This window comes from Oryctolagus cuniculus, chromosome 8 (assembly GCF_964237555.1).
Source record: "Oryctolagus cuniculus chromosome 8, mOryCun1.1, whole genome shotgun sequence".
NCBI classification, from domain to species: Eukaryota; Metazoa; Chordata; class Mammalia; order Lagomorpha; family Leporidae; genus Oryctolagus; species Oryctolagus cuniculus.
The window spans coordinates 54,328,347-54,462,759 of record NC_091439.1 but is presented as its reverse complement, the minus strand read 5'-3'; the positions used below and the strand labels follow the sequence as shown (position 1 = coordinate 54,462,759).

General features: G+C 44.8%; 2 protein-coding genes, 1 long non-coding RNA gene and 2 other non-coding genes across 8 annotated transcripts; 2 read left to right on the top strand and 3 right to left on the bottom strand.

Annotated features, from left to right (window-relative positions):
• Nucleotides 1–12,992: 12,992 nt before the first annotated feature.
• On the bottom strand, nt 12,993–36,382 carry LOC138843511 (uncharacterized). The gene is made up of 3 exons (XM_070047747.1): nt 35,618–36,382; nt 30,669–30,766; nt 12,993–13,657 (listed from the first exon to the last, which is right to left on the bottom strand). Exons 1-3 carry the CDS (start codon nt 36,380–36,382, stop codon nt 13,618–13,620), a joined length of 903 nt encoding a protein of 300 aa, XP_069903848.1. The 3' UTR covers nt 12,993–13,617.
• On the top strand, nt 35,160–36,840 carry LOC108178092 (uncharacterized). Its single transcript, XR_011378306.1, has 3 exons — nt 35,160–35,296; nt 35,782–35,905; nt 36,024–36,840. It is a non-coding gene; the product is annotated as an uncharacterized protein (transcript).
• Nucleotides 36,841–37,747: 907 nt separating this feature from the next.
• PITX2 (paired like homeodomain 2) lies at nt 37,748–62,409 on the bottom strand. Of its 4 annotated transcripts, none has more exons than XM_051820095.2 (4): nt 62,148–62,409; nt 53,180–53,235; nt 41,568–41,773; nt 37,748–39,035 (listed from the first exon to the last, which is right to left on the bottom strand). In XM_051820095.2, exons 2-4 carry the CDS (start codon nt 53,223–53,225, stop codon nt 38,472–38,474), a joined length of 816 nt encoding a protein of 271 aa, XP_051676055.1. In that variant the 5' UTR covers nt 53,226–53,235; nt 62,148–62,409; the 3' UTR covers nt 37,748–38,471. The 4 variants fall into 4 exon arrangements, with proteins under 4 accessions (XP_051676055.1, XP_017202835.1, XP_069903847.1 ...); XM_017347346.3 differs by lacking the exon at nt 62,148–62,409 and adding an exon at nt 57,041–57,483; XM_070047746.1 differs by lacking the exon at nt 62,148–62,409 and adding an exon at nt 53,841–54,370.
• LOC138843512 (uncharacterized) lies at nt 39,850–40,954 on the top strand. Its single transcript, XR_011378307.1, has 2 exons — nt 39,850–40,173; nt 40,320–40,954. It is a non-coding gene; the product is annotated as an uncharacterized lncRNA (long non-coding RNA).
• A 54,627-nt stretch (nt 62,410–117,036) lies between the features above and the next one.
• LOC127483352 (small nucleolar RNA U13) lies at nt 117,037–117,140 on the bottom strand. The gene has a single exon (XR_007909546.2). It is a non-coding gene; the product is annotated as a small nucleolar RNA U13 (small nucleolar RNA).
• Nucleotides 117,141–134,413: the final 17,273 nt, after the last annotated feature.

Genomic DNA, 134,413 nt, shown 5'->3' with positions numbered 1-134,413 from the left:
TCCCTGGGCAAATACTTATATCATTTCTATGACCCTGTTTCCTTGCTCTTTCTGCAAAACTATCTACTTCATCATTTTGTACTCATGAGGTTGTAACACTTATCATATTGCTTCTTAAAAACAATGCCCAGGTCAGCTGCATTTTTATAAATCCTTTATCTACATAGTACCAGGTATACAACAACGAATTTGTGTTTTTTTTTTTAACAGGCAGAGTTAGACAGTGAGAGAGAGAGACAGAGAGAGAGTTATAGACAGTGAGAGAGAGAGAGAGAGAGAGAGAGAAAGGTCTTCCTTCCATTGGTTCACCCCACTGATGGCCACTATGGCCAGTGCCACGCCTATCCGAAGCCAGGAGCCGGGTGCTTCCTCCCAGTCTCCCATGAGGTTGCAGGACCCATGCACTTGGATCATCCTCCTCTGCCCTCCCAGGCCACAGCAGAGAGCTGGACCGGAAGAAGAGCAACCGGGACAGAATCTGGCGCCCCAAGCGGGACTAGAATCCAGGGTGCCAGCACCGCAGGCGGAGGATTAGCCTAGTGAGTCACGGCACCAGCCACAACAACTAATTTGTAACTCAGATTTCATAGCTATGGAAAAAGAAACAAAGGAATATCCAGATAAATGGAGAGAGACTCCACATTTATGGATTACAAGATTCAACATTGTTAAGATGACCAGCCTCAGCTTGGCCCATAGAATTTTAGCATAATGCCAATCAAAATCCTAGCAGGCTGCTTTATAAATGTTGTTAGACTGATTCTAAAGATAATATGGATGGCAAAATACTTGGAATAGTTCACTTTACAATACTGAAGTACAGAACAATGTTGCAGAACTCTACCTAATTTCAAAATGTACTATAAGGGGCTGACGCCGTGGCTCACTAGGTTAATCCTCTGCCTGCAGTGCTGGCATCCTATATGGACGCCGAGTTCTAGTCCCGATTGCTCTCTTCCAATCTAACTCTCTGCTGTGGCCCGGGAGGGCAGTGGAGGATGGCCCAAGTGCTTGGGCCCCTGCACTCACAATGGGAGACTGGGAGGAAACACCTGGCTCCTGGCTTCGGATCAGCTCAGTGCCGGCCGGGGCAGCCATTTTGGGAGTGAACCAAAGGAAGGAAGACCTTTCTCTCTGTCTCTCTCTTACTGTCTAACTCTATCTGTCAAATAAATAAATTTTAAAAATGTACTATAAAAATATAGTCCCTGGGGCACATATATGGTGCAATGGCTGAGCTGTTGGTTGAGAGATGGACACGGTGGTGCAGTGGGTTAAGCTGCAGCTTTAGATGTCCACATCACACACCACAATGACCAGTTTTGAGTCTTGATGGCTTTGCTTCTGATCCAACCACCTGCTGATGCATCCTGGGAGGCAGCAGGTGATGGCCACCCATGTAGGAGACCCTGATGGGGGTCTGGGCTCCTGGCTTTGGCTTGGCCAAGCCCTGGCTTCTGCAGGCATTTGGGGAGTACACTGATGGAGGAGAACTAGCTCTTGCACTCTCTCTCTCTCTCTCCTTCTCTCTCAATTGGTTCTACCTAACAAGTAGATAAATATAAAGTAAATGAACATTTAAACAGAAAGATACCACTTAGGATATCTGCATCACATATGAGAGTGTCTGGGTTTGGGACCTGGCCTCTGCTTCTGATTCTAACTTCCTACTAACACACACCCTGGAAGGCAGCAGGTGACTCAAGTACTTGGATTCCTGTCACTCAGGTAATAGACCCAGATTGGGTTCTGGGCTTCTGATTTCAGTCTGGCCCAGGCCCCACTGTTGAGGGCATCTAGGGAGTGAACCAGTAGACAGGAGACAGGATAGATTTTCTGTCTGTGTCTGCCTCTCTCTTTGCATCTCAAATAACTAAAAATAAGCAAAAAATTTAAAAATATACTCATCAAAACAGTATAGGCAAATAAAATATAGATCTCAGGTTTGTAATGAGATTTTAAATACAATAATAAAAGCATAATGCATGAAAAATCTCTGTGAAAGGCACTGTTACGAAAATGAAAAGTCAGGAAGAAAACACTTGCAAAACATGGTAAGAGAAACACAAAACATTTGTGAAACACTTGCCATAAGAAGTGGAAGTCACAAAAGGCAGTTCTTGTATATTATGCAGAAGAGCTGAATGTTTATTCTAAGTCTCCCATCATAGGTTAATACTTTGCCATTTGACACTAAGGGGTGGGCACACTTACCAGAAATCAAATATTTTGAACGCAATATGCCTTTGCTAAGATAGATAAAACCTCTATCAACTATTAAAACTTTTCATAAATCTTCACTTTGTACTCATCCTGTATTTGCTTATTTGAGACCTAATTATATATTGGCTATTTGAAAAATCCTTTCTGAATATTCCTCATTTTATTAAAAAAGAGAGTGGGGAAAAGAGAATGATCATTTAATTCAGTATAATGGTTAACAAGAGAAGGGATAGACACAATGGATTTTGATCATGAATCATGCCTTAGTAAAAAAGGTGAGTTTTCTTTCTAATCATAAAAAAGAAAATTTAGTAACAGCAACCAAAAATACCCCCAGGGCAACATACTATGCTGAAATACTAAAACATAAGCCCAAATAGAGTTTTTGTCTTTCATTTGGCTATCAACAAAAATCAAACAACCGCTATGAACCAAAGGAAAGAAAAAGAAGAGAGTAAGAGGAGAGACAGGGAATGAGCAAGACAAGGCAAGAGAACTGTTAATGGGAAATAAACCAAGTTGTGAATGGCAAAGTAATTTAACTTCCAAAAGTAATTTCCTGTTCTTCACTGGCTGGAAAAAAGCTCTTTTTACTGGATTAGTCCTCACGTATTAAGAATTAAGAGCAGCCTCTAGTGGCAGATTAAAGATTTTACAAAGTGGCCTAGCAGAAACCAAAATGCCTTCCATTTCTGTTACTACTTGCTCTGAGCAAGCTGAAAACCAGATTTACTAACCACCTGTAGCAATTAGGTATCCCTTCACCCGACTGTGAATGTCCCTAAAATTTACATTATCTTTGTATTCTTTATAGGTAGTTTCAAAATCTCCTCTAAATCCTTTGTAGACAGTTGGGGGCTATTCGCTGAATTGGCTGTTAGGTAAACCATAGCGGGGGAGGGAGGGTAATATTTTACTTTTAAAGAACAAACCAGCCACTAAAACCTAAATGAAGACAGATAGATGAGAAGAATAGCAGTTGTCACTGAACTTCTTCTATCTTAAATGAACGCTCAAAAGGAAAAACCGAGGAAAACAGCAATAGCTGAGAAACAGGGCACTAACTCCCCTGGACTTCATCTTTTCAAACGAAGTGCTGTCTCTAACACTGCGAATACGCCAACTCAATGGTTTCGCATTTTGCACACCTACAGTTCTGCTTCCTCTGAACTCCGCCTTCCAGACCCTTGGTTTCCCACCTATGACGAAATGTAAAATCAGTGAATGAATAATATGTTCTTCCTCGTTAGTACTGTTATAAAAGACACGGGTGTTACCTCTGCATAAAACTCATCCAGAGCTGCCCAGGATTACCGATCAGGGCAGCTGGACTACCGTGCAAACATCCGCAAACACCACACGCCACGCACGGAGCAGCCAGAAAAGCGTCAGGGACGCCCAGGAGCACCTGTTTTTATTTGCCACAAAGGTCGGAGTCAGGGAGTTGGGAAGGGATCGCTGAGAGCTGGGACGCAGCTGACACCGAGGAGTGTCGCCCACCACAGCCTCCTTGGACTATTCCCCAGGCCACCTCGGGGACTGCGCGGGCTGGGAACCGCCGCAGAACCGGCGCGTCTGGCGCGCGTGGTCACACCCTTCCCTGCTCTCAGAGGATCACCCGCTGCGCTCCTGCGCTGGTTCTGCTCGGCGAGGGTCGCCACGCGCCACCTGAGCAGGGACGGGGAATCAGGGGGACCCTCGGGCCGGCCTCTGCAGCGGGATTCCCTGCCTGCGGCTTCCGGCCGGTTTCTCCTCCAGCTCAGAGCGTCGCTGCCCCTCGGAGCGGAGAACCAGCGATGCGCACAGAAGCCCCGGGGCCTTGGAAGGAGTAGGAGGAGGACTCCGGAAAGGCTTGGAAGGGACGGAGGCCGTGACAAACACCTGGGTGCGTCCCGGGGCCGGGATCGTTGCCCCGGGCAACTGGGGGCGTGCCTAGAATGCGGGGGCGGGGCCTCTGCTCCAGGGGCCTCGTGAAGCCCGTCGGAGGTGGCTCTGGGTCCGAACCAGGCCACAGTACATGGGGCAAGGGGTGTGCTTTGGCTAAGATTTAATCACGTCTCCATGGGAATATTGCGAACTGTTCCCTCACTTGAAAAATGAGAATGGGAAAAAAATATATTTAAACCTTGACTGACCTCTTACTCCCATGGGTTCCTCCTAAGATTATTTGGAGGGAGAATGAACTATAAAATAATATTACGTCCTTTCATATAATTAATATGATTATTTAATTTTTTAGTTTCGCTGCTTGATTTACACAGGTGCTTTCAAATGCATTCATCTAAATTATATTGGATTATTATTTTATTTATTAAAAATCCCTGCTTCCACATAGGAGTGTTGCAATGAAGAATTAATATTTGCTAAGCACTTGGAAGGTGAAAACTACATAAAACTTGATGGAATTACTCTATTATTATTGATGCTGAAAAACAATAACTTGATGCAGCTGCAAACCAGGGCCATCTGCTATGTTAACTGAAATTATATTGTAAAAGGCTTTGCCTATTCAAGCAAAGTAGTGAGTACAGAAATAATTATGTAGGTAATTCAATTTCCCCAGAAAATGGAATCCTATTTTGAAGGAAAAATGAGTCTTTTGCCTGATTTCATTTTGTTTTGCTCTATTTTTATTGCCACATTTAAATAAATCGCTTGCATATATGTAATTACTTAGATAACTTTTCTATTTTAATTTCTCTTTCCTGCAATTTCAAATGAATTATTCTAAGGCTAGATCTGCATTAACAAGCTGAGAGTTAAATAATGTTCTTTCTTTTATAGCAGCCGCACTAGTTCACTTTATATTCAGGTATTGTAGAAGAAATTTTGGTAAAACTCCAGAGAATTGCAAATACTTGAACATCTGTATCATTGGTTGCTCGATATTTCTGACTGTTACAGTCAGATAAGGTTGATAATGTCTTATTTTTTCTGAGATATATTGCAAAGGCAGGCATTATGTTTAGATATAGATTTCCAAACATTTCTACTATCATAATCTTTTAATTACTAGGACAAATGCATTAATTCTCCTCTTTCTTTGCTAATGTCAACTTGGCCATAGCCTTCAAATACCATGGTAACAACTGTGTTTCAAAAGTAATCTCAAGAGGTTTAAAAACAAATTATTTCTTCAACACAGAGTTCTTAAATGTAATATTCTAAAATGTCTGGCAAGCATCTCTAATCAATCATTATGAAACCTCTCTATTCAAAACATTAACATTTAATATCATAAAAGCAGGCCAGACCACTAGCATCAACATGATAATCATCATTCATATCATTTATTAAATTAGTCAGTGGAGTGCCCAAAAGTGAAGTAATCCTGTGCATTCACTAGAGGGAGCAATTCCTGTTAGTAAACCGGAATGGCACAGGTCTAGATACTCAGAACTCCTAGGGTGGATCTAGACATTTAACATAATTCGAGAGTGAAAATGTGCAGAATCTGTGAGAACGGTCTCAGTGAAGCTGTCTGGCACTTCACGAGCTGTTCAGAGCTTTCCTGAAGCGTCTAGAACATGACTGTGAGAGCAGATGAGAGGAAGTCCAAGGCAGTGATACCTCAGTTGACGTTTCCATTTCACTTTAATTTTCACACATGTGTACTTCTAGGTGAGGAGTTACTGTCCACCAAAATTGGCCCAGCATCTAGTCCAGCAAAAATTTAACAACACTCATGGGAACCATCGCTGGTTTCTGTTCTGGAATGAATGTAAATAAACCATGTTCAATACACTAAGGAGACTTTAGTTAGCAATCTAAGTGACAGATGTTCAGACCTATTCACGTTTCTACTGTACTTTCCTATTTTTAGCTGTTCATGACTTAACCTCAACAGTTTGTTTAGGTTTGTGTTCTGTTTGACATATTTTTAGTACTTTGGGTAGTAAGACATTTTTTAAGCAAAAGTTAATATGAGACTGACAAACAATATTGTTATAATTACACCTAATTGTATTATTTTGACTACCTGTGAATCTCCATGTTTAATGGTATGAATTTGTTCCTTGAAAATAAAAGGTAATTTGGGGCTGTTGCTGTGGTGCAGTGGGTTAAAGCCCTGGCCTGAAGTACTGGCATCCTATATGGGCTCCAGTTCTAGTTCTGGCTGCTCCTCTTCCTATCCAGCTCTCTGCTGTGGCCTGGGAAAGCAGTAGAAGATGGCCCAAGTTCTTGGGCCCCTGCACCCACGTGGGAGACCCAGAAGAAGCTCCTGGCTTCTGGCTTCTGGCTCCTGGCTTCGGATTGGCGCAGCTCTGGTGGTTGCGGCCATCTGGGGAGTGAACCAGCAGATGGAAGACCTCTCTCTCTCTGCCTCTCTCTGTAACTCTGTCCTTCAAATAAATAAAATAAATCTTTAAAAAAAGAAAATAAAAGGTAATATGAGTTATTGTCATTGAATTAATGCCAAATTGGATAATACAAAATGTCAAATTTTTAAAATTGCAGTTTTATTTTTGAAATATTTCCTTCATGTGGATGAGTATGTAGTGTATATCTACCTGGTGTGAGTTACTGTTAGGAACTGAGTACACAAAAATAAATAAACTCTGACTAGGCTCATCACTTAACACTGATTCTTTTAAAATAAAATTGTTCTCCAATAATTTAGCTATATTTATGTATTCTTTTAAAAAATGCATTAAAAAGGTTCTTCAAGTCTTTTACTGAAAGAAATGACATACCTTTTTTTAAAATTCCTGGGACATCATGACAAGCGCTTGAAATTTAAAGAAGGTTTTAGGGTCTTCAAATCTATGTGACATGTTTGGAATATAAATTGCCAGATCTGTCAGCTCCAAGTCAAGAATTTACTACTATTGTTTGTATGTAGACGGACTAAAAGTTCTCCAGACCACACTCCCCAAACTCTTTTCTCTAAAGCACTTCTAAAAAATGCAATCTGAACACTTGCACTATTTTGCATTGATGGTTTCAATATTGTTTTTACTTAGGAATGAAGAAAGAAGACAAGTGATCACGAGTTTCTGGGAAGAATTAGTGTATTCTGTACAATTTCTTCTTTCCTCATTATGCCTTCTAAAATAGTAGGTAGCTCTACAGTGTGAATATGGAGATGCATATCCTTTTTGAATTAATAATATCACTTTAAATGTTTTAGTACTATGAATTAAAATATAAATAACAGAGACGTAAATGAAAAACCATGACTCAAATATAGTAAGCCTAAGAATTATACAAATTGGAGATGGATTTATTTTCTTTTAAATCAACACTGTGAAACTTTACTTTAAACTGTGTAAGAAAAGGATCATTGGACTTTGATGAATGTTCTGTATACCAATAACAATGAGACATTTTGACATTGGCAAAAAATTTAGACATATGATAAAATAGATATCCACTTATTTATATTTTATAGTTTATTTTCTTTTTACAATTATATAACATGAGCTCCCATTATAGAAAATAAGTAGATAGCAATAAAAATTATACTCCATTGTCTAAGATATTCTGAAAGTGTTTTACTTGTTTTGTGCTACAATATCCTTAAAATGAAATCTTCAAACATAGTCTAACAGTGCTTTGCAATTAAAAAGCAGCTTAGCCTTTGTAAAAGGGAACTGAATACATTAATTTTTCAGTATTTTAAATATTTAACATTAAGTCACATACAACATGAAAAGTTGTATCATTATCAGAAATATATTTTCTTATACATTGGCAAGATTCTACACTCAGACCATCTAAATTTTCAGAAAATTTGAATTTAATTTCAGTATACATTGAAAATTAGAGTTTTCCATTGCCTTAATAAAGAATAGGGTTACCTCATCTTCCATTGCAAGGAAGCTTGTTTGTATCTATTTGGAAATCCTTGGCTCTTGGCATTTTGTGTATTTGCAGTTTATAAATGTTAATCCTGGTGGATCCCAGGGACTGGTGAAGGCTCAGAGACTGGGATATATGTTTTGTAAGAAGTGAAAACCGGGACATTCGCATTGCTATAAAGCCAACATTTGAAGAACTTTGAACTGCAATCTGACAATCTTGGCATAGTAACTTACAATTTTGAAAGGCAGATAACCATGCTAGAATGTTGATGTTTTCAGCACACTTTGCCATATATATGTTTTCCATTTAATCTGTACTAATAGAAAACAAAAATAATGTTGATGAAAAATAATTTGAGCAGCTTAGCCAAGGATAATAAAATGTCTTGAATGTAACATTTTCTAAGACTGCAACTGAAGAACGGGCTTTGACAGGAGCCAAACTCTTGCAGAAGATCTCAGAACATTTGGGCTTCATCATATATATATAAATATATATATATGAAAAATCATCATTTTAATATAGATTATTCTAGTGAAAATATGATTACTAATTTTAAAAACTTGAAATGAAACTTTTTTTTTTGACAGGCAGAGTGGACAGTGAGAGACAGAGAGAAAGGTCTTCCTTTTCCGTTGGTTCACTCCCCATTGGCTGCTGCGGTCAGTGCGCTGATCTGAAGCCAGGAGCCAGGTGCTTCCTCCTGGTCTCCCATGCGGGTGCAGGGCCCAAGCACTTGGGCCATCCTCCACTGCCCTCCCCGGCCACAGCAGAGAGCTGGACCGGAAGAGGAGCAACTGGGACAGAATCCGACGCCCGGACCGGGACTAGAACCCGGGGTGCTGGCGCCGCAGGCAGAGGATTAGCCTAGTGAGCCATGGCGCTGGCCATGAAACAACTTTTTTAAAAAGTTTTTTATATTGATTTGAATGACAGAGTTACAGTGAGAGGTAGAAACAGAGAGAGAGTCTTCCATCTACTGGTGCACTCCCCTAATGGCTGCAATGACCTGGGCTGGGCCAGGCTGAAGCCAGGAGACAGGAGCTTCTTCTGGGTCTCCCACTTGGGCCATCCTCTGCTGCTTTCCCAGGCACATTCGCGGGGAGCTGGATAGAAAGTGGAGCAGCCCAGACTCGAACCAGAGCCCATGTGGGACACCGGTACTGCAGGGCAGGGCTTTAACTCACTGAGCCACAGTGCTGGCTACAACAACTTTTAAAAATATTATACTTAACAGGCTCTTCATATTCAAAAAACAATGGGTAACAAACCAACATTTTTATAACATTCAAATATGTTCTATGCAAATATTAATCCCAATATATAAAAAAACGGAGAAAAGACGCTTTTTTTCTTTTTTGAAAGATTTATTTATTTATTTGAAAAGCAGAGTTGCTGAGAGTGAGAGAGAAACAGAGAGAGAGAGAGAGAGAGAGATCTTCCATCTGCCGGTTCACTTCCCAAATGTCCACAATGGCCAGGACTGGACCAAGCGAAGACTAGAGCCAAGAACTTCATCTGAATCTTCCATATGTGTGCAGGAGTCCAAATATTTGGGCCATCTTCCTTTGCTTCCCCAGAGACATTAGCAGGAATATGGGGATCTGGATTGGAAGTGGAGTGGATCTGTCGGGACTTGAACCAGTGCTCATATGGCTCCATCATATATATGTGTGTGTGTGTGTGTGTGTGTGTGTGTAATAACAGATGCTCATATCCATCCCCTATGCCACGCCAGTCTCAGAAGATTCTTAACTTCAGAAACACTTGGTACAAGACTATGATTTTCTTTTCCACATTTCTGTTTAAGGAAATATTATTACATTAAGCTAAATTATTTAATAACATGTTACAGATAAGTTGTTCTCATAATTGTAAATATTACACTAACAATATTTTCTTTTTTTAAGATTTATTTATTTGAAAGTCAGAGTTACAGTGAGAGAAGGGGAGGCAGAGAGAGACAGAGGTCTTCCATCTGCTGGTTCACTCCCCAATTGGCCGCAATGGCTGGAGCTGCGCTGATCTGAAGCCAGGAGTCAGGAGCTTCCTCTGGGTCTTCTGATGTGGGTGTAGGGGCCCAAGCGCTTGGGCCATCTTCCATTGCCTTCCCAGGCCACAGTAGAGCGCTGGATCAAAAGTGGAGCAGCCGGGACTTGAACCGTCACCCATGTGGGATGCCAGCACTGCAGGCAGCGGCCTTACCCAGTACGCCACAGCACTGACCCCAACTAACAATATTTTTTAAATTATTTTTAAGGATGACATCAACTCATCTTTTGTAATTTTTTATTACTTAAGAAACGTTACTATATCTCTGAAGAGACTCCAAAATTGTATTACCTTGAGAATTAAGACATAAGGATCCTCAATTCCCTTCCCAACTCTGTCATCAAAAATTATGGGATGGGGGCTGGTGCTGTGGTGTAGTAGGTAAAGCCTCTGCCTGCTGTGCTGGCATCCCAAATGGGCACTCATTCAAGTCCCAGCTGCTCCCATTCTTCTATCTGCTATGGCCTGGGAAAGCAGTAGAAGATGGTCCAAGTCCTTGGGCCCCTGTACCCATGTAGGAGACCCGGAAGAAGCTCCTGGCTCCTGGTTTTGGATCGGCACAGCTCTGGCCATTGTGGCCATCTGGGGAGTAAACCAGCAGATGGTAGACCTCTCTCTCTCTCTCTCTCTCTCTGTGGCTCTGCCTCTCTGTAACTCTGCCTTTCAAATAAATAAATAAATATTTTAAAAGAAAATTATGGGACATGGGTTAATGGGCAAAATCTACACTTATATGTATGGTACATTATGTGCCTGATAAACCTCCAACAGTAGATGATGGAATTATTTCCAGTGGAGAAAATGATTTATGCTTACCTTCATTGTACTTTGTGATAGGCAAGTTAATTTTAAATCTTGTAAATCATTCTAAACCACAGTGTTCTGACTTTAAAGTGAAGCTAAGGCCGATTCTGAATCTTAACTTTAGAAAAATACATCTCTTCCAGAAAAACCTTCCTCCCACCCTTGAACTTTAGATCAAATAAGGAGAAGAGGTGTCTTCCTTCTGCTGGGTTTCTGCTTCCTGTCTAGATGCTTGTGTCACTGGAGAAACAGTAATTGCATTCTGTGTATCTGCAAAAAGTCCACTGTACCAAGATGGTGCTTCCATAAGACTTCGAAGGTTTCTGTAAGGGAATTCCTCTAAATCTGCTATTTATTACAGATAGCTAAATACATATATTTCAGATCACACTGGAAAGCAGCCTTTTGTCTATCGTGCAAAACTGATCCAACATTCTAGTTTAGGAGTCTCCTCTAGCACTTTTTTTATGGGTGATAATTCAGCCTATGTTCCAACTCTTCCAATGAGGAAGTCATTATTTCTTAGAGAATTTGAAGCATCAAAAATATTTCCATATATTTAGTTGAAATATGCCATTCTATAACTTTTAGTCTTTTGTTCTTTTTCTCCCCCTTTGAAGGAACACAGCATATGAGGAATATATCCATCGCATCTTCCTTGTAGTACTGCATTTAACACATGTACAGATACCATGTGCTCTTAAGTCTGCTCAGGGCTGAACTTTGTCAGTTGTCTCAAGCACTCATGTGGTACAGATGCCCCTCCACTTTCAATGGGGTTATATCTCAGTCAGCCCATTATAAAGTTGAAAATACAGTGAAGTCAAAACTGCACCAAATCATCTAATCTACTGAACATTGTGGCTTTGCTGCACAGTACACTGTAGAGTGTTGGATGTTTGCCTTCATGACTTCTGGCCTGGCTGGGAGCTGTGGCTTGTTGTCATAGTATCATAGGAAAGTATCATCATACCGGATATTACTAGCCCAAGAAAATATTAGAATTCAAAGTTCAAGGTATGGTTTCTATCCAATGTGCATTGCTTTCGCATCAGCATAAAGTAAAAAAAATGTAAGTCAAAGCATCCTAAATTGGGGACCGTCTGTATTTTGTTAAGTCTTCATCATCCTGGTAGTCATTAGATGTTCTGAATGTCTTTTTTTTAAAGATTTATTTATGAGGGCTGGCACTGTGGCGTAGCAGATAAAGCCGCCGCCTGCAGCATCAGCATCCCATATGGGTGCTGGTTCAAATCCTGGCTGCTTCCCTTCCGATGCAACTCTCTGCATGGCCTGGGAAAGCAGTAGAAGATGGTCTTGGGCCCTTCACCCGCATGGGAGACTTAAAAGAATCTCCTGGCTCCTGGCTTTCGGACTGGTGCAGCTCTGGCCATTGCAGCCAACTGGGTAGTAAACCAGTGGATGGAAAACCTCTCTCTCTCTCTGCCTCTCCTCTCTCTGTGTAACTCTGACTTTCAAGTAAATAAATAAATCTTTAAAATAAATAAATAAATACTAGGCATTTTGGAAAAAAAGCTTTATTTATGTATTTGAAAGAGTTATGGGGGATGGAGGGAGAGAGAGAGAGAGTAAGAGAGAGAGAGAGAGAGAGAGAGAGAGGTCTTCCATCTGCTGATATACTTTCCAGATAGCCACAATGGCCAGACAGAAGCCAGGAGCCAGGGGCTTCATCCGAGCCTCCCATGTGGGTGGTAGGGACCCAAGCATTTGGGCCATCTGCTGCTGCTTTTCCCAGACCATTAGCAAGGAGCTGGATAGGAAATGGGGAAGCCGGGACTGGAAATAGCACATCCACATTGCAGGCAGTGGCTTTACCCACGTGCTACAACACTGACCCTGTTGTGAGTGTGTTTGTGCTGTCTTTCAAAGAATGTAACTTACATTTCATACAACATCCTAAGCCGGTGTAAGTCTAGAACTAGACTGATACCATAAATGATAGGGAGATTTTATTCAATTGATGCAGCCAAAAAGCACATAACATTTGTAAGCAATCACGTCATACTCTAGCCTCATACTGAGGTTGTAGTTCACTGACTAGTTACCTATTGCTGCAGAACAAATCACACCAAAAGTTAACAGCTGAATACAATAACAAACATTTATTATCTCACACAACTCTGACTCAGGAATTCGGGACTGGCCCGGCTGAGTGATTCTGGTTCAGTGTTTCATTTGAAATTGTGGTTAAATCTCAGCTAGGGCTACAGTCCTCTGAAAGCTTGTCTGTGACTGAAGGTCTGCTTCTAAGATGACTTAAACTCACATGGTGGTTACATTCTTCCTACCTCAGGTCATCACAGGGACTTCTCTATAGGACTGCTTGTGTGTCCTCATGACATGGTGTGACAACTGGCCTCCTCCAGAGTGATGCAAGAGACAACAAGGCTCAAGCCACAATATCTTGTATATACCAGCCTTGGAAATCATATATCATCCATTCCATCATATACAGCTGGGTGCTCAGGTTAGCTCTATCTAGTGTGGAAGGCCACTGAACAGAGGCATGAGTACCAGGAGGCAGGGATTATATGGAAAATATCTAGGAGGCTGGTTCTTGAGTCCATGCTATAGCCTCCAGTGACTAACCTCCCTCCTTCATGCAAAGTATTGTATTTCTCAGGGCCACCGAAAGTCTTACAACATCGCCTCAAAGTCAAGAATCTTGCCGTGCCACCTAGATCCAGATGTAGATGAGGCATTTTGAGTTCTTCAAGTACAAGTCCTTGAGTAAATTCCTTGATCTGAAGACCTGTGAACAAAAGAGATAAGGTAGATGCCCTCCTACACACACACACACATACACACACACACATCCAACATACTGTGGTGGGACAGAAATAGGGTGGGACTGTTCAAAGTGTAGAAAAACATGGAACCTATAGAAGTCCTTGGTCTATAGCCACTCTGAAATCCAGCTAAGCAAACATTGGAAGTGCTTCACTTCTACTCATTCCTGCTGCTCCCTAGGGATGACTTTCTATGACTCTTGCCTCTGATCTTTTGCCTTTTGGTTCTGTCCTCTGCATCAACTCCTTTTTCCATGCAAAGTAGCCAAGGTTTCCAGTGGTGTATTTTTCCTTTTTTTTTTTTTAAGATTTATTTATTTACTTGAAAGAGTTATACAGAGAAAAAAGGAGAGGCAGAGAGAGAGAGAGACAGAGAGAGAGGTCTGCCATCCACTGGTTCACGCCCCCAGAGGGCCACAATGGCCGAAGCTGTGTCGATCTGAAGCCAGGAGCCTGGAACTTCTTCCAGGTCTCCCACGTGGGTGCAGGGACACAAGGACTTAGACCATCTTCTACTGCTTTCAGAGGCCATAGTAGAGAGCTGAATTGGAAATGGAGGAGCCGGGACTTGAACTGGTGCCCATATGGGATGCCAGCACTGCAGGCAGTGGCTTTACCCACAATACCACAGTGCTGACCCCATGGTGCATTTTTCTAAGTCTGGTTTCCGCCTCTAGAGATTTGGAGGTCCAAAAGCTGCTTTTCCTTTTGTTCTACCTCTGTTCCTCTCAGTCCCACATACTAGTATTTCTGACAATAAAATATACTTTTTTACGGCCAGTGCCGTGGGTCACTAGGCTAATCCTCTGCCTGCGGCGCCGCACACTGGGTTCTAGTCCTGGTCCGGGCGCCGGATTTTGTCCCAGTTGCCCCTCTTCCAGTCCAGCTCTCTGCTGTGGCCAGGGAGTGCAGTGGAGGATGGCCCAAGTGCTTGGGCCCTGCACCCCATGGGAGACCAGGAGAAGCACCTGGCTCCTGGCTTTGGATCAGCATGGTGCGCCAGCCACAGTGGCCATTGTGGGGTGAACCAATGGAAAAGGAAGACCTTTCTCTCTGTCTCTCTCTCTCACTGTCCACTCTGCCTGTCAAAAAATTACTTTTTAAAAAATGTGTTTATTTAATTGAGAGGTAGAGTTATTGGCAGAGAAGAAGAGATAGAGAGAAAAGTCTTCCATCCACTGGTTCACTCCCCAAATGGCCACAACGGCGAGGGCTGGGCCAGTCTGAAGCAAGGATCCAGGAGCTTCTTCTACGGCTTCCAGGAGGGTGCAGGGGCCCAAGGACCCGGGCCATCTTCCACTGCCCTCCCAGGCCGTTAGTAGAGAGCTGGATTGGAAGAGGACCAGCTGGGACACAAACTGACAACCATATGGGATGCTAGTGCTGCAAGCGGAGACTTAGCCTACTATGCCACAGCGCCAGCCCCTAAATACACTTTAAAACCTTTTGAGTCTTCTGTGAACTCATCTTGTTATACAGAAGCCACACTCACACATGTGTTTGAGGTAAACACTTCTCTTTAGAGATATCTGCTTGGATCTCTGCAGCACAGTACCGCTAAGATTTCTCAAAGTCCTGATGTCTGTCTCTCTGAGATACAACATTAGAGCTTTCCAAGGTCATAGCTAAAGATCTGACAACTATATATTCAGTTTCATATGTACAGCCTGCCTATCTGGCAGTCTCAGGTTTTGATCTTGGCCTGAGCCAATTCTTGATTTCATCATTGCTTCTTGTCTCAAGGGACAGGTAATTTTAAGGCCAAGTCTTGGCCTCTCTTGGTTTAAGAATCCTTCCTTGGGGGCCGGCATTGTGGTATAGTGGGTAGGGCCACCACCTGCAGAGCCATCATCTCATATGGGCACCTGTTCGAGTCCCGGCTCCATGTAACTCTGCTATGGCCTGGGAAAGCAGTGGAGGATGGCCCAATTCTTTGGGCCCCTGCACACATGTGGGAGACCTGGAAGAAGCTTCTTGCTCCTGGCTTCAGATCAGTGCAGCTCTGGCCTTTGCGGCCAATTGGGGAGTGAACCAGCAGATGGAAGACCTCTCTCTCTCTCTGCCTTTCCTTCTCCCTCTACCTAACTCTGACTTTCAAATAAATAAATTAATAATAAAAAAGAATCCTTCATTTAGCTTATGTTTCCTACCTTCCCATGTTTTACTATAAAAGGAAGCAGCAGCAGCTCTGTGCCTTCCAAACTCTACCTGGAAATCCCTTATCTAAGTCATCCATTTTTATCAGGCACTGTTTCCAGTTCCACCCAACTTCAGGTGACAGTGTTGCACAACTTTGTGCCACTGTGTGAAAACGAGGCTACTGTATTTCAGCTGTGCGCATGTCCTCCAACTCCAAGAACATTTACATCTTGGCGTGGCCTCCTCAAAGGCCACAAGGCTTATTAGCAGCAATCTGTTAAGACATTTTCAACTTTCACAAACCTTCTCTCCAATGTACTTTCTTTTTCTTTTTTGTTAAATTATTAGTTAATTTATCTGAAAGGTAGAGTTACAGAGAGGCAGAGACAGAGGCAGAACCATCCACTGGTTCACTCCCCGGATGGCTGCAATGGCCAGAACTGGGCTGATTCGAAGCCAGGAGCCAGGAGCTTCTTCTGGGTCTCCCATGTGGGTGCAGGGGCCCACACACTTCGGCCATCTTCTACTGCTTTCCCAGGCCATAGCAGAGAGCTGGATCGGAAGTGGAAAAGCCAGGACTAGAACCAGAGCCTATATAGGAAACTGGTGTTGCAGGTAGTCACTTAACCCGACGTTATCACAATGCCCACCCATGGATTTGTTAAAAGGACAGCAAATTACCTCCAGATCTATTCGTTTCCTATTAACATGTAGCAAATTACTGCAAAACGTGGTGCCTCAAAATGAACATGAGCATTTATTATCTCAATTTCTGAGTCAGGAGTTTGGAAGCAACTCAGCTCCGTGGTACTCCGTGGTTCACAGTCTTTCATGAAGTTGGATTCAAGAGACTGGTTGAGGTTGTAGCCACATAAAAGTCTGACAATTGCTGGAGGTTCTGGGGCCAAGACACTCCATCCCATGGCTGTTAAGTTCGTGCTGGTTCTTGGCGTGCAGATCCCATTCTGTGCCGCATGCACCTCTTCACAGGGCTGCCTGAGTGACCCCATAACAGGGCAGGCAGCTGCTTCCTTCGAGAGTAAGCCAAAAGAAAGCAAGAGGGCACTTGCTGCCTTTCCTCTCTTAGCCTTGGAAGCTGCACATCAGCATTTCCACAACATCCTGTTGGCTGCATAGGAAAACCTTATTCACTGTGGGAAGGGATGGCAAGCGAATGTGAATTTTTAGAGCCTGAAGTCACTGGGACCATTATGGAGGCTGATTATTATGTCTACTATAACCTCTGGTAATTTTAATTTGTAGGACTTTCTATTAAGCTAGCTTCATCCCTTTGGGTATTTATTGATATTTTAAAAAATAAAACCTAAAACTAACCCAACGAAAGAGCATTTGGTACAGTGGTTAAGAATTACTGAGACCCCTGAATCCCGTATCAGAGTGCCTGGGTTCAAGTCTTGGCTCTGCTTCCAGTTCCAGCTACTTGCAAATGCACATCCCAGGTGGCAGTAAAGGATGACTCAAGTAGTTGGGTTCCTACCACCCACTTCGGAGACCTGGATTGAGTTCCTGGCCCCTGGCCTTAGCCTGGCCCAGTTTCCACTGTTGTGGGCATCTGGGGAATGACAAAGCAGATGGGATGCACATCTCTGTCTGGATCTCTCTCTCTCTCTCTCTTTGCATTTCAAATAAATAAAGTTTTTAAAAAATTATAAAATGTATTCTTATCTATAATTAAATCCAAATTTTAGTTTCAGTTCTGTGTTCCATTCAGATCTTTTTAAGTTTTAGTTTTTTTTTCCCCTCTTCAGTTTTGAAATTTCTATTCATATGTCTTCAAATTCAAAGACTCTTTTTTAAAAAAATGTTGGGGCCTTCACTGTGGTATAGCAGGTAAAGCCACTGCTGGCATCCCATATGGGTGCTGGTTCGAGTTCCGGGCACTCCATTTCCTATCCAGCTCTCTGCTATGGCCTGGGAAAGCAGTAGAAGATGGCTCAAGTCCTTGGGCCCCTGCACCCATGTGGGATCAGTGCAGCTCTGGCCTTTGTGGCCAATTGGGGAGTGAACCAGCAGATAGAAGACCTCTCTCTCTCTGACTCTCCTTCTCTCTCTGTGTAACTCTGACCTTCAAGTAAATGAACAAATCTTTTAAAAAATGTTTATTTATTCATTGTGGAGTAGCAGGTTAAACCACCACCCGTAATGCTGGCATCCCATATGGGCATTGGTTCCAGTTTTGGCTGCTCTATGTCCTATCTGGCTCCCTCCTAATGCACTTGAGAAAGCATTGGAGAATGGCCGAATTGCTTGGGCCCCTGCACCCATGTGGGAAATCCAGAAGCAGCTTCTTGTTCCTGACTTCACCTTGGCCCAGCCCTGGCCATTGTGGCCATTTGGGGAGTGAAGTAGCAGATGGAAGATTTCTCTCTGTGTCTCATCCTCTCTCTAACTCTGCCATTCAAATAAATAAATAATACAAATTTTATTTATTCTTTCACATCTTATTTGAAAGGCAGAGTGCCAGAGAGAGAGGAGTCTCTTCCATTCACTGGTTCATTCCCCAAATACCTCCAACTAGCTGCAATACAACACCACCCCTTGAATTTTAATTTTTCATATTGATAACACTCCTGATCTTTGAATTATTGATAAGAATGCTAAGTTTTGGGCTTTACAAAATCCAATTTATTGATATGAATGTTGATAAACATTTGTTTATGTACTTGTGTACTTCTCTATGTACCTTATATACTTATGTACCTTATGTACTTTCTATGTACCTTACCTATGTACTTCTCTGTGTACCTATATACTTATGTACGTTATGTACTTCCAAGTTGGTAAATACATATATCCTCATATGCATCATTATAGAAATGACATGTATGTTAAATTCATTTTCTGCCAAGTATAACTGGGGTCCAATTCTCCCATACACCATGATAATATAGCATGCTATGTAATGTATAGCTCCAACTTCATCAGGAATTTTTTTTTTGAAAGACTGGATTAGACAGAATCCTCCAAAAGTGAGTACTAAAGATATCAAGGTCTACATTTTATGCTTTTGAAAACTGAAACATAATTGAATTGCTAGAGTTGTCTATAAAATACCAGTTTCTGCAAATTATGAAGTAGGATAAATTCATTATCCTTTGACCATTAATTTCTTAAGAGTAGAAAAAATATTTTATAGTTATTCTTGTTTTGTCCTATTGGATTTAGGAATATGCCTTATGTCTCATAGATCATTAAGGAATATTTCTTAACTGATGCACTGGTTAGTATATTTATTGACAGGGGTAGGCTTGTGGCACAGCTGGTTATACTGTTGCTTGGGCCACCCACATCCCATATTTGAGTGCCTGGGATCAGGTTCCACCTTCCTTTCTAATTCAGCTTCCTGCTAATGTACCTGGGAGGCAGCAGATGGTGGCCCAAGGACTTGAGTTCCAGTGCCCACATGGGAGACCCAGATGGAGTTCCTAGTTCCTGACTTTGAGCCTAGCCCAGCCCTGACCGTTGCAGGCATTTGGGGAGTGAGCCAGTTGGTGAAAGATTTCTCTCTCTTTCTCTTTCTCTGTGTCTCCCCCACCCCGTTTCCTCTCTCTGTCACTCTGCCTTGTGTCTTCCACATGGATGCAGGTGCCCAAGCACTTGGGCCATCATCCTCTGCTTTCCCAGGCACATTAGCAGGGAGCTGGATCTGAAGAGAAGCAGCCAGGACACACACTGGTGCCCATATAGGGTACTGGAGCTGCAGGCTGAGGCCATAACCTGCTGTGCCATAGTGTTGTTCCCCAAGATGGCAATCTCTAAAAATGTCCCATTACCTACTCAGAATTTGACTGTATTGTACAAGGAAGAAGTTGGGCAGTGTAATGAAATTCAGCAAGCATTTGTTGTCAATGCCTTAATCTACACCAGGGTATCTAATGGATTTTCTGATACAATTGGCAAATAAATGAAAAGTCTGGAGCAAGCTTTTTACTACTTTACAAATTACAATAAGTTACTGTGAGACCACACAGCAGACTCATAGAATGGCAATCACTTTCAGTAGCACTGACCTCAGAATCAGTCCTTAAGGCATTCTGGTCTGGCTGAAAAACCCATGAGAGCATTTCAGGCATGGAAAGATATGACACTGTGCCAAAAAATGTCTACATGAAGGAATTCTGTGGGTGAGACTCCAGTGGAAAGAAGCGGTCATCAAAGAGGGAGGTATTTTTCTCTGAAGGGAGGAGAGAACTTCCACTTTGCTTATGGCCTTGTCTAAATACTGATGGAATTTGTGGATTCAAAAGGCTTTCATAGCCTAGGCAGCTCATTTCAAGAGCCTGTGGTGATCACTGATGTCATACAAAAGAGTGTTAATTGTTAAATTAACAATAGGAGTCACTGTGCACTAACTTACCATGCAGGAACTCTGTCTTCAAAGAGTTGGATTATGAGAGTTAACAGTAAAACTTGTTTTCAAATATTTATTTCATTCTAGTGTATTAAGTGGAGGATAGTTTTATGTCTCATAAATTTTAGTTATGCCTAGTGTCCAACTCCATTGCCTGTTTTCTTAGGTACTTCCTTAATTAATGATAAGACCCATTATCAAAGACTTACTTTCTTTTAATGTATTAAGTGGAGGATATTATTATGTCTCATAAGTTACAGTTATGTCTAAGTGCTTGAAAAAGATGTATCATTCTTGGATGCTTCTTTAAAATTAATTAAGTTTCTAAAAAAAAAAGAAGTGAAATTAACTTTGAGATGCAATGACTTTGAACAGCCCTTGCCTCGACTGTTGAGGAACAGTTTTTGTTTTGTTTTGCTTTTGTGCAAATTATTGAACTCTTTACTTAGTATAGAGTTGGTCTTCTGTGTATAAAGTTAATTGAAAATGGATCTTAGTAGAGAATGGGACTGGACGTAGGAGCTGGGGGAGGAGGAGGGATAGGAGGGTGGATATGGTGGGAAGAATCACTATGTTACTAAAGTTGTACTTATGAAATATATGAAGTCTGTATTCCATAAATAAAAGATTTCTTTGGGAAAAAAATAAGTTGCTGTCTACTTGATTTCTCAATAAAGTCAGTCTTGGACAAACATGTGTATTAATTAATTCTTCTCCCAGAAAATCTGGGCTTCTTAGTGCTGGGATTCCAAAACTATATTTCTCTTTGTCTGCCTTGCAATGAACTATTTCTTTTCTTGTTTGCCTAATTTACATGTTTCTCTTCAAATGAATAGCATTTCCTCTAATTCTGGTAATGCTTTCATAATTCAGTCAATCATATAAACTGAAAAAATTGAAGTTTAAGCAAATTTGACTTTCCCTAAACACTCTAATCCAATAAGCCATTGGTTGTCTTTCTCGGGTCTATTTTCTCCTCTCCTTCTTTCCATAAGCCCCATTTCAACCCTTAAATTTACTTCTTGTTGCAGTTCATCTGGCCACTCATTCTTGCTGCCTTAACTTAATTAAGCACAGCATCTATTGATTTAATACACTGCTGAAAAACCTCCATCCCATCATCTCAATGGCCTACACAATGAACTCCAAAGTTCCTCATGTAGTTTTCAATGCCTGGCATATTCTAGCTGCAATTTAGCCTTCCAAATGTTTCCAATACTTCTTCATACCAGGTTTTTCTTGATTCGTGAAACTCACTTACACCTGATCATCAAATCTTTTATCTTCCTGAAACATTCTCTCTCCACTTTTATTAAAACCCTACCAATCATTGAAAATAAAGTCAAAAGGAGTCTCCAACATGGTGTCTTGAGCCTTTCAGCTAGAATTATTCTTGCTTTTCTGAAAGTCCATGAAACTTTTTAGTACTCCACAGATATTCACTGCATTCTAACTTAGGTTTCAGTTCTTAGCCTACAGATTCACACCTTCTTGTGTACATTTTTTTTAAAGATTTAGGCAGAGGCAGAGAGAGGAGAGAGAGATCTTCCATCTGGTGGTTCACTCCCCAGACAGCCTCAACGGCTAGAACTACACTGATCCGAAGCCAGGAGCCAGGAGCTTCCTCTGGGTCTCCCATGTGGGTGCAGGGGTCCAGGGACTTGGGCCATCCACCACTGCTTTCCCAGGCTATAGCAGAGACCTGGATAGGAGGTGGTTCAGCCAGGACTTGCATTGGCACCCATTTGGAATGCCAGCACTGCAGGCAACGGCTTTACCTACTACGCCACAGCACCGGCCCCACTTCCTGTATATTTTAAGCCTCATGAGAGTGCAGGCTGGATCATTCCATGCACAATCATAAGCAAATCTGCTTCACTTAGAGGTAGTTCATTCCTCATGGAGTTGGGTAAGGGTCAAATGTTGCCTTGAGGCTTTAGGTAGGACAGAGTATAATGTGCTTAAGAGTAAAACCTTTCAGCCAGTGTCGCAGCTCACTAGGCTAACCCTCCGTCTGCAGTGCCGGCACACCGGGTTCTAGTCTCAGTCGGGGCGCCGGATTCTGTCCCGGTCGCTCCTCTTCCAGTCCAGCTCTCTGCTGTGGCCAGGGAGTGCAGTGGAGGATGGCCCAAGTGCTTGGGCCCTGCACCCGCATGGGAGACCAGGAGAAATACCTGGCTCCTGGCTTCGGATCAGCACAGTGCACCAGCCCGAACGGCCACTGGGGGTGAACCAACAGTAAAGGAAGACCTTTCTCTCTCTCTCTCTCTCTCTCTCTCACTGTCCACTCTGCCTGTCAAAAAAAAAAAAAAGAGTAAAACGAATTTTATCCATCCATAGCTAGATGATCTTACTCAGTTAATTAGCATCTTGGTACTACTTGTTCCTTCCTCTTCAGTAAAATAGGAGTAACGCCTATTTCATAAATTTGTTGTCATAATCAAATGAGATGTTAAATAAAACACTTATCTCAATAAAAAATTATCTTCTATCTTCTGTTGTGCATAGGACAGAACCACACAATAGTGCCCAATAACTTTTTAAGAAACGAACTGTTTAGGTAACAAAAGCTGATTTTTTTTTACTTTATTGAATTATTATGAATCCTCCACTACATTTCAAATATATGAGTATATTTGAGAATTAAGAAGAGAGCATTGGAAGGATATAGAAGAGAGGATTAAAAATGGTAAAGCTAAGTCAAGAGTCAAGATCCTACATTTTTTAAAAAATGAGCAAGAAGATATTTAATTTTTGGCATAGACTTAGGGCATAGTCTCTATAGAATATGCTTGGAATTCCTTACAATTTTCTAACAGAAAAATACAATTATCTATTATTAATTCTAAGAGTTTGCATCTTAAATTACATATAATGATGTTAAAACTCTGAACATACAGGAGGCCTAGGCAGGCTCTGGGGTCTCAGCCACTGGGGAATGTTTGTGCTGGACCACCCACAGGGAAAGCAAAAAATACCTTTGCAGTGGGGATATTTCTTCAGGGAAGCACTGTTAGCTATTGTAATTATTTTTCCCCAGGAGCAGCAAGGGAGAAGAAAATACATGAGAAATTTCTGGACAAACACTATTTGTTCAGGTTTCAAAGTAATAATCAAAGCTAGAATTAATGCCTTTAACACCACAGTTCTCCCAAACTTACGTCTGTTTATGTAGATTTGGGCTGAGTTGTTTCAGTCTGCTTCTTGGGAGGACAAAAACTTACATGAATAAAGCTAGAGTTTCAAGGCAGGTCACGCTAGTTAGTTATAGTTTGAGTCAGATTTGGGGTTCATTTTTCATCGTCTTTCTCAAAAATGTCTTTAGAAACAAGTCATTCAAGGAATAATACTGAAATAGCATTTGAATCTGGAATCTTGTTTCAAGTTTCTTGGGATAACCTTTTATATATAAAAAAAGAAGAAAGTAAAGCAATACCCAAATGGTGATAAGTTAAACCCAAAGAAGGTATGAAAAGACACAGAGAACCTTTACACAAGATTTTCCTATTTTGTGAAGACTAATGTCTAATATCTTTTATCTTAAATATATCATCATATCTCTGATTAGGAACAGTCTGAAAATCTAGTGTCTCAGACTAATGCAGAGCAGATGTTTGTGAAAATTCCTGGAACATAATAGGCCTTCATAAATACTACCGTCTTGACACAAAACGCTAAACAAGTACGTGTGCATGCTTCTGTGTGTGTACACTACGGTCCTTACACACCCCTCGACACTTCCCAGGCAGAGAGAGCAGAAGGCCACCAGAAGATCAGAAGATAAGAATTTTCTGCTACAACTGAGCCTTTGAGGCTCCCAAAATACTATGTCAAATCATGGCTCCAAGCGCACCTTCCTGGGGCAGGTGTTTTGAAGTAGTGGCTGGAGTGCCTGCATCCCATATCTGAGTGCCTCTGGATCTGAGTTCTGGCTCTGCTCCTGATTCCAGCTTCCTGCTAGTGCACAGCCTGGGAGGCAGCAGTGACGGCTCAAGTAGTTGGATAGCTTCCACCCACATGGTAGGCCTGTACTGAGCTCCGGGCGCTGGCCCAGCCTCAGTCATTGCAGGCCTTTGGGCGTTAACCAGCAGGTAGAGGGTAGCTTTTTATGTGTCTGTCTTTGTCTCTCTTCTTTCCAAATAAGTAGAAATAAAGCCGAGTTCTTTTTAAAAGTACTTTACTCTCCAGGAGAGAAGATTGTTTGGGGCGGGGGAGGGAGGGACATTATACCGAAGCAGGAAGTCTTTCTGCTGCAAGTAGGAGAGACCTACTTTCAACTGTCTTAGGCAGAACAGGGGATCTACGGTCCTGAGCTGCAAAATCTCAGGAGAGGCATGAGTTTAGCTGGGCCTCAAGGATCACAGTAACAGGGCTTCTGTTGAGCAGTGTCTGTCTCACCAGAGACTGTGATCTTCCTCCAGGAAGAACTGGCTTCTTTTTAAAAAAGCTTTATTTATGTATTGGACAGGCAGAATGACAAAGAAAAAGAGAGGGAGTGGGGAGAGAAAGAGAGAGAGAGAGAGAACCTTCCATCCACTAGTTTACTTACCAGAGGGTCACAATGTCCCAGGCCTAAGCCAGGTGCCAGGAGTTCTATCCTGGTCCCCCACATGGTTGGCAGGAGACCAAGCACTACATTAGCAGGAACCTGGATCAGAAGCAGAGCACCAGGGACTTCAACAAGCATTTGGATATGGGATGTCGATGTCAGAAGTGGTGGCTTAACCCACTGAGCCACAATGCTGGCCCCAAACCTGGATTCTTTTTTTTTTTTTTTTAAGATATTTATTTATTTGAAAGTCAGAGTTACACAGAGAGAAGAGAGGCAGAGAGAGAGAGAGAGGGGTCTTCCATCCGATGGTTCACTCCCCAATTGGCCGCAAATGGCCAGAGCTGCACCGATCCGAAGCCAGGAGCTTCTTCCAGGTCCCCCATGTGGATGCAGGGGCCCAAGGTCTTGGGCCACCTTCTACTGCCTTCCCAGGCCAAAGCAGAGAGCTGGATTGGAAGAGGAGCAGCCAGGTCTCAAACTGGCCCCCATATGGGATGCTGGCGCTTCAGGCCAGGGTGTTAACCCACTGTGCCACAGTGCCAGCTCCCAAACCTGGCTTCTAACAACTCATCTCTTCATCATGAAAAGGACTGCCTCTACTCTCTAAATTCCTATTTGAAAATTTCTGGGGAAGGACCCCAGAGCTAGCCAAGGTCACTTGCTTGCTATTGCTTGAGTAAAGAGAAGAGCAGTTTCCTCAAAAGGAGGACACTTCTACTTCCAGAGAAAGGAAGTAGTTCTGGGTAGACAAATAAATATTATTTTTATTTTTTCAAAGGCAGAGTTACAGATAAAGGAAGGAGAGAGAGCTAGAGGTTTTCCATCTGCTGGTTCACTTCCCAAATGGCCACAATGGCCAGGGCAGGGTCAGGCTGAAGCCAGGAGCCAGGAGCTTCTTCTGGGTTTCCCACATGGGTGCAGGGGCCCAAGCACCTGGGCCATCTTCCACTGTACTTGCAGACACACTAGTAGAGAGCTGAATTGGAAGTGGAGCAGCCAGAACTCAAATGGGCGCCCATATGGGATGTTGGCACTGCAGGCGGTGGCTTAAACCGGTACACCATAACACCAACATATGGAAAATCTCTTTTTCTGTCTCTCCCTCTCTCTGTCACTCTGCCTTTCAAATAAATAAATAAATAAATAACTTTTAAAATAAAAAATAAATTGATTAAATATGGAGCAAAGATGTCTTTTTTACTTGTTTATTTTCTATAAAATGTCTTTTCTGACTGTCACTGTTCATTTCATATTTCTTGTGAGATTTCTTACAAAGTACTATTAAGCCCTCTCCCTTCCCTATATCACATCTCTTCTTAAGATTGACTTATTTGGAATTCTGATAAGATGTGGTGAATCAAGGGGCCAGCACTATGGCGCAATAGGTTAATCCAATGACTGCAGTGCTGGCATTCCATATGGGCTCCAGTTCCAGTGCTGGCTGCTCCTCTCCAGATCCAGATCTCTGCTATGGCCTGGGAAAGCACTGGAAGATGGTGTAAGTGCTTGGGCCCCTGCACCTGCATGGGAGATCTGGAAGAAGCTCCTGGCTCCTGGCTCTTGGCTTTGGATCGGCTCAGCTCTGGCTGTTGTGGCCATTTGGAGAGTGAACCAGTGAATAAAAGACTTTCCTCTCTGTTTCTCCCTCTCTCTGTCTGTAACTCTACACCTCAAATAAATAAGTAAAATCTTTTAAAAAATTTTTAAATATGGTAAATTGAATATATCTTTAATTGCATTTCCCAAAAATGCTCAAAAGCTAGCAAAAACAGAAGAATCAATAAAGCCCCAAGTGCAAAAAAAGGAGAGACTCTAATAGTGGAAAAGCAACAAACTCTTGAAATACAGAAAGTAAGTATAAAGTATATTAGTTGTCTATTGCAATGTAACTGGTCACCCCAAAACAGCATCCTAAAGCAATAAATATTAGTTTTCTATCCAGTGTTGAGAGTCAAGAACCTAAGAATAGCTTAGCAGGACAGTTCTTGATTAGAGATTCCAAGGAGGTGGCAGTCAGTTGCCAGGATTGCTGTTATTTGAAGAACTGGAGAATTCAATTCCAAGCTCACTCTTGTGGCTGTCAACAGGTAGCTTCAGTTCCTCACCATAAAGCTACTCATGAAAACTAGGGACAATGTGAAAAGCATGACATTGATAGAGAAACTATTGATACAGCTTTTTAAACATTACAATAATAAGGCAGAAATCACCTCAATTGAGAAATCAACATCAACAAATGCTGACCAACTGGACGTTGTGTGCCTCGTGATATGATGCACTAAGAAATAGATTCTCTGGGGCTGGCACCATGGCATAGTGGGTAAAGCCACTGCCTGCAGTGCCAACATCCCACATGGATGCTGGTTCAAGTCCTGCTGCTCCACTTCTGAACCACTACCCTGCTAGTGTGCCTGGGAAAGCAACAGAAGACAGCCCAAGTGCACCCACATGGGAAACCCCGAGGAAGCTCCTGGCTCATGGCTTCGGCCTGGTCATCTGCGGAGTGAACCATCATGTGCTGCTTAACGGGCACAAAACCAGGGAGCTGGGTTGGAAGCAGAGTCATCTGAACTTAAAACAGGTACTCTCACGTGGGATGCCAGAGTCCCGAACAACGGCTGAGCCCCTCTGCATCACAACACCCTCCCCATGAATGGCATGTCCTAATCACATCAATAGAAAGAGCTAGGGAATTCTTCCAATGAGGCAGGATTGCTCAATGACCTTGTTGGGTTGTACCTGATTGGAGTTCTAGTCTAGGCCTGACCCTGACAGTCATTAACCAGGCAACCTGAGGTGACTTATTTCTGACATCAGTTTTCTTATCTGTCAAGGAAGGAAATAATAACTGCTTATTAAGATTGTTGTGAGAACTGAGTGAGATAATATATAAGAGGCAGTACACATTTCCTGGCTCCTAGGAAGTACTCACAGAACTATCTTCTGAGTCACTCTATATTTCTACAGTAAGGTTATGCATAAAATAAAGATGATAATATATTAAGAGTGCTGTGCGAAAAGTCATGACCCATTGTTTTCTGAGTGTGTGGACACTTTTGAAAATAACAATTATAGAAAATCAAAGATAATTTTTCTAGCCTATTATATTTCTGTAAGTTCCATATTTTCCTCCCCGTTTGGGTTTTTGAATCCCCAGCTATCTGACCCTCGTTGTAGTGCCACTTAAGACATGATATGACAGGACTAGGAATTCTCCAGGGGAGTCCGGCCTCCAAGAGTACCATGGTAGCTACAAAATCCACTTCCAATTAATGATATACCATTCCAGTCCCTACCATTTACTTATTGATTTGCAAATGTACTTTTTAAAGATTTTTATTTTCTTTTTTACTTGAAAGGCAGAGTTACAGAGAGAAGAAGAGAGACAGAGAAATCTTCCATCTGCTGGTTCACTTCCCAAATGGACACAACAGCTAGAGCTGGACCAGGCTGGAATCAGGAACCAGAGGCTTCATCCTGATCTCCCACATGGGTGGCAGGGGCCCAAGCACTTGAGCTAACTTCCACTGCTTTCCCAGGCACATTAGCAGGGAGTTGGATGGGAAGTGGAGCAGCTGGGACTCAAATTGATACTTATATAGGATGCCAGCATCATAGGAGGCAGTTTAACCCACTACTGCACAATGCCAGCTCCAAAAGCATCTTTATTTTAATATAAATATATGAAAATTAAAATCAGTCCAGAATCTTAGGAATCCTGATCATGATTCATCATCCTGAAAAGTGCTCTGACATACTGATGATGATGGCAATGATGGTGAAAAAGATTAAGCTGAAATTCTTTTACATATCTGATCTGCTGCAAAAAGGATTAGAAATTAATTAGAATTAATTTGAGATTTAATTAATGCCAATTCAATAGATTTCCTTGTCTTTGAACTTATTTTATGAGCAAATGTACTATTTGATCAATAGGTATTTATTGAACATCTACAGTTTATCAGATCCTATGCCAGGCTCACACAAGAAGCTACAAAAAGACCCCAACAATCTTAACTCCTAATAAAATACTCAACATAGTAATATCCAAAAGAGTAAAATAGACAAAAGTTGGTTTTGGAGTATGGAAACAAGAAGTATCCAGAATTGAAATTTACAAAATCAAAGGGAAGAGAGCTGTGAGATTTAAAATGACCTCTAAGTGGGATTTTGGAAGAAGTCACACAGGGAGAGAAGAGGACAGAGGAGAATGAAATTGGGCAGCTCTTCTGGGAGGGAAAGGATACCTTACAACCAAGCTCTCACCTAAAACGAGTAGCAGGATGACAAGGAAGGTGTTTTCCAATCACACACACACACACACACACACACACACAAAATCACCATAAAAACACCGCTGAGCCAGTAACAACAGAATACAACCCAAAGGAAAAACGAGATGCAGAGAGGGACCCCTATCAGCACACCAACGCTACAAAGGACTGCTCTGTGCTTTCAGGGAGCACCTAATTTGGACAACGCGTGCAAGTGTAAGGGTAGTAGTTTGGGGGGATGGGGGTGGGCAGGAGCTTCCAAAATGAGAATGGTAGACTGAACTGCGGGCTCCCACTCTGGTGTTCGCAATGCTAATGTTTATGCTGCCTGGCGTTAAAGGAGTGTGCACGTGCCTCCTCCCAGGAGATCCAGGTAGCAGTGGGGCTCTGTGGCTGTGTGCAGTCCCTCTAGTGCTCCGGAAGACAGCACGCTTTCCTGATCGGTCCTGCAGGCACTTCACTGCTCATGCGGGCACCCCAGGTTCAGGAGCACAAGTGGTGTCCAGGTACACTGAGTCAAGCAGCTTTTCATGTAGTAAAGCGAATCGACAAAGCGAACATTACCCAAAGCCTTAATTCATCAGTGGGGACAAGCCAGGGATAATGGAGGAGCTCCCAGAATTCTGGGGAGAGCCTGCTGAGCTGGCAGAAGAGAAAGAGGAAAAGGAAGAAATGGAGCAGGCAGGAGATGAAGGGAAGGTAGCAAAATGGGATGTGGAGAGAGACTTCAGTGTCTCTCACTGGGGAAGGAAGCCATGCTGGTCGCTGTTCCTAAACTCCCAGTCTGTGGCAAGGCATTTGTGCAAATGCAGGGTCCAGCAGAGACTTGGGGTTGCCAGGCTGCTCCAGCCATTGTGGCCTCATGCTCTCTCCACCTCCGTGGTGGCACCCCACCCAGATTCCTTCCTTGTCAAACTTGTTTCCAGTCACCCAAGCCCTCTAGTTTGTGACCTCTTGGTCAAACTGTCTGTTACCCAGGACACAAATAGATTGAGGGTGTCAGATAACATGGTAATTTGGTGAGGGGGAGAAGACAGTTTGAGTAAACGCTGCAATAGGCTTTATAATACTTCTTCCCTCCACCACCCACACCTTTAGAGTAAATGCCCTTCCCCCACCCTATGTTCCTCTGCGTCTCTAAGTCGCTGAAGGGCAGCTGAGTGTGTGATTCATGCCTCTTTTTATTTATTGGCTTTGATGTGTTCATTATCTCTCAGGAGCCAGCTGGTGGAAGCTTTGAGTCAATTCTATTTTTCTTGGGGGAGTGGGGTAACGCAGAATTGGGCTGTCCTGCCCCACAGGAATGACACAGAACACTGTGTACACTGCAGTTAGAGCAGCGAGGCTGCAAGGAGGGAGGAGCACCATGGGAACTCAAAGCCCATCTCCAGGAGCTAACTGGTTGGTGATGTCCCAGGAACGTACGCACATGGTACTCCCTGCATGCTCCACGCCTGCCGAATCTCTCAAAGTCCTCCTTCACTGCGAGTCTCACCGCCACCCTCCACCCCCTGCCAGAAACTCACGCTGCAGGCTGTGAACCCACTGCAGGAAAAGCTAGATGGGGATGGTGAGAGTGCTGGGATAAGGCAGCGTCCACATCACAGGTGCACGGCACCTCAGCCACTTTCTCATACCTCTGAGTGCAAGGATTCGAGTGAATCCCTGGGCGGAAATTCTGCTGCTCCAATGCACAGGTCTGAGGAAGATTCTGGGTTGCCTGGAAGGGTATCATCTATGTAAAAAAAAAAAAAAAGTTTTTTTTCACTTAAATTTTTGTCAATGAAGTTTTTATGGGCTAGTATTGCATTTTAATTAAAAAAACCCTATTTTGCCTAAGAAACAAACCAATCTTAAGAAATACACGCAATTGTTTTGCACCTTTGGCGAGTCACTCCCGAAGCTGCAGCTAGCATCGCTTCTTTCTCTCACTTTCTCTCTCGAGCCGGGGGAGAAGGAGAAAGACTCCCTCTCGGGAGCCCCGTCCTACTCAGGAATTTGCTGAGCGAGTGAGTGAGTCACTGAGGTTTCCAGGTGAGGGCACAAGCACTCAGGAGGTGCCCCCCACTTCAGTCCTTCCCTCGGCTCTGTTATCTTTTCACCAGTCCTGTACGTTTGACCGGGCAGGTGGGCCTCTAGCACAGAAAGAAGTCTCTGCAGAACTATCAGCCGTGTTTAAAGAAACAGGTCAGCGGCAGAAACAGGTAGGGCCCGAGCAAGAGTGGGGAGCCGGGTAGGGGGTGGGGAGTCCACCCAAGCCAGGGGGTTTCCACGCGACCACTGGGCCAGGAGCCTCGTGCGCCCAGGCGCGCTGCCACCCGCTGCCCACCCAGCCCGGCCTCCGGATCCCACCCGAGCGCCAGGGCCGTGGGCGCTGCGGCTCTTCTCGACCCTGTGAGCAGCCGCCCCCCAGCGTTTAGGGATGTAGCACGCGAAAAGCCACTCCAAGCGCGAGAGGCAAGGACACTCGCTCGTATGAGAAGCCCATAACTTGAAGTTCCGCAAGAAGGGTTGGCTCGGTAACCCGCATCTCTCCAACCCCCAGGTCCTCTGTCGCCTAGGAAGTGGCCGCCAGAAAAGTGGGCACGCGGGGCCGGGAACGGGGCTGGCCTAAAGGCAGAGCTCGTCAGAGGGCGTCTCTCCCAGGATCGGATAGATGATTCATTTTTATATGTAACGTTTTAGCCCACTCTATAGCTCTGGCCGGTTAATGTTCAACCCCCGGCCGTGGAGAGGCAGTTCCAAGGAGGCAGGCAGGATGACATTCAAGGTATATGGCCGCGTGGGAGTGGAGGCGCAGAGGCCCGAGACGGGGTGAGAAGGGATGGCGTCGGTGGGAGGCTCCTCGGGGTCGGACTCCTGTGGCGGACTCGGAGAGGGTTACGTTCGCGTCTCTGGAGGTTCGGCTACCACCCCGGGCACTCGTCAGGCCGCCGCAGCCCTGGAGCGGCGCTGGCAGGGGCGTCCGGCCCGCGGTCGGGAGGGGGCGCTTGTCCCCAGATGGCTTTCGAGGGCCATCGCGCTCAGCCTCAGCGAAGGGGCTTCAGTACACAGCCTGGGGCTTTAGGCTGAGGAAGCCCGAGGGAAGTGGGGGCTCCTCGGCAGTTGCAGAGCGGCTTCTGGTTTTCTCTCCCGGCAGGAGTGCGAACACTCAGTGCCAGGATCCTAGAGGGGCACCCTAGAGGCGCGCGGGTGGCCCTCCTGATTCTCGCTTCTCTGGGTTCCTCTGTAAACAGCGTCAGGGTGAACGGAGGCAGCCCATCTCAGCACTGCCCGCCCCTGTCCCCCGCCCATTGCCGGACTCACACAGGAACGCTATAGAAAAAGCAGCCGCTCTGGTCAGTGGGAGGGGGTAGGACGCAACTGCACCCCGAGCCACTGATCAGGCGTCCAGGAAGGCCCTAGGAGAAGCCGCCCTTGGGAACACGTTCAGGTGGAGCGGCTGCACCTTTCGGTCATTCTAAAGGGCTGGGATTCGTGGAGTCCTGGAGCTGTCCACAAGTCCATTCCCCTGCGCTGCGCAATGGATGAGCCGGCCGGCTATGGACGGGAAGGGGCTTCGGGGCCGGGGAACCAGGAAGCTAGAGCCGTGCGCTGCCGCCTAGCATTCGCGGGAGAGGGTTTTTTGTTTGTTTGTTTGTTTGTTTTTTTCTGTTGTTTTATTTTGTTTTGCTGGACAGAGAAACAGGTAAACCAGACCCCGCCTAGTCGCCTCTGCAGATAAGAACGGCCTCCGCGATTTCACGGATCTCAAGCAGGGCCCGAGGCGCTGAGGTCAGCAGAGTCCGGTGAACGAACACCGCTTGAGGCCCAGCGCCCGCAGAAGGAGGGTTTTATTTAACTTTGTTTTGTTTGGTATTATTTTGTTTTCTGACAAAGTGATCTGTAGTCGCAACCTGGGGTTCTGGCAGGCAAAATCCTTTCCATAGCGTCGGGCGATGGCCTGCAGGGACACCACGGTGTCTGCCGCTCTGTCCCTCCGCCTGTCCCCGGAGCGCACGCACACCCGGGGCGGGGGCTGTCACCGAGACCAGCGGTCAACTAAACGCAGTTGGCCAGGTGCAGCCCAGTAGCTCCCTCTCTAGGTGGGACACAAAATGATGCCATCGAGGTTCTATTGGATGCAGCAACCCCAACGTGATCCCTGCCTGGAGAAGCAGAGTTTGCGCGGGCTGTTGACACAGAGCAGGGGAGCGCGCCCGAGACCTGCGTGGGCTACTAGTGTGAGTTCCAAGTCCCCTTCCTGATGCTGCCCCGCCGCTTTCTTGGGCACAGCAGGGACGGTTGTAGGTCTCGTCTAACCAGAGCGACGAGGATCCATCCATTCCTGCCTGTCGTTGGCTCGGGCGGAGGGGCTGGGCTTCTTGTGCACAGAGGAAGCTCCCGGCTCTAAAGAAACCACCTCAGGCCTTGGCCTTGGAACATCAGGTCCTAGCCATCAGTGAGCCATTTTCAAAGCTGCTAGAATGAAGAAAACCAAAACAGCAAAAATCCTTGGCTGTGGACAAAGAAAACGAGAAAGGAAGAGGTTGAAGGAGAAGCAGAGAGCTGGATGGTGAGGAAGACCTTAAGCATTTTTTTGCCCATAGGAGGAGAACTAGGTGTAAAAAGATCCATCAACATCACAGGGCACTGATTGCTCACCCTGTTCGGGGAGCCCCAAGCAGGCTGAACCTCCCTTTTTAGCTCCTATGAAGGCAGAAAATAACAAAAAATACAATCTCTTTCACCCCCCTCCAACCCCAAAGGAAACACTTTACTGTATAGCCATGAAATGCTCTAAAGATGTTTTCAAAATTACAGGGAGTGTAGGTGGTTCTTTGAACCATTCTTCTGCTGTGTAACTTAAGCTTCAAGTTATCTCCTGCTTTCCACAACTGCCACTCCACTGTTAACAGCAGTTCCAAAAGGAGTAGCAAAGATTTTTTAAAAGGTAATTAAGTAGAATTAAATACTCGTATATCTTCCATGAAATACCGTATTTCTTGCAAGACTTCCCTACACTTGGAACAAAATCTAAAGTCAACATGTACATAAAATGCATAAACTACTCTACTTACATAAATCAAGTTTTGTACCCCCAAACACAACAAATGCTGGTTTCTGTCTTTCCAGATAGGACAACCACCAGGAGAAGCCCTCCCCTGGGAGAAAGGCAAAGGAAGGCAGAGAAGGGCGCATGGGGGATCAACTTTTTAGATGGAGTAAAATGTCCCAATTTCATCTGCTGAAACCTGAAAGGGCATATGTTTACAATCCTGTTCCTACCTAACCCATTTGTAAAAGTCGCATCAGAAATCACCAATTTCTCCAGTTCAGTTAAAACGCAATCCTTTGGGAAGTTGGGGGAGGGGGAGGGATATTTTCCAAAATTCCTTCTGGGAAATCTGCTACCAGAAATCTGCCGTTTATTTCGAGACCTGCTACAGAAATCTGTCCTCGCTCGGTCAGCCACCTTCCCTGCTTCCGTGTGCTTAGATTAAGTGTTCGCCGAGGGGTTTATAAATCAAAATCAGTAGGGAGTCTATATTCATGAAAGCCTCTGATCTGATTACACCTCCTGCCCTCCATTCCTCCCCTACCCGCTTCTTGGACAAAGTTAAAAACGCCAGCCGGGGCCTCCCAGCGTAGCCCGCGTCGGCTGCGGGCGGCTGCAGGCCCGGCGGCCCGGAGACGGCGGCCCGGGCGCTCGTGGATTAGAATGTGGATTGCAGGACAGAGCTTTGTTTTGGTCACAGTCGCGACGCGGCTGGGGGGCAGGGTCGTCTTCCTGAGAGATCGCGCTAGGTTTTTATGGACTCACCTTAAAAGGGCTCGCCGCTCTTCCCTGGGTTAATTTATAGGGCTTTCTAGGAATATTAGGATTTTTTTTTTCAAAGACGCTGTTTCTTATTTTCCTATTCATTTGTTTGAATTACACGCCTAAAAGAATCTCTGGGTTTCAGCACCTCCTAGGAAGAGGGTGGGGTGAGAGCCAGAGCAGGCCAGGGAGGGGAAGTGGGTTTGCCCCCTCATCAAACGGCTTTCACGGCTCAGGCTTCCCAATACGTTGTTTTAAATTCATTTTTTTTTTTAAATCAAGTTGTACACAGCAAGACTCCGATTTAGGAAGCGGGAGGAAATCGATGCCCACGCGGGCTGTAGACACCTTGCTCCAGATCTCCGCCAATCTGAAGGCAGCACGAAGGGAATGACAAGTGGGAGGCCTTGGGAAAGTTTTAAAGCTTTTTAAAAAGTGAAATGAAAACCCAGGGATGGGCCAGAGGTACGGAGGGGAGAGAAAAGATGCGCGTAACAGGTGGTGAGGCGACGGGTCGGCAGGGGGAAGGGAGAGGCCTCAGACCGCGGGTTGGGTGCAGGGCCAACCTCTGCGCGCCCAGGGAATGGCCGGCGCGGGTGCTGAGGCCAGCCAGGCCTGCACTGCTCCGAGCCTGACCTCGGACTCGCCATTTTGGAACCCAAGCGGGGGAGGTTGATGTTCATGCTATAGATTACGTTAAAGGTTCCTTTAAGCACTTTAATACACAACTAGTTCAGAAATCATTAAGAGACCTAGAGAAGAAGAAAAAAATACCCTCACACTCACCGGTAATAAGTGTTGACATGCAGCAAAAATCGATTGAGTGGAACCGAGCTGGTGCCTGGAGCCATAGCTGGAGGGGGGTAAGGGGGGGCACAGGCTTCCCGGGCGCGGGAGGGGCGAGGGGGCCGACGGCACCGACGGGAAAACCAGGCTCCTCTCGCTCCAAGGGAACGGAACCGGAGGTGCGCAGAGTGGCCGACGGCCGGGCGTGCGTGCGTGCGCGGAGGGCAGTGGAGGAACAGCGGGAGAGGTTACGCTTCGTCCCTCGGAAGTCCAGCGAAAGGAGCCGAGGTGCTGGAGAAAAGTCTCTCTCTCCGGTCCCAAGTCCCCGCCCCCAGCCTGCGCCACTCCAGTCGGGGAAGTGACAACCCTTCCCAAACCTGGACTTCCATTTTTTTCCCCCCTGCAGATTGATGGGTTTCCTCGCGTCGAGTTCTGTCTGCGCAAAGCAACTAGGCCGAAATCCACCTCCTGTACCCAGAGCTCGAAAGTCACTCTCGGCGCGACCTGCAGGAGACGCAAATCCTGCCGGCAAGTTTCGGCGGTGCTTCTAGCCCCCATCCCCAAATCCCCTCTCCCAGTCCCTGGCCTTCCCTCCCCTCCCCCTCCCCCTCCCCGCCCCCCGACCGGGCGGAGGCGCGGGGAGGCCGGGCCCCCCGGGCCCCTCGGCTCCAGAAGCCAAAGTCCGCCCGTGGGGACCGTTTTCCTCTCCACTGCTCTCAAGTGAACAACAAGGACGGAGGTGACCCTCGTCCAAAGGGCTTTCATCTGACCCCCACTGCCGCGTGATCCCGCCAAGTTGGTAGCAGAGCTTTGAAAAGAGAGAAAGAAAGTTAACGTGCGCTGAGCACTGATCTTAAATCGGGGACATTATCTTCCATCTCCTTAAGTGGCAGCAGCAGTTCCTCGCCGAACAAAGACTCAGTGTCTGAGTTCTCCCAAAGCTTCTAGGTAGCGTTTCGGTGAGATAAGAGCAACCTCAGCGCGAAAACACAGGTTTTCTCAGCTCCAGAAAACTGGTGGCGGCTGCCCTCCGCTCTCCAGTCCTCCGGGTGGTGTTTGTCCTGGCCCACTGGGGGGCTGGGGGCGGGGATGACAAGGATAACAAAGGACCTCAGCCCCCACCCCCACCCAATCCTCCCTGGGCTGCGGTGCTGAGTATTTGCTACAATTTGTTCCGAAATCAAATTTCACTTAAAAAAAAAAAAAGCTGAAAATCACCTATAGAGGAGTGAGCTGGAACTTGAAGTTTTTAAAAACTCTCACGCGGACCTCCTTCCCGGTTTAGATGTCAGACGATGGGAGGGAGGGCCGGGGCTGTAATTCATCTTGATTTGCTTCATTGTCCTGTAGTTTGCAAACTATAATCCTGTATAATTTCACGAACAAGCAGGTTTAGAATTAATGGGTCAATATTATTTAAAACGAAACACAGGGAGCATGACCTTTGCCTCAACTACATATTGCTGGACAAGACTCAGGAAGCTCCACTCTAACCTCTCAACCCCTGGGCTCTTTGAGAAACTGAAGGGCTGTGGTTATTAGAAATGGTCTTTGTTTCTTTTAATGTCTCCAAAGGATTTGGAAATAGCAATGCAATAGAACATGAAGGATCTCTCTACTTAAGTCCAAAAGATAAACGCGGAGGCCTAAATATTTTGAACTGGAGGTGTTCCCTTGTAAATTTATGATAGATGGACTCCTTGTGAGAGGAATGTATATAAACTGTACATTTATACCTGCTCATGTATGTCTCCAGAACAACTTCTGGAGGGGCAGGCTTCCCCCCTAAAGGAGTAAACTTGAGAGTCATTCGAAGCCGGCAGTATTTTCTCAATATTTCTCCTTTTTTCTCTCTTATGTTATTTGCTAGCAATAAAGGAATCCTCTGGGTTTAAGCCAAAGAAAAATCTGAAAGACAAGACCAGACTTTGAATCCCCTCCCCCCCTCACCAGTGCCCTTTTTTGGTTAGCTTTTTGATGAATGGCTATAATTTATTTCTATCACATTTAAATAAGTGCTGCTGCCTTGTCTGTTTAACTGGGCAGGCAGTGGGAACTGGTTTGTTTAGGAGGCAGTGGCTGAGACGCCCTGTCCAGGTGACAGAGGAGAGCAGAAAGAATCCAGACCGATTTGTATGCAGTATATTTTACTCCCATGAAATAAAACACATTTTTTTCATATTTGCTGAAAAGTAAAACAATAATATTGTACGAAATGTTATACACAGGGTAGGTTGTACATAGCAGTTTCAGAAACATCATTGCATCCACCAGAGAAACTATTCTAAAACTGATATTCACACATTTTTTATAATAATAATATGTTAGAAACATACAGTGTGGCATTTAGTATATACATTCCCTTGCTCGCAAGCGAAAAATCCTAATCGCTTCGGTATAACATGCTTTATTTTAAAGCCTAACCTTTAAAAACACTGTTGTGATATTACTAACAACTGCTTTTATAAAATTAATTTGACATTTCGATATATATACATCCTTTCAGTCATTTTAATGTTAACAATGCTAAACTTAAAAAATAACAAGCTTATAGTTATGTTAAAATGTCATATCCAGTCAGATACTTGTTTGTGTGTGTGTGTGTGTGTCCTTGCAACTGTTGGAAATACTTGTAGTCAAAGATAGCAGACAGTGAGGACATTCCTTTGAAATCAAAGGAGCGCTCTCTCTCCCCCTCTCTCTCTAATTCAGTGGTTTCCTTTTCTCATTATATCTTCTCTTGCGCTCCCTTTCTTTAGTGCCCACGGCCTTCTAGCGTAATTCCCAGTCTTTCACGGGCTGAGTCGTCAGCGCGCGGCGCGCGGTCCTAGCATCCCGGCGCTGCGGGCTCGGCTCACACGGGCCGATCCACCGCGTACTGGCAGGCGCTCAGGTTGGACGCTGGGTTTTGCACGCTGGCGTAGCCGAAGCTGGAGTGCTGCTTAGCTTTCAGTCTCAGGCTGGCCAGGCTCGAGTTACACGTGTCCCTGTACACGTACGGAGGAGTCGGCGGCGCGTAAGGACAGGCGGGCGTGGGCACCGCGGAATTCAGCGACGGGCTGCTCAGGTTGTTCAAGTTGTTCAGGCTGTTGAGGCTGGAGCCCGGGACTCCCGTCACGGCCGAGGGCACCATGCTGGACGACATACTCATGGACGAGATGGAGTTGGGCGGGGAGAACATGCTCTGAGACGACAGGGGGTTGACATTCATAGAGTTGAAGAAAGGGAAACTCTTGGTGGACAGCGAGGCCGACGTGAGGCCCTTGGCGGCCCAGTTGTTGTAGGAATAGCCCGGGTACATGTCGTCATAGGGCTGCATCAGCCCGTTGAACTGCGGCCCAAAGCCATTCTTGCACAGCTCGGCCTGCTGGTTGCGCTCCCTCTTTCTCCACTTGGCCCGGCGATTCTTGAACCAAACCTGGGGGCGGTGGGGGGCAAGGGAGCAAAACAGATGCCACAGCGCCGATTAGTCAAACCTGGATCGCGCACCCCCGTGACCCTGAGGCGCTGCCCTGCTTCTCTGCGCCGCCCCCCCACCCAAGCTGCCCCGGCCAGCCCTCGCTCGCCAGCCCTGCGCCTCCGCCGGGCGCGACAGGCGGGGCCGGTTCTGGCCTGTGAGCCTGGGCTCTGAGCTGCGCCACAAACCCCAGTCGGACGCCCGGCGGCCTGCGGGCCGCTTGATCACTCACCCAGACCCTGCTTCGTGTCCAAAAACACTTTGCAAAATAAACGAGGAACGGCCGGCTTTCCGCCCAGCTCTTCACCGGCTACCTTACAAACTCGCTTCCACTCCAAAGCCACAGACTCAGCGATGAGAACAAGGGGCTGGGAGGACCACCAGAAGACCTCTCTCTCTCTTTCTCTCTCTCTCTCTCTCTCCCCCACACAACAGCTCTTCCCTCCCCTTCTGGACCGCCACTGCCGCCCCCCCCCCCCCCCCGCAGTGTGCTCCTTGGACAGGGGTCTGGCTTCGACACCCTGGCTCGTCTAGAAAAACAACCAAATAAAAAGCAAAAAGATCACCTCCTCCTTAAACTCCACGAGCTTGGAATGTAGAGCCCCGGGAGCCCCGGACTGATCGGTCCACTGCTACCTTCCTCATCCCCCTCCGCCCACCTCAGGCCAGGCCGTCGCGCCTGGCGATGTTCCGAAAGGGCCCGGGCCCGTGGTTTGGCTCCGTAAGCGGCCGCCCGGGCCAGCCAAGCCCCCACCCGCGTCCGGTGGCCCCGCCACAACCCTGCTCTCAATCCACAACGGCCCGCCGGTCTCCCCAGACGGCGGCTTTTGTGTATTGGAGCGGGGCCTGGCCCGAGATCTCTCGAGCTGACACCGGTGATGTTTCACATTACACATCTCCGCCGGGCCCAGCCGCCTAATCCGCTTTTTTTTTTCCCCCTTTTTTCCTTTCATTCTCGATTTCCTTTTTATCCCCCTTCCTCTTTGCACCCGACTGCTATAAAAAGCACGCCTCACTCCCACTTGGCTGGATGAGCAGCCGCGCTGGAAGGAGGCAGCTGGAGGGAGCCAGAGCCCAGCGTGCCGACTGCAGGAAAGGGGTGAGGGGTGGGCGGCGGGGGGTGCGGAGTGGGGGGGAGGGGGGAGGGCTGCAGAAATTCTGGTGGGGTGGAAGGGCTTTTCTGAAGGATTTCAGAAAGCCCACGGATTGTATCTTTATTTTAATCACTTGCCATCTCCATCCTAGGCTGTCTAAACTTTGCCCCGGCAGAAGAGTACGTGCAAGGCCCGTGCCTCCGATGCTCGGGAAGCGAATGAAAGACTGACCTTGCGAAAAGCCACACGGCCCTGGCCCCCGCGCTGGCTCTGGGCGGTTAAACTAAAACCATCTCCATCTTCAGTCTGGCTCTTTTATCCACCAGCATAGCCTCATAACTCTGCGCAAACGCCGCTCAGAGGCAGTTCTTTCTGCTTTGGAAACACATTTCCTTCTTTATTCATCATCGTTGTTGCCTATTTTTTTCTTTTCTTCTTTTTTTTCCTTTTTGCTTCTCTTGCTCTAACTGGGGGCTTCGTTTTTCCACCGAGAGAGCTTTTATTTTTAAACAGCAACACCTCTGGATGCTGCTTTGTTCTGTTTTCCACTTCCAGAATCCAAACAAATTTGGAATTTTCCACCGACGAACATAAACTAGGATGTTACTACGGGGTCATTTATTTAAGTTTTTTTTTTTTTTGCCAATCCATAAAGTACAGATTTGCTACAAAGTTAAGGTAAGCGCTTTTTATAAAACTTATTATTGTTAGGAGGAGGGGGTGCACATATCAGTCTCCAAAGAGTTCAACTCTTGAGAGAAGATAAATAAACCAAACCGAAAAGTCTTTTTTTCTCCTTTTCCTTTCTACATAACCAGCAGAATAGTTGTGTACTGAAACTTTGCTTCCAGAGATCACAAAACCAGCGAATACGGTATAGGAGAGACCTAAATGTCTGGGGTGGGGGGGACCCAAAAAGCATGGAAGGAGCGCGAAATCAAGAAGCCCTGGACTTCCTGAGTTGCGCCAGGTTGGGCGCTAAAGTTTGCAGGGAGGGGTAACCCTAGGGCGTCTCTGGTGGGTTTTCCTTGTTAAAAACGCACAGGTCGGAGCCTGTTGGAGGCTCCCGGCCTGGGAGGGATTTTATTAGCGATCGTCTGGCGACTGCAAGCCGAGAACACAATGCCCTCTGCGGAGGAATGCCGGTGCGGCCCAGTTTCGGAGCTCGCGGGAGCGCGGGGCGCCGAGCTGGGGCTGCTCCGGCCGCCTGCGCCAGGCTGCCAGCTCGGCCTCAGAAGGGGGAGCCGCCACTTCGTCATCCCGGCCGCCGCGAGGCCTTCTGCCTTGGCAAGGCTGCTCCCGGGCGGCGCTGCCTTCCACAAGCACTCCTTGGTCTACACGGCCTGCACCTCCACAACGACCTCCCGCCAGCCCTCCCAGGCTCCGTGGTGCCTCCTACCCGGACTCGGGCTTCTGTAAGGTTGGTCCACACGGCGATTTCCTCGCGCGTGGACATGTCCGGGTAGCGGTTCCTCTGGAAAGTGGCCTCCAGCTCCTGCAGCTGCTGGCTGGTAAAGTGAGTTCTCTGCCGCCGTTGCCGCTTCTTCTTGGACGGGTCCTCGGCGCCCACGTCCTCATTCTTCCCCTGCTGGCTCTTGTCTTTCTCTGAAAATGAAACACACCAAGGTTCCCATCAGCACGCCCACCTGAAACCCACCAACCCCAGCCGGCCCCAGCGCCGGCGCCTCCGGCAGAGCGGGCAGAGCGGCCCGAGCGCGCGCGCGCCAGCCCAGGCCGCGGAGCGCGGCGCCTGCGGGGCGCGCAGAAGGAAGAGTGGGTGTGTGCGCCCCGTCTCTCCCCTCCCCCAGCGCCGCACGTTTTATTTACATGTTTATCGCTCTGCGGCGGCACGTTCATTTTTACGGCCTGCGCTTTCAAGTGTATTTATATACCTCTGAGCACACACCAAATCTCCCGGGACACGCACACGCGCTACAGACCCCCCTCGTTGAAAGCTCAGATTTCGCTGTGGTTTGGGAAGGCTGGGAAAAGTAGATGTTTGGGATTCCCCCAAACTCGCCAGTTCCTTAGATTAAAAAAAGAAGAAGAAGAGGGAAAAGAAAAATGCCTCTGTGCGGACGGCATTTCCAAGTAGTTTTCCAAATACTTTTCTAACGAGCGGAGCTCCCCAGATCAGCAAGCTGAGCCGAGAGCAGTGGCAGAAGCGGGGCGGCCTCTGAGCGTGCTCCGATCGCGATGCTGGGCAGTTGTGACCCAGGAAATAGAAGGGAGGCGAGGGTGGGAACTGAGAGGGAGGCAGAACTGCTGGCGCCGCTCGCGCCCACTCGCGCCAGGCCGATCGCGGGCGGACGGAACGCACGCGGGGTCGGCAGAACCCGAGCTCCCGGAAGTTCTGCGGAGGACGAGCGGAACGACCACTCCCGCCACGCCTACCCCAGGAGGGGCCCGACTTCCTCGGGGGCGAGACGGGCCGGGCGGCGCCGGGCGGCTGAGCCGGAGTGTCCGCGGGGCGGCGCGGCGCCTTACCTGCGGCCTCGGGGCTGGAGGTGTCGGAGATGGTGTGCACCTCCAGCCTGTGCTTGGAGGCGTCCAGGGAGCGGGGCTGACCAGGAGCCAGGACCGAAGCCATGGCTGTCGGAGGGGGATGGTGACAGGAGGAAGATGAGGAGGCGGCCGACAGCTTGGTCCCCGCTGCTCGGTGCTCCAAGTGCAGCGGGCCTTTCATGCAGTTCATGGACGAGGCAGCGCGCAGCCCTGCCGAGTCCTGGGCTGCCGCCCCGCCGAGCCCCCGTGGCCGCCGCTGCCCGCTCTGGGTCGCGCTTTAGGCGCGGAGTTTCCCGGCGGTGGCGGCCGCGGGCAGAGCCAGGGGACGCAACCCCCGCCGAGTCCTTGAGCCAAGCCGCCCCCGTCTCCTCCGGAAGGCTCCGGCGAAAAAGTCCGGCGGCCGAAAGTCAGCGGGCGAACGGAGACATGGGGATGTGGCCGGGAGGGCAGCGCTCTCAGCGTCCTTAGGGAGCCGGCTTCCAAGCTCCGAAGCGAAAGGCGAGTGGGTCGAGACCCCCTTCTCCCCACCCTCCCTCCCCCACGTACCCCTCCAATAAGGAAAGCTAACGCCGGTCGCGCTCTGCCCGCCCCCCGCGCGCAGCCCTGACGGCGAAGTGTCAAGAGTGACAGGGACAGGTAGCTGATATTAGATTCCCCGCGCCGGCGGCGGCGGCGGCGGCGTCGCGGGCCTCGGAGCGCACCCTCCGCAGGGCGCACACGCACACCCCCTCGGCGTCGAGCTGGAGCCCTGCCCCGCCGCAGCTCAGCTCCAGGCACCCGGGCGAGCGACGGACCACATCTGCGGCTCCACGCTTCCCTGTGGGCCTAACATCTTAAAACCAGAGGCGGGCTTCCTGGTGCCGAGACGTCACTCGGTCGCGGCCCTCCCCAGCCCTCTCCGCCTCCACCTCCTCCCAGACCCTTCGCCGGGCCCGACTGACGTGGCTTCGCACCAATCAGCAGGCCCAGAGCCGCGCCGGAGGGACTGTCCCATCTGCGCCTATCAGCAGAGAGGGGCCGGACTAATCGCTCGTGGTGCCCACCGGGTCTACACGGGCAAGCTCTCGGGAATTCTACTCCCGCCCGACCAAAGGTGATCCGACTTTTAGTTCGGACAGGGAGATGCAGAGATGAGGCTAGGATTAACGGGCTAGGAAGAAGGGAGCGGAAAGATCGAGGGCTGAAAGGTACAGGAGTCAACAAGCCACCACCACCACCACCCCCTTTGTGTCTCCCTTCATCCATTTCCAATTGAGAGCTCCCTCCCTCTCCCCCATATAGAAAGGAGAGCTGCTACTTAAAACTAGAAAATTAAAAAAAAAATCAAATCACCTCTCCGATTTAAATTTTCCAAACAGTCTGTCAAGTGAATGCTGCGCTGGTCTGAAAAAAGTTTTAGTTTAATTGCGAAGAAGACAGAGCCCTAAAAAGGCAGGCTAATAAATTAGAAATCGAGAAGCAAATGGACCCGTCAAAAGAAAATTACCTTGACTTTAAACGAACAACTGTTTGGTGGTTCAGTCTGGATTTATACAAGAATAAAAGTCGCTTCAGATCACGTCTTCTGTAATGCTTATTAGTCCCCAGACAGAAAACACACAATAGAATGGAAACCCTAACCCAGCGTTTTCAAAATGCTGAAAGCTTATCCATTCTACTTAACGTTGATTAAGACACATATCCTAGATCTTTCAAATTCCTTGTACACTGTATTAAGCTCGTCCTAACCCGGGAGAGCCACGCTTTAAATTTGACTCTCTTGTTTACTTTATTATCAATCAGATTCAAATCCATAAAGCCTGCAGAATCAACAACCTTGAGCTAATTATATATAAAATATGCTTTAATGAATTTCCATACAATTAAGAATGTTGCCAAATAACCAATTTCAAGGATAATTTTTAACAGTCATTTTCTTTTCCTGGGGAGCTCAAGGCTGTCTTGAATCGTTAAAAGTCCAAGCAGGCAGAAGCCGTAGGGTGTGGGCTACAGGGAAAAGCTTAGTGGAGCACTCAGCTAGGAAAAGCAAAGCCTTATTCATTTACATGAAACAACAACAACAACAAATCACCTTGGGGGACGTTGGCTCACTACAGCCCGATTCTCACGGAAATTTAATTTCCAAAGAAATGAAAGAAAGCCAAAGGTATTTGAAATAATTTTTGAAAGACCTTTTGTCCTCCAGCTGAGGTCCGCGGGGAGAGCACAGGCTAATCTCTGGGTTTCGGCATTGGTGATCGCTGTATTGTGGAGTTAGTGTTATCATCCCTGACTGTGTTATTTGTTTGACATTACAGTCAATGATTTGCAACAGCAGTACGAGGTATCTGCAGAAAACTCCATCCTTGTCCTTGCTCTCAAGATTGGGAAACTTACTTAGTTTGCAAGGGTGAAGCAGATTCCAAATATGTTTACAACCTACATGTCCCCTTCCCCTGCCCCTCCGCCCTGCTCCCCCAAAATCCTATCCACAATTCCTTTCCCAGTTTAGGTACACTTGAGAGCAGTCTGAGGAACCAAATGAGAATGGTTTTTCACTTGCTGACCACCAACATCTAGTCACTTTAAGAAGAAATTAACTAATAGAACTTTCTTCCTCATAAAGTTTAAATTGGTGTTTCTGGGTTTAACCTTTTATTCCACTTTACTCCATTCCCCACCCCCCACCCCCATACACACCTGCTCAGAGCAGAGCACGTCCCTATGTGACAGGTCTGCATTAGCCGAGGCTGATACATCCAGCTATATTAGGTCCTGAAATCTTATCACTAAATTATACATATTACACCAGCAGCCTATTGGTAAAGAAGGTTAAATTAATTTACATTCTGCTCATTATCTGGCGCTTAAATGACGCATTTTATCCCTGAGATTTGGCAGAGAATCTCTCTTCCAGACCCCACAGCATTTCACGGAAGACAATGCACTTAGATTTGTAGTGGTTTTTAATCTGATAAGACTCTAATTTGCTTAAGTCTTTTAAATAAGGGTTTTAAATGTTTCTAGCCGTTTTTCTTATTGAATTTCCTCTAATTCCCCCAAGATCATAAAGTATATGTGTAAAGTAAATATTTCCTCCCATTGCACTGCCAGCCGATGGATGACCTATAACTAAGTCAATACGAATTCAGCTCTTTTCTGCCCAAAGTGTTTACTAATCATATTCTAGTTTCTTCTTTTAAACCTCAGCCATAGCTGTAAGTGCCCACAATACTGTGCCCCTTAAAGCTTCATTTCAGGAGACGCCATCACATCAAGGATAAAAATTCCCATCTGTAGTGACCAGACCACTTTCCTGGTTTCTTCAAGACTGAAACCTGGAACTGCAAGGCTATTATGGAAGCTTGGGGTGTTTTTTTGAGTCTTTACTCTGGAAAGCTGAGAAACGCGGCAGAGCCATGTAGATTTCTAAGCCCATCTCTCATTTTGATTTAAATTCTGGCGGTTCTGCCTGACTGATGGAGCTTTCCCCATGGCAAATACACATGTATGATACACACCCAGCCTCCAAAGTGGGTGAAAAACCCAAGAGTAAGTGACAGCTCCTCATGATGCCAAAGTATGGGTAATGTTGGAAGTGCTGCTAATCTGCCGGCAGCCTAGAAGCCCAAACTAATAAGGAATCTTAAATTGTATGGATCCATTGAAATCTAGAGAAAAACAGAGACAAAACAGCTAGAGAATGCTGGTTAAAGTAAAAACTATATACAGCCGAATATATGGATTCCCAATCTCTTTACCTATCCCCCCAGCTCTCTAAACAGCTGACTCAAAATGAGGATTTTCTTTGCATTTTTTCCAGCCAGAGTTTCCACCTTTTCCTAATCTCATCATCACTTTACCTTCTTGCCCAGCTCCAAGTGAGGACCCTGGAGGTTGGCAGGAGAACACCCATGTGAAGCCTAGGTTAGGGAGACCAAGACACGCTTGTAAATGAAAATTCTGTTACGGTGCCAGGCAATTTGGGAGATTTAATCTACACAAGATCTGAGCACAAGTAGGGGTGGCAGAGGTGAGGAAAGAGGTTGGAAGTCAAGAAAGTGTATGCATTTTTTGAATACAGCGCTTCTATGACCTCCGGCTGGATTCTTCTGGGTTGGTTCTAAAAAGCACGGAGACTGCACCTGGGAAACTTTCACTCCAGCCGGGACTAGATGAGTGTGGTCTGTGCTCCTCGGTCTACGTGGCCAAGGAAAGGAAGCCCAGTGTTGAGGTTTTGAGTCTAGGAGACATGGTGTGTAGTCTCAATTGGCTTTAATAGGTTGTTCTTTCAAAGAAAGACCCTCCAGGAAGGAAATGTGCATGACGTGGGGTCAGGTTTTAGCTCATATTTGCCACCTATGACCAGCCTTAAAGTCTTATTTAATTTCACACTCTTTAGTGTTAGTTGCAAAGTGCCTCTGGCCATCGCGGGGAGCGCTGGGTTAGGTTGCAATGTTAAACTGGCTCTGGGCTGGGACCCAACCAAGCGATCCCCACTTTTGGAAAGAATCTGTCCTCTGAGTTCATCCAGAAGATGGCTCAATTAGAGGTCTCCCTGAGCTGCCATGGAGGGGCAGGTGTCCTCCCAGGCCCAGGCCAGCTCAAGGACGAAGACCGCCCCGGACTCAGCTCCCAGTCACGTGTTGGACGTGAGCGTGAGTGAGTGAGTTTGTGTGTGTGTGTGTGTGTGTAAAGCTCAGAGGTCAGGTGGAGACCTTGCACCCTGCCCAGCAGTAGCCCTTCCTCCCCTCTTTCCACTGCCTGGCTTTTCTTTGCACGGCAAACCAAGCTGGAAAATGGTCCCCATAGCCACAAAACCGTCCCAGACGTCCAAAACGTTGCTGTGGCTGATTTTTTCCCATTCCCCAAATGGAATTTTTAAAAGTGCTGGTTTGTTAAAGGGGTGGATCTTTTCAAAATCGGAAGTCTGTAGATACACTGATCTTTGCAAATGGTGCCCATGTTTCTGTCCCATAAGCTCTGCTCACTCAAACTCTGGAGGTTTGGCATCACTGGTTGGGGGAGGGATCATCCAAGGGCACTGGGAAGTATAGGAAGAGAAAGCGAGAAGGACTAGAATCGCTAAAGCAGCAAGTCCTTAATGCCTGCTCTCATTTGCGCGGGGCGGGGGGGGGGGCCCTGCAGATTTACTAGGCGCTCATCGAAGTGTTCATTTAATCTCTGAAAAGCAACTATTCATGTAACTAAGTAAGAGAGAACGGTGTAGTGCAAACATGGAAAGAGGGACACACACACCATTCACACACGCACAGATAAACATAGATATCCAAGCTCAAAGGGAAGAAAGTGGCAATGGGATAACTGAAGTCACTAAAAAAAAAAAAAAAAAAAGAAAACCAACAGTTGGATAAAATTACTGCTCTCTTTCTCCTTTTCTTCTCTCCAGCTCATGTACATCTCCCTTTTCTACTTCTCTTGCTCTTCTTTCTTTCTGTTTTCTCTCTCCCAGACATGCTGGTAGCTAACATTCAGCATTAGTTGTCATGGTGACCATAAATCACATAAATCCAAAAATACCCACCTATAATCTGAGATGAAGCTTTTATTTCCCTAGCGAAATAATATTTTAAAAGCTGTCAGCTGACAAAAAGAAAAAAAAAAGGGAACCCACCTCATTGTAGTAACCCAGGTAATATATTACTTCTAAAGGTTTAAATTAAAATGTCAGCCTGTTAAAAACATGCTTGGAGAATCTTGGGCACTCTTCGTGTCAAATCCTCACAAAGAAGTTGACTCCATCGCTTGTGGTCACTCTTTCACCCACGCTCTCAGTCTTTCCGTTAATGTCCCCCTCCCAACCAGCCCAAGTCCTCATGGACTCTGTGCATTGGATGGTGAAAGAAAGGAGACTCCTCTTGGATCAGGGATCTGTGGCTGAGCCTTGGGGGGGATCTCATGTGCTCCCTGTTATTCATTCATTTCCCCAAGTGAAAGATGTGAGTCTTAGGGGGAAAGGTGCTGGTGAGGATCCCAGTGGAGGGGTGAGAGGAGGCATCCTAGAAGTGTTAGGGAGAACATCAGAGCAGAAGGAGGGAAAAATGGAGACTGGAGCTGAGTGGCCAGGTGCTGTGGTTAAGTCTAGCTCTGAAATGGTTGGCCACATTCTTCCACTTCTTTCACTGCTGCGGGAGAAAACTTTCCCAGTGGGAGAGCCTGGGGGTGGGGATGCGACTGCAGTTGGGCCTTTTGTCTTCTACCTTGGGCTTGTTGTCTTTTGCCTCTCTTGGATTATTGGGTATTCGCCTAGATGAAGAGCCATTAATTACCCATTCAGTCAATATTAGGAAGACGACAAAGCTTTTTACATAGGATTAAGAAGACATCAGATTGTTCCATTAGTATATTCCTGCTCACGAATAAGCTTTCGTTATACATTTCCTTTTCCCCCGAGTCGCTCTAACCACTGCTGCATGTATTAACAGCCGGCGGCGTGAAACAGCAGCCCGCGCAGCCCTAGGAAACTTTGCGCACGCAGCGGCGTGTCGGTAGAGAGGAGCGGGACCGATAGAGACCGCCTTGGCGGGCGGGCTCCGAGGGAATGACCCCCTTTGAACCACGGGTACAATCTCGCCTGCTGGGGAGAGCGTGCGAAGCCTACAGGTAGCTTCAGCCGGTAAACTGCAGGTGTGATGGCGGTGAGGGGAGGGTGGGGTTGGAGAACAGAAAATGGACAACTTTCTTTACTCAACTCCCCTCTTTTTTTCCCTCCAGCATCCTGGCCCTTTTGCCAAACGCATGCCCTTTGCTCCTGGCCAATGTCAGAGCCCTCTGCTCTCTTAGCCATCACCTTCTTTCTGGCCACCCTCAAGGGTTCAGGGCCAGGAGAGCCGTGCCCGCGCACCACCATTTTGCATTTTGCTAGAGACGGTGCTGATGTCGCTGGTATCTGTGTTAGCTTTAAAGTAGCTTCATTATTTGCTTTGGGGGGGGGGGTTACATTAGGAGTCCACGTACTATGTGCTTGGCAAACATTTGCAGATCGAATGACTGTGGGGAGGGTGGTGGCTGCGGACGCCGAGGAGGCTGGAGTTAACCCGGGTCCTCGGAAGGTGACAAGGTGCTCCCAGTGAGGGCCAGCCAGCGCACCCCTGAGATGGGAGTTGAACACTGTCACTCGGCATTTTGTTAAAGTGATTTCCAGGGAGTGGCGTTGCTGGGGGAGGCCGGGCCGGGTACCGGAGTACCAGAGACCCCTGCCAGGATGCAGGGCCAGGCCGCGGGGTCTAAGGGGCTACTGCACTGTCCGCTTTCAGCCCTGAACCCAGAGGCGCCGCCCCCAACTTTTAGAGTCACAGATAGGGGAGGGTCAAGGCCTTTTTTTTTTTTTTTTTAATTCCACAAAAATTGAGAATCCTTGCTGGACTCCTAGAGCAAGAAGAGCGCTGGGCCTCTGTTCTGGGCGCTTAATGCCTTGTTTCCTGGGTGTAGTCACTTAGCTTGCTAACTTTTCTTCTCTCTCCGCTCGCCATTCCTCTGAAAACCCTCTCTCCATCGTCGCCCCAAGCTCCCTCCCATGTAGGGGTTTGTGCCAGCCTAGGGGTGGTGGTAGGGAGGAGGGTCCGCCTAGTGAGTCGGAAGGGGAAGGGGACTCGGCTGAGTAGGGGAGCAGACACGGTCCTCTTCTACTGATTTTTGGCCTTTAAAAAGGACAAGGTCGTTTGGGGGCAAGGGGGAAGGGTAGGAGAGTGTCAATAATAGGACATCACTATTCCGTATCCATGGATAATACAACATCACTATCATTTCTCCAAACACAGCACCTCTTGTAAGCATTTTCGTTGTTACAAGCAAAGAAAAATTGGGGGGGGGGATGGGGACCCACAGCAGATAAACCGTTTTGCCTTAAAACCAGGCCACGGTCAAAGGGTTACAGGGTCCCTGAATTAACCGGTAGTCAGCAAAGGGTGTTCTGGCCAGCTCCCCTCTGAGTGCTACAGCTTTGCCCTCCCGTGCGACTAGTCTGCCAGCTCTCCCAAAGCCAGTAAGACCAAGATCTTCAGCATTTCTTCCCATCCCAGCGCCCGCCTCTTAACCCGCGGCGTTAAGCTGGCCTGGACACCCGTTTTTCTCTCTGGTTCACAAGATAGAGAAAAGGTGTTGTCAGCACAGGGGGAACGAGCCGCTCGCGCGCACGAAAATAATGCGGGCCTGGAGGTACTGCAGACAATCGCTTCTTCCGTCCGGTCTTGGCTACTCATGCAAAGCGAACGCCCAGCGTGACCGGCGGGGACAGGACTCCTCGCGGCCGCTTCCTTCCTGCCCACCTAGGCTGCCTCCATTCTACCCTGGGCTTCTCCCCATGCCCCCGCCGAGCTCTCGGGGGCGGCCTCCTGTGCTCCGACTGTCCGGTGCGGGGAGGGGGCCCCTCGCCTCTCCCCGGCTCCCAGATCGGGGAGCAGCAGCAGCCTGGGCCCGCCCCGTGCGAAGCCATACTAGGGGAGCTGCCCTCGGCCACCAGGAGCTCGGGCCGAGCCCGTCCCAAGCGTTCTCCCCGGGAGTCTTCGCTACTCTTGATTTTTAACCATATCTCAAACATTCTCCAGTCTAATAATTTATTTTTACGACCGATTATCAAACAGAAGAAGAATTTAACGCAATCTTAATGACAGAAATCACCCGACGTTATCTCTGCTTTGCCCCCAGTTAACTCCACGGGGTTAATCCCAGACAAGTGAGCGTTTAACCGGCCCAGCAGGACGACCCGCGGGCGGTGAGCCTCCACGTCGCTTTAGCCATTTTCGATCAACAAACGACTTTTTTCTCTCGGATTCACGGGAAAGCCAGAATTCGGGGCCTTTGTTTTTCTTTTTAGTAACGCAGTTTGTGTACTGGGCGGAGGATGGGGGAGCAAACCGCCGCCCTCCGATAGCCGGTACAGCTGTATCCTTGCACTTTAATCCGGAAGGAGGGGGTTAGGGGCCCGAAGGCTGTGGGGGGCGTTATCTCCTCAGCTATCAAAGGTCAACAACCTCCTAAGGCTAGGCACTTACTTAGGAGGGAACCTGGAAACCCCGAAGAGAAACGGCGCGTTGGAGTTTTTCACGTATTCCCAAAGAAAGGCTTCCCTCGCCCCACCCCACCTCCATCTCTTACGCGCGCGCGAGCGCACACACACACACACACACACACACCCCACCCCCAACACACACACCCCACTAAAGCACAAGTGTCAATCCACCAAAGGCCCACACAGTGGGTTGGGGATGCTTTAACTTTTTATACAAGCCTGCAGGCTTTTTACAGCAATGGCCCCGATTCGTCCAAGGTGAAAACAGCCAATCAAGCAACGACGCCGGCACAACCCGAGACCTGGCGAGCAGCAGCACAACAGGCACAGGTTCGCGTCAACAGGGGAGCACACTCCATTCCACCCTAGCGTCAGCACCACCGCCCCTCCCCCTCCTCCACCCTCTCGGCGCCCTCAACCCGCAGAGGCGCACCTTCGCCAAAACAACTCTCCAGGGCTCGCCTCCCGCCAGCACAACTACGCACCGCAAGGCTGGGTGGGGCGTAGGGCTGAGAGCCCAAGGGTCCGGGAGGACCCCGGTGGTACTGCGCGCAGTGGGCCACGGTGAGCGACAGAGGTCGCTGTTGGACCACTTTTGTATGCCGGCTGGAGGCGCAAGAGGTAGGCTGGGGCGTGCGCCGGGGACCAGACCACAGGGAGAGAGCCAGAGGGAGAGGCGCTGGGTCTCAGGAGTGCAATATAATTTGGGGGAAAGGAATTACTGTCCCCGGGACGGCTGCTTCCCGTCCCACCCAGAGGCCAGGCGTCCAAGTTCAAGCCGAAGGCGCGCGGAAGCTGGCGGCCTCGTCTGCGTGCGCTTCCCCTGAGGCCCAGAGTCTCGGGGGCGGCTGCCCAGCGCGCGGCCTGAGCTTCCCTCCCCGGCCTTACCATTGGCGCCGGGATGCTGCCGCGGGAAGAGCTTGCTGCTGGCTGCCTCTTTGCGGCTCTCGGGAGAGTCTGTGAACTCGACCTTTTGGATTTCGGAGTCTTTGGAGAAGAGGCATTCAATGGCCGCGGGCTGCACGCCTGGGCCGCGCCCGCGCCCGCCCCACGTGCGGTGGAGAAGGACGCCCGGGAGAGAGGCCGAAAGGAGCCGGGGACAGGGTTGGGGGTGGGGGTGGTGGACGAGGCAGGACGGAGAAGAAAGGGACAAAGAGCAAAGACCCAGTTAGAGGAAAGGGCTAGCGGCACTTCCATACCCTGGAACCTGTGGCAGCCCCGCGCTGGGCTGCGGAGTCTGCGCGCCTGCCGGCTGCCGGCGCCTGCAGCTGGGAGGAGGGCATCAGGGCCTTGGGCGCGCCGGACACCGCTGCCACCTGGTCCACCGCCCCCGGACGCGGAGAGGCCGCGGGCGTCCAGGTCCTGATGGCTTTCCTGCCCGGGTTGGCCCCTCGGCGATCATCCCCGGGCCTTGCCAAAGGGTCGGTGCCCCCTCGCCGCCCTTGCGTGGCGCCGTCGCCTGCCCGGTGACCCGGCCAGGAGAAGCGGGCTCTTACCTAGTTGCACACACGCGGACACCAGTTTGCGGCAGTTGGTCTCCATTCCCCGCTATCTGCAAACCAGAAGAGAGGGAGAGTTGTGAGCGGCGGCGGCCGACGGGCGCACAGGGCTCTGAGGCGCGACCTCTGGAGCGGTCCACGTCTACACTAGCTATTAGGCGCCTACTGGGTACGAGGTTGCAGGCGTGTTTCTCGGAGTGACAGCCTCTGGTTGTCCAGCACCACCTCCGCTTGGGTCTGAGGCCCAGGACCTCTGAATATGTACCTGGAAGGGGTCTCTGACTCCAGAGTTGCAGCCAATAGGCCCGCGGGCTCGAGGCCCGGGAACCAGCGAATTCTGGGAAGACGTGGCACCACGCGGGAGCGCGTCGGAGCACGAGGGCCACTTCAGCCCATACACAGTTCGAGGCGGACTCTTTTCTTTGGGGACATGTGTGCACAGGCCACCATCCAGCACGGGGGTCGGTCCGTCAGTTGGCGGTCGGAAAACAGTGAAAGCACGCCCCGAGACAAAGTGCCCCAATCCTGGGCGTCATTTTTCCTCGGTTTTCGGGAATTCTGCAAGTAAGGGGCTCTTAGCCTAGGGTCTTCAGAGGGTACCAACTTCGGGTCTCTCACTTTTCCATATTTAGCCACACTTTCCCCTGGAGATACTCACCCGGCCATTTATTTACGCTAAAGTATGATTTAAGATCGCAGAGCAGCCGGACTAGACGGGGCGAGACTTAGGAGAGCGAGGCAAGCGTTCGCGGAGGGCTTCCTGCCCGCCCGAGAAGGAGCGAGAAGGACCTCAGGGTGGGGGTGGAGGACTGCTCTCCCAGGTCTCTCCCCCCTTCCCTCCCGCGCGAGTAAATCGTTTTCAAATTTCCAACCACAACGCAGCGAACCCAGTGTTCAGCGCGCGCCCCCTTCTCCGCCACAGGCGAAGCTGGAATGGTGGGTGGCGCGGGGCTCGATCCGCTGGCGGTGGTGGGGGTAGGGGGTGGGGAGAAGAGAGGCGGTTGCTTTAAAAACACAAGAAAATAAGTCCTGGGCTCCGCAGATCTTTTCGGAGCTCGGCATCGGGCCCTCTCTACGCTAACCAGGGTGGGTGCGGCGGCGACCCGAGGGTCCACTTCGCGCGCGCCCAGGACTGGGGGTGGGAGCAGGCGTTGCCGGGGTGGTGCAGGGGCAGAGGCGGGGCAGGGCGCTGAGGGCCTGGCTCTGCCCTGAGACGCACTGCCCCGGCTTCTCAGCTTCCGCTGCCCGGCCCCCAGCCTCGGGCCAAGGTCGCGAAGTCTAGAGGAGGGGCGCGGTGGTGTGGAGGCCCTAGGGTGGGGACTGCCAGGCGGTCTCTCCACCGCCCGCGAGGACGCGGGCAGGGACTCTGCCGATCCTTGTGGGCCCGTGGGCCCAGAAGTAGCAGTTTGGCGACTCCAGATTTAGTGATTCTGCAGTAAAATCACAGGATTAGTCCCTGATTGAGATGTCTGTTCGTGAGATATTACAAAATTCATTATCACAGCTTTCTACTAACTCGATATGAAGTAACACAGATGGGATTTTATTAGTCCAGACTTCAAATGTTTACTTATGATAATTTCAGAGGAAATTTGCATGTCATCATCATTTCGATAATCTTTTTTTTTTTTTTTTGGTATGTCTGAACTGGCTGCATTATTAGCCAGTAGCCAGCGCATTGCAGATGGTAACTGCAACTAGGTTTTTATTTTATTTTATTTTAATTTTTAAAGACAGAAATATACAGAAGATAAAGGGTCGCTGAGTATAAAGTCAGTCAATTATTACACATTCTCCCCTGCATGCTGTCCCTACAGGCTTCAGTACTGAAGACCAAACAAAGCCACACAAAACAAAATTTCAGAAACTCACACGGCTGTGCTCCAAGGACTGGCAAAGAAGGTCAAGGCGTGTTTCTTTGCTCATGCCAACATGCCCCTGTGATTTCGGAATTTATTTTGCAGTCTCAATGGGCCCCTAGACCTGCATTTTGTGTTTCTTATAATGACCAGGCCTACTAGACAGATTTAGTCTAAGTAAGTGGGGAAGTTCAGTTTTTAAAAAGGGACCCTCAATTCCTGCCTGAGATCCTGAAACTTGCCCTGCTAAGACAAGTCCTGTGTGATGACAAATGTGGCTGCCAGGTTTTGGGGCTGACTTCGATGGCTAACCTCACAAATTGAGACGTGGGACTTTTCCTGACGAGAGGTTGTTCTCACCCCAGAAGTTTCTGTCCTGGCTGGAATGTATAAGCCAAGCGATCTCATTTTGGCCAACTTGAGTTTTAGATTGTGACCACACTCAAAAGCACTACACAGCTAATGGAGTACCAGGAACCGCACTGGCAAGGCAGGCAGGCAAGCCTGAAGACACAAAACAATTTGCTTACAAAATAGTTTTCTGGAGATTGCCACAAGACTGAAATTGCAGGAAAATATATCGTTCTAATAATTCCAAACCCTTTCCCATTTCTCTCCTGCCATGTACGTTGCTGCCCCGTAGCAAAATCCTTAATGGAAAGTTTAAAAATAAACAGCATGAGAACATATGTTTTAAATAAAGTCAATTGGTGCGATTAGCCAGTAAATTAATTTGTAGTGGGTAATCGTTTAAGAAAAATAAAATACAGCTTAATGCAGTCTGTATTTTACCATGTGTAAGTGTTCTTTTAAACCAATTACTGGAGATGCTGCAGGAACATTTGAAGACAAACATGCTCAACTTAAGGAACAAAGCACCTGAATCATTCGAGTGTAGTTTTGCTGAGGTAAAGCAATGCATTCCATAAATGAAAGCAGCTATTGGATTTTTAGGGAAAGTTTGATTATTGGAACCTTTCATGCTTATTTTATGTTGCATCAGCAGAATCCCTCAGTTTGTTTTGCTTTTGTGTTTTGTTTCTTTACCATGATTGGTATTTGGATTTTTGGCTGGATTATCCCCCTGGAATGATAGGTCCTGTGTCTAAAGCATCTTTAATTCTGATTAATGGTCTAAAAGGCATGCAAGGAAATCCCTCTAGAGCAAATTAATTTTTCAGAAAAATATTTTCGCGTGTGGATTTCTGTTATTTTAATTCGTAATAGTAAAAGTTTTTCTGCATTCAGTTTACCTGAGTAGTACATAATTTTCGCACAAAAAGAGTAAAGATAGTCAAACCACCCTACTATAGTTTGCTTTCTGAATTGCCTAGGAGAGAAAGATGATTACGTTCAAGTGAACGGAGGAACGGATTTCTCAGGTTTAGAGTTGCAATTTTCTCTTAGTCGCCGGTTGAAAAACAGCCCTCTCCCCTGCATCCATTTAAAATGTATCTCCTGAAGTGCAAGACTGGAGTTGACCGGTGATCAATTTAAAGGATTTATAATCCGCAGTAATTGTGTGAGCTTGGCATCCAGGCCTGACTCCCAGGTAATTCGCTAGGGCCTAAGAGGTCGCTAACTGCCAGTTAAGATGGAATCTCTGTTTCCAGTGGGTAATAATGGGAAAGGGGCTAATCTTCCAGTAGCTGAAACTTCGTCCCCGGCCCTTTATCTGGAGCATGCTAATCCTCAGCCTGAAGATTCGTCCCTGCCGTGCTGGCACTGAGATTTCCGGGAAGGTACCTCGTTTTCAATGCCAGCGGTGGTCTGGCTTCCCACTCGACTTCAGCACCGCGTAGACTGCCAGTGTCTGCGACTGGGGCCCGAAAGGACCAGGGCTTTGCAAGGTCTGCTTGCCAACTGCGTTACTTTGGGGTGGGGGAAACTCAGCCCCGAGAGCCACAAATCACCTACGATGAAGATTCTCCGAAGTGGAACAAATTTCCAGACTCGCATTATCTCACATCCCTACGGGAGAGAGATGGCCTCCACTTACCAGCTACCGGGAGCGCGCTGCTGCCTCCGCGTCCCACCGCTTCCCAGGCGGCTTCCAGCAAGCCGAGGCTCGGGCTGCACCGCCAGCGCCCACCAGCCGGGCCCGGGAGGACGGCGGGGCTCCCGAGGGTGCCAAGTGCGTGCCAAGAGAGTCCACGAGTGCGCGGGGGGCCTCCGAAGTCTAGCCGTCACTGGCAGTTTCTTTCTGCTCCTCTCCGGCTTTCTCGCTCGGTCTCGCACTCGCTCTCCCCTCCCTCCCTCTCATCCCTCTCTCTTTCCCTCGGCTCCGACTCCGTGTGGGGAGTGACGTGACGTCAGCAGAGATTCCACCAAACTCCACTGCACAGTGGCGCGCGGGCGGGCGGCCGAGCCCGGCTGCGCGGCGTGCGATCCAGGAGCGAGCACAGCGCTAGGGCGAGCGCGGGGGGAGCGCGCAGGGGCGCCGAGAGGCGAGGCAGGGGAGGGCCGCGCACGGCCGCCGGCCCCGGAGTCGCGAGTCGGAGAGGCAGCCCCGGTGGGGCGCTTAGACAGGAGCCGACTGTGCCGCAGGAGCACGCGGGAGCACCGTGGAAAGGAGGACAGAAAGAGAGGACGGGGTGGAGGGGGAGAGAAAGGAATCCGCGCCAAACTGGGAGCCCTAAGAAATCAGAGTGGGGAGCCCCAGGCCGCCGGGAGTCGGGATCTTACTCCTGGGAGCAGATCAGGGCGGGGTGGGACGAGGGGACAGGGACAAGTGGCCCAGGAAATGGAACAAAGGACAGGGTGTGCACGGAGTTGTTTGGGGCGAGGCGAGCGGAGTGTGGGGGTGAGAGTGAGTGTGCGACCTCTCCCCAGGCCCGCATGGGGGAGGGAAGAGGTCACAGCCGGGAAGGCCCTGGGAGGGAGGGGAAGTGAGGGGCTGAAGGAGGGCGGCAGTGGGGGTGGACAGAGTCGGGGTGAGTAGAAATCTGGAAAGATGTGCAGTGCGAGGCGGAGAGGCGGGCGGGCCACGACCCAGGACGGTAGAGCCAGACCAGGCAGCGGGCGAAGGCCAGCATGCTCGGCCCAGCGCGGCCAGCACACCGCGCCCGAGGTCTAGGCGGGTGGGACCAGGCGCTCTGCGGTCGCAAGTGGGCACGGCCAAGGTCTGACCAGGCAGTGGTCACGAAGGGATTGCGCTGGACAAGGCTCGGACGCTCGTAGCGTCTAGAGTTTCCTCTGCTGTGTCTACACTCAACAAGTTCACCCTGGGTCACGGATATCTCATTTTTTAAAATGACGAGGTTAAGGTTCCTGGCGAGGATGGTATTAAATTGCAAGGGATGGAGGTGGGGGAAGGGGACGAAGCTTCCCTCCAGTCCACATTTGCTCCTCAAAGCCAAGAGTGTGTGAAGTTAGCGGGGCCATTCTCACGCGCCAAGTATGCCCTACTTCTGAACTCTGGTTTTGCGGGCTCGCGACTGGAGCAAGCCGCGTATTTTGGTAGCGAGCAGGATATTTTGGCTGTGTCCCGCATTTGGGTGGAAGAGCTATAAATACAATGTGCTTTGGAGGACCAGGTGCGAAGGTTTCTGCGAGGCAGATGGGACAGAGTTCCCTCAACGCCAAGGACGTCCAGTTAATGTGTGTTTTCGAGAGGTGTCAGAGAACAGCCCGGGTTGGGGGTGGGGTGGGGTGGGGGCCTCGGTTAGGACTAAAAACTCAGTTGGGCCCACTATTAAAGAGACCTCTTCGTGGGTCCTCAGTGGAGAATACAATTCCCCCTGGAAGTTGACTCGCTCTTCCTAAATCAGTATAGCGATGCACGCAATTTTAGGAAAATAGGGTGACTCGCCCGGAATATTTGCGAGACTTAACATAGGTATGCACCATTGAAGGAGCTTGCTGTTCAAAATCAGCCTTGGGTCACCACACAGGTGCTAGGCTTTCTCTGTATTTGGGGGTTGTCTGAAACATGTTATGTGTTTTCTTGAATTACTCCGTGTTTTGAATTCATTTGAGTTAGCAGTAAAAACAGGCAAACAAACTCGCTCAATTTGTTTTGAGTGCTAAATCCCTTCACTTTGAAATAGCTAACAGTCGACAGATGGACTCATTTTATGGAAATGGTTAGTCTCTTCAGCCACGAAGAAAACCGTGGAGGGATCTACATTTTAAGCCATTCCTCACCTCCTTGGAACATCCATGAACACTCAAAACTGTCCCCCCCCCCCGTGGAAACCTAAAGCAGTGTGCTCACGGGGAGAGAAAGGAGGGGAAAACGTCCACGAGCTGTTTTTAATTTTTATTTCCTCTCTGTCTCTGATAATTTTTATTTCTGGTTTTTGAAATCCTCCCCAGCGGCCCCCCCCCCCAAAAAAAAAATCGGATTTCGACGACCAGTCCTACTACTGAGCTCCAGTCATTGCAGCCCGGAAAACATAGTTCGAGAAAGACATTTTCATCTCTGCCTATCAACGATTTTTGCTGCCTCCCCACCCCCTGGGTAATGGGTTAATGTGCCCCCTCCCCCCCTTTCATTTTATAGAGATTAAGAAGTGCTCCTAGTACAACAGCCTCGTCTGCAGTTGGTGGCGAGGATGCGGGATCTCACGGAGAAGTAGGAAGAGAGAGGACCAAAGACAGGAAGACTCCGAGACGCGCCGAGAGACCTGGGGACTGGGACGGTCGCTGCGCTGGCGAGAGACGCGCGGCTGTGCGCGTGCAGCTCCCCTCCCCCCTTCCCCGCCCCCTTGCAGGATTCCGAGGTCTGCAGACCAGGGCTGAGACGGAGGGTCTCCGGGAAGCTCACGTTCCCCTTGCCCCCCTTCTGTCTGGAGTCTGGCCCGACCGGGCCTGGTTAACCCCAGTCCCGGCTGCAGCAGACACCGCGCTGAGCTTTTGGGTCCTCGCCTCGCCCAGCGCCAGTGCAGCTGAAGTGAGCAGCTGGTGGGAAATGCAAATGGCTCCTGGAGAAATAGAAGATCCAGAATGATTCTCATTCCCTCCTCGAGTGTGTGGAAGGAGCTGGACATACGTTTCACGCTCCTAATCCTTCTTTTACATTTTTAGTCATACTCCTATTAAACAACTAATTAATGCCCAGATTCACCAGGGAAAACATTAGGCATGCAACGCAGAGACAGGGTGCTGGGGGGCTGCACACCACCGAGCTGATTTAAGACGTGGATTTCAGGCTTTTCCCTCGTCGTGGCGGTAATGGAAGAGTGGGCCGTGGCGATTGTATTTAGATTCCGATTACTACTTCCAATTAGAAGGGGGTGGAGGGAGCGTCCAAGCAAAGCAAGCAATTCCCTGCGCTGCAGATGTAAACAAGATTGTAGCATCAAAGGTACCAGCTCCTTAAGGGCCAGATCGCCTGGGCTGGGAAGGGGGGCTGGGGTGGGGTGGGGTGGGAGACACTGACTTACGTATCTGTGAATTTCAAGGATGTTACACTTTTACATAAACAACTCCAGTATGGATCCCTCCCGGTAATCTCTAGTAAATCCCACTGTTCTTGAATATCTTTAATTTTTTTTCCCCTCCTTGAACTCGCTCTCCAAAATTTTGCTTTTCCAAGAGAATACCCTTCCAGTACACCAGTACATTAGGTCAGTTCCTTCAGGCATTCCTTCTGACTTTTCCATTATTTGATTTATTTAATGTGCTGGGGTACAGAGAATTGAACATGACCAGAAAAACCAAGCATAGCAAGAGCTGTCCTGGCTAACTGGGAGCAGAGAATTGGTGATGAGGTTTTGACTTGTACTCCTCCCTAGAGTATTTTGAAGCAAGTGACAAAACTGTTAGAGCAAGAATCAAACTGAGAAGCCGGGAGAGGACAAAACAGTTGTGATCGGAGTGGGACAAAACCAAGGACAAACATAGGGCGACCTCCAGCAGCTCCCTCTCACACTGGAGTCAGGATTGGGGAAACGTACAGTTTTATTCTAGAGCCTGCTGTGACGGGCTCCGTGCTACCATTTACTTTCTTCACTTTGGATTATGATCTCAACCCTGGCAAGCAATTTGCCCAGCTCCTTATCTGACAACAAGCGAGTATGTAAATACCAATGGCTGGCGATGTTTAACTGCTGCAAACATTATTGATTTGTTGGCTGTTCTAAATTTTCTTCCCAATCCTGATCTTCTTTTCGAATTGTCTATTCAGGGGGTTTGATCTGTGTCTCCGATGCTACAATACAATAATTGTTTTTTTAAGGCATTTAAGATGAACGATTGATTTGCATATAAATTAAAATTACTATGCGTTGCCTATTCCGGTGTTTTATAATCATCTCGAAATTAGTGCTTAACCACTTGAGCTAAAGAATATATAAATGTCTGTATTGACTCACTAATGAATTACCTAATTAAAACGTCCGATCCTGCCGGACGCTGGAAAGATTGTTAAATCACGGCATTTTAGGGGAGGATTGTATATTGGAAGGATAGACCAGGATCTGGACCGCAGGACGAGGTCTTTCCCCCTAGATTGTTAATGATTTGGGTGTTGTTTGTAAATAAATTAAGGGGAGCGCCCTGACGGCCGCGGTCGCTGAAGCCCTTTGCTCTGATACGGATCTTACAGTTCTAACCCAGAAACGCTAAACCCCGAGAGACTCGGGGTCAGCCCGCGAGGTGCATGGTCCCGCGGGCCGCCAGGCCACGTTCCCTTCTCTCCTGCCCCGCGGGTTGGCTGGAGAGCTGCGGCAGCGCTCAGTCCGCGCAAAGCGAGAGCTGGAAGCGGAACCGACTTTTAATGGATATGCTAACTGAGCATTTACCTTCGTCCTGAGAATAGGAATAAAAGGTAGCGCTTCTGAAGAGAGGCGGTGCAAAGGCACGCTAAGAGTTCAGAAAAGGCTGGCGGCGGGAAATCTGTAGCCTGGGGGCTAGCCAGCATTCCCTTTCATTTCAAGCACTTATTGATTTGCTGTTGTCATCTTTGGCGACGCAGAAGGACACTTGAAAGAATTTCTGATGGAGCTCTGATCTGAGGAAGGAGGTGACCTGCCTAGGCTCCCACCAAATTCTTAATTACCACATCAACTGATTTTTTTTTTTATTCCCCATCCCACAGGCTTCCCCCATAGCAACCGAGTTTGCTTTTTCTGAACTTTTTAATTATTCAGAAACTCCCTTACCTCTCAGTGGCTTCGCCTCCGTAGCAGGTTTTCTATTTCAACCTTTCCCCCTCGTTTCCGTGGTAGGGCCTGTGTATTGATCCCTCTGACCTTTGACACAGCTGGGCCCTCCGAAATCTCTCAATCTTTTCAGATTTGAGGATGGGAGGCTCCACCCTCTCCCCTGCGTGCACGCGCTGCGAGATAGGAAGACCCGAACAGACTGCCCTCAAACTCAGCGGATTTCACAGATGTTCCCTTGGCAGCTCATCTCTTGAAATCTGAAATGCCTGCCTGATTTCAACGCGGATACCACTCTGTCTCGCTCTTTCTTTTCCAGGGCAGCTTGAACATGTGCATAAGTGTGTCCGAAACATCTCCACCCACATGCTTTCCCAACTCATAAATCAAGAGGAACTAATGCCACAGATTGGGATATAGGTTGCATCCGGAATCACAGCCCTCGATTTCAGGATCCCGCAATCAGCTCAACCATGTATACCCTGAGAGAGTCATTCTAAGCTGGATGACCCTGGGCCCCAGCATTCTTAGATAACAGGTAAAGCCACAGTAAAGAAGAATAATTTCAGGATCAATTCATTAAACACAGATTACATTTTGGAGTTTTTGCTTTAGTATGTGCAGAAGTAGACAGGAAAGGGGCCGGTGCTGTGGCGCAGCGGGTTAACGCCCTGGCTTGAAGTGCCAGCATCCCATATGGGCACCGGTACTAGTCCTGGCTGCTCTTCTTCCGATCCAGCTCTCTGCTATGACCTGGGAAAGCAGTAGAGGATGGCCCAAGTCCTTGGGCCCCTCACCCTCGTGGGAGACCTGGAAAAAGCTCCTGGTTCCTGGCTTCATATTGGCACAGCTCTGGCCGTTGTGGCCAATTGGGGAGTGAACCACCGGATGGAAGACCTCTCTCTCTCTCTGTGTGTGTAATTCAGACCTTCAAATAAATAAATAAATGAATCATTTTTAAAAAAGAATTAGACAGGAAAGTATATGTCAGCATGGCTATTGATATTAGAGAGGACAGATTCCTTGGACTCATCTGTGGGAAGAAGATCCCCAAAGTCTAGAACTTTTGTTATTTTAACTTCCTTTATAACTGTGGGGATGAATAAGAGATAAACTGCTTTATCTATTTAATTTACATTGACTACTCTGAGTTTCCATTAAAAGCAGCTAAAATGAATGTTTTTTCTCTGATGCCAAGTTTAGAAAATGAAGCCATGGAGACACTCTAAATGGGATGTCTTTTGGGTGGACCATTCTTGTATGCTCAGGAACATACTATGTTGGCTAGACTGTTGGCTAAGGCTTGCAAGTGCTCACCAGGCCTGACATCATTGCTTGGGTCCATGTTCATTACAGATAAATTCAATTACTATGCTGATTTTGGAATAGACTGTTCTGCCAGAAAACTCTCCAAATTGGTGTTCGAATAACAAAAATCTTTAGCTTAATTTTAAACCAAGTCCCCCAGTTTTATGCTCTCAGAATTCCCATTTTAATTGCTGTAAGGATAGCTTGCATTGCTATTTGAATTCCTTTCACTCCTTCTGGATTCCAAAGAGGACACCACCATTACCACCCGCTTCAACACCAAAATCTAAAAGCTAAGATTTTTTTTTAGATTTATTTATTTACTCGAAAGTCAGAGTTACACAGAGAGAAGGAGAGGCAGAGAGAGAGAGAGAGGTCTTTCATTCGCTGGTGCACTCCCAAATTGGCTGCAACAGCCGGAGCTGTACCGATCCGATGCCAGGAGCCAGGAGCTTCTTCTGGGTCTCTCGTGGAGATGCAGGGCCCCAAGGACTTGGGCCATCCTCTACTGCTTTCCCAGGCCTTAGCAGAGAGCTGGATGGGAAGTGGAGCAGCCAGGAAATGAACTAGCACCCATATGGAATGCTAGCATTGCAGGCAGCAGCTTTACCTGCTGTGCCACTGTGCTGGCCCCAAGATATTTTTTTATGTGTGTGTAAGAACTGATACTTGAAGGGCTTTGGACTTTCTTACCATCATCCTACCCATGTGATGCTTTTTATATTTTCTTAGAGTTTCTAGCAAGAGTTTGTAGCAGCTGGAGCAATTCCTCTCTAGAAAGACATCCTCTTTGATGGACACTCAGGTCTCTGCTTCAACCATCTTTTGTAGCTGTTGGGCTCTTAGTTATCATAATCTCAGTGTTTAGGCTTTGATGTATTTAAGTGAAAGCAGATCTGATAGGAAGCTGTGTCAGCCAAGGAGAGCTGGGGACAATAAAGACCCAAAAGAGCTCGAATCCAGACGTGTTTAAAAGGCTTCCACTGTACAACGTGTGGCAGTGTTTCCTGCTCTCCTGGCTTTCTAATTGGAGTTTCGTGGGGACCATGAGAGAAAGCCTTTGGCTAAGGAGGTGTGATACAGCCCGAGCATTAGAACTAATCATAATTGTTGAGGACAAAATGAAGTCAGGAAACCTTTTATATACAAAATGGATCTAGTGATTCAAATTAGTAATAACGATAATAGCCAATATTTGTAGGGTGCTTAGCTTCTTTAGCTATTGTGCTAAACACAGTTATATTGATCATCACATTTATTCCTTATGACAACACTACAAGGTAGGTACTGTCATTTTACAGGTTTAGAGTGATTATATCACTTGTCCAAGACCAGCCAGCTAGTAGGAGAACCAGCTTATAACCACTGGAGCCCCGTGGGTAGGAAATTTACTCAGGTCATGTGATCAGTAAGTGGTACAGTGAAGATTTAAATTGTCCAACTCCAAAGTCCAAAATATTGGCTCATCCTCTGAGCTAATGGAAACCAGAACTGGAAGGCCAGAATCCTCTTGTGGAATGGCAAGCATTTAGACTGGAGGCTGCGGTACTAGTATCTCATATCTGAGGGCCCGGATTCAGTACCAGGCTCTGGCTCCTGACTCTAGCTTCCTGCTAGTGCAAACCCTGGGAGGCAGTGGTGATGGCTCAAATACTTGTGTTCCTGTCACCCATGTGGGAGACCTGGATTGTGTTTCAGGTATTTGAGAAGTGAGTCAATGGGAGGGAGCTCTCTGTCCATTGCTCTCTGCATGTCAAATAAATAAATGAAAATTTAAAAAGTTCTCTGGTGAAAAGAAATACAGAATTTCAATGTGGAAATGTCAAAAAAATGAAAGGAACATGCAGTAGGAAAAGCAGTTATATTACACGGATAATTGAGAGACCTGGGAGATGGAGAAGGAAAGGAAAAATGATTAGGTGACAGAGACAGAAAAGTCAATATCTAGTACGTGTGATGGCCAGATCATTCAGAGAAAGAGAAAGGCAAGTTCAAGGATATTCCTCAATCATAGGAAAACTAACTTTTAGATTGTCAAGTTGGCCTGAGTCTAACATACAAGGGTATTCCATTAGTTTCATGGAAAGGTCAAATGAAAAAGTAAATTTATTGTGGTACAAAAAAATTGGAAAGTTATAGATAGTTTTTTCCATAATGCACATTTTCCATGAACTTTTTGAAGATCCCTCAAAATATTTCAGGAACATAATTGATAAGAACTCTTTCCCAAAGATTAAAAGGAAAGATAAAATTTCGGAATTGGGTGTACATAGTTTTATTTTAGAACCAAAGAGAGATGTAAGTAAGGGCTGAGTAAATAAGACATCTCTATTGCAGGAACACGCAAGTCGAGTAGGGAGTGACATCTAGAAAAACCTGTTAGGAATCTGGTTTTTGTGTTAAACCCTGCCAAGCTCAAAGGGGAAATGATATTTTTACCTATGATTGCCTACCTCTGTCAAGTTTGTGTTTGTGTTGCTGGGTAAGGCCATGTGAAACCTTTAAGTGAAATGACTTCCTGTGCTGAAGAAGAAATCTTGGGTGGAAGGTTTCGGGAGACAAGTGCAGAGGAAGGATAGTGACCGCGAGGACACAGTCTATGTTAGAGAGCAGGGTTGGACCACGTAGCCCTTACTGGTGGTGGAATATTAACCTGAAAGAAGGCCAAGTAGAAGAATGGAAGAATTAATCCACCTTCTTGTTTTGTGGCAAAATGCTCTTGTTCTGTTGTGCTGTATCTAGAAAAAGGTTTATGGAGAAGTGGGGTCATATCACAGCAAAGGAACGGGAGTTTTTTTTTTTAATAAAGATTTATTCATTTATTTCAAAGGAGGGGGGAGAGAGAGAGAGAGAGAGAGAGAGAGAGAGAAAGAAAGAAATCTTCCATCCTCTGGTTCACTCCCCAAATAGCTGCAATGGTCAGGAGCTTCCTCCAAGTCTCCCACGTGGGTGTGGGAGTCCAACTACTTGGGCCATCTTCCACTGCTTTCCCAGGCACATTAGAAGGGAGCTGGATCAAATGTGGAGCACTCATATGGAATGGTTCAGGTGGTGGTCTAACTTACAATGCCACATCATGGGCCCCATGAGTTCATTTGAAAGGAGATCTCACCCTGTGCTGTCACAGAAATCAAGACTCTGTCCCAGAGGCTGTGGTCATGTTGAAAGTAAGATTTGAGGGTGCAGAGTCATATTTTCTATTTGTACCTTGTGGATATCATAGTTAGCATTTCTCTAAATGGGAAAGAGAAATTACATCAATATAAAATGAGTTCTGAGAAGAATGTAAGAGGTTGCTCTCTCCCTTACCCTGTGTTCACTGCACCTCTAGAAGGACAGCCAGCTGCCTTTTTCAGTAACAAGCTGCAGAGGTCCATGGGCAATGCATTCTGATGCTTCAGAATTTCACAGCCGCGCTGACGATCTGTCTATGCCTGACCTCCAGTTACCACAGAAGATGATGTCACGTCAAATAGCTCTAATTCATTAATAGAGGGCCTGCCTTCCAGGGCCCTCTAAATATTTCATATGTCTTTTATCTTAAACAAAAGTTATACAAACACATCACAAGTCTGCTGGAACAGGTGGAAAACTGTTGTAGGGACTTTCGGAAAGTTACATCCAGTTAGGAAGCATGACGCTGGGAGAAGTAAATGAAAAACCAAGTCAGGAACATCTGTGTTCACGCCTTCCTAGCTCACATGCCACTTCTTGGGGGCTGGTTATTATCTTTGTGCTTGAGTAAAGTACATGTTTGATTTCAACTGTATCTGCCCTTCTGTCTGTCTGTGAACAGTTTATCTTTTAATCCATCACTGTACCGCCTCGCTAGCTTTCTAATACACCATAAGTTAACCGATGTTGATAAATTTCACCTTAACCATGAGTGCAACTTGAGCAGACCGAGATGGTTGTCAGATTTTTCAGATCTCACATGTAGGGAACAGTGCTGCTACTGTTTCAGTGTCGTGATTTTGTTCTTATCTGGGAATTGAACAAATAGCACACCTTTGGTTATAAGAAAACTGCCCCCCACTGATTAGGGCTTTTTGTCTTTGTGCAGTCTCTTGGGAGGGTGTTGATCATAGGGCTCATGTCACTTCTGAGGTTATAACTGCCTTTTTTGTCTAGCTGTGTTTTTTTTCCACAGGTTTATTTAGGTTTTTTCCCAACTCTGACTTCATGACACTGGTGACTCAATGAAAAATGTTTACGTTTCCTGAGAGAAAATGTTGGAGTAATCCTGGAACAAGTGTGATTTTTTTTCATGTACAGTCTTTTATTGGAGTATACATGTTTCTTCTTCTTCTTTTTTTTTTTTTTAAGATTTGTTTATTTTAATTGAAAGTCAAGTTACACAGAGAGAGGAGAGGCAAAGAGAGAGAGAGAAAGGTCTTCTATCCAGTGGTTCATTCCCCAATTGACCGCAACAGTCGGAGCTGAGCCAATCCGAAGCCAGGAGCCAGGAGCTTCTTCCGGGTCTCCCATGCGGGTGCAGGGGCCCAAGGACTTGGGCTATCTTTTACTGTTTTCCCAGGCCATAGCAGAGATCTGGATTGGAAGTGGAGCAGCTGGGACTAGAACCAGTGCCCATAAGGGATGCTGGCGCTTCAGGCCAGGGCATTAACCCACTGTGCCATAGAGCCAGCCCCAGTGTTTTTTCTTCTTTAAAATTCATATATTTCAGGGGCCAGTGGGTTAAGCTACCATTTGCAAAGCTGGCATCCCATATCAGTGCCAGTTTGAGTGCTGGCTGCTTTGCTGCCTGTCTAGCTCCTTGCTAATGTGTCTGGGGAAGCAGTGGAAGATGGTCAAAATGCTTGGGTTCCTGTCACCCACCTAAGGGACCTGGATAGTTCTGTGTTCCTGAGTTTGGCCTGAACAGCCACAGCTGTGGTAGCCATTCGAGGAATGAACCTGAGGATGCAAGATCTTTCTCTCTCTCTCTGGGTGTGTGTATGTGCCTACCTATCCCTTGTTCCTCTAACTTTTAAATCAATTAGTTAATTTTTAAAAGGTGGAGAGTAGAATGGCAGTTACCAGATGCTGAAGTGGCTAAGGAGGAGGAACAATGAGGAGATGATGGTCAAAGAGTATAGAATTCCCATTAGATAGGAGGAATAAATGTCAAGGAATCTATTGGCTGGCGTGGTGACTGCAGATAATGGCAATATATTGTATTCTTGAAAAATGCCAGAAAAGTGGACGTTTCACCACAAAAATGATAATTATGTGAGGTAATGCATTTGTTAGTTGGCTAGATGTAACCATTCCTTAAAACATGCTGTACATGATAAATGCCATTTTATTTTTATCTATTATTTTAAAAAAGTACAGTATTAGGATTCTTACATATACCCTTTGTGAGGTTTGCTCTTCTGATTCTCCCCTGATACAACTTCTTTTCTCAGAGATGCCTTTACCAAGAGCATTTTTTTTAGAAAGCTTTTATTTAATGAATACACATTTCATAGGTACAGCTTTAGGATTATAGCGATTCTTTCCCCCATACCTGCCCTCCCTCCCCTCCCGCAGCTCCCATCTCACCTCCTACTCCCTCTTCCATCCCATTCTTCATTAGGATTCATTTTTAATTATTTTTATATACAGAAGATCAACACTATACTAAGTAAAGATTTCAATACTTTGAACCCACACATACACACAAAGTATAAAGTACAGTTTGAATACAAGTTTTACCATTAATTCTCATAGTACAACTCATTAAGGACAGAGGTCCTACATGGGGAATAAGTGCACAGTGACTCCTGTTGTTGATTTAACAATTGACACTCTTATTTATGGAGTCAGTGATCACCCAAAGCTCAAGAGCAGTTTGAATTATCTTCCTCTCTCAAGAGGAGAGTAGCTGCCAATGGTACCAGTTACAGCTGTACCTTCACCATTGAAAACAAAACAAAACAAAACAAAACAAAACAAAACAACAGCTTATTTGAGAGACGGAGAGGAGAGGGACAGGCACACAGAGACAGAGTGCTCCCATCTACTAGGCTACTTCACAAATGTCCCCAGCTGCCGGAGTTGGAATGCAGTTCAAGTCTCCTACTTGGGTAGCAGCAACTCAAGTACAAGAGCTTGCTGCCTCCCAGGGTGTGCATTGCTAGGACTTTGGAATCAGAAACAGAGCCAAGTATCAAACCCAGGCTCTGGGAGGTGGGATGGGAGTGTCTTAGCTGGTGTCTTAACTGCTAGCCAAACGCCCTCCCCACCGTTCTTTTTCTTTTAGCGCCATTGCCGATTCATTCTTCTTTTCCTGTGTCATTAACGTCATTCTTCTGGCTTCTGAGTTACGAAAACCAAGTAGGATCTACAACAGTCAGTGAAAGTGAAAATAATATTTCCACCTTGAAATACTTATTTCTTGTTTATATTTTAGAAAAGGTACTTGTATCATACTTGTTTTCCTCATTTCACTCTTTCCAAATGCGCAAGACAACATTGAATAGGAAGAAAAAAAATCAAGAAAGAAAATGAAATGACTAAACTGAGAAAAAAACAGAAATAAAGTTTAGGATTGTAGCTCAACAAGATGGTAATCTAGTGGATTTTTTTTGTGGTTATTTGTTGAAATGAGTTCTGGATGATGAAAATAATATTTCTAGGTCCTTAATGGTCATACATTGAGTTGAGACTAATGAACTCTGTTAATTACACGCACATGAGAACAGAAAAAAAAGCAAAATGGTTAAACTGATACAGTAGGGTTCAGAATTAGGGGAAGACGAGAGATTACTCCTACAGAGTAGGATGATTTGTAGATTGACTTTAGAAGGCTGCTGTTTGAGTCATTTGCTTCCCAGATTAAATTTAAACACATTCTTTTAAATGGAAATTTTGCTTTTAATTACAGATGAGGTTAACTTCTCACCTCTCCAATCATTTTTGTTACCATCTTTTATATTGTAAGGAATCCAGTGATTCAGTTTGCACATTGCCAGCTTAGCTCTTTCCTTTAAACACTCTTTTTTTTTTTTTTTTTTTTTTTTTTTTTTTGGGTGAGACTTAGAAACAGAGAGGAAGTGCATTGTTGCTAGGTCCTTTCAGAGATCCTTTCACTTCAAAGCTTTCACTCAGTGAGCCAGCCCAGGCCTGGGGTGGAGACCGCGCCTTGGAAGAAGGCAAGGATAGGGACCACCTTCAAGACTGCCCTGATCTTGCTTGACTGTGAAACCAGCAACCCTGGGTTTCTCATGGATGAGCAGATTTAGGAGAGTTACTCAGAAGAGGAGATGTCTCAGAGATGCCAAATTTGGCGATGGCATGGTTCATGTGGAGTGAAGAGTCTGCCAGGACAGAAGTTTGAGTTGAGAGACTTGCATGGAAAATATGGCAGCCTCAAAGCCACTCTGCTACAATGGACGGGAGTCTTTGCTGCCCCACAGGAATCTACTTTCGTATTCTATTTATTTTTGGCCTATGCCTGCTTGGCTCTAGCCTACGCATTGTGAAAGACAGAGTAGAATTCAAGAGTGGGGAGAAAATAAAAAATCAACATTTCTTTGTGAAATTTAAAAACATGAACTCAAAATAGAATGCTTTACTGATCTGGATACAGTTGATTTGAATGACTCATCATGTCTGATTCCTTACCTTAGGTTGAAAGCAGGTATTTGAAAACTATAAAATTAGAATAAATCTAGACCTTCAAAGCAGCTGATGACCCAGGGAACTGTGATATCACAGCCACAGAATCTTTCCTAGTATTATGTTTTGGCTAAAACACATTACTACTGAGCTGAAAACCGTCTCCTTGTTTTTGCAGTCATTAACAAATTTTCTCTATTGCTGTGAAGAATGGATTTTTGAGGTGGTTTTTCTTACCAGAATTTTTTTCTGTATATTTGAGTTCATATCTCCGAAAAATACAAATAAGCCAATCAGGAGACATTTAGACAACTAAATCAGACCTCACAATCTTACTTAGAAGTAAGAGTAAGCTTCACAACACTGTTGTGTTTCAATTAATTTTTAGTACTTTTTCATCACAAAAAGACAGTTTAAAATCATCATGAATTATGAATAAATTCTTTTTCTATACCCTGTATCGTATATATAGAGAAAGAAATAAGTGTTTATTCACACTGTTATAACATAACGATTTTAAATAGGCTGCCATGTATAAATATTTATGCACATGTATACATACATTACATTTCAACATTTCCTGTAGGTCCTAGATGCTTATATAATTTTGACTACAAAAATAAATTAAGAATAGTATAAATAATAATCAAAATGGAAAAAACCTCTTACTCATTTAGAGAATTCATATAAATTCTTTAAAAACTCCCAATTTAGCAAAAAATATTGTCTCATTCCCATGTGAGTTCATGTAGTCCTTGTTTAAGATCTGGCACAGAATTCAGCAGCACACTTCATTCAGCATAGGGTAATGCTTAAAATGTGAAAACAGCAATTTATGTTTTTACAAAGCCTTCTCTGAAGTGTTGATAAATTGTGAAGGAACTGAGCAATTCGATTCGGGTTCTCCCTGCCTCTCCTTTCCCTAATCTCTTCATTCATAGAGGCCATTTTCCCATCATAGTAATAGCTAGTTAAAATATATTTAATAAGGGATTGATTCTTAATTTAAATAAGAGTAAAGTCCCCATGGTAAGATTCTTAGAAAGGGTTATGAGGGAGCCTTTTATTTTTCCTCCCCCAGAATACCTTGGCATAGCTACACGTAATTAAAAAAGTGCATGACTTTATCTGAAGCTGGCTCTTCTTTGGAATAATGTTGGTGGAAGTTAATGAAAACCTCCTTGTCTCAGGCCAATTAAAAAAATACTACCAAGACTACATGGTCTTGTAGTACGAAATGATAGGCAGAAATATTTTTAGATGATATATCATGTGTCCATTCCAACCACTAGATCGTTGTGGCTTCACATGAAGGTAAAAATCCCCCTTCCTCTCCCCCTCCTCCTCTTCCATCCCTTTCTTCCCCCTCCCCGCTCTCCCTCCTTCCTTTCCTTATCCTCCTCCTTTCTTTTCATTCATCTTTATACTCTAATGTCTGATTAATTCTGTAAATTGAAAACAAATCAGAATTTATGGAAAATTTCATTTTTCCCTATGACTACAATTCCGCATAGGAACATTGACTGTTCTGGATTATCTTCCATATCCTTTGCTACTTGCACTCATGCTTTATTTATATTAAAGTAACTAGAAATCCAAACCGGGTACTGTGTCATAACGAAGGGAACACTCCTCAGTTGACAAGGCTGCAGCCTGTGAAGCAGTTTATCTTTCCAAAACCAAAACCAAAACCAAAGCACCAGGTAGAGGAAGAAATGGCACAATTAGTGGAACTCTAAGTCGGAGTGCATTTTGAAAGAAAGCAGTTCTATTTTCTTTCAAGTGTACATTTATGAGAAGGAGCCTGGGTGAGGCTCCTAAGTGCTTGAGCTATTTGTGCTGTTTTCCATAATTCTTGGGATCAAGGAAGAAGAATATGTAGGAAGTAATACATGTGTGAACCGAGAAATAAACGAATCAAACTGACTACTCCAAAAGCCCACTTGAAGTAGTCAAAATTTCTAATCAACTTTCTTTTTATAAAGATTTATTTATTTAATTGAAAGGTAGAGTTACAGAGAGACAGAGGCAGAGAGAGAGAGAGCTAGAGAGCGAGAGAGATCTTCCACCTGCTGATTCACTCCCCAGATGGCCCCAACGGCAGGAGCTTCATCCATTGGAAGCCAGGAGCCGGGAGCTTCCTCCGGGTCTTCCCACATGGGTGCAGGGGCCCAAGGACTTAGGCCATCTTCTACTGCTTTCCCAGGCCATAGCAGAGAGCTGGATCGGAAGTAGAGCAGCCGGGACTTGAACCAGCAGCCAGATGGGATGCCTGCACTGCCGGCGGCTTTACCTGCTATGCCACTCCTTAACTATATTTTTATTTCTTAAAAATTGTTTTAGTATTAATGCAAAGTCAAAACAGACATCATAATATAAACCGTGTACTTCCATTTGCTGTTGAGTCAAAATTTGAAATATTTTATTTGACAAGTTCTTTAATTCTGTCAATAGTCGTTTATCACAAAATAAGTTTGCTTTAAGTGAGCCAAGATCTTTGAGACATTAAAACGCAAGGAAGTCTAGTTCCATAAACTGATGTATGCATCAGAATAAACCATTATCCACCGAGGCACAGGCAAAAGGAAGGCCTTGACTTAAGGATGCTTACTTCTCTTAACTGCGGTGGTAGAAGCAGCAGTTCTGCTCGCAGTACTCAGGCTGCCTGACAGCAACAGGACGCTGCGGAACTCGAGGACCGGATGCACTGGCCTTCCAGAACTCTCCAAGTCATCATCTCAGGTGGGGCCCGTGATTCGCTACGCACTGATGCCAGACTGATGCGCATGCTCCTCACTTGCATCTGTTAGTTGCTTCCTGAGGACTGGGCTTCCGACTTGGCTATGGGATCGAGTCCACCAACCATGCCTACAGGCAGAACACCGACGGAGTTGCTCACTTCCTGCACCGCAAACCACCCCAGCTGCATGGGCATCTGGTTGGGAAGTAGTAACCTTCAGCGCCTTCTTCAGCTACTGCGCCGATGCCGCTGGCACGTTCTCCTGGGCCCTCAGCAGTCCCGCGTGGCTCACCGCACATGGCCACTAGTGGCTCTTGTGGGAGTCCCTCCAGTCAACTGTGAGAAATAAGGAGTGAATGTAATTATTTCCACCGTAACTATGGAAAATAGGGCTAGCTAAACTTCTCAATGGTTATGTAGACTACTTAGATCTAAGAGGATGGAAACTTTACGTTTGCTTGCATGTGTGTTGTCCATATATTTAAACTTTTAGGAGGGGTGGCTCGATGTTACCTTTGTGTTCCTATCACAGTTCCTTGATATCACTAACTGCAAGTTGTTAAATGCAGGGATAAATGGATCAAACTGAAAAACTGTTCATGTGGTGAAAACAAAACTATAAATGGCTTTTTTGATAAGAATTTATCAAAATCTGGCAATTTTGATAAGAATTACAATGGGACTGACTTGTGGGCAGTGTGTGTGTGTGTGTTTAAGGTTCACTGAAGTCAAATTACCCTTGAGAGTTACCTTATATAGGTCCACAATATGTTTTTTCTTTCTTATTTTATTTTATTTTTTTAAAGCACAGTGGGTTAAAGCCTCAACCTGCAGCACTGGCGTCCCATATGGGTGCTCGTTCTAGTCCCAGCTGCTCCTCTTCCAATCCAGCTCTCTGCTATGGCCTGGGAAAGCAGTAGAAGATGGCCCAAGTCCTTGGGCCCCTGCACCCACGTGGGAGATCCGGAAGAAGCTCCTGGCTCCTGGCTTCGGATCGGCACAGCTCCAGCCATTGTGGCCATCTTGGGAGTGAACCAGCGGATGGAAGACCTCTCTCTCTGTCTCTACCTCTCTCTGTAACTCTTTCAAATAAAAACGCAGTTTCTCTCTCTCTCTCTCTCTCTCTCTCTCTCTCACACACACACACACACACACACACACACTCTCACAGAGAGAGAGAGATATCTTCCATCTGGTTCAGTCCCCAAATGGCAATGGGCCAGGTCAAAGCCAGGAGACTGAAACTGCCTCCAAATCTCCCACACCGGTGGCAGGGGCCATCCTCTGTTGCTTTCTCAGGTGTATTAGCTGGAAGCTGGATCGGAAGTAGAGTGGACAAGACTTGAACTGGTGCTCATATGGGATGCCAGCATTGTGGGTAGTGGCTTAACCTGCTAAACCCGCTGGCCCCAACAAATAAGTCTTATCTATGAGAATTGGTTAATCAAACATGTAGGCTTCTTACCAGGGATTGGAATTCTTTCCCAGTCTTCTCTTTTAAAGTTATTTTTCAGGGGCAGGTGTTTGGTGCAGTGGTTAGGAACCCACTTTGAGAGACCTGCATCATGCCTGGGTTTGAGTTGTGGCTCCCTCCCCACATTTCCAGCGTCCTACTAATTTTTTTTTGACAGGCAGAGTGGACAGTGAGAGAGAGAGAGACAGAGAGAAAGGTCTTCCTTTGCCGTTGGTTCACCCTCCAATGGCCGCTGCTGCCGGCGCGCTGCGGCTGGCGCATAGCGCTTATCCGAAGCCAGGAGCCAGCACTTGGGCCATCCTCCACTGCACTCCCTGGCCACAGCAGAGAGCTGGCCTGGAAGAGGGGCAACTGGGACAGAATCCGGTGCCCCGACCGGGACTAGAACCCGGTGTGCCGGCACCGCAAGGTGGAGGATTAGCCTACTGAACCGCGGCGCCGGCCCTACTAATTCTTACCCTAAGAGACGGCAGTGATGACTCAAGTGCTTGGCCCCCTGCTATCCACATGAAAGCCCAGGATGAAGTTCCTGGCTCCTGTCTTTGGCTTGGCCCAGCTTTAGCTGTTGTATTTGGGGAGTAAACAGTGGATAGAAGATCTCTGTCTCTGTTTCTCTCTCTCTCTCTCTCTGCTTTCAAATAAAATGAAAAAAAAAATTGAAAACATTTTGCAGTTAAATATTTCATGCATTCAGTTTATTGCTTCTCCCATTCCCAAGACTGAACTAGTAAGGTTTATTTTCATATATTTGTGTTTTGGAGGAAGATGATAGCTCATTTCTAATGAGTGTCCTATACTAACCACTTTACTGTGTAGGTACTATGATTATCTTTGTTTTGCATGAAAGTTGACTACATTTATAGAAAATTAAGAAATAAAGAGGGACAATAACTTTCCAAAGATGTCACTATAATGGAGAGTGAGCAAAATAACTACAAGTTGGGATGCAAATGTAGACTCTAGTCAGACCCTAGAGCCCAAACTCACTTTTAACTGCCTCTATGGGTATCAATGAATAGTCTAATTCTGGCACATGTACTTTTTGGGACCTTTGTAGTTAGGAGTTATAAGGGTGTTTTCTTGGATAACAACTATGGAAAATACTTTGGAATAAAAAAATCACCAAGTATGGACAAAACACAAATTGTTGCCCCGAAAAAAATCATTCTATATCTAGATATTGTAGAAGAAGTGGGCACAATGTGTAAATTTGGGGAAGGCAAATGTTGCAGTGGAATAGTCTTCAGTTCTTAAGAATATGCATTCCTCTGTCATTATTTTACTTAATCACCTCTAGGTGCACATTTGAGTGAGAGTCTAGCTTTCAGTCTGGCTTCAGTGAGAAACAGGAGAGTCCGTTGGCTTTGCATTCAGTCCTTAGCTCGTTTCATTTCGTGAGACTTCTCCACTTCCACTGTTTCATCCCCAGTCGTCTTTTTGCTCATACCAAATCTCCTTCGACATACTTCCTACCAGTAGAGCTGGAGTGATTGGATGGCTACTTCAAGTAACATTTTGCTATGAATAATTTCAGTTTAATCAAGAAGCACTTGGAAATGACAAGTCCTTTGCCTGGAAGGGTTGCCATTAACAGGGAAAAGAAAAGTACAGGAAAGCAGGTGAAAAGTAAACTTCAAACACTTTACAACTTTGTTTAAGGTCAGATCTGTTTGCTTTCGCCTGGGCAGGGCAAACAGAAGGAAACCACACATGCCAGGCAGCTGCTGTAAAATGCCTTCCATACCTTCCTGAGTTGGGTCCTCACTGTTTCCCCATGGAATACACATTCTTATATTTTTTCCCATTTTTCACATAAGCATACAGGTTCTGGAAACTTAAGGGATTTGTTCAAGGTATTACAGAGTATGGACTGATCTCAGATCCAACTGAATCCAGAAGTCACACATTTTTCCTTCTTCCACAGTGCCTTCCTAGCACAGTACAAATCGGGTGTGTATCAGGCAGTTATTAGCTGCAACTAGGCAGTCTGCTTCAGATTAGTTATGCCAGGTTTTTTCCCCTTCTTTCCCTCCTCTGTTCTGATCTTTTTTTTTTTTGTGATAGAAATAGACTTTTTGTAAAACAGTTCAATTTGTTGATGCTTGTTGATTTTTAGCATCACTGAAAGATTCTGGAAAATATTGTTTTAATTAATGCAGTGGCTTATTTATCAATGTACTAGGACCTTCTTTTCCTGGGAAGAAGAAGACATCAACAGCATTTGCTGGACGAAAGACTAGCTGTGATAACACTACTTTTGTCTGTTTTCTAACTGTTTGTGCTGGGCTTTAAAATATGTTTGGAATTTTCTGTAGAACCAGAAGATGTTGAAGCTGGAAGGGTACTCAAAGAACATCTGAGCAAGCCCTCATTTGTAGATAAGAAAACTGAAGTCCTGGTAGGATAAATGAATCATCCGAGATCACATGCCTGGCTGACAACATGGTTGCGGCTGGAACCCGATGCTCTTTTCTGGCTTTCTCTTTAAGGGATCACCAAACAATCTCTCACTTTAGTATCTTTCTCAACGAGGCCAGAGGTCAGGGGCTACAAAATACAGTCCTGGTACTCTGTTATAATTTCCCATTTTTATCACTTGAGTTTCTGGTGTGGTGTAGTGGGGTGAATACTCCTTTTCCCCTACCCCAAAAGACATGTCAGCATCCTACCCCCTGGAAGCTGTGAGTGTTAGCTTATTTGGAAAAAAGGATCTTCACATATGTAGGTAAGTTCACATGTTGACATGAGACCAACAGAGGAGAAGGCAGTATGAAAACTGAGTCAGAACCAGGGTGATGTGGCCACAAGCCAAGGAAGCTTAGGAGTGTGTCCAGCCACCAAAAGCTTGGAGCGCCAAGGAAGGATTCCCTCCTGGAGCCTCCACAGGGAGTGTGCTCCTGCCCACGCCTTGATTTCTGGCGTCTGGACTCCCAGACTGGGAGAGAAGGAATTCCGGCTGTCTGAAGCCATCAGTCTGTGATGATTTTTTCCAGCAGCCACAGGAAACTCATACATGGAGGAAGAGAGTACAGCATTAGTGCTCTTGCTACGGTCTCTGACTTTACTGACTTAGAGGCAGAGGTAGTTTCTCGTCTTGGAGGTGGGTGGTTGAAGGGCTATGGGGACACAGGAGTGTTTTTGTTGTTTTAGCAACAGGAAATGCTGACCTTTTGGCAAATGACAGGGCTTGTATAAGAAAATCCCGCAAAGAGACTTGAGAACATCACGTCAAATGAAGTGAAGGAGTGAGGGAAGGGCAGACTTGCCCTGTTTCGTGCTCACCCCCTTGCAGTCCTCAGTGCTCTCACACTGCTCTGGGAAAGCTTGCGAGCCCTTTGGATCCAGCCACACACCCTGAGAACCCCATGACCTTCCCTAGCCTCTCACTCACTTCCCCAGGGTGCCAACTCCCACCTCCAAATTAATGTACTACAAGGAGATAAAGGCTGATTGTAACTCATTGTTACCCTGTATGAATAACACTGAAAAGTTTTCCAGCTGGCCTTGAAGAGATGAACATACCTCCTCTCCTTTCTGTCAGGTCCCAATGAGGTCAGCCCAGTTCTTTTTAAAAGATTTATTTATTTACTTCAAGGGCAGAGTTACAGAGAGAGAAGACACAAACATGCACACCCACACACATACATCTTCCATCTGCTGGTTCACTCCCTAATGACTGCAATGGCTAGGATTTGGTAGGGTTGAAGCCAAGAGCCAGAAGCTTCTTCTAGGTCTCACACATAAGGCCCAAGCACTTGGGTCATTCTCTGATGCTTTCCCAGGTACAGTAATAGGGAGTTGGATTGGAAATGGAGCAGCCTGGACATGAACTGGCATCCCCATGAGATGCGCAGACAGCAGATCAACCCACTAGGCCACAATGCCAGTCCCACCCTTCTTTTTAAATATTTGTTTATTTGAATGGTAGAGTTACATATGGAGGAAGGAGAGATAGAGAGACAAGAGATGGGGAAAGAGAGAGGAATATCTATCCACTGATTTACTTCCCAGTTGATTGTAACAGCCAGGACCTGGATAGCCAAAAGCCAGAGCCTAGTACTACATCCTGGTCTCCCACATAGGTGGCAGGGGCTCAAGTACTTGAGACATCTCATTGTTTTCCCAAGCACATTAGCAGGGAGCTGGATTGGAAGCGGAGCAGCAGGGTTTCAAACCTGCTCTCTGATGTGGGATGCCAGCATTGTGAGCAGTGATTTAACCCATTGTGCCACAGTGCTGACCCCTAGCCCAGCTCTTGAGAAACACTTCATGTAGCTATTTTCCATGGCCCTAAACATACTGGGAACAGGAACTAAAAAAGATGCATAGGAAAATCTCTTTTGGGGTGGGCATGTGGTGCAGTGGTTAAGATATTGCTTGGGATGTTTGCATCCTATATCAGAATTCCCAGTTTGAGTCCTGGCTCTGCTTTTGATTCCAGCTTCCTGCTAATACACATCCTGGTAGACAACAGAAGATGACAGGAGTAGTAGTTGGGTCCCTGTCACCCATGTGGGAAACCCAGCTTGAGTTCTGCACTTCTGACCTTGATTTGACCCAGCCTCAGCTGTTGCGGGTATTTGGGAAGTGAACCAGCTCATAGAGGATCTGTCTGTCTGTCTCTTTGTCTATCTGTCTCTGTTTTTCTCTCTCTCTGTGTGTACATGTATATGTGTGCACACACCAAGCTGTCTTTCAAATAAAAATGAAAAATGAGTTTTTAGGGATTTTTAATTTTGCCTTTCACATTATGTGAAAGAGAGAGAGATATCTTTCATCCTCTGGTTCACTCCCCAAATGGCTGCAATGACCAGGCTGGGCCAGGCGAAGCCAGAAGCCAGGAACACTGTCTGACTTGAACCAGCGCTCGTAGGCGATGCCGGCTTCTCAGCTGTGGCTTAACCTGCTGTGCTACAACTTTGAAAAAGCAGCTCTTCCATCTAGGCTGGACTTTTTCATGGAGCTCTACAAGTGATGTGATGTTCCTGGAAATGATTTTCTTTTCTCTCATTTAGTTTCTAAACCTTTCTATGCTTCAGTCTCCTCATCTGCAAAACAGAGAAAATAATGGCACCAACCTCACAGGCTCCTTGTGAGGATCACTGTGTTAATCCAGGTGAAGCTTTTAAAGCAGTGCTTGACACACAGCGAGAAGGCAATCCATGTCAAGTCTATTATTTCTTAGGGCAAAAGCCCGCTTCTGCTTCCTGGTTTCCATGGGGCGGAGCCATCTCCAAGCACTCCACACCTTTTGGTTGGTTCCCTGCTCCGGCTCCTGGTTGGCCTGTGTGGCTAGTGCAGCCATGATCTTAATTCCCTTCATGGTAGCTAGTAGAAGTCGTGAGCTCGAGGACACCTGGGTGCCCTGCTTTGTCATTCTCCCCTCAGAGCAGTGGGGACAATGCCCTGAGTACATGAGTCTGCTCTGTGGTCCCTGGCTTTCCCCCAAGGAGGGCTGGGAGTCTGGGGGACCAAGAATTGGGAAAGAACAGGAAGAGTTTTGTTCTCACCGCCGAGTCCTCGGACCTGGTCTGGATCAGTAATATAGCTGATACTTCCAACCACTTGTAAACTTTTGTCTTAATTCTTAATCGGAAATACTGAGATTATTATTACTGTTCTAGAGAACTTCACCCTCGGTAGGTGGAGTCTTGTTTGAGGACAGGAACTTGTCCCTAAGGAGATGCTCCAAATGCTTTGCCGTGTTTGAAGGTGAAGGGCAAGGCTGCAGATTCACACTCCCTGCCAGCTCCAATGCGCCAGTTAAGCTAACTTGTTCCCACGTCTCACTTTTTAAGTCCATCAGCAATGAGGGAACACTTGCAGTCACTCCTCTTAGGAGCTCACAGCCTCCCCTGGAAGAAGCCTTTAGGGATACAGCAACAATTCCATGCTGTGGAGTGAGGAAAAACTGTGCAGTGAGGGATCATAAACAGAAGATTTTTATTCCTGAGCAAGCAAAATGAAAATTCAGCAAACAAATCGAAGAATCAAGATAAAGACCTGAAAGATGAAATGGGAACACGAACTATATAACAATGAACATAAAACAAAATCCTCTCAACACCTGGCAATTACGCCGGTCCTGTGGTGAGTCAGAGTGAGCAAAATGCTCCTGGAGGAAAGAGGAAAATGTTCCTGCTCATAGAAATCCTAACATTTGCATTGCTGTGTTACTTTGGACTGTGCAAAATGCTTTCACATCTGTTTCCTCATATGGTTTTTATGCCAACCCAAAGGTGTTGCTAAGAGATTTTGCTCTCCTTATTATAGATGTGATAGAAAGGAGGTTACAAGAGGTCATCTAAATTTCTGACAGTGATGGCTGATCAGATGACTGGTGTCTGATCCAATATTAGAAGAATGCTACCTTTTATCATACATCTGGGCCTACCATCTTTGGTAGTGATGGGAATGATACTTGAGCTAATTTTTCTTTTTCCCTTTTTAATGTTTTGCAAACTATAGATCTGGGTTCCAAATGATGACATTGAAAAATACATTTTATTATCTACCACTTTGGAAACACACGAGACCTTCCATAGCTCCCTTTGTGAGTTTATTAATCAGAGACTTAGATTTTCTCATTTTAACAGTGACTTAACAGCGATCATTTAACAGTGATTCAGAATCAGAGAATTGTCTTTCTTGATAAACTCAAAGGTTTAAAAAAGGACAGTTTCATTGAAAAGGGTAGGAGATGCATGACTAGGAACAGAACCACTGAAGACCTGAAATGAGCTGGGTATTGGTTTTAGCACAAAAACAATCTTGTCTTTAGGATTTATGCCAGTGCCCTCAGATTTTGGTTGATAAAGAGTTTAACATGGTATTTTAAGTACAAATGTATGCCTATTTTAGAAAGTGCTGCTCAGTACTTTCCTTGCCTACACCTGTCCCCACTGTTTGTGAATGGATGCCATCAGGCTGATGTGTGGTAACCTCACTCATTGAGGTAATAGGATGTGTTTTCCCCACTTACTATTTGTCACATAGTGTTGCCATCCTTGCTTCTTAGAGCAAAGATCTGGAGGGTACTGGATCTGTGGCTGTGGTATCTGACAGGGGATTTCTGAATGCATTCTTGATAATGTCATCTGGCAGGCTACCTGATTTTTCTCTCTGGATTTCTTTTTCTTAGCTTTCTGGTCTCTAATAGGGGCAGCTGGTTTATAGGGGCTTGTTTCCTGGTGTTATAAGATCTATTCCCTATATGCTCTATTTCCTAGGACTGTGTTTCCTCTCCCGAATGGAGAGGACATTAAGCCGTCTTCCCCAGGGAATGTCATGGCCTATTATGGACTTTGAATATTGTCATTACAGAAATTTCCAAAGCTTCATTCATATCAGCTCACCTTGGCCTAATTTTGTTGCTCAGTAGTTTCCTTTTTACCATGATCTTGGGTGAAGTGGGCTCTCATTTCCTGTGAAATGGTAGCTGTTGCTTCTGCCCTGATGTCTTCTCAGAGTTCACACATTTCTTTCTAGATGCTTTCTCCCATTGCTTGCATCTTGCTCTTTTGCTTGTGTGGTGTATCTATTATTCACGTCCATTTTTAAGATACACTAGAATGCTACTTCAGTAGTAGAGTGGTGGCAATAAACAGTATTGTTAAGACTGTTCTAATAATCAATAAATATAATTGCTTTCTGATGTGTACTTGGTAGAGACATCACAGAATTCTGTGAGGACCAAATAAGCAAATAAATGATCCTAAAGACAGAGTTAAAGAGAGGCTATTCCAGACATTAACACAGCTCAGGTTTCACACGGGCATGGACTCCTTACCAATAGGAATTCAGGATTTTCAATTCTTCAATGTAATCCTGCGATATTATTTTCTACAGGGGTAGAGATGTTTAGGTGTTCTTCAATATTACTTTCTATTTCCTCCTTAGTAATGGAATTCTTAAATTTTAGCTGGAATAGTGTTTTCCTAGAGTAAACACTATAATTTCCAGTTTTTCTTACAGCAAGGTTTGCCATATGACCAAAATTCAGGCAATGGATATAAGTGGTAGGATTAAACATTTCTGGGATGTTTTGTTTTCTTTTTTTTTTTTAAAGATTGTTTATTTATTTATTTATTTGAGAGACAGAGTTATAGACAGAGAGCGGGAGAGCCAGAGAGAAAGGTCTTCCATCCATTGGTTCATTCTTCCTATGGCTGCAATGGCTAGAGCTGGTTCAGTCCAAAGCCAGGAGCCGAGAGCTTTTTCCAGGTCTCCTACATGGATGCAGGGGCCCAAGCATTTGGGCCATCTTCTGCTGCTTTCCTAGGCCACAAGCAGAGAGCTGGATTGGAAGAGGAGTAGCAGAGACTTGAACTGGTGCCATATGGGATGTAGGCACTGCAGGCAGCAGCTTAGCCCACTACACTACAGTGCTGGCATCTGGGACATTTCCTTAAAGGAAGAAGATCTGTCCTCATTTCTCCCTTTCTCCCTCCCTCCTTCCGTCCCTTTCTCTCTCTCTCTCTCTCTCTCTCTCTCTCTCTCTCTCGCACACACACACACACACACACACTTTAGGTATCTAAGATACAGACATGGTGGCTACAGATAGGACATTTTGGTCCATGTGATGAACTTAGGAATGGATGCCATCTTCACACAAGCAGTAAGATGGAAGTAGTTTGGGTCCTTGACAGTATGGGTAACCATATCAACATTGTCCTCTCTACTTGAGCTTTATTTTGAAAGAGTCACTTATTTAAGTCACTTTTATTTCGAGATATATCTTATTTGTAGCCAGTCACGTTAGCTATAAAAGTTACATATGTGTAGTGGGTTGAATTGTGTCCTCTGAAAGGTATAATGATGTCCTAGTACTCAGTATCTGTGAATGTAAACTTATTTGAAAATATGGTTCTTGTAGATATAACTAAACTAAGGATCTTGAGATGAGATAATTTTAAATTTAGAATGGGTCCTAAATCCAAATGTGTGTACTTCTGAGAGAAAGGAGAGACTTGGGACTCAGAGAGACACAAGGAGGAATATTGTTTGAAGACAGAAGCAGTGATAAGCGTTATGGTGCCACAAGCCACGGAATGCCAGGAGCTGGAAGATGTAAGGGAGCATCATTCTACCCTAGAACCTACTGATTTGCGACTTCTAGCCTCTAGCACCCTGGGAGAGGAAGTCTGGTTTTAAGCCACTAAGTTTGCTCTGTCTCTTCTGAAAGCCCTAGGGAATAAATACAAAGGATAACACTTTTTTTTTTGTAAACAAATAAGAGATTCACCCAAGTCAAAATGATAATTTAAACACAGACCTGGAGTAGGGGTTTGGCACAGAGGAAAAGCTGTTGCCTGGGACATCTGCATCCTACATTGGAGTGCCTGAGTTCGAGTCCTGACTCTGCTTTCCGTTCCAGCTTCTGCTACTGCACACCCTGGAGAGCAGCGGTGACAATTCAGATAACTCAGTGCTTGCCACCCAGTGTGTGCTGTTGGCTCCTGACTTCACCTTTGCCCAACCGTGGCTGTTGTAGACATTTGGGGTATGAACCTACAGATGGGAGTTCTTTCTCTGGTCCTTTGTGTCTCTGTCGCTCTGCTTTTCAGATAATAATTAATTAACTAATTAAAAAAAACCACCAAGCATAGACCTTATAATTTTCTCTTGGACGCTTTATTCCTACAAGGCTCATAAAAAATTATTTGCAGCCATTAATCTGTCACCCAGAAAAAAAGTTCTTTTCCTCTCAGAGAATATTTATTTGGTGGGGATTCTTCACAGGATCAACCCTATTAGTGTAACAGAAATCCATTGCACTTATATTTGGGTAAAAGTTTCCCTTTGAAGATTTATCAACTGGATAATTTTCATCAATGAAAATCAAATTAACAGCTTTTGCTTAAATGATACTGCTTTCCCTGGGCAGATGGATAAATTATTTTATTCTTTTTAGAAGGAACTCAGCTTCTACAATGACATAAAACAGCAGATAGGTTCGGAAATAAAAGAAAGTGATTAAAAACATCATTTATCAATTCTGCAGAATGGCACAATACTGTATTAAAAATCAATTATTAAAATAAGCACTACAGGTTAGTATTGATCTGCTTACTAAATACGTTGAAATCAGGGGCCAGCACTGCCATGTAGTAGGCTAAGCCTTTGCCTATGTCTCAGGTATCCCTTATGGGCACAGGTTCGTGTCCCAGCTGCTCCTCTTCTGATCCTGTTCTCTGCTTATGGCCTGGGAAAGCAGTGGAATATGGCCCAAGTGCTTGGGCCCCTGCACCTGGGTGGGAGACTTGGAAGATGCTCTTGGACCCAGGCTTCAGATGGGTCCAGCTTCAGCTGTTGTGGCTATTTGGGGAATGAACCAGTGGATGGAAGATCTCTCTCTGTCTCCCTCTCTCTGTCTGTAACTTTACCTTTCAAATAAATAAATAAAATCTTAAAAGCAGAATACATAATTATTTTAAAAAGTTTTGGAGGGGGCTGGCACTGTGGCGCAGTGCGTTAAAGCCCTGGCCTGAAGCACCGGCATCCCATATGGGCGCTGGTTCTGGTCCTGGCTGCTCCTCTTCTGATCCAGCTCTCTGCTATGGCTGGGAAAGCAGTAGAAGATGGCCCAACTCCTTGGGCCCCTGTACCTGTGTGGGAGACCTGGAAGAAGCTCCTGGCTCCTGGCTTCGGATTGGCGCAGCTCCGGCCATTGTGGCCATCTGGGGAGTGAACCAGCAGATGGAAGCCTTCTCTCTCTGTCTCTACCTCTCTTTGTAACTCTTTCAAATAAATAAACAAAAAAAGTTTTGGAAACATTTTACTTTTATTTATTTATTTACTTTCATTTTATTTGAAAGGCAGAGACAGAGGCAGACAAACAGATCTTCCGTCATTGACTCACTCCCCTGATACCATCGATTGCCAGGCCTGAGCCAGACTGAAGCCAGGATGCTGGAGTCTCCCAGGTGGGAGGCAGGGATCCGTGTACTTGAGCCATCACCTGCAGAGAGATGAAATTGGAAGGGGAGCTAGCACTCTAACCCGGGCGCTGCAGTATGAGGTGTGGCCTTCCTAAAATGTCATCTTAATCACTGCCTCAATGCCTGCCCTTAACATGATTTTAAGGCCCTAGGAATATGCCTTACCCGAAGTTAAATCCCATTGTTTATATTATACTGTAACTGCAAATGAAATAATTAAAAAACAAAGAAGATAACACTTTAGGAATATGTTGGAAATCAAATGTTTTCTTTATTGTCTTTGTAATTAGAATAATAGCCTGAGATGATGACTTTCATAGTGAATTTCTCAAGAGTGCTAGGTTTAATGCTTTTATAACCGGATCTGTTAGTGCAGCCATAATAACAAACAACAGAGACTATGATAATAAAATTAGGAAGGAGTAAAGAGAAAATATTTGTGGTAAAGAACAAACCGGTAAGTGAAGTATTCTAGACTGAAGATCTCGATATCTAATTTAGAATTTCTTTATCAACAGCAGGGATTTAATAAAGTACTTGACCAGTAACATAGGTCTGAATAGATGTGCTTGAAGACAAAGTTGTCTTCTTCTGGGGAAAATTAAGTCAATGGCATTGCTATGAGGCAGATGAAAGAAAAACCAGAATGTACATAAGCTTAGAGCATATGGAAGAAAATAAAAAAATTTCAAGAACAGATGGGTTTGACCTATATAGTTGGTCATGCATCAGTTTCTTAAAAACCCTACCCTATGCCAAACTTACCAACTGTTATTGAAAAAGCAAATGGGGTACAAGAGTGTTATATGTTGTATACCAAAGGATAAAGATAATACTTATTTACTGACATTTATAGATAATAAATCCTTAGAGTGCTTAAATTAAATGTTAAAGTTAATCCTCTTTACATAGTAAACCTCATCAGAATTTGGATGAGAGGACTCAAGTCTAAAGCAAAGTCTAAATTAATATCATTTTCCAGAATTTTCTTAAAGTGAGTAATCTAATAACAAAGGAGCTGAAATTCCTATGGGACTAATGCATATTTTGAACTGAAATTCTTTGTTTTTTAATTAAAAAAATTAAAAAATTATTTATTTGAAAGAGTTGTAAAGAGAGAGGGAGAGATAGATAGAGATAGTCCATCTGCTGGTTCACTCCCCAGATGGCTGCAATGGCCGAAGCCAGGAGACAGGAGCTTCATCTGGGTCTCCCATGTGGATACGGGACCCCAAGCACTTGGGCCATCTTCTGGTGCTTTCTCAGGCACATTATCAGGAAGCCTGATCAGAAGTGGAGAAGCTAGGACTCAAACTGGCACCCATATGGGATGCCAGCACTGCAGGCAGCAGCTTTACCTGCTAAGCCACTGTGCTGGCCCCCAGAAATTCTTTATTAGCAGCTCCATAAGAGGCATGTAAAGTACGTTTGAAGACCATAGGTATTTTACATTTCTTTGAATTTATTTATTTATTGCATAGGTCTTAAGATGTCTCTCTGTTTGTTCTGACTCATCACTAATTCCATTAATAATTTAAGTCCTGGTAGGTCATGGATTCCAAAGCTCTGAGAAGGTGACTTGTAAAGGATTGGTGCTTACAATAGGCTGACTAAATGGTAGCACCAGGTGGAGAGGAGTGCATGATCCTGAGGTCAGCAACTCCCTCTTGAAAATGTCACAGTGACAAGGGCCAACCTGGGCCTCCCCCTGCTCTTCCCAACTTGGCAAAGCAGTGGTGGTGTGAGGTGCAGCTGCTCACGCACAGCTTCCTGGACTTCTGAGGCTGGACATGTTGGGGGTAGCCCTCCTGAAGTTGCAGGACATGAAGCCACAGAACCTTGGGGTCAGCAATGGAACAGGAAGTAAAAGAACCACTAAAGCCCCCAGCTGTGGGAGCTGTCAGGGAATTGATGGGTGTGGATTATATAACAGGCAAAACTGAATGAGCAGGTTTGGAAGGTGGGAGCTTGAAGAAAATTGTCCTGGAGGCTGGATGATTGTGGCTGGGCCTGCTTCCCACATGGTATCATGTATTACCTCAACTCTCTCTTGAGTTGAAAGACAAGGGTAAGAGCGGTCAACCAGAGGAGAGTACTGGCTTCTGCATCTGCAACACTCCTCACTAATAGCCTGTCAGGACACGAGAACCGGGAAAACCATCCAGAAAAATCTCTGAAGTGAAGAAAAAAGAGATTGTGCAAAAGTGAGAATTTGTGATTTTTATGCTTTTTTCAAGCCACTTTTAAAAAAATTTAAATATTTGTCTTCATTTTTATTTGCAAGGCAGACACACATATGTGTGTGCACACGCACAAACACACAGAGATCTTGCACTCACTGGTTCACTCTCCAAAGCCTGTTATAGCTGGGGCTGGGCCAGGTCAAAGCTAGAAGCCAGGAACTCCATCTGTGTCTCCTATGTGGGTGACAGAAACTCAAGTCCTTGGGCCATCATCCACTGCCTCCCAGGTACATTAGCAGGATGCTGGATGGAAAGCATGGAGTAGCCGACACTGGAACCAGGCACTCGAGGTGGGATGCTGGTGTCCTACGTAGCAGGACACGGTGCTCACTCCCTCAAATACTTGCTCTGAGGGAAGAACACACTTGTAGTTTGATGGTCTGTGGGACTACTGGGTGATGAAAGGTGCAATGAGAGGAGCAAGAAGGGAATATCAGTTCCACAGTGACTGTGACTCCGATCTCATGGCCGCTGAGAACACTGTCACTGCCACTGTGACTGTTAGGACAGGACCTCCTCAAGGGAATCTACAATTTAAAATGTCTGTGTTCTGGGGCTGGCATTGCCCGTAGCAAGTAAAGCTGCTGCCCTTGATGCCAGCATCCCATATGGGCACAGGTTCAAGTCCCAGCTGCTTCACAGCTGCTCCACTGCCTGCTAATGGCCTGGGAAAGCAGTGGAAGATGGCCCAAGTGGTTGGAGCCCTGCACTCATGTGGGAGACCCAGATGAAGCTCCTGGCTCCTGACTTTGGCCTGGCCTCAACCCTGGCAATTGTGGCCATCTAGGGAGTGAACCAACAGATGGAAGATCTCTCTCTCTCTGTCTTTCTCCACCTCCTCATAATTATGACTTTCAAGTAATTCCATCAAGCTAAAAAGTCGCTGTTTAAGTGTTTTTAATTGAAGAACAAAAATACTTATATATTTGTGTCAAGCTAAGACATTAAATCTTGAAATAACTTGTTACATTTGTTTCATTCCTTTTTGGGCCATTTCTGAAGCTGAAGCAGACATAGGTGTGACATTCAGAACACTCAGCCGGCTCTGCGGCATGGGCACTTAGCATCAGAAGAGATACCAGCTTCAGTGTTCCAGCAGGACCCCGGAGCCCCTGCCCCACCTGGCGTCGTTTCTGTCGCTGAAGGGCAGGAGAGGCTGGGGAAGCATTGGGAGTATCCAGGGCAGTGAAGGGCTGCTGAGGGAGCCCAGGGCGTCAACTATTTACTGGTCAATAAAGAGAAACATTTATATTTTGTAGTAGCAGATTGGCTCTAGCTGTATATTAGCTTTGCCTTATGGAAATGACTTGAGTGTCTTCAGTCTGTGTTACTTTATTTAATGAATTTTCTTCTAAAGATTTATTTATTAACTTGAAAGGTAAAGTCTCTCTCTTTCTCTCTCTTACACACACACACACGCACACACACACACACAGAGAGAGAGAGAGAGAGAGAGAGAGAATCTGCTTATTTTCATTTTATTGAAAGGCAGAGAGAGAAAGAGAGGGAGAGAGACCGTTAGAGACAGACAGATGTTCCATGTGCCGTGTACTCCACAAATGCCTACCACAGTCAGGGTTGGGTCAGGCAGAAGCCAGGAGCTCAGAACTTAATCTGGATCTCCCAGGTGGGTGCCAGGGACTCAAGTACTTGAGTCATTACCTGCTGCCTCCCAGGGTGTACGTTAGCAGGGAGCTGGTGTTGGAAGCAGAGTCAGGACTCCAATCTAGCCACTTCAATATGGAAAGTGGGCATCCCAAGTGGTACCAAATGCCACTGACCACCATGTGTCTTTATGACATCCCCCAGCTCTTCACAGTTGCGCAGAACCTGGGTGTTGGTGTCCCCATTGCCACTAGAAGTGCTCTTTTGGTTGGTTTCTGGATGATAACTTCCCCCACGTCTTTCCCCTAGGAATTTTCAGTGAAGTTGTTCACTCAAACTGTGGTCTCAGAGCTTGGAATTTCTTACTTTCAGCTTTGGATTAGTTATGTTAACCCCTTGTATTATATGGAGAATTGAAAATCTAGTGTATCCAAAATATTTTGAGATCTTTCCATGGTTGTTAGGAACCAAATATAAAAAAGACACTTTCAAATTCAAATCCTTCTAACAAAGTCTAGCTCTCTCAGAATGGCTTGTATGAGGAGCTGAGAGAGTACTAACTGCCAACATGTGTTTTTGTTGAAATGTATTTGCTAATGTAAACAACTTATGCCTGCCTGTGGCACCCAAGACTGTCACATGAGGCTTGCATGATGCTTGGAGAATGCTGTTCTCACAAAGATTAATACATGCAAATCTGCAACTCATATTTCTGTGCTCACATGTGTCTCATGCAATTAAAGAGAAAGAGCTCATTTCATTAGGCCAGCACTCTGAAGACTCCAGCATTTGATCAATATAAACAGAAGGAAAGAAATCAATGAAAATTGGCGAGGGAGGAGAAAGAACCGAGAAAGTTAATTAAATGATATAATTTTTTCTACATCTTTTATTTTGGATTTATTTACTGAGATCTTATTTTTGCAAAGGTAAAGTATGTTTGTGATGTTGCTTATCTCCTCTAATGTTAGCAAATGAAAATGGTTCAGGAGCTGTTTTGGGGGTTTAACTAAGTAGATGGAAGCTCTTCAACAAATATTCTAAAGCAGTGCTTCTTAAACCTGACCACGTGCCAGAATCACGTGGGAGCTTCTTAAAACATGGCGTGGTGCACTCCCCTACCTAGAGTTTTTGATTCAGTAGATCTTGGAGAGGGCTTGAGAACTTGTGTCTCTAACAAGTTCTCAGTTCAGATTGAGGCTGGTCTCCGGGACCATGCTTTGAAAACCACTGCAAGGCAGAAACTATCTACCTCTGCTGCATAGCAGAATTGCTTAGAGAGCTTTTAAGCTGGGGTCTTTCCCCACAGATTGTGACTTAATGAGTTTCTGGAGGATCCCAGAGAATTGGTAATGTTGAAAAGCTCTCCAACTGATTCTAATGTTCAACTGTGGTGAGACCCACAGACTAAAGATTTGTCGTTGTTGATATTTGGCTAAATATTAAGTGATTTTGAATTTATGAGTAAGATTGCACTCCGCACAAAAGCAGCTAAACATTGTTTTTGAGCATTGGTGGAAGTTAAACCTATTTCAAAGGTGAATATTAACACATTAATAACACAGTTAACAGCTACTTTTGCGTGATGACAAACACGATCTTCCCGATCGTCATGGTTTGAGAAGGAGAGAGAGGTTGAGACGGCAGTCGTGCCCTCCTTTCTTTATAGCATTCCTTTCCACCTTGTCCTCATCTTGAGTTTCAGTCCAACCTTTTGTTCAAAGGTCAGTTGGCTCACTGCTGGAGCTGTCCTTTAGATAAGAGATGGCTTAAACAGAAAAAGCTCCAAAATGACCACACAAGGGCTCAAGGGCACCCCCTGGAGGTGGAGTGATTTATTTGGCTAATGGAGGATTCAACTAATCTGCCCTCAGATTCCATTTTCTCAGTCCAATGACCGCGATCTTGGGAAAAATCACTAAGTCATGCTGGCTTCTCTTTTCTTACCTATGAAATGATGGTCAGAATTGCCCGCTGTGAGTTTGCTTTAAGGTTTAAATAAGATGGCAGGGGTGAGATTTTGATGACCTTGCTCTCCACTGACACCAGGTTGCCCTGGACAATGCCAATATAGAAGACACTTGAAGAGCATTGGTCAAATAAAAATAAACTTTATAAGCTGTTGAGTGCAAAAAAATTAAATGAAATAAAGAGGCAGAGGAAGAGGAGGAGGAGGAAAATAGAAGGAGGAGGAGTGGAGAAGGAGGAAGAAGAGGAAGAGGAGGAGGAAGGGAATTACCTTGAGTGAATGTGTTTCTAGCCCCAGCTCCGTCTGCATTTCCCATGCACTTTGCCCTACATCCTCATTTGGACTATATGCAGCTCCACAGGCATCGAATATTTACCACCAGGAAAGGAGAGCAAAAGCTGATATGAGTTCATTCTTCATTGTGGGAACAACCACCTGATTATTATCATTTGGCATTTTTAAAATATTCTTTCAATAAGGAGCACAAATATAGTCTTACTGATAATATTCTTTTGTTATTCCTTTTACAGGACTGCAGAGGTCATTATGTCAGTTGAGAATGAATTGTTAGCTGAAGTTAGGGATTGAAATCCTTGGTCCTATTTATTCCTACCAGAACTGTGGCACCTCATGCTTTATAAATAACCTTTATTGACTTAACTTTGGCATGCCTCAGGTTACTGATTATAATTATGCCAAAATAGAGTCTTTCACCCTTCTAATAATGATTTCCCTGTTTTGTTATGAACTAGAACTGATACAGTAGAATCATTCCAATTGAATGACTTAGAGTAGGGGTGAGGGTGTCTCATTTGTCAAATTCCATGACTGTATGAGTGGAAGGGAGCCAGATTTGGCAGCAAGAGCAACAGCCTTTGTGTGCTTGGCAAAGGATCGTCACTGAATATTTCAGTTGAACCAGTTTTACCATGGTACATAAAGTCTCTTATTAATGAATACTTGTACAACACTAAAACAGCCAAAAGGATGGACATCTACAAACAGGTGAAATACAGAGAAATTTTTATGTATAAACTCAAGTTTATGTGTTATGTTTATATATTGATGTCTTTGTGCAAGGCTGATGTTTTGATCTAACCTCTGTTTTGGTGAAGAATCAACCTCAGATGAGAAATAATTATATCATAGCTGCTTCACTTTTTACACAGAGTATTTTTGATAGATCATTTCTATTATTATACAGATACTGCTATGACATGGCATTTTGATGCAAACAAAACCTTCCAAAAATACAACTTGGAAGGGAATTTTGAGATTTATAAAATAATTGCAAAATTTTAGCTCTTCCAAAGCAGGAACACTCAAAGAAAGCTGCTTTTTTTTCCACCTTCACCCCCTGGCCTGGATTTCACAGACAGCAGCAGTTTTTTTTTTTTTTTTTTTTTGGCAGTTGTAAAGTTAGTCTTCAAATATAAACCAAAGTCCTGGGCTCCATTACTGTTGCTTGCCAGAAAACTAGAGTCAGTGTTATCTCTAAGTTTGTGAAATTCAGAAAAAACAGCTCTGTGGTGGCAGGGCTAGAATTTTATAGCCTGGGTAAGGAATGCCATTGAAGTTGTCAGACTCATAAACTTAAAATGTTTAGATCTTTTGGAGGGAGGGAGCATGGTGTGATGGAGGAAGCAAAGAACTCCAAGTCTTCAGACAGTGTTTTATCCATAATATTTCTTACAACTTCAGACCAGGATCTTCCTGCCTCAGTTTCCCCACCCATATGATGGAATCATTGTGATAATTAACACCTTGGCTTGAGGTCTTGGCTTTGAGGCCACTTTGTCTTGAGAAGCTTTTTCTTTTGATTCGCTGACAAATTTTTGAAAACCCACTCTCCCCAGCCCTTTTCTCCTGCTTGAAACTCTATGCCTACTGACAACATGGATTTATGTTTGCCTATTGATTTCTTTTTTATTTTTTTTTTTTGCCCCAACTCCCATCCCCATAGATGGTGAACTTTGTCTAAAACTGGGTTTTCTTTGTTACATCACAGTGTCTAGGCTGTGTCTAGGTTTATGACACTCACTACTACTTATTGTCAGAATAAGGGAATGAATGAGCAGATATTCTTAGAGCTCAAGGATAAGTCAATATGCTTTAATTATAGCAAGATCACTTTTTTTTTTTTAGGTATGTATATGGATGTGTGGGTGGCAAGTGAAATCGCCCTATTAGTATGGCTCAAGACAAAAGAGAAGGTCATGTTGGTGAATGAGTTTTAGCAGCCAAAATGATTCACGGAACTATGCCTATTTGGCACACATTCACGGCTGGAGTGATGGGCAAGGCACAGCTGCCATAGGAACTGTTGGGCTGATAGCCCAAACCCATGAAAGGGAGGGAAGCTCCCTTCTGTTCTCTGTTCAGAAAGGGACATAAAAACATAACCCTGAGGTGATTGGACAGCCCGGATCACTTGAAGCATTTGTGCTAGTCACTCAAGGATGCTAACATTTATTGAGCAAATATTGTGTGTGGCCATTTTTTCTAAGCACTGATGGGATTAAGTCAATGAGTGCTCAGAATAGATATGGTTGTGATTCCCATTGTAGAGATTTTTTTTTTTAAAAGGCACAAAGCAGTGAGATCAAATGCCTCAGGTCACAGTCAGAAAGTGGAGGAAAACTCTGGCCCTGTAGTAAGGAACCCTTGTGCAATCAGCCTCCGCCTGGGCTCTCAACTCTCACTAAACATCTAGGAGGCCCAGTTGTTACATCAGTCAGTCAATACTCTGGCCTGCAGCTTGGTGCTGTGGGACTCATCAAAACAGGAGATGTCAGGGCCCTGCCCCAAGAGCTTTACAGCCAGGCGAGTCAGGCACATTCTTAGAGAACATTGCAAGATAGGCTATGAGTATGTGTTTATTTGCATGGTGTGGTGAGTGCCATTCATGCCCAGATACTGAGACTCATTGCTGCCCTCCTGGGACTGAATTCCCAGGACAAAGGCCTTCTCTGACCTGAGAACGTGGCTCTGCTGCAGTGATTCCAGATGTTGACCTCCCTAGGCATCCCTTCTGTTCTGTGAGGAGAAGGCACACAGGCAGGACCGGCTGGATCACTCCTAAGGCAGAGGACATTTTTTGTTTGACTCAGAAAAGGATCACAATGAAAATAATGATAGGATCTTGCCGGCGCCGTGGCTCACTAGGCTAATCCTCTGCCTTGCAGCGCCGGCACACCGGGTTCTAGTCCCGGTCGGGGCGCCGGCACACCGGATTCTGTCCCAGTTGCCCCTCTTCCAAGCCAGCTCTCTGCTGTGGCCCGGGAGTGCAGTGGAGGATGGTCCAAGTGCTTGGGCCCTGCCCCCCATGGGAAACCAGGAGAAGTACCTGGCTCCTGCCATTGGATCAGCGTGGTGCGCCAGCCACAGCGGCCATTGGAGGGTGAACCAATGGCAAAGGAAGACCTTTCTCTCTGTCTCTTTCTATCTCACTGTCCACTCTGCCTGTCAAAAAATAAAAAAAAAAAAATAAAAAAAACCATAGGATCTTAAGAAGAGCAACAAAAGTTAACATTTATTGACTACTGGTGCTGTTAAATGTATCTACTCATTGACTCTCTGTATGTATTCTTTATTTCCTGCTCAAAACAATGATAAAAGGTGGGTACTGTTTTTATTTTGTATTTTACAAACGACAAAATGGAAGCATAGAGAAATAAAGCAACTTTGCTTGTAGGAGGCAAAGCCTGAGCTTCCATTTATTTTGCCTTAACAGCCACGTGGATCTTTCTCTGCTTCAGAGACTGTCCCAAAATGCTTCATATATATTCACACATTCAATCCTGGCAAAATACCCACTTGACAGATAGGAAAACAGAGGGAGAGCAAGGCTGGGAAGAGCATTAGTAGTTGTAATAAGCGATCTGATTGATATGAGAGGCTGAGTGTGCCACCGTTTTCCTATTGCCTCAGCTTGACTTCCATGACTTACCCAAGACTGCCCATGTTTTGTCATCTGAAAAACGATATTAATAAGAATAATACCTATCTTATAGGATTGTCATGAGGATTACATGTTATAGTTTTCGTGAAGCATTCAAACTAAGGCCCAATACATTGTAAAAGTTCACTTCATGTCATGGAATGCCATCAGCACTTCTACACTTTCATCCCAGCTGGAATTAGAATGAAGTTCAAACATTTATGTATCACTTACTGGCTGTATAGCTCCGGCAATGGACTTAACTTGTCTGTGCCTCAGTATCTTTCCCTTAACAGGGAGGACATAATAGAATCCACCCCAGAGAATTGCTGTGAAGATGAAATGAGACAATCTATTTAAAGAGTGGAGCTCCATGCCAAGTGCTCAATTAATGTTTGCATCTATTATTAGGAGAAGTAAGGGAATGGAGCTGGGAGGGACACAAAGAATGTTTACTATGGAGACTTCATGGTGTAATTAAATATGGGTGACTCAGAGGGCATGCCCAATAGTGGGGGCAAGCCAGCAGTTTGCCAGGACAACCTGACTTCCTGCTGGCATTTCACACAGTACTGGGGAGCCCATGCTGGGATCCAGGCCCCCCTAGGTTCCAGTCAACTCTGTGGAGCTCAGGCAAATTATTTAATAGCTTTAAAGCCTCTGGCTCCTCACCTGTGCAATGGGAATAATGTCAATGCTCTCATGGTGTTGTCAGGAGGCTTAACTGAGATACTGTGTGTAATTCGCTTGGCTCAGTGCCTGGTAAATAATCAATTCATGGTAAAAGGTAACTATTGGTGTTACTAAAAGTTGTCATGGAGGGCATAAGACACAGGCTTATGACTTGCACAGTTGTGTAACCATTTCTGACTAACAGAAGGACTCCGCCCTTGTTTCTAAGGATTGTTTCTATGGGGTTACCCCACTTGCTGTTCCTGCTACAGGCTTGGCCTAGTAGTCACAGAATCAGAGGGACTTTCAGAACTGGGAGAATAATTGGCAGAGTAGAACAAGAGTCTTGAGATTGTTTAATTTAATTGTTCCCCTTGACAGATGAGGAAAATGAGGTGAAAAGCAGGCTTCTCCAGGTCTGAGAGCCAGCTTGTAGTCAGGCCAGGATCCATGGGGCTCTGGGTTTCTATATTTCAAAATCTCCGCCAAGTTAAGAAGCATATCCCTTAACTCACGTCTGTTAATTGCAATGGTGAGTAGGGCTAAATTCTACTCTAGTCACTGGAATGGGTCAATGTGCTGACTGGGGCACTGAAGGGAATTTTCTTAATGGGTTTCTATTTAGGAAGGACTCATGATACTCCCAAAGAGACCTGTGCTTCTTTGTAAGAGATGGTTAGAGCAAGTGTAGATGCCTCACTTCAGATAGGTAAGGGGCAATGAAATTGCAAACCCAAACCAAACTCTAAAGAAAACAGAGGAATAAAACCAAAACTCACCAAACAACTATTCAAAGTGGGATGAGATTCCCTTAGGTATGAGGTTGTGTTTACCAATCTCAATAAAAAGGTATGAGTCTGGCATTGTGGTGCAGCAGGCTAAGCTAACAGCCCATGTTGGAATTCTGGCTGCTCTGCTTCTGTTCCAACTCCCTGCTAATGTGACTGGTAAAGCAGCGGAAGAGTGCTTGAGTACTTGGGCCTCTGTCACCCATGTGGGAGAACTGGATGGAGCTCCTGGGTCATGGCTTCAACCTGACCCAGCCTCTACTATCCCGCTCTCTCTGCGACTCTTTCAAATAAATAAAATTAAATTTAGAAAGTTATACATTATCAAATAAAAATACTACATATCACTTGAAATTACTTAACAAAAATTTTTTTATTACAATTACAAACAAATGTTTGGGGAACTTGTATCTTGCTTTCTATATTTATTTATTTAATTGCTTGAGAGAGAGAAAGCCAGAGAGAGAGAGGGAGAGAGAGTTTCCAATGTCTGTTAGTAGCTGGCTAGGCTGAGGTAAAAGTGAAAGCTGCAAATTCAATTCAGATCTCTCAAATAATAGGAGCCCAATTACCTGAGCCATTACTGCTGCCTCCCAGGGTCTGTTTATCAGAAGTTGGAACCTGGTATCCTGATGTGGGATGTGGATATCCTAACTTGCATCTTAACTGCTAGCCAAATGCCTGCCCTTCTTTTCTTTTTTTAGCTCATAAAATATTTTATTGATTAGATAATTTATTCTTCTCATTTTAAAAATCATAATTCAAAAATCATGCAAAATTGAGTAGATATATTAAATTATCTGAATTGAAAAGGTTTCAAAAACCAGATAATTACTAAATCTGAAATTTGCTTCACTGTTTGAAACAAACTCAGTCTTCACATAAATATTATTAATACTTAGGCTGCAGGGAAATCACATGTATATTGCATAGTACGAGGAATAGTACTGTAAGGGGGAGAGGAAAATTTGCTTACAAAGGCTAACTCAAAACTGCAGTTATGACCTCCAGGGTCTTTGTAGCATAATCTTGTCCAATTGAAGTACTACAATTGTTTAATTGACCAATATCTATTTTTACTCATAAGCCAAAATGTTCCTATGTTTAAAGGTAAGAACTGGTAATTTAACCATGTAAAATAAAAAGGTATTAGAGTTAAAAAAAAAAAGAAAAAAAAGAACCTGATAGTTTATAACAGTTAGCATTACAGTTGATGTGAAAGAAGGAAAAAATACTCCGGAATGAAAGTGGCTTAACAATGTTAAATTTTATTTTTCTTAAAGTAAAAGAAATAAAACATTGCTATAGGTAGTATAGAATGTTGCTCCCTGGGGCCATCAAGGCCCCATTCTGTCTCCTGCCTTACTGTCTGCTCAGGGATGGGAGCTATGTGTTGTAGCAGGATTCTCCTCTTCTTCCTTAGCAGGAGAACTGTAGCTGACCAGTCACTGTTGGATCAGCATTGAATTTCCCACAACCTCCCTTGCAACTGGATGGGGCATTGGATAACACTTTCACCAATGGAGCATGAGCAGAAACGTTGTGGCAGCTTCCTCCTCACTTTCCTAATATGAGATTTCTGACTCTGGCCTTCCCCTCTTGTCTAGTTGGGTTCTGGCTGGATGGAAACACCTGGGGTGGCCTTGAGAATCACATGACAAAAATGACAGAATCACCAAGAGACTCAGCCCTTGTGTGGCTGTAACCAAAGGCCTGTTGCCTGGAGCCCTCATTTGGATCTGTTATACAGAAGAGTAGTCTGTTGTTGGGCCACCATGTCTAGATTCTTTGTGTCAGTCATTTAGCCTTCTTAACCCAGATATCGTCCTAGGTATGACTTTTTAAAGTCACCTCTCGGTTCATAATGGCTGCTTGAGCCTTCTGCAAGTCAGGAGCGGGGAGGCAATAGGTCAAAGGGTTGCCATTAGTCACCCGTTTAAACTCTCATTGGGTGGAACTGTGTCACGTGGTCACACCTAGCTGAAAGGAGACTGGCAAATGTGATGTTTCACCATTGGTGAGGGGGCCAATATGCCTGGCTGAAAATCAGTAGTCTGCTCCCATGGGAGGTACAGAGAGTGAGCAGCCTCTAGTCTGCCACAGCTCCATTTTCATTTGTCAGTGACAAAGCAAAAAGTAAAGACCTGACCACTGCCAGGGATAGCCTTAACTATTTGATTCCAACAAATATCAATGAACCATGTAGACATCCTTAGTAGAAATTACACTCTTTAGGGTGCTCTCTCTCTCTCTCTCTCTCTGTGTGTGTGTGTGTGTGTGTGTATGTGTAGATAGTTCCTGTATCTGTGGGAAAGGGAGTTGGCAGGGTTTGATAGTGGTGATAAAGCTGACAAGGCCTGTGCTTTAGGATGATTCTTTCTGTCCTTAGGGGCAAATACAGTTCCTCCCGGATTCGGAGGCTGTCATCTTTCTCCCAGAACAGGAGACGTTACAGATGTTGCAGCTTACTCTTGGGAGAAGGCCTGCCAAGTGGATCTTACTCGGTTGATGAAATATGCTTCTGGAGGGCTGTTTGTAGTGTTACATGGTTGAGGAGTTTCTCCAGGAGATTCTGTCTTCTTCTGCAATTTATATTGTTAAACCCTCAAATAAACTCAGTTTAGGGATTTTCTAACCAGCTTCCAGACTCATATTTAATGTTGTCTTATGCAAGATATTCGACAGCACCCTTTCCATGTAACATGACCACTAGATGGTAGGTATGTAGGCTCTGGACAGTGGTGAAAACCTCAAATTTCCTGTCATGTGCAGTGTTCTTCTAGGTATCTTTGCTGAGTGTGGTTTTAATCCAAATGAATTGCATGTATACCTTCAGCACAATTTTGACTGGAAGCAGGTATGACTCATTCTAACCTCAGAAGTGCTCCTTTTCTTTATGAATGTGGTGATTGCTTAGGGTAGGCGAGTGGAGAGAGAATTGAGAAATGCATTCAGAATGATAACTTTCAAACTATCATTGAAACAAATCTTAACACTTTCATTTTTTTCTTAAGTGTTAAAGGCATACAGTGTTCTTTTTTATTTTTTTAAAGATTTACTTTTATTTATTTGAAAGAAAGAGTTATAGAGAGAGGTAGCGACAGAGAGAGAGGTCTTCCATCCGCTGTTTCACTCCCCAGATTGCCGCAACATCGGAGCTGCGTTGATCCGAAGCCAGGAGCCAGGAGCTTCTTCCAGATCTCCTATGTGAGTACAGGGGCCCAAGGACTTGGGCCATCTTCTACTGCTTTCCCAGGCCATAGCAGAGAGCTGGATAGGAAATGGAGCATCTGGGACTCACTGGTGCCCATATGGGATGGGCTGGATAGAAAGTGGAGAAGCCAGGACAAGAACTGGCACCCATGTGGGATGCTGGTACTTTAGGCCAGGGCTTTAACCTGCTGCACCACAGTGCTGGTCCCTAAAGATTTATTTTATTTATTTGAAAGGCAGAGTACAGAGAAAGGAAGACAAAGAGGTAGAGGGAAGGAAGGAAGGAAGGAAGGAAGGAAGGAAGGAAGGAAGGAAGGAAAGAAGGAGAGAGAGAGAGGGAGAGAGAGAGAGAGAGAAAGGAAGAGGAAGAGGAAGAGGAAGAGGAAGAGGAATAGGAAGAGAGAAATTTCTTCCCTATTCTGGTTCACTCCCCAAATGGCTACAGTGGTCAGGAATGGGCTAGACCAAAACCAGGATCCCAGAGATTCATCCAGTTCTCCCACCTTCCATTACTTTCTCAAGCACATTAGCAGGGAGTTGGATCAGAAGTGGAGCAGCATGGATTCAAACTGGCTCTCATAGGATGCTAGAATTGCAGGTGGCAGCTTAACCTGTTATTCTACAACACCAGCCCTATTTTAACATTTTATTTCAGAATAGTTTTAAATTCCCAAAGCAAAAATTGTGAGGTTGCAATAAAAGGAGTTCCTCATTCTGCTTTTCCTATTAACATTTCATATGAGTATATTTTTCACAACTAATGAACCTTGTATACCTTCCTCTCGCTCTATTTTGTTATCCACATATTCTTTTAGGGCTGACATTGTGGCATATTGGGTTAAGTTACTGCCTCTAGCAACAGCATCCCACATGGGCTCTGGTTCAAGTCCTTGGCTGCTCCACTTCCAATCCAGCTCCGTGCCAATGTGCCTGGGAATGCAGCAGAAGATGGCCCAAGTCCTTTGGCCCCTGCACACATGTGGGAGACCCAGAAGAAGCTCCAGGCTCCAGCTTTGGTGGAGCCCACCTCCAGTCATTGTGGTCATATGGGGAGTGAACCAGAGGTTGGAAGATCTCTCTCTCTCTCCTGTCCCTCTCTGTGTAACTCTACCTTTCAAATAAATAAATAAATGCATACATATTTTAAAAATATTCTTTCTTGTTTTTGTGGTAACTTGGGGGGGGGAGAGAAGGGGAGAGAGAGAGAGAGAGAGAGAGAGAGAGAAAGCAAACAAACTTCTTGTGCTTGTTCACTCCTCAAATGTCTGAAGCAGCATGGGCTGAGGTGAGTCAAAGCTGGGAACTGGGAGTTGGGAGCTGGGAACTCAGTCCAGGTGTCCCACATGGGTGGTGGGACCTAATTGCTTTAGCCATCGCCACTTTCTCCTAGGGGCTGCATTAGCAAGAAGTTGGAATCAGGAGCCAGAGCCAGGTACGGAGGTCACACCCTCTGACGTGGGATGTGGGTGTCCCAACTGGAGCTCAAAAACTAGGTTAAACACCCCAATACCCTTACTATGCCAAAAAGTACATACCTTTTCTGAGCAGAATTTTCCACAGGGCATCTTGTGCAACTAGGAGTGCGTGTGTAATGAATTCTAGTCAGAAGGATATTAACAAGGATGCTGTGTGCAACTCTCGATTGTGTCCTCAGTGAGCGAGGACATGATTTTCTTATCCCTCTTCCTCTGTGTGCAGACTGCTATGCAACCAGAGGACAGCAGCTGGAGCAGCCAGGGTTGAGGAGCAGCTTGAAAGCACCTGGCTTCTGGTACAACAGACCTGCCATATTTGCTGGCAGGCTTGAACTGCCACTTGGAAGAGAAATATATTTCCATTTTGTTTAAAGCACAGTGCTGATGTTGGTGCTATAGCCGGTGAAGCCGCCATCTGCAGTGCGGGCATCCCATATGGGCACTGATTTGAGTCCCAGCTGCTCCACTTCTGATCCAGCTCTCTGCTGTGGCCTGGGAAAGCAGTAGAAGATGGCCCGAGTCCTGGGGCCCCTGCACCTGCATGGGAGACCCGGAAGAGGCTCCTGGCTTCGGATCGGCACAGCTCTGGCAATTGTGACCATCTGGGGAGTGGGCCAGCAGATGGCAAACCTCTCTCTCTCTCTTTCTCTCTCTGCCTCTCTGTAACTCTGCCTTTCAAATAAATAAACAAATAAATAAAATCTTAAAAAAAAAAAGGGTTATTTTGGGTCTATTAAAAAAAAAGCAACCAGATCAATATACCTCAAATACAGAGCTGTTTCATTCCACTGGTCTGGTCCCCAAGCCTTTTGGTCCTGTACCATTTGGGATAGCTGAACCCACTTCATCATCATCCCCACCAGATACTTCCAGCTGGGGAGGCACCACTTCCTGCTCAGTCATGGATTGGAACAGAATCCTAGCTTCCACCCATGCATTTCTACTGCAAATCCATGAAAAACTTCCAGGTTTTTGGAAGATGGTGTGGTCTGCATGCTTGTGTTGCTCTGAAATCCATGTGGAAACCTAATCCCCACTGTGGCTGTGAAGAGGCAAGACCTTTAGGTGTGACTAGCTCATGAGGATTCCACGCTCTCGAATGGGATTAATGCCCTTATAAAAGAGGTTGAAGGGAGCTGCCTGGTCCCCTGCATCATGTGAGGACACAGAAGGGCACATCCATGACCAAATGGAGCCTCACCAGATCCTACATCTGCTGGTGCCTTGAACTTGGACTTCTCAACCTCTGGAATGGTGAGAAATGAATATCTACGACTTATAAACTACACAGCCCAAGATATTTTGCTTTAGTAGCTGCAACAGACCAAGGCAGAGGGAATGAGTGGATTTACAAGATCGATATTTTGAGTAGTGAGTGGATTTCACAATCACTTCCAAAGCTGATTTTTCTCTCCCCGTAATTCTTGAACCTCCTTCAGACTGCAGTAGAAAATTCTGACCTCCTCTACGTCTCTGACATCTTCGGAGACCATGGCCTACTCCTACTCTCATTTTTCCAAGTTTGTTCTTTCTCAGCCTGAGATCTAGTATAGCAAAGGATCTACTTTGCAGAGTGTTGCAGATATTAGAAACCAAATTCGTTTGTATCACATCAATGGGATACAATGACATGCAGCTGACATATCTGACTGCAAGCTTTGTTTTTGTATTAGATTTTTAAAAAAGGTTTATTTATTTATTTGAAAGGCAGGGTTACAGAGAGGCAGAGGCAGGGGGAGAGAGAGAGAGAGAGGTCTTCCATCTGCTGGTTCACTCCCTAGATGGTGGCAATGGCCAGAACTTCTCTGATTGAAGCCAGGAGCCAGGAGCTTCTTCCAGGTCTCCCATGTGGGTGCAGGAGCTCAAGTACTTGGGTCATCTTTCCCAGGTCATAGCTGGATAGGATATGGAGCATCTGGGACTCACTGGTGCCCATATGGGATGCTAGCACTGCAAGTGGCTGCTTTACCTGCTACACCACAGTTCCAGCCCCTTGTATTAGAATTCAATCTCTTTGCTCTGTTTCTGCACATAGTGAGGAAGCCAGGAATTAGAAAACTGCAGAGCTGGTCCAGGTTTGCTCTTCAATAGCTTAGTTCTCTGACCTTTCATTCTTTTTTTTTCTCCTAAAGATTTACTTATTTATTCGAAAGTCAGAGTTGCAGGGGTGTGGGGGGTGTGGGGAGAAGGAGAGAGAGCTTCTGTCTGTTAATTCACTCCCTAAAAGGCTACAATGGCCAGAGTTGAGACAAGTCCAGGAGCCAGAAGCTTCTTCCGGGTCTCCCATGTGGGTTGCAGGAGCCCAAGCACTTGGTCCATCTTCTGCTTTCCCAGATGCATTAGCAGGGAGCTGGATCAGAAGTGGAGCAGCCAGGATATGAACTGGTGCCCATATGGGATGGCAGCGTCACAGGCAGCAGCTTAACCTGCTATGACACAACGCTGGCCCTGACCCTCCATTTTTGTGGTCACAATGGGCTTTTAATATTTTCTGTGGGTGCCTCGTTTTACTTATTTTGTGATTAACCCTTCAGTGTGTGCAGATAATGAGGAGGAAAATGCCCTGGGAACCGTCTAGTGCCCATCACTGTAAGTTAAGAAGAGTCTCCACGAGTTTCTGCTGGTCCGGTAAAGGTGGTTTGTTAATCTGCCGTCACATTTGTGAACTTGGAGTACATGGCTACGGACACTTGAGGCAAGTCTCTCAATCATTTACATGCTTTGACTTTCTTCCCGAGGGAATCCTCTTTCTTCTGTTCCCCCCCACCACCTGAACACCCCCCTCCAAGTTAGCTAGGTGTCTTCAAGACTCCTCTTATTTTGTCTATAGAGGATGAGCTTACAGAACCAAGTCTTAAGAAATATAGTATTTATACCAATTGCCCGCAAGAATATTATAGTCATTTCTGGATTTAAGTATAGTTATTCTCCTTTGAAGGCAAACTTATGTTTCCTTTTAGAGAAAGGAGTGAGTGTTGGTTTCTCTTTCTTCTCTATTCCCTTGATTTCTATTTTCCTCTATTATAGCACTTGTTACCCAGTATTGTCATTATGAGAACACAATACAGAGTGGCAGGACCTGAGTCTTGTTAACCTTTGCACCCCAGGCCTTAGTACTGTGTCAGGAGTATTTTATTTTCTCATTCTCTGTACGCTGAATGAATGAGTGAAGGAAGGAATGAGTGAAGGTAAATTGCTTCTCTGGGACAGGCGATATGTTGGTGATAAAATTCAGATTAGTGTTCGGCTGGATGGATGATTAAATGGCACAGAGTCTCACCAACATAACTGAACCCGGGACCTCCAAGGTTTAGTTTGATAGAATAGACATATGGCTTACAGGGAAAAGCAAATGAAGAAGCTAGTGGTGCTGGAGCAGGAAATACGGCATGGAAAACAGAGGTAAATGTCTGTGCAAAAGTAGTCGAGGAGCTTGACGGGCCTGGAGCCGTGTCCAGCGTGCTGCTGCTGCTGTAGCTCTGGGAAATATCTCGCTCCAAGCCATACACTTCAGACTTGGTAAATAAATCACGGAGAATTATTTATTCCTGCTGTGTGTGTAGGTTTTTTTTTTTTTTTCTTGCTACCATATAAGATGAGCAGACTTGGCTCCTTTTATGACATTCACATCTTTCTCAGAAGCCTCACTTTTTTTTTTTTTGTTAGCTAGACAAAACTTAGGACGTCTTATCTATGATCAATTTCTTTGGAGAGAATAATGCTGTTTTGTAACTGCTTTTATTTGATGACAGCTCATCACAGTGAGTAGACACAGAATATTTTAGAGCCATGTCATAAAAGGAATCTCCGCCCCCAGCTGGGGATCCAGGTAGGTACGTGAAAGGGAGTGGTTGGGGGATGCTTTATTGTGGCTAATAATGTCTCGGAGAATCAGAGAAAACCAACTTTTTGCTAATCTAATTCCACTCTCCCCTCCCCCAAGTTCAACAATGTCACCAGGTTGAGTAACACAGGGAGAGAGAGATTAATCATTAGTAAAAATACACCCTTCTGCCCTTCCTCCTGGCTGCCTGAAATTTGAGTGAGTCAAAAATATGCAACATTTAATCAGAGTGGTTGATTTTTCCCCATGAATGTACAGTCCCCCTTTGCTCCCTGTGATGCTTTTTGGGAGAGAGAAGATGCTCTCGTGGCTCCGGTCACCTCTGGGTAACCGCTATTCTCTTTTCTCCCTCTTCCATCTCTAGAATGTATTTTGGAGAAAAATCCACCTCCAACCCTCTTTCTGGCATTCATTTTTTTCTTCACTGTTAGACACTATTGTTTTCAAACCTGGTCTCAACATAGGACTCAGTTATGTTAGAAAGGACTGTACTCCGTCCTTTTTAGAGCTCTTTCAGGCCTCACACAAAACTTCCAAATACAGGGTAGGGTGTGTTTCTTTCTTTATGTTTTTGTGCCAACTTTTCAGTAGCTGGTATCTCAGTTGGCCAAAAGCATTTATTCTAATAAAGATATCTGAGTGATTTTTCTCTCCTCCCTCCTTCCCTCCCTCCCTTCCTTCCTTCCTTCCTTCCTTCCTTCCTTCCTTCCTTCCCTCATCCTTTACCTGCATTCCCCACCAGCTTCCTCTCAGGATATGGAGTAGATGCCAGGAATTTACAAAACTAGATAAAATAAAACCCCAGCTTCAGGGAACTCATAACTCTCCTTAAAAGACTGGTGCTGGGGCCAGCGCTGTGGCGTAGTAGGTTAAGCCTCTGCCTCTGTGCTAGCATCCCATATGGGTGCCTGTTACTTGTTCAAGTCCCAGCTGCTCCTCTTCCGATCCAGAACTCTGCTATGGCCTGGGGAAGCAGTGGAAGGTGGCCCAAGTGCTTGAGCCCCTGCACTCACGTGGAAGACCTTGGAGAAGTTCCTGGCTCCTGGCTTCGGATCAGCTGAGTTCTGGCCATTTGAGGAGTGAACCAGTGTCTCTCCCTCTCTGTCTGTAGCTCTGCCTCTCAAATGAATAAATAGAATCTAAACAAAACAAAATAAAACAACAACAACAACAACAACAACAACAAAATCCAAAAAACTAATGTCCTTGCAGTAAGGCAAGTGTCCTAAAAAAAAAACGGTAAATAAAACTGGTGCCCAGAATGGAAGATTAGGGAAAGTGTTACTGCCAGGGACGGATTGAGAGGCTGGAGAACTGAGTCTATATGGACTTTTCCAGGCAGATTTTCTTTTTTTTTAAAATTTTTTTATTTGACAGGTAGAGTTATAGACAGTGAGAGAGAGAGAGAGAGAGAAAGGTCTTCCTTCCGTTGGCTCACCCTCCAAATGGCCGCTATGGCCAGAGATATGCCAATCCAAAGCCAGGAGCCAGGTGCTTCTTCCTGGTCTCCCATGTGGGTGCAGGGGCCCAAGGACTTGGGCCATCCTTCACTGCCCTCCCGGGCCAGAGCAGAGAGCTGGACTGGAAGAGGAGCAACCAGGACTAGAATCCAGCACCCATATGAGATGCTGGTGCAGCAAGGCGGAGGATTAACCAAGTGAGCCACAGTGCCGGCACCTCCAGGCAGATTTTCTAGGGGTATGGGAAAGATATTGTATGTGAAGGAAGCAGAAGATTTGAAAGTAAAAAGGAAATGCACTGGAAGACATATGGGGATTCTTCAGCAATGTGTTAAAAAAACTCTCACAAGGGCTGTTGTGATGGGTTTAGACTGTAGACTGTAGGCAATGGAGCCCCTGATGATTCTACAAAGCAGAAAGATCTGCCTGGTTGGAGTTAAAACCTAAAAGGATAGGGAAGAGAAAGTTCCTAGGGGGATATGATGAAAGCATTGACATAATCTTGGCAGAAAATTGTAAAATCCTCAACTAAAGCAACAGAGAAAGGATGATAATGGCAAGATGAACCTGTGGCATATTGGACAGGAATTAATGGATGATTACACGTGGGGGCTGAGGGAGTAGAAGGAGTCTCCACGTCCAGCCGGGGTTCTGTTTTGTGCCCTGGCACTGCTCACTGAGAAAGGTAACACTGGAAGGGAAAAAATTTGTGGGGAGGAAAGATGATGAATTCTTGATACAGTCAAATGTATAATTAAGGTAAGGGACTGTCTAGCCTGAGAGAACTAGTAAAACAATTAAATCAACACAAGTATTTTGTCTTTAAAAAGATTTATTTTTATGTATTTGAAAGGCAGAATTACAGAGGCAAAGGAAGGGAGAGACAGACAGAGAGAGAGGTCTTCCATCCACTGGTTCACTCCCCAGATGGGGGCAATGGCCCGAGCTGAACCAGTCCAAAGCCAGGAGCCAGGAGCTTCTTCCAGGTTTCCTATGTAGATGCAGGGGCCCGAGGACTTGGGCCATCTTCCACTGCTTTCCCAAGCCATAGCAGAGAGCTGGATCAGAAGTGGAGCATCCGGGACTCGAATCAGTGCCCATAAGGGATGCTGGCACTGCAGGCAGTGGCTTTATCTGCTAAGCTACAGTGCCAGACCCAACAGACATATTCTAGTGCATTGGTTGGGAGAAATGTCACAACTCTAATGGAAAAGGAAGTGATTCATTAAATGATTGTAAAAATACATATATAGCCACAACTTTACATCAAGATGAAAATATTCATGGGGTTAAAGTTAAAATAATATCAAGGATAAATTTTATTTTTTAAAGACTTATTTTATGTATTTGAAAGACAGTTATAGAGATAGGTAGAGGCACAGAGAAAGAGAGATATCTTCCATCTGCTGGTTTACTCCCCAAATGGCCACATTGGCGGGAGCTGAGCCAATCGGAAGCCAGGATCCAGGAGCTTCTTCTGGGTCTCCCATGAGGGTGCAGGGCCCCAAGGACTTGGGCCATCCTCTGCTGCTTTCCCAGGCCATAGCAGAGAGCTGGATTGTAAGTGGAGCAGCTGAGACTTGAACTGGTGCCCATATGGGATGCTGGAGCTGCAGGGTGGGGCTTTAACCCACTACAGCACCAACCCCATTGGTATATTTCTTTTTTTTTTAAATTTTATTTAAGTTATACAAGTTTCATATACCACCCTGAATGCACCCCATCTTATCATCCCTATTTGTTGTATCTCTAAAGCACTCTTGATAGATTAGGCAATCTGTGTCCTACGTCCTCTAAATTAAATTGTACCTTAAATACCTCATTGTTCTCGTAGAGCTTCCGTTGCTGGAAAACAGCTCAGCTTTATTTAAACTTCTGTGGTAAAGAGAGCTCTTCACGCACAAAATGCTTTGCGACTGTGGAGGCTACAGAAACATGGCTAGCATGGTTACCCAGTCAATAGCCAAGGACCTATAATTTACCCTTAAAAAGCTCCGAAGGATTTGTCCATTGCCCCTCTGGAGTGGCATTCAGGCAAGATCAATTATCTAACCAATTTGACATCTCTCCAGAAACCTGGTTACCAAATTGCACCAGGTTCATGCTGAACTAGCACTTATTTCACAAGGATTTTCACTCGTGCTTATCTGAATGTGTGGAATTCCTGTTCAGAGGTTGTTTTTCTGAGCTGGTTAGTTGAGCCAGATTACAAATTGACTCTCTTTGGTGTGAACAAAAACCTACTCACAAGACAAACCTCCCAAGCCTTTTTCTTTTCTTTTCAAAAAGATTTATTTATTTATTTGAAAGTCAGAATTACACACAGAGAGGAAGAGAGGCAGAGAGAGAAAGAGAGAGAGAGAGAGAGAGAGAGAGAGAGAGAGGTCGGTCTTCCATCCACTGGTTTACTCCCCAACTGGCCGCAATGGCTGGAGCTGCACCTATTCAAAGCCAGGAGCCGGGAGCTTCCTCCAGGTCTCCCACATGGGTGCAGGGGCCCAAGCACTTGGGACATTTTCTACTGCCTTCCCAGGCCATAGCAGAGAGCTGGATTGGAAGTAGAGCAGCTGGGACTCGAATTGGCGCCCATATGGGATGCTGGCCCTGCAGGTGGTGGCCTTACCTGCTACACCACAGTGCTGGCCCTCCAAGCCTCTTTTCTCATTAGGTTCCCAAATTACCCAATGATTTTTTTCTAATCTTACAAAAAAAGGTCATGATTATAGAGTACTTCCCTTTGCTTTCAAATTAGAAGATAGTGACGTGGATTGCTCTGAAACCTTCAGGAAGTTTAAATTTCCTTCTAGAAATTAAACACAGGATTAAGTTTTACCACCAATTTTAATTGTTTCATAAGTATAAGAAATGAAAAATACTAAAAGTTCATTTATATCCCCAAGAAGAGCAGATTTATCTAAATTATGATTTTGAATATTGCTAAATTAGATCAGATTTACAAAATTTATGTCCACAGAACTTTTGTTGTTAAGGGGTCTCCCTTTAACATTGGTTTTGAATGTGAATTAAATATTACTTCATCATAGAAACCCTAATGACTTTTTTTTTGGCAAACATAGATGCAAGGTTTATTTCATAGGCTATGTTATTAATTTTGTGTCATCACAAAAGGTAGCCCAGTTTTATTTTGAGATTGGTTTATTTTCTCTGGACATTTGGGATGAATAGCTCAGCATAACAAATTATTCTATATGCTCTAGTTTCAAGCGTTTAAAGTAGAATCCAAGTTTTAGCATCAGGAACCAATTAAATGATAGTTAGATCTGACTGAAAAATTAATGGTCCAGAACAGAAACTGTGTAGTATTTTTTTTAGCTTCCCTCCCCTTACCCGCCCCCTCCCCCACATTTCTGTTTTAAATAAAAATCTGGATGAGTCCCAGTAAAATTCAAAGTGTCATTAAAAAATAAATAAATAAACTGGTTGACTCGAAATGGAGCCACACCCAGGCTTAAAAGTCACTTAATGATGACTGGGTTCTTAGTTTGCTCTTAAACACAAGGTGTTTATCAGCCTTCACCTGCTAAGAGTTTGGCTAAAAGACACATAGAGCTGTGGGGCCATGGAGGGTTGAAATGCTCCTGTGCCTCTTTATCTCTTTATGGTGAATATGATTTGCTGTTTTACAGAATCAGCTATTGTTATATCTTCTAGCACAACTGTGGTGGCATTTGATGTTTGCCATAGAAATCAGGCTGTTGTGAAGACTTTGCACGAATGATACATAAATCAACAGAGGAACATGCTGATGTTCTGCCCAGCGACTTAAACCTTGTTAATGTGCTTTGACAGAACATAGTGGCCTGGATTAGATGCTGGTGGAAGGTTCAGACTTGAGCACTTGGCTGCTGCTTCAAGCACCGTGCACAGAAAGCCTATATAGTACCTTTAATCTGGCTCCAATTCAAACATATCAGTGATCACTGAGCGTGCTGTGTTTACTCTGTTGGTCTTTCTGCCAAAAAGATTTCATGGGTAGCGGTAGCAGAAACATTTTTGTAATTAACTTATTGTCGCTTTACTGGGAAATCTCCTTATATTCGCAAAGGCTGAATGTGTTCTTATTTCCCTGCCTGCCTACTTGACTTGCCGTCTACAAATGCACATTTGGCTGTATGTCTTTCCAGCCCAATGGCCTCCTGACCACACGATTCATTTTGGTTGGGTTACTGCAGCCATCATTTTCCAGAAACACTCAAAATCCCTCAATGATGACAGATGTCATTTGATCACGGGGAACACAAAATAAAAAGAGCAGTAGTAATTTCTTTAAGATCTTTTTAGGGGTTTTAAGAGAAGAGATTTTGTGGCACCAATAGACTCTCTCTCCAACTTGGGATACCCCGTCTTCAGGATTTTCCTGAAAGAGCAAAAGGAGCAGGCTTCCTATGAAAAGCAACCAGTCCCAGACTGCCACTCCCTTCCTGGAGTTCTGTTGTATCCAATCACCTTCCACATGTAGGGTTATAATTGTCCACTTACAAGTCTGTCTCTTTCCTGGCGTCTTAGCTTCTTTGAGGTCTGTGGTGTGAGTTGTTGCATCTCCCCAGCGATGGCAGCCTGATCCACAGCAGGTGGTTTCTGTGTGCTTCTTGCATGAGTGGCTGGCAACACTCATTCTGGTCTTTGGCTCCTTTGCATTCCTCACTCTTCTTGTCTCTGCTTGATGCCTTGGGGAAATGGATCCCAACAGGTTGCATTTCCCAGGCTTCCACCAAGACTGGAGACTGACTTGCTGGAGGAACAGAGAATCCAGTGTCTCTCTCTGCTCTCTCTGCATTGGGTGGCTTTAGAACCTCTGTGGCTCCAGCTCCTGCTGAACTGGCTGCAGTGTTTGGTGACACCATTCTTCTGTTAGGTGACACTATTCTCTTGGCTCCTCTCCTGTTCCTCCAGCACCAGAAATGGCTTCTTTCTCTTGCTGATTTCTGTATGGCTTCACTTTTCCCATTTTGGTTCCTCAGTAATCCCATCAGCTGTGTAACCAAATCCTGGCATTAAATTCTCTTTGTTTCAAATACTTGCAGTGTACCATACTGAATTCAAAGCTGAAATGATTCTTCCTGATCTTAAAGTTGCTTAATAAAGGAGGAATTGCCATGTGCTTCAGAGGCATATAATTGCCTGGGACCTACACCCACTTCACTGTCCCCAACGTGAACTCCACTGAAGAGAGAGTCAGAGGTTCCCTTGCGGTCTGATGCCTCTACTTCCTGGAAACACCTGATCCTTACACACTGCCATGGTATGCTTGCCTTTGTTCTCCTACTTAGAACTGTGGGTGTACCCCCACCCCAATCTACCCCAGTAATTCAGCTGAGTAGGGCCAAGGCCATGATTTCCATCACAAATGATTGTAGCTATTTTTTTTTTTTAAAGATTTATTTATTTATTTGAAAGGCAGAGTTACAAAAAAAAAGGGGGGGCAGAGGCAGAGATTGAGTGTGTGTGTGTGGGGGAGAGTGAGAGAGGATTTCCAAATGGCTGAAATGGAGCTAGGAGCTTCTTCTGGGTCTCCCACACAGGTACAGGGGCTCAAACACTCAGGTCATCTTCTACTGATTTCCCAGGCCATAGCAGAGAGCTGGATTGGAAGTGGAACAGCCGGGACTTGAACCAGCACCCATAAGGGATGCTGGCACTGCAGGTGGCAGCTTTATCTGCTATGCCACAGCACTGGGCCCATGATGGCAGCTCTTACTGACACAGAACAGACACAGTCTGACAGAAGGAAAGGTTTAGATCTGGTTCAATTGTGTGGCTTTCATTTTGACCATACCCTACTTGGATAACTTCTGTAGTAAACAAAGCAAGTGACCAAATTCCTCTTGGATAGAATCTCCAAATTCTGACACTTGAAACATTCTCTCACCATTTTCACCATGAGCTGAAGATTCATTCAAACTTAGATAGCTTCTGTTTCTCCGTTTTTTCCTCTTTGGAGCCCTTCTTGGTACTTCGCTGGGGGAAGGGAAGGAGAAGGAATCTGGCTGACATCAAATTATGAATATCGGTTTAAGTTCTTAACAAACTTGCATTTCACATGCACAGCTAACCCACAAAAGCCACGAGATTTTCCAATGGGTTAGTGTCAAATCTACAAGAATGAGGGGTTTCAGCCAGACGCTCTGTTCTTGTTTTCCTCTATGGGTTTGGCTGAACAGTCAGACAACGGTGAGATAGGCAGCTGCGTGTTGTTGGGAAGGGAGTGCTCTAGTGTTTCGGCGTGCATGAATTAGTGAAACATGAAATTTCAGTAGCAACTCTGAGTTTTACCATACGTAATCCCATGTTTAATCAGGACAGTTAAATATTTGTAGGGGAGAGTTGTTTTCTGTATGAGCTTAGTTGGGCTAAATGATAGAAAAATGTACCTATCAGGGCTGGTACACTTATTTCCACGAGAATTCTGGAGCTTTAGAGACAGAAGGTATTTTAAAGTCTTCTGAGCCAATCTTTTTATTTTTCAGATGGGAAAGTCAGACTCAGATCAGTTAATAACAGTTGGCTATGAGCAGAACAGGGATTAAAATCTGGAATGGTTTCCATCTTGTTACCTTTTAACAGAACTTGTTGCTTTTCAGTTTACACATCTTAGCTCTCAAGCCTGATGTTCTGTCTCAGATCTTTTTATAAAGATTTATTTTTATTTACTCAAAAGGCACAGTTACAGTGAGTGAGAGAGGCCTTCTATCCACTGGTTCATCCTCCAAATGGGTGCAATGATTAGGGCTGAACCAAACCAAAGCTAGGAGCCAGGAGCTTCTTCTGGGCCTCCCATATGAGTGCAGGTGCCCAAGGATCTAGACCATCTTCTGTTGCTCTCCCAGGTCATCAGCAGAGAGCCGGATCTGAAGTGGAGCAGCTGAGACTTGAATAGTGCCCATATGAGATGCTGGTGCTGCATATAGCAGCCAAAACACTGGCCCTCTGTCTCAGATCTTGACCTTAAACATCTCAGATCTGAGCCAGAATCATCAGTAGAGTGTACTGGTCACACAGAGCAGCTAGAGCGGGAGAACCTGTTCTAGAGCATGGACAAAACCTGGGTGCAGGAAGCAGGGGAGGTGCAGAGCGGCCAGGGCATTTCAAGTCCCTGCTCTTTGCTGGGCATGGTCCCTGCTCTTTGCTAGGCATGAGAAGACCACTTTATGCACACTTTTGGTGGTGTTGAGACAGTATCTGCAAAGTCTGAATTTTCAGAAGATGGGAGACCCTGGGCAATGTGTGAATGAAGGAGAAGACTGCTCTGAAGGGGTATTGCTGCATCTAACAGCCAAAGTAAGCAATGAACACATTTGTTTCCCTGTCAAAAAGTAATTTAGGTGCCAGGAAAGTATTTTCACTCTTTTTTAAAAAAAGATTTATTTATGTATTTGAAAGTCAAAGTTATACAGAGAGCTAAGGAGAGGCAGAGACACAGAGAGAGAGAGGTCTTCCATCCACTGGTTCACTACCCAAATGGCTGCAATGGCTGGAGCTGCACCGATCCGAAGCCAGGAGCCAGGAGCAGCTTCTGGGTCTCCCACATGGATACAGGGGCCTAAGGACTTGGGTCATCTTCTACTGCTTTTCCAGGCCATAGCAGAGAGCTGGATTAGACGTAGAGCAGCTGGGACTCAAACTGGTGCCCATATGGGATGCCGGCACTGCAGGTGGTGGCTCTACCTTCTACGCCACAACACCGGCCCCTATTCACTCTCACAGTTTACAGAATCCATTGTTGCACACCTTCTCCTGAAGTTAATTTAAAATTTCTTATTTATTTAAAAAATACTTGCTTATTTGAAAGTCAGAGTTACAGAGAGAGAGGGGGAGACACTGAGAAAGAGAGAGAGGAAGAGAGAGATGGAGACAGATTTTCCATCCATTGATTCACTCCCCAAATGACCACAACAGCCAGGGCTGAGATGGGTAAAAGCCAGGGGCTTCTTCATGGTCTTCCATGTAGGTGGCAGGGGTTCAAGTACTTAGGCCATCTTCCGTTGCTTTCCCAGGTGCATTACAGGGAGCTGGATCGGAAGTACTCAGCCAGGATTAAACAGGAGCTCATATGGGATGACTACATTGCAGGTGGCAGCTTAACCTTATAGGTCACCACTGGGCCCGGAACTTAATATTATAACAATAGATACATGAAAGCTCGAGTTTGCCCAAATAATATCTCTTATATTTACCTGCATTTATATCTAATCATATGGTAACTCTTTTCTTTAGGAAATGGTAGTTTCATATATTCATAATGAAACTAGCAACTATTTGAAATAAGCTAATGCTATTGTTTTAACATTTTCAAATCTAGATCATTACTCCTTGTTGATCAACGTCATGGTTAAATGTTCCTATGACTTTCTGTGCTAAAGGCCTCAATTGGTATTCTGTTCTCATTCAATAAAAGCTCTTCACTATAAATAAATAAATGTCATTATGTTGTAATGAGTTTCAATATCTACTGACCTTACCTGGATTTTGGAGGGTAGGTTGGCCACGAAAGATTCAGCACCCTTTATCCTTCTCTTGAGACACTAATTACTCATTACATTTTCTTTTTATCCTTTTTGCTATATTTCAAAATTGCCAAAGATTGAGATTTTTGAAAAATGAGAAACTGAAGAAATGTCTGGAAGTGTTTTTTTAACTTAAAAGCCAGATAGCCAAAGGAGAAAGATGTAACGCAAACTTCCTGTCTTTATTTCAGCTGGTTATAACTAGATCAGACTGAATTGGGTATTCTCAGTTTCATCCTGAAGCAAATTTCTATAGTTGAATTATAAGCCCCTGAAAAACGGGGTTTTTGTTGAAAATGTGGAAAGACCCTCAACTTTAGGACAAGGCACAACTATAATTTTACAGGCATTAGGCACCTAAAATAACTTTGTATGAAGATTATTCTAGGATTTGTCCCCCATTTGGTAGAAAATGCTTAATGTTAAACCATATTTTATGCACACAAAAAGACTTATTTCATAAGACAAGGGGCTCAAGGATTTTCATTCCAATATTCAACAATACTATTACTAAAGGGCTCTCTCCTGCTACTCTTGTAATTGAGTGATCTTAAGTGATATTTAAAAGAAAATATCATTCTGCTAAACTGACGTGTAAAGATGAAATGTGACAAAGCATTTTAAAAATTTCAAGTAGAATGTATTCCAACCATGTATTTGGTATACATGAAACTGAATTGCTGGATTGTAATAATGTCTTAATATTCTGTTCTAAAGCAATAAAAGAGATAGTTTTATTTTTGTTTGTGTAGAGCAATAGTTGAAGTGTTTATATTTGAGTGTGAAGTATAATACAAAAACTTGTCTAATTGGACAACCTTGCCTGTCTCCTCTTTTTTTTTTTTCTCAGAGAATAAGAAAATATATAACAAATGCTCAACATGAGACAAATAGATTTTCACACTACTTTCTTGGTGATTCAGGCGTTTTATTTTTCCTGGAATAAAAAATATTAACTCCTAAGCAATTTAAAAATTATTTGCTTAGATATTTGTGTTGAATGTTATTCATAGTAAAACATGAAGGCATAATTTCAAAAAATATTAAAAAATTATTCATTTTTCCCACCTTTTCACCCTGATATTTGTCAGTTGGGTAACATGCAGATGTGGTAACAAGGATAGAGGAAGCCACCTCTCACACGATAGTATGAAAATCTAATCATCACACTTAAGCACTACAAAAGAATGTGTTATTAATCTTTTTTACAGATTTATTTTCTTTATTTGAAAGAGTTACAGAGAGAGGGAGAGATAGAGAGAGAAAGGTCTTCCATATGCTTGTTCACTCCCCAAATGGCCTCAACAGTTGGAACTTCTTTCAGGTCTTCCACGTGGGTGCAAGGGCCCAAGCACTTGGGCCATCTTCCTCTGCTTTTCCCAGGTGCATTAGCAGGGAGCTGGATTGTAAATGGAGTAGCAGGGACTCAAACTGGTGCCCATATGCGATGCCCGCACTGCAGACTGGGGCTTTAACCTACTGTGCCCACACCGCCAGCCTCTGTGTTATTAATTCTTTTTTTTTTTTTGACAGGCAGATTGGACAGTGAGAGAGAGAGAGACAGAAAGAAAGGTCTTCCTCTTCCGCTGGTTCACCCCCCAGTGGCCACCGCGGCCGGTGTGCTGTGGCTGGTGCACTGCACCGATCCGAAGCCAGGAGCCAGGTGCCTCTCCTGGTCTCCCATGCGGGTGCAGGGCTCAAGGACCCGGGCCATCCTCCACCGCACTCTCGGGCCACAGCAGAGAGCCGGACTGAAGATGTGTTATTAATTTTTAATTGACAAAAAGGCAGATGGTTGAAAACATTGATGTTTAGAAATGTGTATACATTGTGGAATGGCTATGCTGGGCTAATTAACATATGTACTACCTCACATATTTTTGTGCTGAGAATGCTTAAAATCTGTTCTCTTGGTGATTTTCAAGAATACAAAATATTGTTGTTAACGGTAGTCACCATGATGTGTAACAGATCTCTAAAACTTATTGCTCCTATATTTCTGTCCTTTGGCCAACATCAGCCTGACCCTGCCTTTGCCAAACTCTTCTTCCTCATTTCTGTGTAACTACCTTTCTGTTTTCCATTTGAGTTCAGCTTCTTTAGATGCCAGGTACAAGTGAGCTCATGCAATATTTGTCTTTTTTGTGGCTGGCTTATTTTACCTAACATAAAATCTTCCAGGGTTATCCATGTTTTTGCAAAGGACAGAATTGTCTTTTTTGCTAAGGATGAATTATGCAGTATTGTGTACTTATTACATATTTTATTTTATTTTTTTCCAAGAAACCTTTTATTTAAGGAGTACAAACTTCATATATTTCATAATTACAACTTTAGGAACATAGCAATTTTTCCCACTGTACCTGCCCTTCCACCCACTCTCCTATCCCTCTTCCTCCTAACTCTCCTATTACCATTCTTATTTTTTTACTGAGATCTATTTTCAATTAACTTTATATTCATATTATTAACTCTATGTTAAGTAAAGAGTTCAACAAACAGTATATATATAAAAAAATTCTTCCTCAATAGTCAATACAGGATTGTTCAAAGTCATTGCTTATCCAAGTGTCAATTTCACGTCTAGAGACTGTCTTTTAGATGCTCCATTAGTAATCACTGGTCAGGGAGAACATACGGTAATTGTTCTTTTGGGGCTGGCTTATTTCTTTTTTTCCAACTTTTATTTAATAAATATAAATTTCAAAAGTACAACTTTTGGATTATAGCAGCTTTTCCCCCCATAACCTCCCTCCCACGTGCAACCATCCCATCTCCCACACCTTCTCCCATCCCATTCTTCATCAGGATTCATTTTCAATTATCTTTATATATAGAAGATCAACTTAGTATAAACTAAGTAAAGATTTCAACAGACTGCACCCACACAGACACACGAAGTATAGAGTACTGTTAGAATAGTAGTTTTTCCGTTAATTCACATAGTACAACACATTAAGGACAGAGATCCTACATGGGGAGTAGTTGCACAGTGACTCCAATTGTTGATTTAACAATTGACACTCTTATATTTTTATTTATTTGACATGTAGAGTTAGAGACAGTGAGAGAGACAGAGAGAAAGGTCTTCCTTTCATTGGTCCACTCCCCAAATGGCTGCTATGGCCGGCACTGAGCCAATCCAAAGCCAGGAGCCAGGTGCTTCTTTCTGGTCTCCCATGCGGGTGCAGGGGTCCAAGCACTTGGGCCATCCTCCACTGCCCTCCCGGGCCACAACAGAGAGCTGGACTGGAAGAGGAGCAACCAAGACTAGAACCGGTGCCAATATGGGATGCCGGCGCTGCAGGTGGAGGATTAACCAAGTGAGCCACGGTGCCAGCTGACACTCTTATTTATGACGTCAATAATCACCCAAGGCTCTTGTCTTGAGCTGCCAAGGCTATAGAAGCCTCTTGAGTTCACCAACTCTGATCTTATTTAGACAAGGCCATAGTCAAAGTGGAAGTTCTCTCCTCCCTTCAGAGAAAGGTACCTCCTTCTTTGATGGCCCGTTCTTTCTGCTGGGATCTCATTCACAGAAATCTTTCATTGAGGTTTTTTTTTTTTTTTTTGCCAGAGTGTCTTGGCTTTCTATGCCTGAGATACTCTTGTGGGCTTTTTAGCCAGATCTGAATGGCTTAAGGGCTGATTCTGAGGCCAGAGTGCTGTTTAGGACATCTGCCATTCTATGAGTCTGCTATGTATCCCGCTTCCCATGTTGGATTATTCTCTCCTTTTTAATTCTATCAGTTATTACTAGCAGACACAGTCTTGTTTATGTGATCCCTTTGACACTTAATCCTCCCATTATGACCAATTATGAGCTGAAACTGACCACTTTGACTAGTGAGGTGGCATTGGTACATGCCACCTTTTTATGGGATTGAATTGGAATCCCCAGGCACATTTCTAGCTCTACCATTAGGGCTAAGTCTGAGTGAGCATGGGGGCTGGCTTATTTCACTAGTATTATGTTTTCCAGTTTCATTCATTTTGTTGCAAACAACTGGATTGTAGTTTTTTTATTACTGTATATTGTTCCATTGTGTACATATCTCATAATTTCTTTATGTAGTCTTCATCTGATGCACATTTGGGTTGATTTCATATCTTAGCTATTATGAATTGAGCTGTAATAAACATGGGGATACAGATAACTCTTTCATATGCTGATTTCATTTTCCTTGGGTAAATTCCCAGGAGTGTAATGGCTGGGTCATATGGTAGGTCTATATTCAGATTTCTGAGGTATCTCCATACTATCTTCCATAGTGGCTTTACCAGTTTAGATTCTCACCAACAGTGGATTAGGGTACCTTTTCCCCCACATCCTCACCAGCATTTGTTGTTTGTTGATTTCTGACAAAAGTCATTCTAACAGGGGTGAGGTGAAACCTCATTGTGGTTTTGGTTTTCATTTCCCTGACGGCTAGTGATCCTGAGAATTTTTTCATGTGTCTGTTGGCCATTTGGATTTCCTCTTTTGAAAAATGCCTGTTTAAGTCCTTTACTCATTTCTGGCCAGTGCTGCAGCTCACTTGGCTAATCTGCCTGTGGCGCCGGTACCTGGGGTTCTAGTTCCAGTTGAGGCACCAGGTTCTGTCCCTGGCTGTTTCTCTTCCAGTCCAGCTCTCTGCTGTGGCCTGGGAGTGCAGTGGAGGATGGCCCAAGTGCTTGAGCCCTGTACCCACATGGGAGACCAGGAGGAAGCACCTGGCTCCCGGCTTAGGATCGGCACAGCGCCAGCCATAGGGGCCATTTGGGGGGGTGAACCAACAGAAGGAAGACCTTTCTCTCTCTCTCTCTGCCTAACTATGCCTGTCAAAAAAAAAAAAGCCTGTTTAAGTCCTTTACTCATTTTTTTCCTGGGTTGTTTGTTTTGTTGTTGTGGAGTTTCTTGATCTCCTTATATATTCTGGTTGTTAATCCTTTATCAGTTTTGTAGCTTGCAAATAATTTCTCCCATTCTGTCATTTGCCTCATCACTTTCCTGAATGTTTCTTTTGCAGTACAGAAGCTTCTCAATTTGATGTAATTCTATTTGTTAATTTTGGCTTTGATTTCTTGTGCCTCTGGGATATTCCCAATAATCTTTGCCTATGCCAATGTCTTGAAGGGTTTCCCTTAATAATTTGATGGTATTGTTTCATAGATTTAGGTCTTGAGTGGATTTTGGTGAAAGGTGTAAGGTAGGGGTCTTGCTTCATACTTCTGCATGTGAAGATCCAGTTTTCCCAGCACCATTTGTTAAACTGTTCTTGTTCCTTTGTCAAAGATAAGTTGATTGTAGGTGCTTAGATTAATTTCTGACATTTTTATTCTGTTCCATTTGTCTTTCCTTCTGTTTTTGTACCAGACCAGGCTGTTCTTTTTTTTTTTAAGATTGTATTTATTTACTTGAGAGGTAGAGTTACAGACAGTGAGAGGGAGAGACAGAGAAAGGTCTTTCTTCTGTTGGTTCACTCCCCAGATGGTTGCAACAGCTGGAGCTGCACCAATCTGAAGCCAGGATCCACGAGCATCTTCCTGGTCTCCCATGTGGGTGCATGGCTCCAAGGACTTGAGCCATCTTCTACTGCTTTCCCAGGCCACAGCAGAGAGCTGGATTGGAAGAGGAGCAGCTGGGACTAGAACCGGTGCCCATATGGGATGCCAGCGCTGCAGGTGGAGGATTAACCTACTGTGCCATGGAGTTGGCCCTAGTCCAGGTTATTTTGATTATAACTGCCCTGTAGCATGTCTTGAAGTCTGGATGTGATGCCCCCAGCTTTGTTTTTGTTGTATAACATTGCATTAGCTATTTGGAGTTTCTTGTCTTTCCATATGAATTTCAGCATCATTTTTCTATATCTGAGAAGAATGTTCTTTGTGTTTTTATTTGTATTGCTTGAATCTGTAAATCGCTTTTGGAAATATGGACATTTAGGTGATATTGATTATTCCAATCCATGACCATGGAAGATTTTTCCTATTTTTTGTATTTTCTTTTTTTTTTTTATTTTTTTATTTTTTGTATTTTCTTCTTTTTCTTTGATGTATTGTAATTCTCACCACAGAGATCTTTGACATCCTTGGTTAAATTTATTCCAAGGTATTTATTTATTTATTTTTGTAGCTATTGTGAATGCGGTTGATCTTAGAAGTTCTTTCTCAGCCATACCATGACATTGTCTGTTTCTATAAAGGCTGTTGATTTTTGTGTTTTGATTTTATGTCCTGATACTTCACCAAACTCTTCTATGAGTCCCAGTAGTCTCTTAGTGGAGACTTTTGGATCCCCTATGTATAGAATTATATTATCTTCAAATAGGGATAGTTTTACTTCCACCTTCCTAATTTGTACCCCTTTGATTTATTTTTCTTGACTAATGGCTCTGGCTAAAACTTTCAGTACTATATTAAATAGCAGTGGTGACAGTGGGTATCCTTGTCTAGGTTCGGATCTTAGTGTGAATGCCTCCAACTTTTGCCTACTCAATAGGATGCTGGCTGTGGGTTTGTCATACATTGTCTTGATTGTGTTGAGGAATGTTCCTTCTATAGCCAATTTGCTTGGATTTTTCATCATGTAATGGTGTTTCATTTTATCAAATACAACATTTTACAATGCAAGCATTTTATCGAATGCTTTCTCTGCATCTATTGAGATAATCATGGTTTTTGTTCTTCAATTTGTGAATGTGATGTATCGCATTGATTGATTTGCAAATGTTGATTCATACCTGAATACCAGGGATAAATCTCACTTGGTCTAGGTGAATGATCTTTCTGATATGTTGTTGGATTGGATAGAATTTTGTTGAGGATTTTTGTATCTAATTTCATCAGGGAAATTGGTCTGAGTTCTCTTTCTCTGTTGCATCTTTTTCAGGTTTAGGAATTATGGTGATGTGGCTTCATAGATAGAATTTGGGAAGATTCCCTCCCTTTCAATTGTTTTGAATAGCTTGAGAAGAATTGGAGTGAGTTTTCTTTAAACATCTGATAGATTCAGCAATGAAGCCTTCCGGTCCTGGGCTTTTCTTTGTTGGGAGGGTCTTTATTACTGACTGAATTTCTGTCTTAGTTTTTGGTCTATTTAAGTTATCTATGTCTCCGTGGCTCAATTTAAGTAGGTTGTATGTGTCCAGGAATCTATCCATTTCTTCTAGGTATCCCAGTTTGTTGGCATACAGTGCTTTGCAGAAATTTCTGATAACTTTGCAGCAATTTCTGATAACTCTTTTTATTTCTGTAGTTCTGTTGTTGCATTTCTTTTTCATCTCTAACTTCATTGATTTGGGTCTTCTCTCTCCATTTTTTGGTTAGTTGGGCCAATGGTGTGCCAATTTTATTTATTTTTTCAAAAAAACAGCTCTTCATTTTGCTGATCTTTTATATTATTTTTTTGTTTCAATTTTGTTCTTCTCTATTTTTAATTGTTTCTTTTTTTCCTACTAGTTTTGGGTTTGGTTTGCTGTTGTTTCTCTAGGTCCTTGAGATGCATTGGTAGCTCACTGATTTGATGCCTTTCCAATTTCTTGATGTAGGCACCAATTGCTATAAACTTTTCTCAACACTGCTTTTGCTGTATCCCATAATTTTTAATTTGTTGCATTGCCATCTTCATTTGTTTCAGAAATTTTTTGATTCCTCTTTTGATTTATTCACTGACCCACTGTTCATTCAGGAGCATGTCATTCAGTCTGTATGTGTTTGCACATGTTCTAGAGATTACTGAGTTGTTGATTTCCAGCTTCATTCCATTGTGGTTAGAGAAGATGTATGATATGATTTTGATTTTTTTGAATTTGCTGAGACTTGCTTTATGGCCTAGCATGTGGTCAATCCTAGGGAAATATCCATGCCCTGGTGAGAAGAATGCATATTCTGTGACTGTAGGATGGAAAGTTCTGTAGATATCTTTTAGGTCCATTTGGTTTGAGTGTTGATTAACTGTTATTTTCTTGCTGATTTTTTGTCTGTTTAATCTGTCCATTGCTGAAAGTAGGATATTGAATTGCCCCATTACTATTGTATTTGAGTCTATGTCTCCCTTTAGCTCCCTTAACATTTCTTTTAAATTGCCAGATGCCTTATAATTTGGTGCATTTACAATAGGCACATCTTCCTGTTGAATGGATTTGTTAACCATTATATACTGTCTTTCTTTGACTCTTTTAACAGTTTGTGCTAAAGTCTATTTTTTCTGATACTAGGATGGCTACACCAGCTGTTTTTGGTTTCTGTTAGCATGAAATATCATTTCATCCTTTTACTTTCAGTCTGCATGTATCTTTGTTGGTGAGATGTGTTTCTTTTAGGCAGCAAATGGATGGGTTTTGGTTTTTAATCCATTCTGCCAGTATGTATCTTTTAACTGGATAGTTGAGGCCATTTGCATTCAAGGTTACTATTGATTAGTAATGACTTTGCGCTGTCATTTTCCCAAAAATACTCCCATTTTTTAGTTTGGATTTCCTATGTACTCCACTGGGAGATTTTCTGCCTTCATCTTCTTTCATAATGATGACCATATTTCTGTGTTTCTGTGTGTAGCACATCCTTAAGCATCTTTTGTAAGCCTGGAAGGATGGTTGACAAGTTCTTTTAATTTCTGTTTATTTCATTATCATTCATCAATGAGACTTTTGCAGCTTATAGTATTCTGATTTGACAGTTTTTTTCTCTTAAGACTTGGAATTTGTCTTGCCATTCTTTCCTAGCCTGTAGAGTTTCTGATGAGATGTCAGCCCTGAGTCTATTTGGAGATCCTCTGAAAGTATTCTAGTATTTCTCTGGTGCACATTTTAGAATATTTTTTTGGTGTTTTACTATGGAGAGTTTGACTACAATATGTCATGATGAAGATCTTTTCTGGACAGGTCTATTAGAAGTTCTATGGTTTTTCTGTACTTGTATATCCCTTTCTTTCCCAAAATTAGGGAAGTTTTCTGTAATTATGTCACTAAAATGCCTTCTAATTCATTCATTCATTCTCTCCATGCTTTCAGTAACTCCTCACATCTGTATATTGGGTCATTTGGTAGTATCCCATACATCTCCAACACTGTGTTTTAGTTTTCTAATTTCTTATTTGGTCTGACTGCAAAATTTCCAGAGAATTATCTTCTAACTTGAATATTCTTTCTTCTGCTGCACTGTCTTTTGTTAAGGCTTTGCACCACATTTTTAGTTTGATCTATTGAATTCTTCATTTCCAAAATTTCATTTTGATTTCTCTTTAAAAATCTCAATTTCATGGGTGAAATTTTCTTTCATGTCATGTACCAATTTCATTAGTTGATGGATTTGCTTCTGATTACTTCTAAGTAATCCTGTGATCAATTTTTTGAATTCCATATCTGGTATTTCCTCAATCTCTTTATCTTCTTGTTCTAGTATTGAAGTGTTGTATTCTTTTGGAGGCATCATGTTGTCTTCATTATTCTAATTTGTGGGGATACTTGTTTTTTTTTTTTTTCCTGTGATGGATTTTATCTTTGGATTATGCTCTGTGGCTTAGTGGAGTGCCTACTTTTTCAGTGAATACTCAGAGGCATGTGCTGGGTGTGCCCAGGGAGCTCTGTTTAATGCTCCAGTGTGAAGGGAGTGTCCAAGGTAACACCTATGTTAGGTATGGTAAATCTCTCTCTCTCTCTCTTTTTTTATCAGAGGGGGATTTTGATCAACTCTGTTGGTGTAGTCTCACACTGACCTCCTCTTCTTAAGGGAGATCATTGCCTGGGCACTAGCCCAGTGTATACAATATTCCTCCACATTGCCACAAGAACTGCATAAAGGATCTGTGCAGTCCTCTGTGTAATCATGGATCCTACAGCAATGACCCTCACCAGGGAACTCCAAGCTTGAGAAGCTGCCCACAGTGACCACTGAAAGACCCAGCCACAACCTGTGCCTTCCCATAGAGCCACAGTGTTTTTGCAGACCTAGCATACAATTCTTCCACAGACATGAGCACCCTGTCAATTGTGTTAGCCAGACTCAGGCATCTCCACTCAGCTGGTTGCTGGGTGCATGGGCACAAGCTGGAGCAGCTGTTAGTTATGTCCAAAATGGCACCTGCCCTCTCTTGGCTTGTTACATGATACCTGTGCAGGGTGGTCAGGGAGAAAAAAAGATTCTCCCCTTTTTTTCTCCTCTAGTTTGGCAGGTACACTGTCCTCCACGGGGCTCCAAGCCGGACTCTTGCCAGTCTCTTCCTGCAGCTTTACCACCAGTGGTTTGGGTCACTGAAGTCTGGTCTCACTGCAGTCTGGTCTCACCTCACTCTCCAAAGTTGCTGTGGAGGCTCTCAGCTGCTGGGGTCCTGAGTTGTGCATGTCTACACCCTCCATGTAGGTTCACAGAGTCCCTCTAATTTGTGTGGAGTTTCCTCTGCCATTTTTCTCCCTAACTTTTCCCTGAGACTGCACTCTGTCCTCTTTTTTTAAACTATCTTCCTCTATACTACAGCAGTAAACTCCCTCCCTATTCTGCCATATTGGATCTCATTATTCCACATTTTATGTCCCTTCATCCATTAGTGGACATTTACGTTGATTCCCTATCTCAGCTGTTTTGAATATTATTGCAATGAACATGGGAGTATGCTTACCTTTTTGCCACATTGCTTTCATTTGCTTTGGATGAATACCCAGTAATGGGATAGCTGGATGATATGATAGATCTATTTTAATTTATAAAATATTATTTATTTATTTAAAAGGCAGTGAGAGAGAGAGAGAGAGAGAGAGAGAGAGAGATGGTGAAAGGGGGAGAAAGAGAGTTCTTCTATCTGCTAGTTCTCTCCCTGAATGGCTGCAGTGACTGGGGCTGGGCCACATAGAAGCCAGGAGCCTGGAATTCCATCTGGATCTCCCAAATGGATGGCAGGGGCCCAAACACTTGGTGCATCTTTTGTTGCTTTTCCAGGTGTACTGACTGGGAGCTAGATTGGAATTGGAGCAGCCAGAACTGGAATAAATATCCCCATATGTGATGCCCACCATTGCAGATAGTAGTTTAACTCACTGAGCCACAATGCTGGCCCCTATTTTCATTTTTTTGAGCAGCCTTCAAACTGTATTACATAAAAAATACACTAATATATATCCTCATCAAAAGGTTCCTTTTTTTCCACATCCTTACCTACTCTTATTTCATTTTGATAATAGCCATTCAAACAGATATGAGGTCATACATCAGTGTAGTTTTAATTTTTGTCTCCCTGATAATTAGTATTTTTTTCACATACCTGTTTGCTGTTTGTATATCTTCTTTTGAGAAATGTCCATTCATCCTTTGCTCACCTTTTTAACTTAGGTGACGTATTTTCTTACTTCTGAGTTGTTTGAGTTCCTTACATGCTTTTGGATATTAAACTCTCATCACATATACAGGTATGGTTCATAAACATTTTCTCCTATTCCATAGATCATCTCTTCACTCTGTTGATTTTTTTCTTTTCTGTAGAGTAGCATTTTAGTTTGATGCAATCCCATTTGCCTACTTTTACTTTTATTAATTGTGGTTTTGGGGTGCTACTAAAAAATTGTGCCCAGACCAATGCCACCGAATTCTTTTGTAGATTTATTTATTTATTTGAAAGCACAGTGATACACATGGAGAGAGAGGAAGGCACACAGAGAAATCTCTTCTATCTGCTGGTTCACTACCCAAATGGCTGCAGTGGCTGGGGCTGGCTCAGGCTAAAGCCAGGAGTTCTTGGGAATTACATCTGGGTACCCCACATGGGTGCTAGGGAATTAAGTACTTGAGCCATCATCTGTCTGCTGTTTTCTCAGGTGCATTATCAGAGAGCTGGATTAGAAGAAGAGCAACTGGGCCATGAACTGGCACTCTGATATGGGATGCCAGTCTCACAAGTGGTGGCTTAACCCATAAGCCACTACATCAGCCTCCTCTCTATGCTTTCTTCTAGTAGTTTTACAGTTTTAGGACTTACTTTTAGTCTTTAAAACACTTTGAGCTTATTATGTATATATATTAAAATTATTATAATTTTGTTTGAAAGTAGTGGTGGAGTATGCAGCCAGAAAGAGAACTTTTATCTTTTGGTACACTCCTCAAATGCCTGCAACTACCAGGACTGGGTCAAGCTGAAGCCAGGAGCCCAGACCACACTCTGTGTCTTCCAATCATTTGAGCCACCACTGCTGCCTCCCAGGGTCAGTATTAGCAAGAAGCTAGAGTCAGTAGCTAGAGCCAGGCATCAAACTCTGGTACTAATACCTGAGACACAGACATCTTAACCACTAGGCTAAACACCCATGCCTAATGTATACAATTTGATAAAGTTTAATCATATGCATATACCCCTGAAGCTATTATAAAATCAGAGTAAAAGGCATATCTAACACCTCCAAAAATTTCCTTGCACCTTTTTTTTTGGTGGTAAAAATGCTTAACATGAAACTTACACTCTTAACAAATTTTTAGGTGCACAATACAATATGGTTAACTGTAGGCACTATATTGTACAGCAGTGGTCTAGAATTTGTCTTGAATAACTGAAACTTTATACTCATCAAGCAGAAACTTCTTATTTTTCTCTTTCCTTTGTCCCTGAAAGCCAGAATTCTATTTTTCTACTCATTTGATTCTATTTTAGATACTTAATGTAAATGGAATAGGCAATATTCGTCTTTTGGTGGCTGGCTTATTTTATTTTCTTATAGTGCCCACCCAGGTTCATCCATGCTGTGACAAATTGAATTTCCTATTTTGAAAGGCTGAATAGTATCTTGTTTTTTTTTTGTTTTTTTTTTTTTTTTTTTTTTTTTTTTACAGGCAGAGTTAGACAATGAGAGAGAGAGACAGAGAGAAAGGTCTTCCTTTTGCTGTTGGTTCACCCTCCAATGGCCGCCGCAGCTGGTGCACTGCGGCCAGCACACCGCGCTGATCTGAAGCCAGGAGCCAGGTGCTTATCCTGGTCTCCCATGGGGTGCAGGGCCCAAGCACTTGGGCCATCCTCCACTGCACTCCCGGGTCACAGCAGAGAGCTGGCCTGGAAGAGGAGCAACCAGGACAGAATCTGGCGCCCCAACTGGGACTAGAACCCGGTGTGCCAGCGCCGCAAGATGGAGGATTAGCCTAGTGAGCTGCGGTGGCAGCTCTGAATAGTATCTTGTTGTATGTAGATGCAGCATCTTCTTTATTGGTTCATCGGTTGAGTTTATGTTAATGAGATGATATTTTTTGGAAATTCCTTAGAGAATCAAAAGAAGGGAGGCTAGTTACCAGGGAAACCAGTCAACCATAGTTGGGGCACTGAACCTTTCATCTCACGCCCTGACTCTACGAAGAGAAGAGAGTCTGAAGCTTGAGCTAGTTGCTGAAGGCCAATGATTTAATCAATTTTGCTTGCATAACAATGCTCCATAAAGGCCCCAGAAGTCTGGAGAGTTTCTCCATTGGTGAATGGCTCCATCAGAGCCAAATCTTTTTTTTTTTTTTTTTTGGAATCCATTTTAAAAAAATTTATTTAGTTAGTTGAAAGGCAGAGTTATAGACAGGAAGAGTGAGAGATCGTTTTCATCTGCTGATTCACTCTTCCAAATGTCTGAAATAGTCAGGTCTGGGTGAGGCAGAAACCAGGGGAAAGGAACTCTATCCTAGTCTCTCACATGGGTGGCAGGGGCCCAAGTAATTGGACCATCATATATTACCTTCTCAGGTGCATTAGCAGGAAGCTAAATCTGAAGCAGAGCACCTGGGACTTGAACTGGCACTCCAATGTGGGATGTTGGTGTCACAAGCTATGACTTAACCCACTGCAACACAACACTAATTCCTTTGTTATCCTCTTGATTTCTGTTTGATGTGAACTGATATTCTCTCTTCCATTCCTGATATCAGTAATCAATGTCTTCTCTTTCTTTTCTCCTCCCACTCATCTGGCCAGAATTTATCCATTTATCATCTATTCCAACATCAACTTTGAGTTTATTTTTTCTATTTTTTGCTTCTAATATGCTTATTATCTCTTCCTCCTGCTTACTTTAGGTTGAATTTGTTCTTTTTTCTTTTTTTTTTAGTAGAAAGGTTAGATCTTAGACATATCTCTTAGCTTCTAATATAATCTTTTTAAAAAAATTTTTTTTATTTTTTTGACAGGCAGAGTGGACAGTGAGAGAGAGAGAGAGAAAGGTCTTCCTTTGCCGTTGGTTCACCCTCCAATGGCCGCCGTGGCTGGCGCGCTGCCACCGGCGCACCACGCTGATCCAATGGCAGGAGCCAGGTGCTTCTCCTGGTCTCCCATGGGGTGCAGGGCCCAAGCACTTGGGCCATCCTCCACTGCACTCCCGGGTCACAGCAGAGAGCTGGCCTGGAAGAGGGGCAACCGGGACAGAATCTGACGCCCCAACTGGGACTAGAACCCGGTGTGCCGGAGCCGCAAGATGGAGGATTAGCCTATTGAGCCATGGCGCTGGCCCTAATATAATACTTTAATGCTATAATTTTTTTTAAAGATTACACACAGAGAGAAGAAGTTACACAGAGACAGAAGGAGAGGCAGAGAGAGAGAGGTCTTCCATCCTCTGATTCACTCCTCAATTGGTCACAATGGCTGGAGCTGAGCCAATCTGAAGCCAGGAGCCAGGAGCTTCTTCAGGGTATCTCATGTGGGTGCAGGGGCCCAAGGATTTGGGCCATCTTCTACTGCTTTCCCAGGCCATAGCAGAGAGCTGGATCAGAAGTGGAGCAGCCTGGACTGGAACTGGCACCCATATGGGATGCTGGCACTGCAGGCGGCAGCTTTATCCACTACACCACAGCACTGGCCTTACTGTAAATCTTTAAAGCACTGCTTTAGCTATATGGTGCACATTTAAAATTTTTTTATTTTCATTCAATTCAAAATGCAAATCTCTGATTTTTTGACTTAAATGATATTTAGAAATGTGCAATTTTTCAAACATTGGAGATTTTCAAGACTTTTTTTTACTGATATTTATATTTGTTCAATTCACTTTAGCCACAAGCCATACTTTGTATGATTTAAATTTTCTTTAATTGACTGGGACTCATTTTATGGCCCAGAGCATAACATAATGTGGTTTAAAAAGTGTTCTACTTCTGTTAGGTGGAGTTGTTTGATAGAGTTGTTCAAATCTTCCATATTCCTACTGATTTTCTGTTTACTTATTCTGTTATTTACTGAAGGATAAGTTTTTAAACTGCTTAGCTATACTTGTAGAATATTCCATTTTTTCTTTCAGTTTTATCAGCTCTTGCCTATGTTTTCAATGCTCCATTACTAGGGACCTACATATTTAGTAGTATGTCTTCTTGAAGAATTTTAATCATTTATCATTATTGAGTGTCCCCCTTTATCTTATTCCTTGTACTGAAATATGCTTTTCATGATTGGATTAAGATGGTGAAGTAGGGAGGGAGCTTACTGCTCTAGTCTAGGTGAAGATAGTTTAAAAAAAGTGAAAAAAGTGCAGTCTCAGGGAAGAGTTATGGAGAAAATGGCAGAGGTAACTCCCCACAAATTAGAGGGACACAGTGGACCTACATGGAGGGTGTAGACATGCACAACATAGGATCCCAGCAGTCGAGAGACTCCATAGCAACTTTGGAGAGTGAATTGAGACCAGACTGCAGCAGCCCAAGCCACTGGTGATAATGTTGTAGGAACAGCCTGAAGGGAATCCAACTTGGAGCCTTATGGGGGATAGTGTATCTGCCAAACTGGAGTAGAAAAAAAAAACAGGGCACATTTCTCTGTCCCTGATCACCCTGCAACAGTGTCCTATAACAAACGGATAGAGAGCGGACACTGTTTTGGACATACCTAACAAACTTGCTAGCTCGTGTACTTGCCTAGCAATCAGTCAAGCACACACCTTTGAGTCTGCCGGGGAGAACTGACCCGGGGCTGGGTGCTTATAACTGTGGGATGCTTGTGTGCACTGAGGCTGCAGGACTGTGAAAACACTGAGGTCACATGGGAAGCCTCAGGGTGTGGATGGACTTTGGGCAGACATTGTGGGAGGCTCCACATGCTCAGGCTTCCTGGTTCCCTGGTGAGGGACATTGAGGGGAATCTACTTACACTGAGGACTGCACAGATCCTTTGTGTGGTCCTTGTGGGAGTGTGGATGAATATTATACCCACTAGGGCTAGTGACCAGGCACTGGTGACCTTGGAAGAGAAGAAGTGGGAAGAATCTATGTCAACAGAGCACAAAAAACCTCCTCTCTGATTAAAAAAAAAAAGAGAGAGAGAGAGAGAGATTTACCATGCCCAACATATGTGTCACCTTAACACTCCCTTCATCCTGGAGCACTGAACAGAGCTTCCTGGCCACACCTACAACATGCCTCTAAGTATTAGCTGAAAGCAGGCACTCTACTAATCCACACAGACACAGTCCAAAGATAAAAGCCACCAGAGGAAAAAAAAGAGAAACCAATAAGTATCTCCACAAATGCTGAATAATAAATGTGCCAATACAAGAAACAAAATAAAGAACACAACTTGATGCCCCCTAAAAATATAACACTTCAATAATAGATAGTGAAGATGAAAAGATTAAAGAAATGCCAGGGCTGGTGCTGCAGCTCACTAGGCTGATACTCCACCTGCAGTGCCGGCACACTGGGTTCTAGTCCCGGTCGGGGCACCGCATTCTGTTCTGGTTGCTCCTCTTCCAGTCCAGCTCTCTGCTGTGGCCTGGGAAGGCAGTGGAAAATGGCTCAAGTGCTTGGGCCCTGCACCTGCATGGGAGACCAGGAGGAAGCACCTGGCTCCTGGCTTTGGATTGGTGCAGCACGCTGGCTGCAGCGTGCTGGCCATGGCTGCCATTTAGGGGGTGAACCAGCGGAAAAAAAAAAAGAAGTGCCAGAAATGAAACTCAAAAAATTGATCACAGGATTACTTAGAAGTAATCTGAGGGGCCAGCACTGTGGCGCAGTGGGTTAATGCCCCGGCCTGAAGCTCTGGCATCCCATATGGGTGCTGGTTCAAAACCTGGCTGCTCCACTTCCAATCCAGCTCTCTGCTAAGGCTTGGGAGAGCAGTAGAAGATGGCCCACATCCTTGGGCCCCTGCACCCACATGGGAGACCCAGAAGAAGCTCCTGGCTCCTGGCTTTGGATCGGCACAGCTTCGGCTGTTGCAGCTATCTGAGGAGTGAACCATCAAATGGAAGACCTCTCTCTCTCTCTGCCTCTCCTCTCTCTGTGTAACTCTGAATTTCAAATAAATAAATAAATCTTTAAAAAAGAAGTAATCTGAAGCAAACACATGAACTAATGAAATCTGTAGATGACATGAAAGAAAATTTCTCCTATGAAATTGAGATCTTAAAGAGAAAACAAAATGAAATTTTGAAAATGAAGAATTAAAAGGAACAAATAAAAATGCAGTGGAAAGTCTTAACAACAGATTTGGTGAAGCAGAAGGAAGAATATCTTACTCAGAAAACAAAGCACAGGAAATTATACAGTTGGACAAAAAACAAGAAGAAATTAGAAAACTAAAAAATACTGTTGGGGATCTACTGGATACTATCAAATGACCCAATACATGGGTTTTAAGAGTTCCTGAAGCTATGGAAAGAGACAAAAGATTAGAAGATTTTTTTTAGTGAAATAATAAGAGAAACTTTTTCTAATTTGGAGAAAGAAAGGAACATTCAAGTACAGGCAGGACATAGAACTCATGACCAGAAAAGAGCTTCACCATGACACATTGTAATCAAATGTTCCACAGTAAAACATAAAGAAAAGACTCTAAAATATGCATGAGAGAAATGCCAGAATACTTTCAGAGGATCTCCAAATAGACTCACAGCAGACTTCTCATCAGAAACCCTACAGGCTGTGAGAGAATGGGGAGATATATTCCAAGTCTTAAAAGAAAAATTGTCAACCCAGAATACTTTATCCTACAAAGCTCTTATTTATGAATGATGGCAAAAAAAGAACTTTAATAACAAACAGAAATTGAAAGAATTTGTCACTACCTGTCCAGTCTTGCAAAAGATGCTTAAAGATGTCATGCACACAGAAACACAAACATGGTCAACACTATGAAAGATGAAGGCAGAAAATCTCCCAGTGAAAGTACAAAGGAAATCCAAAGTAAAAAATTGGAATATTATGAAAAATTGGCAGGGTACATTTGTTATTATCAATAGTCACATTGAATCTAAATGGCCTCAACTCTCTAGTTAAATGACACAGGCTCACTGAATGGATTAAAAAACAAAACCCATCCACTTGTTACCTACCAGAAACAATCTCACCAACAAAGATGCAGACAGACTGAAAATGAAAGGATGGAAAAAGATATTCTGTGCTAACAGAAACATAAAACAGCTAGTGTAGCCATCCTAATATCAGACAAAATAGACTTTAACACAAAAACTGTTAAAAGAGACAAAGAAGGACACTATATAGTGATTAAGGAATCAATTCAACAGGAAGAAATAACTACTATAAATG

Excerpts from the sequence above, each read along its gene's own strand:
- LOC138843511 (XM_070047747.1), bottom strand. The coding sequence starts at position 36,382 with ATGAAAGCCCTTTGGACGAGGGTCACCTCCGTCCTTGTTGTTCACTTG. Across the intron at positions 30,767-35,617 it reads CATGTCAACACTTATTACCG|ATGATACCCTTCCAGGCAAC; the intron begins GTGAGTGTGAGG and ends TTTTTTACATAG. Across the intron at positions 13,658-30,668 it reads TCGAATCCTTGCACTCAGAG|GTCTTCAGATCAAGGAATTT; the intron begins GTATGAGAAAGT and ends TTTTGTTCACAG.
- PITX2 (XM_017347345.3), bottom strand. The coding sequence starts at position 42,863 with ATGAACTGCATGAAAGGCCCGCTGCACTTGGAGCACCGAGCAGCGGGG. Across the intron at positions 41,774-42,655 it reads CTCCAGCCCCGAGGCCGCAG|AGAAAGACAAGAGCCAGCAG; the intron begins GTAAGGCGCCGC and ends TTTCATTTTCAG. Across the intron at positions 39,036-41,567 it reads TTACAGAAGCCCGAGTCCGG|GTTTGGTTCAAGAATCGCCG; the intron begins GTAGGAGGCACC and ends CACCGCCCCCAG.